This window comes from Schistocerca nitens, chromosome 8 (assembly GCF_023898315.1).
Source record: "Schistocerca nitens isolate TAMUIC-IGC-003100 chromosome 8, iqSchNite1.1, whole genome shotgun sequence".
Classification (NCBI taxonomy): domain Eukaryota; kingdom Metazoa; phylum Arthropoda; class Insecta; order Orthoptera; family Acrididae; genus Schistocerca; species Schistocerca nitens.
The window spans coordinates 96,166,687-96,310,865 of NC_064621.1; the positions used below are offsets into that span (position 1 = coordinate 96,166,687).

Here is a 144,179-nt window from a genome sequence, read left to right on the forward strand (position 1 = left end):
CACAACTCAGCAAACACTTCCACTGCAACAACTAGCAACCCTCACTGAAACCATAGTCAAGGACCTTACTGTAGCCCCAGCGAACGTTACTGCTACCAGCCTAACCGGTGCTGCCTCTGGCAGGCATCCAGTCCCAAACTTTCACTAGTTCAACAGTGCCCTCAGTGGCACTTCTGGGTTTTTCATCCTAGACTGCATGAAGGCATTAACGCTAATACCAGATGCCATGGAAGAAATTTCAAAGACAGTCATCACCACTCCTTTGGCCTCTTTGAATCTCTTTACATGACATCTGGTCTCCAAAATGTTGCACAGGCATGGTGGCAATTCATCTACAGTATGCTTTGTGACCTACCCTTTTGCTTTGCCTATCTTGATGATATATTGTGGTGTTTTCTTCTTCACAGTAGCAACACTGTGTACATCTGTCAGCAATGTTTCAATGACTAAATGATTTTGGGGTTATCATTAATCCCTCCAAAAGTATCTTCATGCCTCTGAGGTGACATTCCTGGACTACCAGATTTCTGGAGGCATTGTTACTCCTCTCCCTGAAAAATTCAGGCTATTCAGCACCCACAAACTTTTCAAGAATTCCACCAGTTCATGAGTATGCTGAACTACTGCCACCATCGACCTGTCACAGCTCCATTCAAGAGCTACCAACAGACACTCTGGCTGGTCCTGCAACAATCCCATTTCTTGGATGCACCAAATGGATGTCACCTCCACTGCTGCACTTCTGGCTTACCCAACACACGACACCCAACTGGCACTGGTGGTCACTGCCAGCCGCCAGTATGTCTTAGGTGCAGCCTAGCAGCAAGCAACTCATGGTTCCTGGAAACTTTTACTACAAAACACCAATCGAGTGCCTATGACAGGGAGCTGTTTGCCATCTATGAGGCAGTCCACTACTTTTGCCCATTATTGGAGGCCAGGAAATTCATGATATTTGTTGACCACAGACCCCTGACATACACCTATCAGCAGGCCAATGATCACTGCTCACCACATCAGTTCTGCCAACTGTAATACATTTTTCAGTTCAGCATAGACATTTAGCATATCTCTGGAATGGGCAGTGTTGTTGCTGACCATGTCACATATCACTGGGATCAATCGTTGCATCAATTTTGCCACACTTGCTGCAGCCCAAGAGGTTGATATGAAGCTAGGCATTATTGTCAAGACCAAAATGTTGGTCTCACGCTGGAGTGTGTGTCTATCCCTGGCAAAGACACAAAACTGTACCGTGATACCTCCCGTGACAAGCCACATGAAGGTTGGTTGAAATTTTAACTATAATATGCTATTGCTGTTGTGATCTTCAGTCCAAAAACTAGTTTGAGGCAGCTCTCCATGATAGTCTATTGTATGCAAGCCTCTTCATCTCTAACTACAGCAACCTACATCCACTTGATCCTGCTTTCTATATTTATCTCTTAGTTTCCCACTACAATTCTCCCCTCCCCCTCTCTCTCCCCCAACACTAAATTTTTGACTCCTTGATGTCTCAGAATGAATCCTGTGAACCAATCCCTGCTTCTAGTCTAGTTCTGCCAAAAATTTCTTTTATTCTAAATACTATACAAAGTGGCTCATTAGTTACCCAACCTACTCATCTAATCTATCGTTCTTTGAAGCACCACATCGAAGGTTCTATTCTCTTGTCTGAACTGCTTATCATCCACATTTCACTTCCGTACAATAGTACACTCCAAGCAAACATCTTCAGAATGGACTTACTAACACAATTAAATTTATATTAGATGTTACCACATTTGTCTTTTACAGATATGCTTTTCTCACAATAGTGTGTGCATTTTATATCCTCTTTAGTTTGGCCATCATCAGTCATTATGATGGACAAATAGGAAGACTCATCTGCAAGTTTTGGTATATCAGTCCCTAATGTAGTGCCCTCAGTATTGCCCAATTTAATTCAAATACATTCCACTATCCTTGTTTAAATATGTTGGTTGAAATTTGTGTATCGTACATACCCTTTGTGTTTTATTCTCATGTTCAATTCCAGTAGCCTGAAGTGCTGCAGCTGTGGCCTTTTTGGCAGAAATTACTGATAATTTTTTGCAGTGTAATTATGATGACTGATCTCAACCTTACAAACATTACCTGCTACAAGCCCATCAAAGACAGTGCTCACTTCCTGTCACATTTGTTGAACTACTAGTAATTTTGATTTTGCCCTGTAATATTACAGTTAACATTTAGGTTGAGATTTATGAACTGAGCTATCTAAATTTGTGTCACTTCCTATATTCAAATTCTAGCAGCTATGGAATGTTGCAGCTATGGCCTTGTTGGTATAATGAAATACCTTTATTAACAATTTTTGTACATATATAAGTAACACATGTTCTTTTTAATAAGTGTTGTCATATAACAGCTGTTGTGACTTGGCAAGACAGCCAAGCCACTAGAAGGTGTCCGAAAGGCACGCGTTTAAGCTCACACAGGCTGGCGTGAGATCTGGAACAGGTAAAGGATTTGAGTCTAGCAAATAAAGTACGTAGCTGTTGGAATACTTAACTTTAATCCATAATTGGTGAACATCGGTCTGACGGTACATGCATCACAAGATAAATAGCAAATGATAATGGCGCCTTGCTAGGTTGTAGCAAATGACGTAGCTGAAGGCTATGCTAACTATCGTCTCGGCAAATGAGAGCGTAATTTGTCAGTGAACCATCGCTAGCAAAGTCGGCTGTACAACTGGGGCGAGTGCTAGAATGTCTCTCTAGACCTGCCGTGTGGCGGCGCTCGGTCTGCAATCACTGATAGTGGCGACACGTGGGTCCGACGTATACTAGCGGACCGCGGCCAGTTTTAAAGGCTACCACCTAGCAAGTGTGGTGTCTGGCGGTGACACCACATTCCTCCCCCGCAAATTGGCGTACAGTTGTGTTATAAGGCTTCCGCCCGCCGTGGGGAGGACCCCATGTTGACGTATGCGATGAGGTGGGGAGCCTAACAACAGGCAAGGCTGTGCCACCCACACCTTGCCATTCGGTCCGAGGGGAGCTAGGAAACGCCTGAAAACCTAGTCCAGGGTGCACGCCAACATGCGGTGTATGCGCCCGTAAAGAGACAGGAGGGGCCGAAGGGTCGACCTCCATCGGGTCAGGGCACCCGACGGGCGAAGACGTCATGTGGTCCGAAGCGGGCAAGAGTTCCATGTCGGAGGACAACTGGTCACGGGAAGCGATCGGCGGCGCATGACCCAGGGAGGCGCCCGGCGGTTGCAGCGACGCGTCCACTGCGGGCGTCGCCGGGGCACCCGACGGGCGAAGACGTCATGTGGTCCGAAGCGGGCAAGAGTTCCATGTCGGAGGACAACTGGTCACGGGAAGCGATCGGCGGCGCATGACCCAGGGAGGCGCCCGGCGGTTGCAGCGACGCGTCCACTGCAGGCGTCGCCGGCGGGAGAACAGGCGGCGGCGCGTCACCATGGGGCAAAATAGAAGGCAGCGTTGGTAACACCCGGGGATGAGGCGAGCCAGTAGATGGGTCCCCAGGGCGCTGACCGGACGGCACCGTCGCTGAAAGCAGACGGGGAGCGGCAGATCCCAGGCGACAACAGAGGCGCAGCTGATTGAGATGCCGACGCACCTCACCAGAGGCCCCCAAAACCAGATACATAGCGCGGCCGAGGCAGCGAAGAATGCGCCCTGCGAGCCAACGCCATGAACCTCGATAGTTGCGATAGTATACAACGTCGCCTGGAGCAAAAACAGGTGTCTGCCGCTGCACAGGAACCTGATGCGGCGGATGTAGCAAAGACATCAAGGTGCGATGAGGGCGACCGTGCAACAACTCAGCCGGCGAGCGACCATCTCGGGGCTGAGAGCGATACGTGGACAAAAAGAGCAATAACGCGTCCTCCCAAGAATGAGACTCTTTCAACTTCAACATCTGTGACTTGAAAGTCCTGACCAAACGTTCAGCGGCACCGTTTGACTGCGGCGAAAACGGCACGGACGTCAGATGTTGAATACCATTGGCCTTGCAGAATGACTGAAATTCAGCGGACATGAATTGTGGGCCATTGTCGGAAACAATAGTCTGTGGAAGACCTTCAATGCAAAAGATAGCGGACAACGCTTGGATGGTGGCAGATGAGATCGTGGAAGACATCCGGACAACAAAAGGAAAATTACTGAATGAATCTACCACAACCAACCATCGAGCATTCCAGAATGGACAAGCAAAATCGATGTGTAAGTGTTGCCAAGGGGAAGTGGCATGTGGCCATGCAAAGAATTTCCGCGGTGGTGCGGATTGTTGTTCGGCACACGCCATGCAAGAAGAGCACATATTCGTAATCGCAGCAACGAACGTGGGACCACGATCCTGGACTGATCATTATCAGAACGCAACAGCAAAACACCACGTCATACAAAGTCTCTCCTTGTGAGCAAAAAATCGGCGAACCAACGGATCCTCGATCCGCGACGTCGACAAGGGCCATTGCGTAGCAACAAAACGCAGAACGGTAGCAAGGACAGGGTCAGCAGCTGTGGCTGTAGCTACACGACGAAAATCAAGCGGAAACGAGTCGACCACGTCATCGGTTTCCGCATCAATGAACATGCAAGCAAGTTCGGAAGAATCGAATGCTCTATCCTCAGCAACAGGCAAACGGGACAATGCATCGGCGTTTCTGTGCTTAGCAGTGGACCGACACATGATATCGTAGCGGTACTACGAGAGGAAAATAGACCAGTGAATGAATTTCTGTGCTGTACTTGGAGGTACAGGCTTGTTCGGATGAAAAAGCGATGTCAAAGGTTTGTGGTCTGTGATGATGGTAAAGTGACGACCATACAAGCAATCATGGAACTTAGTAACACCAAATACGAGAGCCAATGCTTCTTTCTCGATCTGTGAATAATTTCTTTGCGCAGACGAGAGCAATTTGGACGCAAAGGCAATAGGGCGATCGTGCGATCCATCTTTGTGCGCAAGCACAGCACCGATCCCGACATTCGATGCATCCACCATCAACAAAAGGGGCTTCCGGGGATCGAATGGCATAAGGCAAGTGTTTGAAAGCAACGCCGATTTCAACTGGCGAAAGGCGCGTTCGCATTCCGTCGTCCAGATGAACGGAACACCTTTACAGCGTAAGCAATGAAGCGGAGCTGAAATGGAAGAGGCGTGGCGCACAGAGCGATGATAATAATTGATTTTTCCCAGCACACTCTGTAGCTGCTTCAAATTCTGCAGCGAAGGCATCTTGTATGGCACGGAGATGCTCTGGACTGGGATGTATGCCTTGGGCATTGAGTACATGGCCCAGATAGGGTAAGTCACAAGCAAAAAACACACATTTGTCCTTCCGCAAGCGAAGACCATTTTGTCGCAAAACCAGAAATACTGATCTGAGATTGGCTAAATGTTCTTCTTCCGTCTTTCCAGAGATCACAATATCGTCCAGATAGTTGGCTCCAGTAGGGACCGACGCACAAACAGTTTGTAGATATTGCTGAAACAATGCAGGGGCAGATGCACACCCGAATGGCAATCGTTTGAATCGGTACAAACCAAGATGCGTGTTAACCACTAAAATGGGCTGGGATGCTTTGTCCACCGGTATTTGCAAGTACGTATCTGCGAGGTCCAACTTCGAAAAATATTTACCCGGGCACAGTTTGTCAAAAAGATCTTCCGGGCGGGGTATAGGAAAAGTTGCAGTCACTAGTTGTGGATTCACTGTTGCCTTGAAGTCCACGCAAAGTCTCAATTTTCCGGAAGGCTTTTGCAAAATTACTAAGGGTGATGCCCAGAGAGAAGCCTGCACACGTTCAATTACACCTTGTGATTCCAAATCGTTTAATGTTCTTGCGACCTCAACACGCAATGCGTGAGGAACATTGCGCGCTCTGAAAAATTTTGGTTGCGCGTGTACTTTCAGTTCCAAATGTGCTTTATAGTTCGTAGCGCAACCAAGACCCGGTGCAAAAATGTCTGCAAACTCTTCACATAGACGAGAAACACTGTCTGAAGGCACAGTCTGGTTCACTGATAGGACCTGATTGACTATAGACAAGTTAAACAACTGAAACAAATCGAAACCAAACAAGTTCACTGCAAAAGAAGAACGAAGGACGTACAATGACACAAGTGTTGTTTGTCCCTTGTATGTTGCAAGAAGGCTGCACTGTCCTAACACAGGGAGCCCGTGACCTGAATATGTAGTTAGCTTAACATTTGCGGCACGCAACGGAGGTGTGCCCAGCTGTTTGTACGTGTCTTGATTGATCAGTGAAACTGCAGCTCCGGTATCGAGCTGGAATGGTATCACCTTGCCATGAATGTCCAAGTCTACAAAAAGTTTATTGTCCTGCTGACGACAAGAGCGACTGTCTCGTGCAACGTGAACTGACACTGGTACAGAAGCACTTGCGACTCAACGGGATTTCCGGCGATGTCGACGCACACTATTCATGGGACGAACACAGTCACTGTTAGAGAGAGTGGCACTGGGCGGAGTGGAATGAACTACATGAATGTCCATGGGCAAAGGTTCACGAGCCTGAGTATTCTTGGTTCGATTCTGATTCCGGCGCGAAGCAAAGGGCCTGGAATGGTTTTGAGCGTCCGATCGGAGCTTTTTCTGGCAAACACTTTGAACATGTCCTTTTTTATTACAGAAAAAGCAAATAGCTTGGCGTGACGGGCAATTCTCACGCGAATGTCTAGTAGCACACCGCGGGCATGATTTTAGCACTGCATTTGCTTGCTGGCGCGGCACACGTGGCGGAGAGCTTGGCGGCAGCTGCGCGGACGGGCGCGAGGGCTGTTTACAGTTCCGTGCAGCGCGCCCGGCGGGCCGGTTAATGTGACACACGGCCGGTGAAGTTTCAAATGAGTCCTGAGCAAAGTCAAGTGTGTCCTGCCGATCCAATATATCTATCACTTGTTGAAGGGAGGGATTGACTAGTTTCAAAATCTGTTCTCATATACGAACATCAGAAACATTCTGTGCAATTGCATCACGTACCATAGTATCGGAATAAGGAAGTCCACATTCACACTCAAAAGCACAATCCCTAGTAAGGCCTTCCAAAGTTGCAACCCACTCCCGATTAGTTTGACCAGCCGTACGTTTTGTACGAAAGAATGTATACTGTTTGGCAACTACATTGACTGATTCTTGGAAATATGCATCTAATGCAGACAAAATTTCGTCGTAGGACAGAGTTGCTACGTCGCACCGGGGAAATAATTTCACTATCACGCGGTACGTCTGGACGCCTACGGCGGAAAGGAGAAAAGGCTGCCGCTCATACCTTGAATTCTGTAGGCGGCGAGATGGAATCCAAACTGGTGTGACCACTCCGTCCAGCTTTCCAGTGCCGCATCAAAAGGACGAAAAGGTGGTGCAACTGCATGTTGTGGCTGCGTGAGCGGTGGAGCGGCGGCTGCCGTATCGTTTTGCATTGCACGTTGACCCTGGACGAGCTGTCCAAGGGCATCCAGTAAGGCCTGCGTCTGCTGGTTCTGTAAGCGATAAAATTCGGACAGTACATCTGGAGATTGTGGCGAAGCCATGACACAAGTAAATTAGGGCAGAATTAGTACAAACACGATTTAGCTCGTCGCCAAGTTGTTGTGACTTGGCAAGACAGCCAAGCCACTAGGAGGTAGCCGAAAGGCACGCGTTTAAGCTCACACAGGCTGGCGTGAGGTCTGGAACAGGTAAAGGATTTGAGTCTAGCAAATAAAGTACGTAGCTGTTGGAATACTTAACTTTAATCCATAATTGGTGAACATCGGTCTGACGGTACATGCATCACAAGATAAATAGCAAATGATAATGGCGCCTTGCTAGGTCGTAGCAAATGAAGTAGCTGAAGGCTATGCTAACTATCGTCTCGGCAAATGAGAGCGTAATTTGTCAGTGAACCATCGCTAGCAAAGTCGGCTGTACAACTGGGGCGAGTGCTAGGACGTCTCTCTAGACCTGCCGTGTGGCGGCGCTCGGTCTGCAATCACTGATAGTGGCGACACGCGGGTCCGACGTATACTAGCGGACCGCGGCCGATTTAAAGGCTACCACCTAGCAAGTGTGGTGTCTGGCGGTGACACCACAACAGCTACCTCTGGTGTCATGTCACGAAAGCCACCTATGTATAAAATCTTATTGCTCCATGACAAAACTGCCTGTGACAGTTTGAGTACCAATGGTGTTATGGAATGGAGTAGGGAATGACAAGGTAATTTGCATTGATTTCAGTAGGTACCTCTGTCAGCTTCACTAAGTTGTTGTAATGAATTTTTTTTAATATTGTATCATTATTGCACTTTTTACATCACAGATCTGATGATGGGTTTCTCCCAAAATATGTCATTAGATTACAAAATTATTTTGGTGATCAAGACAAGTGTATTGTTGTTTAAACCAAAATAACCCTTGTGCTCCTCATACAGCCAGCCAATCAGGGGACCCTACAGTTCTCAAACTTATGGTGTGAGTCGTGAAATCACAATCTGTCTTGACATTTGCACTGCCTCCCACAGTCAACACACAAATTCTCAAATTTCTTGATCTCAGTTGTAAAATGCTGACTTTACTGATTTTTTGCAGATAACCCCCTTCAATGGATCTGCTCAAGGCATAAAATGAAAATCTCTGCACAGAAGGCAAATACAATGGTTTTTGGAGGTGAATACCCAGTATGAACGGACATATTCCTAGATAACAGTATTATTGAACAAAGGTCTCACTTCCAGTACCATAGCTGTGACAGTTTCTGACACTGGTCATGATATCAATCACAAACTTAATATATGGCTGGCCACATATGAAACAATCTTAAGAACATTATTTAGGAAAGTGACAAAATTTTACAAATTGATAGCTGTGCATATTTTGCCCTACAGCTCAGAGATACTGGTGATGTATACTAAATATCTTAGTAAGATACAGGGATCAAAAATGAGATTCCTGAAATCTATGGATTGCTGAATAGGTTTAAAAATGATGATAACTGGAGAGAAATGAATAAAATAGAAGACCAATGAAAATAAAGAAAGCTGGCTCCATACTTGAACTGAATGCAAAGTGGAAGAATGTAAAAAGTAATTTTATCATACAGAGCACATGGAAAAACTTAAAAGAAAGAAACAAAAAGAAGAAAATACCCCCCCCCCCCCCAAATACACACACAGACACCATTCAGTTACCATGGAGAGATATGATTTTCTAAATGGTTACCTCTTTTTTGCAAGTGCTGTCATGATATTTTGATGACACTCTTTCCAGCTGATAGGAGTCAAATATTTAGTGTAGTGATTTCTGTTACCTTCTACACTTCTGCATAAATAAAAAATAGTGATTCTTTCTCTTTCTCCTCTTCTACCACAAAAGAGTGCCTTAATCTGCTACTTTCTGTTTTTTAGTGCTTTTAAAAAGAGCACTGACGTAATGAAGAAGACATTTATCCATGTGCATTCATTCCCCAAAGCCAGCAAATTCTTCCAAAGTCTTAAGAATGGCTTAAGCAAACCTCAAACTTTTTTTTTATTTCATAGTCAATGACTTTAGTCACTAGACTGCACTGATCCATGATACTGTGAAAGACAAATTGTTACAATGCTGAAAACAGCAGAAGCCAAGAATATTACAGATTAATTTGCATTCACTGTTGATATTAAATAAAACCAGCACAAATTTTGAACTTATTCGTGCCTTTCCTTTCAATCTGTCTGGTGACCATTAGTTAAAATTTAGCAATGTCATGTTCATGCATGAAGTCTTTTCTTTTCAGATTCCTTTACTTGTGGCTGGACACAGCTAAATGACACCAAATAACAAATGTTCATGATGAAACGAAGGGACAAAACATTAGAAAGTTGAGAAATACAAACACTACAAAAATTAACAGATATATTATTTTGAATATGTACATAGTCACTATTAAAATAGCAAACTTTTACAGTTGACAACAAATATTATAAACAACACTTTTTACAAAGTTTATGACTTTGGGGGCACAGGTCAAGATTAGTTTCAGCCCTCCTTGTCATACATTATATTAAGCTAACACTGTTAATCATAATTAACAGCAATTCAACTGAAGGACTTTTTCTCTTTTTTCTTCTTCTTTTTGCCAGAATTTTCTGGGATTGACGGCTCTTCATTTATTCTTTTCTCACCACTGAAAATAACGCAAAAATTCATAATCAGTAAAAATTATTCCATTCCATTGTGGCAGAGCGCTACAGCAACCAGTTTAAGATTATTTCAGAAAAAAAAAAAAAAAAAAAAAAAGGTCTTGGTTGGGAAATTATTTAATGTCAATGTTGTGTTTCAGCCTGTTGGGACATTGTCAGATTGTGTAAAAGTAGCTGGATATGAAAGCTATCCATTATATAGCCATGTAAAATGAAAAATGGACAGAACAGTATCTTGAACTCACCAGCTGACACTGCCATAGTCACACAAAGTAGGGCCATGCTTACAAAAATAAATGCAGTATGAGTCGCATGCTGGATGGTGTCCTTCTGGCATGCACACAGTAATTTCACATTAGTGTTTGTGTGCATGCCAAAAGGACATTGTGCTGCATGTGGCTCATACTGCATTTAATTTTGTAAGCATGGCACTATTTTGTACTATTATGGTGGTGTCAGCTGCTGTGTTCTACGTCCACCTTGCATTTTATATGTTTTTGTGATGGATGGATTACATAACCAGTTACTGTTGTGTCCATTTTACATTTTATATGGCTATATAATGGATGAATTACGTAACCAGTTACTCTTGTGTCCATTTTATATGGCTATATAATGGATGGGTTTCATATCCAGCTACTTTTACACAATTTGATGATGGCACAAAAGGGTGAAAAACTTCTCTCTCTCTCTCTTTCCTTGTGCCTGTGTCCCACACTCCGTAGGTTCGGCATGGTTATCATCTGATTTGGCGAGGTTAATTGAAGGGGCGGCCAGATGCCCTTCCTGTCACCAAAATTGTGAAACGCTACGTTGAGATCAAATAATTTCGCAACCAAGACTATTTTTATTCTATCATAGTGAAATTCTGTTCTTTTACAAGGAACTAACAACCAGAACTCTCGTACATAATGAAACCATTACAACAATTTTAAAATAAAAATGTTAAAATAATATCATATGGTAGCTATGTTCGTTACATATGAAGTGCTTATTTCCAAAATGGTACACTTCCAGTTTTGTTCATTTCAAGATTCAGAGGCTTAAACATAACTGAGTGATGAGAACAGAAAGAAATGGTAAACCCTTGCAACAAGCAATGAACTGCAATATTTCAGTTATCTCAGTCAAAGAATTTCATCACTCAATTATGTTTAAGCCTCAGGTGTACCATTATTGAAATAATGCCTTCGTATATGACTCCATATAAAATGTACATTTAATATGTGAACATATCTGTAAATGTGTAACACACATCAATTTGGAAACTGAAATGTACAGGGGTTGGACAAAAATATGAAAACACCACAGGAAACACATGCTTGTACATAAATTCAGATGCTAGCCAAACCTGCATGTTGCATTGTTGTAACTGACCACGAACAGCACCTGTGCAATGTCCTCAATACGTTGCAAGTGTCTGTTATGGTCAGAACAGCGTACTGTATAGTTGTGAGTGCATTATGTCAGAACTAAGTGAATTCAAGCGGATGCAAATTATTTGCACTTGTATGGTAGGTGCTTCCATAACCATGGGAGCCAAATGTCTGTGTTTCAGGGGCACTGACTGCATGCAGGGAAAGTAAAAAAAATCATCCACTAAGTCACAACACTGATAAATATGTGTTAGCATGACAAATTGTCACTGGAGAGGATTATGATGAAAAATAAGAGGACGACAGCTGCTAGAACCACTGCAGAATGGTTAGTCGCACTCCCCAAAACAATGACAGCACCAAAAACCACGAAGAGAGTTCCATAAACAGGAAATTACAGGATGATCTGCAATTTCAAAACCAATAACAGCTGGACTATGGACCAATGGTAGAAAGTCATATGATCAGATGAGCTGTTTGGATTGTATCCAAAAGTCTGGTCATATTTACATCCCAAGAGGGAAACAGGGCAGGGGTTCGGTGATGATCGGGGCAGCATATTGTGGTATTTCAGGAGCCCCACAGGTATTCTGCAGGGTCGTATTATTTGCAAGGATTACCTGAACATTTTGGCTGATCAAGTCCATCCCACGGTACAACGTTTGATGCCCAGCGATGATGCCCTGTTTCAAGATGACAGAGCACCTGTTCTTACAGCTCGCGTTATCCAGGACTGATTTCGTGAGAATGAGGATGAACTGTCACATCTCCCTGGCTGCCATAGTCCCCAGATCTCAATATTACTGAGCCTCTGAGGTCTTCTTTCGAGAGAAAGCTGCATGATCACCAGTCACCTTCATCACCGTTACCTGAACTTGCTATTATTTTGCAGGGATCCTTTGAAAACCACATAGGACCTATATTTTCCCATTCTAAGGTGACTGGAATCTGTTTTGAAATCCAATTGGTTTCCTACACTATGTTACACATGGTAATGCATTATGTTTTTGATGTTTCCAGTTTTTGTCCAATCTCTATATATGGTACTGCTGTGCAAAATGTTAAGAGAATGATGATTCTGCATCTAGGTAAAATAGCACAGAAAGTAGCTAATATTTGTAAGCTTTTAAATGCTGAAGTTACATTTCAAACCAACATTTTTACAATGTAAATTAGGGACCAATTTAAAACAGAAGGTTGATAAACACAATAAAGCTGGTATAAAAAAAAATTCAGTGTAACAGAAGTTCTAATATGAACTACATCAGTCAGATTGGTAGGTCCTACAAAGCGAGGCATAAGGAAAACTGGTATGCTTTTCAGCTTCATAATTTTGAAAAGTTGGTTACAAGCACACATTCCATGAAACTGACTGATCTTTTTGGGAGGATAAGTGTAGAAAACTGAATCTACAGGAACAGTTAGAAATTACAATACGTAGCAGGACAAATGAAAATGCATTTAGGGACAGGAGAGACAAACAACTTTTTAAACATTTCAAAAGCTTTTTAAGACATCAGCATGTTGTTAGCTACTTTGTAATCATACTCTTGACATTCAGTGTATGATGAGATTCATGCTCCTGACCATCTATGCAGAGATGTGCATCATCTTTGATTTCTTGATTATGAACACAAAATGCTCAGTCATGCTGTATATGTTTTTGTACCTGAGTGAGTCTTTTCTGGAGATATACAGACTGTGCACACAAATAGCTGGTGCTGTGATACTGCCTACATTTATGGACAGCATATGTCAATCCACTTTAGTTTATTTTACATACTGGAAAATGATGTTTAAATGTATTTTAGGGTGGCATGGTTACAAGGGGAATAATCATTAAATTTTAACATTTTTATTTATATTTTTATCTTTATCACTTTCATAAGATTCTTGTGAAATAATTATGATGATGAAGTCTTGCTCTGAAACAATTCAATGTAAGTGCTTTTGCACTGTGGAAGGTGGTTCAACCTGCATTTTGAACATTAAAACAAAACAAAATTTTTGAATAGCATCCAAAACTACCTTACAGCAAAAAGTCACACAATCACGTAATTCCTCATTTCTTGTACAAATGAATCTCACCCAATATCTATTGACAGTTTTTCACTATCAACTTCAAATTCAACTATGAACTCCCCTCCAGCACACTATATTGTTGACAATTCTGAGTGGAGTGTTGTAACAAGAATGATCTAAAATTTTAATATGCTTACCTCTTCACAGAAATTATGCCCTTTGCTCCTTTTGACAAAGCTCTGTCCCATTCTTGTTCTGAGCCTTTTATAACATACTGACTCAAATTTTCATTTTTCAGCCTCTTTAATTCTTCCTGCTGTTTTAGTTTAAGGTCCTGAAATAACAAAAAGAGGTTAATAATTTTCTAACTGGAGTCCAGTACTTAAATACTGTTTTACATAATTGTGAAATGCTCATATTCACACCTTCGCTGCTTCATCCAATTCTTGCTGCATCGTCTTCACTAAAGGATTTAGTTTTAAGTCTTGCTTTGGCTGCACAAAATCCTTTTCTATTGCTCGCTCAAGAACACCTGTCAGGTACTGAACTAATCGACGAATTGTACGATTAAAAAGACCCAGCAGCTGTGACACTGGCAACTCAAGCTCAGTGGCCAAGTCATCAGCTGTTTTGTGTTGCAGCCCCAGTCCAAGTAATATTGCCTGGAAAAAAGGTAACAAGTACTATTTACAAATGAACACAAAATACAATGCCACTACACATATTCAACTTTTATTGTATACTACTTTTTCTCATTTTCGATGTAGGTAATTACACTTCACTCTCTTAGCTTACCATGGATATCACAACTGTTTATGAAGGAAGGTGATACTACTGACCCCGCCACCCAATCGAAGGGGAGTATATCATCTCCCAGAAAATAATCTAACTCAGTTCTGTGCTTAAATTTCCTGACAGATTAAAACTGTGTACCCATCTGCGACTTGGGCCTGGAAAAGTTTACGGCAAAGGTTTGGTTAATGGTGATAGTTGTAGCTTTGAATAATGGACTACTTGAGTACAGATACACCAAAAATTATGTAGCATGTCCACATGCTACCCTTGTCAACTGTGCCACTGTTCCATACCACAATATTTTAATACCACGTCAATTACGGGTAATGGATGAATGTATGACAAAACAGCAACTTGTTAAAATCATTGTCTGGTTCAGTTTTCTGTGGTTTCACTCAATGTGATGTCTCCTTTCAAAAGGAAATGGTCAAGGAGTCCAATGTTCACACCAGAGGGGGCATGATGGGGGTGAGGGGAGGGGAGGGGAGGGGAGGGTTGAAGGAGGCGAGTGTCATCCCACATACAGAACAGGTTCTTCCAGATGCCAAGAAGCACAGGATGCAGCCAACTGCAGATGCTGGCTCATGTCGGTACCAACAATGTGTGTCATTTCTGATTGGAAGAGATTCTCTCTGTTTTGGGCAGATAGCTGAAATGGGAAAGACTGCCAGTCTTGCTTGCGAGATGAGGGCACAGCTCACTATATGTAGCATCACCCACAGGACTGATTGCAGATTTTTGGTACAGAGCCGAGTGGAGAGTGTGAATCAGAAGTTCAGATGGTTCTGCGACCATATAGGCTGCAGATTCCTTGACTTGTGCCATAGGGTGGTGGCCTTCTGGGTTCCGTTTAATAGAAAATGGATCCACTACATGCAGGAGGCAGCAACACAGGTAGCAGGGGCTGTGTGGAGGGGACTGGGCAGTTTTTTTGCGTTGGAGTATTTTGGAAAATTACAAAAACGGCATCAATCCTAAAGGGTGCGGGGCAAGCACAGGACGAGTGTAGATGCAGAAACAAACAATACTGCAGTTGTTGGGAAAGAACAAGAGCTCCACGTGCTAATAGAAAGCACTGAAGCTCTAATTGTTATAGGTATGGAAAGCTGGCTAAAACCAGAGATAAGTCCAGCTGAAATTTTTACAGAGTGCCCAAAGGACAGATGAAGTACAGCTGATGGTGGCATGTTTGTTGCTGTTAGTAGTACTTTATCTTGTAGTGAAACTTAAGTAGATAGTTCCTATGAATTAGTGTGGATTAGAGATTATACTTGACAATCAGAATAAATTAATAATTGATTCTTGTCTGATCTCTTGAGGACCCTCAAGAAACTGAAGAAACCATTTCAGCATGTTCGTCACCACAAAGATACAAATTCCCCATTACAACGCAAGGCCTTATGCAAGTCTGCGCATCCAAGAGGAGCTCATGAAATTTCATTAGAATATTCTTCCTCATCCACCCTGCACTCCAGATCTTCATATGTTTGGGCCAATGAAAGATACACGTTGTGGGGTGACAGGGAGATTATTGAGCAGCAAAACGTTAGCTCCAACATTGACCAGTAAAGTGGTACCACACCGGCCTACAGACCTTCCCAGCAAGGTGGTGTGAGGTCATCCATCATACTGAACATAGATTATGTTGAAAAATAGCATTTTGTACCAAAAAAAGTGGCAATAATATGGTGTACTGGAATCCCGAATAAAGCAAGCCTGCTTCCAGCTAAAAATGTGTTGCATTACTTATCGAACACCTCTCGTACCCTCGATAAGTTAGTGAAAATACATGTTCAAAGCTTGTTGTAGGCATAAAATATTGTTTGAATTGAAGTGAATGCTTTCTCTGGAAATTTTTTTGGACAATTAGTTCAGGTGTCTACTCAAAGTGCAAATGGTTGTGAAAACTTACTTGACCTCATGGCAAAAAATAATTCTGAGCAAATAAAGGCCATCATAGTAGATACAAGGATTAGTGACCTCAAGGTCGTCGTAGCAAGACTGAATACCATAACATCCAAATCCACCACAGATAAATGCAAAATACATCTACTAATTCACTTGACACCTTCCTAAGAGACAGCCTCCACTCCTCCCAAACTCATTATGTAAGTGTTGACCAGATGTGGCTTCAATGCAAAGAAATAGTATTGATAACAATTGAGAGATATACACCAAATAAATTAATAAGGCATGGTACTGATCCCTCACGATACACAAAACAGGAAAGAACACTGTAGCAGAATCAATGAAGAAGGTGTGTGAAATATAAGAGAATGCAAAATTTCTAACTAGCAATGTTTTACTGAAGCTCAAAATTTAGCATGGACTTGTCTGCGAGATGCTTTGAATAGTCTCCAAAAAGAAACTCCGCCTCTAAATCTGGCAGAAAATCAAGAAAGATTCTGGTGGTATGTAAAGTGCACCAGCAGCAAGACACAATCAACACCTTCACTCTGCGATAGCAATGTTAATGTTATTGATGACAGTGCCACTAACGCAGAGTTATTAAAAACGGTTTTCAGAAATTCCTTCATCAAAGAAGACAAAGTAAATGTTCCAGAATTTGAATCAAAAATAGCTGCCAATATGAATAACTTAGAAGTACACATAACTGTTGCAGCTTAAATCACCCAATAAAAGCAGGTCCTCCAGTCCAGATTGTATACCAATTTTGCACAGCATGCTGGTACAATAGCTCTATAGTTAGCTATCATATACAACCACACAATCAACTAAACACCCGTTCCTAAATAATGGAAAGTTGCACAGGCCACTCCAACACTCAAGAAAGGAAAGTAGGAGTAATCCACTGAATTACACACTCTATCACTAACGTCAATTTGCAGTAGAGTTTTGGAACATAAACTGTGTCTGAAGATTATGAATTACCTCAGATAAAAAGATTTATTTACAAATAGCCAGCAAAGATTCAGAAAACATCATTCTTATGAAACACAGCTGGCTCTTTACTCACATGAAGTAATGAGTTCTATTGACAGAAGATCTCAAACTGAGTCCACATTTCTACATTTTCAGAAGCATTTTGACAGTGTTCCTTGTGGTATCAGCCACAATACTTTAAAAAATGCAAGCTGTCATGTTTCCTACAGCCACTGTGACAGCATAAGGCTGCTGCCACAAATGTTTACACCACTGCAAATAACATGCAAACATTCACTGTCCGGAGCTCCAGCAACAGATGTACGTAAGTTCAAACATTCATGCACTGACCCCCATTTTGTGTGTTTGCCAGATGAATAACATTCACAGACTTTTAACAGTGGTCAGGGCTCGACATCTTCTGAATAGAGATTGTACTGAAGAGTGACAGATTTATAAATCCTTTGCATCTGTACATATTTCTACATCAAAATCTATTATTAGCAACTGACACTGCAATTAAAGCAACAAAGTTATGTGTTAATTTTACTATTTGATACTGGATGTAGAATAAATTAATATCTGAATTCCCTGTTTATGAACAGCATCTGTTGCTCACTCCTGTGTCTGGTACAGAACAAAAAAGTGTGCAAAGGAAGTCATAACATTCCTCACATGTGATTTCTAATCAAATTATGTGGCTACAGAGTACCGACTCAGATGTGTAATGGGATTCATAATTTACTATCAGAAAGGTCACAGTTCACAGCAACCGACGAAAAGTCATCAAGCCAAACACATGTGATGTATGGCAAAGAAGTGTTGTACGCCCTCTGCTGTTCCTAATGTGTATAAATGATTTAGGATACAATCTGAGCAGCCCTCTTCAATTGTTTGCATATGATGCTGTCATTTGGCATCTTGTCAGATGATCAAAACCAATTGCAAAGTGATTTAGATAAGATATCTGTATGACGTGAAAATGGCAATTGACCTTAAGTAATGAAAATTGTCAGGCAATTCATGTGAGTACTAAAAGAAATCTAAAAAAATTTTGATTATGCGATAAATCACACAAATCTTAGAGCAGTGAATTCAACTAAATATTTACGAATTTTAATTATGAATAATTTAAACTGGGATGATCACACAGATAATGTTGTGGAGAAACGCAACCAAAGACTGTGATTTATAGGCAGAACACTTAAAAGATGCAACAGGTCTACTAAATTGGCTGTCTACACTATGCTCGTCCGTTCTCTTCTGGAGTAGTGCAGTGTGGAGTGGAATCCGCATCAGATACGATTGAGAGAGGACATTGAGACAGTTTAAAGAAGGGCAGCTTGTTTTGTATTATCATGAAACAGGGGAGGGAGTGTCACAGATATGCTACATGAGCTGGTGTGGCAATCATTAAAACTAATGCCTTTTTTGTTATGGCAGGATCTTTCTCCTTTGGATGCGAAAATATTTTGCTGGCGCCAACCTACATAGGCAGAAATGATCACTGTAATAAAATAACTCAGAGCTTGCACTGAAAGATTTAAGTTCATTTCTTTTTCATATGATCTTAAAGAGAGAAATGGTAGAGGAATAGTCAGAAGGTGGTTCAATGAACCCTCTGCCAGGCACTTAATTGTGAATTACAGAGTAGTGATGTAGATGTAGATGAAGATTAATACCCTTCCCTGCTAAAGCCTGTACTATGTCTCTAATGTCACAGTCGCAGAGGGAACATTAAAGTCCAATCTTCTTCCTTACTTTTCTAACACCGATCATAGTCTTTGCCTTTACGCACACATCTTCTATCACTCTGGTACTGCATGATACTTTATTGGTCAGCAATCATGTTACAGGAGAGGAGGATTAAATCAGTGCAAGCCAATGGAGTATTATATTTTTCTTTTTTTTTTTTTTTAATTTTTTTTGGAGTAGTCCCCATTTAGACCAATGACCTTGTATTCAACATTTTTTCCACTGAGTAAACTACTCAAAAACAGTTCTGCACCAATCTCAGGGCTTGTATATTTCACGTTTCTCATCGAAAATATGCTTCCCAATACTCTTATGCCCACATGAAATCAATGTGTGTAACCACCAGTGTCATTTTCAGTGCAATTCTGTGTCTCTCTAAATAAAGACCATGACAGTGTATCTTTGTATACTATTCATGCCTTGAAGGGTCATTTCAAGCTTAGACCATGAAAGCTGTGTCACTCTGTAACAGGAGGTTGTTAGCAAGGGAAATTACTGGCCAAAATGACTCATACTGTTACAATGCCAGTCAAAGATTCAGCTGCTCTTGTGACACATAAAACACAGAAGATCTGCTTCATGGTGGTCACCTGTGGTCAACACCACTAGTTGATGATCGCGAACTGCACATTACAGTTCCTAGTACTCCAAGAAGAATGCAACAGAACTGTGCACTGTCTTTTTGGAGGTAATAAGAGAGCTGTGCTGATCCAGACATACACAAATGCCTCCCATTCAATCAATTCGGCCTCTAGGTATCTGTTACAAACTGCAGTAACCCCCCACCCCCACTGCCATAGTATGCAAACGTCAGCAAGTAAACACCTGAAATGGAACTGAATCTTGGATTTTGTGTATCGTGTTCTCCTTACTAACAAGGGCAGGATTAAAGCAGAAGAATATGGAGGCAGCCACACAGCAATGCATGTCTCAGGCATGCAGCCCCACAAGTTAGGCAACAAACTGGGCCAATCACGATTTGTGCTGCTATCATATAAGGATGTCAGACAGCTCTCAGTGCTACTCCCTCCTCATGCCTCAGGAATGTTGCTGTACAAGAGTGGGATAGGTTCAAGCAGGAATGTGTGCCACAGAGGACTGAGCATTATACTGTGCTCAATACTCACTGTTATCCAGCAATTGATTTTGCTTTAGCTGATGCACAAGGATGTGCAATTTTGAACAGATTGCCTATATTTTTGTTACTGTTTTGTTTTCATTTTGCTAAAAAGTTATTTTAATTTCATAAAGATTATTCTTTCAGTCCCAGCTCTCCCTGAATCTAAGCCTACATATGTTTGCACATATCAAGATGGTGATTTTGGTGCACGTGCCAACAATCTGTACCTCAAATCCCTCAATTTTCTCATTGTCAAAGCATCTTGACATGTTATTTTGGAATCCACTTCTCTCCTCACATTTATTCCATTCAGTTGTTCCAAAAATCTATCTAGAACATACTTGTTTACACTTAACACCTTTCTGGCACATGAAATTGGCACTACTTTTTTGCCTCAAGGCCATTGACATTCACGTAATGCTACTTTTGATGTTTCATTTCTAGCATGAAATTGCCCAATCAACAATAACAAACTAACACCAAGATCAGTTTATTCTTTTGAAATTGATCCAGACTTTGCAAAGGAAACCAAATTGGATCATCCCACACCAAGTGCACTGTTGGTACCTGCCTGTAAGCATCACCAACCCCAATGAAGTTTTGCACAAATGTTTTGAAAAAAAAAAAAATCCTGGCTTTAGGAGGCTCTCAGTGGCAAAATGTGATGTGGGTTCTATGAAAAATTGGCTGAGACAGCATAAAATTGAAGTTAGTAGTAATCCAGAGAAAATAAATGGATCAGATACATCACACACTGTTAAAATTTCAAGGCTTTGTCCCTCACTATTATCATGCTACTTAGGTCCAAAGTTGGGGAAAAATGAATCACAATTTTTCAACTATCTTGTAACTGCATTTTTAAAAATCTTTTATTATTTTTTATGCCAAGTGTAGCTGTGCAGAAAAGTGCTACATTTGTCGGATGTTGATCAGAAGGTCATTCATTCCACATCAAGCAGACCAATTTTACGAAGCATAACTACATGATCATCTCCAGTTTGAATAAAATTGTTCATGAATGGTTTCTAATGAATAGAAATAGCAAAATGCTCAAAAATTATATGTCTTAGGAGGTTTTCAGTTGAGGGCTGAAAATTGAATTGTGAGCTCTATGACAGTTGAACCAAATTTAAGACAGGGCAAAACTGAAACTCTCTTAACTTTAGCCAAAACTGAAATAATTTGGTATAGATTAGTTGCAGTAATTAGAAAAACACCATTAAAAATTTCATTCAAATTGGAGACGGTCATGTGGGTATGTTTCTTAAAATTGGTCTACTTGATGTGGAACGACCCCTCTGACGAACACTCAATAAATGTATTTCACAAAGTTTTTTCACAGTTCCCAATCATTAAATACAATATTGTCCACCTCCATAGCTGAGTGGTCGGCGTGACTGACTGTCATGTGGAAGGCCTGGGTTCAATTTTCGGTACTGCCAGGTATTTTTTCTTGGTGGGAGGACTGGAAAAGGATGCACTTAGCCCCATGCTGCCAATTGAGGAGCTACTTGACAGAGCAATAGTGGCTGCAGGTAATGAAACTGACAACAGCTGGGAAAGCGGTGTGCTGATGCCACGCTCCTCCATACCACATCCAATGACACCATTGGTGGAAAGCGACATGGCAGTCAGTTGGTACTGACGGACCTTAGAGGGGCTGAGGATAGAGTTTACATTTATGTAAATATGACACATGCACTTTCCAGATATTTTTGTCTGTGATTATAATTTTGTGATGTCTTTCACATGGATCAACTTCAAGAAAAGTATGGCTACATTTGAATTCAATCTCCTGTTTCTCAACTATTGTAAATAAAGGAGCAGGAATCTTATAAATCTTCATAAAATTCAGACAAATTTCCAGTGGTGATACACACTAAAAACTGTTACTTACTGACTGTACTGCTGATAAGTGAGTATCTCCCATTTGCCGCAAGAAATAAAGGCGTGCTAACATAGGCAAGAGATCCATGATCAAATGGTAGTCCACCAGATTGTTGGAGTACATTTCCAGACGTTTGATGTCATACTTGGTGACATAGCAGTCCAGCTCTTGCTGTGTAAGATCTGAAAAAGCAAAATATGGATGCCACATTGAAAAAGAAGTATAAAATATGCAGGACAGATAACTGAGTTGTAGTATTAAACACTCAAAACTAGAAGCTCAGAATAACAGTGAAGTGGAAATTGGGTATGCATATAGAAATAATTGATCAAGAACTGTGGTCAACAGCATAAACACTTGGCAACGAGAATGAAAGGAAGTAATTCTTGAATGACATCATCTTCTCAAATACAGTATAGCTGTACCAATTTTTGTTTATTAACTTCTGGAAGTGTTTTGGATAAACACTTTGTCAACAGTCAGATGCAAAAATGTGCATAACTAACAGTATTTACGTACAGACATTATGGTGCAAGTAATTTTTAACTATCACACATTTTTACTATCATACACTGACTTTTAGCATGACATCTGTATGTAAGCACTTTTAATCCTGCATATTTTCATATCTGACAGTTGGTAATCAGTTTATCTCAAAACATGTCGAGGTAATGATAAACAAAATATTTGTAGAGCTGTGCCTTGTTAGTGAAGATATTATTGAAACTGACTACAAGCCATGGTGTTCAGAAAATATTTAAAATAAAATTAAGGAAAAGTGCACCAAAAAACAATAGCAAAATAGGACATCTTAGGACTAAAATTCAAATAACATTAAGTGATATGAGACAGAACAAGAGTCAAGGAAAACAACAGACCAACAAAAAAAAAAAAAAAAAAAAAGAAATCAAGATGAAAAAATGGAGGGAAAAGTTTATAAATACAATTAAACAAGATTATAACAATATTAGAGAAGGAAAGTTGCTACTCACCATATAGTGGAGATGCTGAGTTAGCTTTCGGCCATTAAGGCCTTTGTCAGCAATAGACACACAGCCACACGCATGCACACACACACTCAAGCAAACACAACTTGCACACACATCTGCAGTCTCAGAGTGTGTTTTCAGTTATCTGAGACTGCAGATGTGTGTGCAAGTTGTGTTTGCGTGAGTGTGTGTGTGCGTGTCTATTGCTGACAAAGGCCTTAATGGCCGAAAGCTATAATTGTGTAAATTTTTTTGTTGTGCCTATTGCGACTCAGCATCTCCGCTATATGGTGAAGAGCAACTTTCCTTCTCTAATATTGTTACATTCCATCCTGGATTTTCCATTGTTTGCTTAAACAAGATTAGTCAGCCCAAGATACCAAAATGATATAAGGGGAGAGTACTCAGAAGAGCATGGAAGGAGGGGGGGGGGGGGAGGAAGGGTGGTGAGAGAATGAATGAAGAAATTTGAGAATGAAAGGCAGGAAAGACAATTAAGGTTCAACATTCTGTAGACGACTATGCCATTAGAGAGGAATTACAAACATGGATAAGACAATGATGGGAATGAAAACTGGCCATGTCCTTTTAAAAGAAATTAATGAAACTCTAATTTGAAGTGATCCAGGGAAGCTACATAAAACATAAATATGGACGGCTGTATGGAGATTGAAACTGCTATATCACACTGATTAGTAAATTTATTCCTGTGTTTCCAGTTTTTGTCATCATTTATCTGGCTGAACTTCCTTTTTCCCCAACATTTGGCAACAGTTCATTTATCTGTTTCATCTCATATAACCTAATATAGGGTGAGGCAAAAAGGACTTTCGAACTTTGGAATGATGTAGAAATTTATTGAGATAACTCTGAGAATTGATATATGTGTCACCATGCAGCAAACAATCTCAAGGTTGATTCATGTAGTGCATCAGTACCCCAATCCACCACCAGGAGCACCAGCACAGTGAACAGTTAAAATGGCTGCTTTCACTGTTGCAAAGCATGCTCCCTGTGTGTTTTGGTTTCATGAAAAAATCTCTGCACCAACTATTATAATCGAGACTCAAGTGTCTCAAGGAAAATTTAATTATATCTGCATCAATTGTTTGGTGCAAATTTCACACTGACTATGCTAAAGAACCTCCAAGCAGTCCTGCAATTTACTCTTGGCAGAAGAATTTTGTTGCAAAAGTTACGCGTGATTAGCTGCAACCAATGTCGGAAGAAACTGATTACTGGTAGGACATTTGCCGCGTCATAAATGGTAGTCACACTGAACCAAAATGACACTTGACACTTTTATGTGAAACTTGAGATTGTTTGCAACAAAATGACACATCTAACAATCCTGTAAGTTATCAGAATAAACTTCTGTATCACTGCAAAGTTGTAAGGTCCTTTTTGACACACGCTGTATTTTGCCTCTAATTTTATTTCACATGTTGTTTTCCTCATTATCTGGTGGTAACTTGAAATTCACAATTTCTCAACTGCAGTCAGTTGTTCACTATAGCTTGTAGTGCTGTCTTTTCTGATCACCTGTCATTGGGTTTTACAATTTTTATTGTCTGTTCATGCTAGTCACCTGTTACTGCTCTCATCAGAATATTTTCCTCAAAATTTAGTCTAATGATAAAATATATTTATATTCTTAATTATTTGTATCGAATTTAATTTTATAATATAAATGTATCTTGTTTATTATAGACAGTAAAAAACACAATTTCAAATATTTCCATTCTGGTGCAGCTGCCATAAGAACAATGCTCCTGAAAATTGGTTTCAACAAAACTGGACTTCTAAGTAATAAATATGAAATAACATGAATTTAAACTCAGTTTTCTTTACAAAAGTTCCTAAAATGCCTCAGAGGTTCCCCCCCCCCCCCCCCCCCCCCCCCCAACAGGTCACATTAAAGAGAGAACATACAACACTAATATGTAATCAATTCTTTTGGTCGATAAGTAGCTCATAAATGGCCCCACACATGACCAATAAATTCCTGGCAATATCGTCTGACATATTTCACTCGTTTCAGTCCCACCACAGGACTGATGCACCACACAATTTTGATCAGTATTTTCAATGGACAGTGTGTTATGAATTTGTGCTATGTAAAATGAACTGCTATGTTTCGCAGCAGTGGCTTTTGAACTCGTATGTTGACCAATGCTTGGAAAAAAAGGAGGGAGAAATGCAATTTTTCAAATTTGCTCTGGGACACTTTTTTTGGGAACTGTCAGCTATGTTACAGAATACAGTACATTTTTCTTTTTGTGTCTATTATTATTGCAATTTATACTTATAAAATACACCTTACTGTCTTTCATTCCCTTTTCACATATTAATCTTGTAGGTTATTACAAGAATTTACACCAAGTTTTTGGTATCTCGATGGGTATAGAAATTTTTATCAATGGCTATACCTCCAATTTTCATAGCTATTGTTTTAAACTGCATGAGGGAAAATCACATTACATGAAATGACAAGGGACTTATCTATAGCTGTAAAATAGGAAAGCGCCTAAACATATACATTAAAATGTGCACCTAAAATCACCTCATTCTGTTTGGAAGTTATAGACATCTAGATGTTTCATAAATAGTTCAAAATCACCATCCAAAGCTCAGTATATATTACTATGAGCTTACCATGAAATGTACTACTCCTTATTATAAGCAGAAACTCAAACTTCAAATTCACTTTTCAGTGTGTTCTGCTTCCTGACTATCAGTTGTAACATGAAGTCCTTGCTCCACATAGGTGTATTGGGGGGTGGAGGGGGGGACTTAATGATAAGCGAATCACAGCGGACAGCCATATTGCCATAGGTGGCAGATTTGTTGCACGCACTTCATCAGATTGCTTAGGAATTATGGAAAGATCAGGCAACTTGGTGGTGGACTGGAGTGATTCATCAGCCGTCTGAGGTCCTTAAGTTGTTTGATCAATATTTTCTTACTCCATTTTAGCTAGTGCAATTGGAGTCAACTGATGTATCTTTATGAAGTCATAGAACCATGTTTAACACCTGTATAAACTTTATTGTTTTTCAAAATCAGCAAAAAATAGTCTAGATTGCAAACGTTATTTTATTTCAAACGACCAGTGTCGGCCTAGTCTTAGGCCATGTTTAGATGCTGAAACTGCTCACCAAGGTCTACTGACTGTTCTGGACATGATTAACTGCAGCCTAAGATTAAGCCAAAACTGGTCATTTTAAATCAAATAACCCTTGCGATCTTGACAATTTCTCTCTAATTTTATACAGCTTACAAGATCACTGATCTCCAAAAATGTTACCAAAATTTTTTGTTTTATTTTGGTCCATACTACTGCCTCTCAAAATATGGAATACTATTTTTTCTTTTCTTTTCTAACTAGCAGTATACTACCCAAGTAACTCACTTTTAGCATAAGTCTAAGTTCAATAATGCTGCCCTAGTTAAAGACTATTTTCTTATCATGCAATACCAACTGGAAAAATCATTTCAATATCCAATATCAGAAAATTTCAATCAGCAAACATGCTTTGAACTGTTCTACTGGCAAACTCAGTATGATTAAGCACCACTCCCATAAAACCACCCCCTTATAAACTTTCCAAGGCTTTCTGATCCCCAGCCTATATACACTAGTCTCTTCATCCTCTCAAAAGTGGCAACTCCAACATTATCCTTATGGACAGGAATATGTGAGAGAGGGTGTGTGCCCCATCTCCTGACACCCTGGACTTATAGCAACTGCCTCTAAGATCACATTCTCCTGGTCCAAACTAACCTTCAGCTTCTCCTCAGGTGGTAGTGCTGTATCTTAACCTAATGGATGTCAATATATAACCAAAAGATTATGTAAAATCGAACAATGGAAAGTCCAGGACAGAATAACAACAATAAGAAAATAATAGCCTGCTACTCACCACAGGAACCGAGCAGCAGATAGATGCAATGAAGAATATGCTAGTGTTTCAGCTCTTGAACAGTCATTCTTCAGTAGAAGAAAACTCACACTATTCACACAAGTGCAACTCATACACACATGGACACTGACTCCGAGCTATATGGCTTGACTGTTACTGCATGTGATGTGAGCAGCAATCTACCTGGTTCTAGCTTGTGTGGGTAGTGGGGTTAAGAAGAGGTGTGTAGCAGGGAGGAGGGGGGAAGGGGAGAGGGGTGAGCAGGGTAGCGTTGCAGCAAGATGCTAGTGCTGCCTGTTGGAGCATTCAGAGACACGGTGGGAACAGGGTTAGGCTGCTATGTGCAGCATTGGGAGGCTGTGCTGCATGAGTGAGAGGAGGTGGGGATTGGGGGGGGGGGGGGATGACAAGAGAAGTAGAGAATTGGAAAGGACTAAGTAGGTGCATTGTTGGGATAGAAAGCATTTATAGCACTGGAGTTAGGAACAAGGAAACGGAAAGGCAAGTGGGAGACAGGGACTAGCAAAGCTTGAGGCCAGGTGGCTTACAGAAAAGACGGATAATATGTTGCAGGAAGAGTTCTCATCTGTACAGTTCACAAAAGTTGATACCTTTGGGCAGAATCCATATGGCTGCAAAGCAGTCATAACAGTGAAGCACGGCATGCTGGGCAGCACATTGAGTAACTGGGTGGTGCAGCTGTCTCCCAGCCACAGTTTAGCGGTGGACATTCATGTAGACAGACAGCTTGTCAGTTGTCATGCTCATGTAGAATGTGGTGCAGTGGTTGCAGCTATGTTGCTAGATCACACGGCACAGGTGGGTGGCAGAATACTGCTGTGGGAGGGGTGGGGAGGGTATTTCGCATTGCAAGGCACAATGAGAGGTAGTTCAAACCCTGACAGAGAGTGTGATTCACTTAACCCCAACCTGGGTGGTACTGAATGCTCATTGGTGGCCAGACAATGAAAGGATGAGTGGAGAATAGTAGGTGATTGAGGAGACAAGCACAAAAGATCTGTTCTAGGACAAGGGTGGGATGGTAATTTCAGTCTATGAGGGCCTCAGTGACATCCTTGGCATATTTGAAGAGGGGCTGCTCATGATTACAGATACAATGACCATGGATAGCTAGGCTATATGGACAGGACTTCTTTTTTGAAGCCACGCATCCACAAACAAATCCATGGTACAGTAATGGACACCCATGTGGTACCATGCTGCATTAACCAATTCGTTGGCCATCTTGGGCAGTGGTTTCCAACCAGGGATAATTATGCCCTGAGGAGTAAAATTAAATTTTTGGAGAGGTAGGAAAAAATTCTGAATTATGTTTTGGCCACAAAAGTAATTTATTTTTAAAAGAACATTACTACTATCACTACGCCTATTTTGTACGACAGTAACACTGATTACATAAAAAACTAAACTACACTCCTCTGAACAGGCCAGGAAGGCCCAACAGTACCTACCGGCCGCCGTGCCATCCTCAGACCATAGGCGTCACTGGATGCGGATATGGAGGGGCATGTGGTCAGCACACCGCTCTCCCGGCCGTTTACGAGACCGGAGCCGCTACTTCTCAAGTAGCTCCTCAGTTTGCCTCACAAGGGCTGAGTGCAACCCGCTGCAACAGTGCTTGGCAGACCAGGTGGCCACCTATCCAAATGCTAGCCCAGCCCAACAGCACTTAACTTCAGTGATCTGACTGGAACTGGTGTTACCACTGCGGCAAGGGCTTTGGCTACTGATTACATAAGTTACCAATAATTAATTTTTTTTATTTCAAATACTAGTGTGTGGCACGATGCAGTGGGGGTTACAACTTGTGAAGAATCTTCCTCACATAGTCCACGCATTACATACATACTTAGTACCATGCATCTATGACAGTAAAATTGAGACATATGTATCACATATGCTTAAAAATATCATGAAAATGCCTTCTCCGGGTTGTATGTAGTTCCCACAATAGACCAGAAATTGCTTTATTATTGACTTCACAACAATAAACAAACTAACTGTCAGCACAACACAAAAGTAACTATGCAATGGCTACTGCACTGTTGCTAGACCTACACAAATTTAATAATAATAATAATAATAATAATAATTAATAATAATAATCATCATCATCCAATTTCAGCCAGTTCAGAAGTAAGGAAAGCATCAATCAAGTAATTTACACACAATAGGCATATGTGTAGTACACAAATTTTAACTTGGTTGATTTTAAATGTGGGTGAAACAAGTATCATTAGGGACAGGAGTGGTGCAGATGAAGCATGTTTTGTAACACATGTCCCCTGTCAATGTGGACTTCTTTCTTCTCTGAGCATGAGTTGTAGGTAGCATTTGTGATGCACTGAGAATTGCTTCACCATTCTAGAAAAAAAGTTGCTAGAAATAAGCAGTATCAATTGTCTCACTGACTTATCAGTTTGTGGTATAATAAAACACACACAAAAACTAAATATCATTTACTTTTAATAATTCTATTTAAAAATGTCCAAAGAAAATTCTTTTACATTCTGAAGTTTAGTTATGCGAGGGTGGAGTGGGGTTGGAGATGGGGGTGGGGTGTGGAGCTGGAGGTACTACCTAACATCTGACTGCACTCATGGATAAGGTCTCTGAAAGGCTGGCAATTGCTGATCCGAGAGGAATCCTTCCTAACCCTCTACAATCCCAAATCTCTGACCTGATAACCATTCATTGATGATATCTTTATGATCTCAACTAAGGGTAAGGACACACTATCCACATTCCTCAAAAACCTCAACACATTCTCTTTATCTGGTCCTCATCAGCCCAACAAGATACCTTCCTCGATTTCAACCTCTACCTCAAGGGTGGCTACGTCAGTACCTCCATCCGTGTCAAACCTAATGACACCAACAATACCTCCATTCTGACCATTGTCACCTAATTCACACCGAGCAGTCCCTTTCACACAGCCTAGCCACCAGTGGTCATTGCATCTGTCAGTCTCACTGATGCCTTCGTAGATCAAAATGATGTTCTCCTTGTTCAGAAAAATATCCCCAGTACCTTGTCTCTTCAGTCACCTTCCATCTGTCACATATCCATGTTTGGGCCATAACTGGGTCAAGTGAATTACATTTTCTGTCATGGTTTCAACTACCTCTCATTGCGCCCATAAATGAGAAATATCCCCCCCCTACTCCTCCCACAGTAGTACTCCACCACCCACCCAACCTATACAGTACCCTTGACTGAGCCCACTCCACCCCTGCTCCCAACGCCTTGCCTGAGGGCTCATATCCCTGTAATACACCTAGATGCAGCACCTTCTCTATACATCCTCCCACTGCCACCTACTCCAGTCCTGTCTCAAGCATTTCCTAACTGTTAAAGGCAGAGCCACCTGTGAAAGCAACCATGTAATCTACCAACTTAGCTGCAACCACTGAACCACATTCTATGTGAGCATGACAACCAACAAACTGTCCATCAGCACAAATTTCCATTGCCAAACTGTGCCCGAGAGACAGCTGGACCTCCCAATTACTGAACATGCTGCCCACATGATGAGCTTCACTTAAATGACTGCTTCGCAGCCTTGCCATCTGAATTCTTCCTGCCAACACCAGCTTTTCTGAACTGCACTGACGGGACTCCCCTACAATATATCCTTCTCTTTCATAAGCCTTCTGACCTCAAACTTCACTAGTCCCGGTCCCCCACCTGGTTATTCCCTTCCCTGCTCCTCCTCCAGAACTACATATGCCTTCTATCCTGCCAATGCATCTACACAGTCCTTTCTCCTTCTTTACTTTCCAGCTACCCCTCCTCCCCCTTCCTTCACTCCCCTAAGCACGGTCTCCCAATGCGGCACTTAGCTGCCCTATCTTGCTCCCACCATGTCCCTGCACACTCCAACAGACAGCACTTGCATGTTACCCTGTCCATATCTCGCTATATCTTCACTCTGCCCGTCCCACATTTCTTCCTTAAAATACTACCCATACAAGCTAAATTGCTGTTCACTCAGAAATATTCGCAGTCAGGCCTTAATGCCCAGAGTCAGTGTCCATGTGTGTGACTTGTGTGAACATGTATGAGTTTTCTCCTTCCGAAGGACTTTGTTTGAAAGCTGGAAAACTTCTACCATTCTTTTTCACTGCACCTACCTGTGACTCAACACTGCCTCCAAGTGATTTGTGGCAGTCTACCCTTCCAAACGATTCTGTAACAATTTCATTCTGGACCAAGAAGTTCTACTATTTACCATTTTTTGAAAGTAATTCACTGATTGTGAATTTCTTAAGATCAGTTGTATTAGGTATACATCTAGATGTGTGCTGGACTAGGACTCAAATCCATTGCGGGTGGTCGTCTTAACCCCTTCGGCTACCTATGCATGCTCCCTAGACTGAACCTAACTCCCACATGTCACACTATCTACATATTTATATTGTAGTCCACTAAGTGCACCACCTAATGCTCGCAACAAATACGAATCAATACCAATATTGCTATCATTGTGTGGTCATCTAGACCTGTAATTCTTATATACTCATCTGAAAGCCGGACTCTGTTAATGAACCAAAGCTGTACCAAATATTTTTGCAAATTAATTCCCTGACTGTGATTTTCTTGAGACCAGCGGTGCTAGGTATAGATCTACTGCTCAACAGTGACAGTCTCTCTTCTTTCACACATGCGTGTAACTATTTACCATTATTTCCTTAACCCTATCACTGCTGTGGGTGTGTATACCTGTTCTGCTCCGCTGTTCCCCAGGTGCTGTGGATGTGTATACTCATGCTGCTTGGGTTTCCTTACAGTGCTATTGATGTCTGGAAGTGACCTGAACCACCGACCTCTCACGCACTGACAAGTTACTTCCGTGTCTCAGTGAATAAAAAAGTTTTGAGTATTTATCAAACAACATATGTGCCTCTTTGTGTGCCATAATTCGAAAAAAAGTCTTGTTTCAATATATTGAATTGTTTATGAAATATAATGATTGTTATGATGACATAAGTCCCAATTTGAGAGAACAGAAATGGCCATGTCGCATGTGACCATTCATCGGATATAAAAATCAGTAACTCGAGAACAAAATGAGATAATGTTCTGATCTCAACTTTCAATGAAATTCTGTTATTTTACCTACATTTCATATACTGTAATGTATGAGCTGCAATCAACCGTAGAAAACATGTTTTTACCTCTGCAAACTCTTTAAATCTGCAAACAATGTTTTACTTAATTTCATGTAGTGCAGTAAATTAACGAATAATGAAAAGAAATTTGGTCCTTTATCGAGCGAAAATATCCAATAGTAAGATGTTCAAAACTAAAATTTTTTCAGTAAATAGTTTTCTTAAAATCAGATGATAAGTATTTCACAGTGGCTGGAATGTTGTTCCTCAGCACAGGTATCAGCGTTCGGTAAGCAGTACAGCCACATCAACCCTGTGCTCAGTACGGAATGCAGACAGCACATCTATAGCAGTGAAAGTGTTAATAATCTTAGAAAGCTATATTTTGTTGACTGTTACCATACATGACTTAATTTAGAGCATTAGTTACAGGATGTCCCACGCAAAAGAGGCCCCACAAATAAACATTTGCTGAAATTACACTTAAAGGTTTTGCACAAAAATTGAGAAATGAAATGTGCATGTCACTCCTCGTTCATCGGAAAAATCAAGGTGAATCACAAAAGGTGCTGGAAGAAGATGCTGCAGATTTTCAATGGTGCTGCCAGAACCTCTGATGTCACTGTCTGGATTTCAGGAATGACTTTCTCTTGTAAATCTTCCAAGTTGTTCCTGTAGACCTTGCCTCTTAGCCCATCCCAGAAGAAGAAGTCAGGTGGTGTTTAATCAGTTGACCCTGAGGGCCACAGTCCTTTCGAAATCACTCTGCTGGCGAAAAATGAGTCAATGTCAGGCAGGGTTACTCGAGACATGTGGCACCATCCTGTTGGTATCAGCCGAGGGTACATTCTGACCTGTTAAAATTCCTGGAATCTCTAAACACCCTCTCCCAATCAAATTTCTCATGGTCCTATTCTAAATCCCATGCCAGTTTCCTTGATGTTGATCTCATCCTCACTGAAGGCCAACTACACACTCCTGTCCACATTATAACTACTACCAGACAGTACTTACATTTTGACAGTTGCCAAGCTTTCCATGTCAAATGTTGCCTCACACACAGCCTTGGTATTTGAGGCAAACGTATTTGTTCGGATGCAGACTCTTTACAGAAATACACCACCATTCTCACCTCAGCCTTCACTGGCTATAATTATCCCAACAGCCTCTTACAAAAGCAGCTTTCCCGGGCAATCACATCCAATCGTCGTACTGCTGATCCCTCCAAAAAAACAACTTCAGAGCACACCACTTGTCACTCAGTATTACCCTGGTCTTGAATGTATTAATTAGATACTTCAACAAGGTTATGACTTCCTAAAATCATGCCCTGAAATGAGATCCATTCTGTCTGAGATTTTGCCCACCACACCTAGAATAGCTTTTTGTCAACCTCCAAGTCTCCGCAATATGCTTGTCGGACCCTACGCTCCTTTTGCATCCATCTCCCTACCTTATGGCTCCTACCCCCGTCACTGTCCCTGCAGCAAGACTTGCCCTATGCACCTTCCTACCACCTCCAATTCCAGCCCTGTAATTGGCACAAAATATACTATCAAAGGGAGAGCCACCTGTGAAACGACATGTCATATACTGGCTGTTATGTAAACACTGTTCAGCTTTTTACATCAGCATGATTACCACCCAGTTATCAGTCAAGATGAATGGACATAGGCAGAGGGCGTATACCAGCAACACTCAATATCCTGTTGCAAATCATGCTCCCCAATATGACAGTCACGACCTCGGTGCCTGTTTCACCAGGTGCACCATGTGGATTCTTCCTCCAGACACCCGTTTCTCAGAACACCGCAGGTGCGAACTAGTGCTACAACATGTCCTTGGTTCTTGTCACCCATTTGGCCTTAATTTATGTTAATTCCTGCCATCTCAGCATTTATTCACAGTAATTGCTTCTTTCTTCACGCCATTTTAGTTTTCTATATCTTTCATTCTCTGATGTGTCTATTTTTTCCCGTTCTCACTCTCACCTCTATTGCATAAAATGCACTTATCTTTTCACTCTTTAACTTGTGCACGTTTTAGCAGTAATCTCTGTCTTGCATATTACCCTGTCTTCCATCTTTAAGCTCTCAGGTTCTCAAATCTCATCTGGTGCAACCCCCAACATCAGTCTTTCCTTCTGTGGTGTCACCGCCAGACACCACACTTGCTAGGTGGTAGCCTTTAAATCGGCCGCGGTCCATTAGTATACGTCGGACCCGCGTGTCCTCCTGTCAGTGATCGCAGACCGAGCGCCGCCACACGGCAGGTCTAGAGAGACTTACTAGCACTCGTCCCAGTTGTACAGCCGACGTTCATAGGAATGGTTCACTGACAATCACGCTCTCATTTGTCGAGACGATAGTTAGCATAGCCTTCAGCTACGTCATTTGCTACGACCTAGCAAGGTGCCATTACCAGTTATATTGAGCTTATTATAAAACCTGTACCGTCAAGAGCGATGTACACCAATTATGCATTAAAGTTAAGTATTACATCATCTACGTACTTTATTTGCAATTCTCAAGACATTGTCCTGTTCCAGACCTCACGCCAGTCTGCGTGTAATTAAGCGCGTGCATTTCGGCCTCCTCTAGCAAAACGGTGTTGACTCTTCTGCCAAAACTACACCTTCTCATCTCAACTGTTGTGTCTCCCCCTCTGACCCCCTAAACCCCATTAGTCCTTTTCCTTCACCCCTCTTCCTTCCCCTTCAGCTCTTCTGCCAGAAAAAGGTGCCACTGACTCTGAAAGCTTGTGTGAATTAAAGCTTTTTGTGTGCATTCTACTGCTGCTGCTTGCTGAGTAGATTTTTTATGTATCCATATTCTCTGCAAACCACTATGAAGTGCACGACAGTGGTTACTTAGCATGGTACAATATGTTTGATTTCTTCCCATTCCAAATGCATATTGATCATGGAGAGACTGATTGCTTAAATGCCTCTGTGGGTGCTGCAATTAGTCTTATTATGTGTTCATGATCCCTATGAGAGTGACACACAGGGGGGCTCAACAATATCTCTTGATTCTTCATTTAACAATGGTTCTTGAATTTTTGTATATAGGCTTGACAGAGATAATTTTCAATTTTCAACATTTTTGTGACTCCTCCCCATGAGTCGAACAAACATGTGACCATTTGTATACAGTGGGATAGACTGAAAGCAACTGATACCTGCCATACCTATCTGCGATTATTCCATTTCATATAACTACAAATTGTTACATCCAAGTGTTTCTATCAGTTTACTGCTTCTAATGAAGTCATTGATATTGTAGTCCTAGGATGCTACATTTTGTTTTCATTTTGTGAACTGCCTAATTTTATACTTCTGTACATTTAAAACAAGTTGTCAATTTCTGAACCACTCTCAAGATTTGACTGATTACTTGTACAGTTTTCTTCAGACACTACTTCCTTACAGATAGCTGCATCATCTGCAAAAAGTGTGAAGTTACTATTAATATTGTCTGCCTGGTCATTAATATACAGTATGGAGGCCATGGGTCCCAACATAATGGAGCACACACTTCCAGCATGCTGAATAGCAATAAGTAGCAAATTACAAGACCATCAACGTCTGTTTTTATTTCAATGGCCATCAGTTTCAGACATTAGTCCATTATCAAGCCACACGCTTAAGTCCTACCATCACATCATAATATGTGCACACTGGCTGCATTGCTTCTATAAGTGCAAGAATTAATATCTGAAACTGGTTGCAATTTAAATAAAAACAAACTTCTCTGGAATTGTGACAGTTCTGTGATTTCAATGACATTGGAGCACACCTGGTGTTACTTCTATATCTGTTGATGACTTCACATCAAAGATAACATGCTGTGTCCTTACCAGGAAATCCTTAAACCTCTCACAATTTTCGTTCAATACCCTATATGATCAGATTATAATAGAGGGAAACATTCCACGTAGGAAAAATATATCCAAAAACAAAGATGATGTGACTTACCAAATTAAAGTGCTGGCAGGTCGACAGACACACAAACAACTCTTTGTCTTTAAATATGTCTGCTTGTGTCTGTATATGTGTGGATGGATATGTGTGTGTGTGCGAGTGTATACCCGTCCTTTTTTCCCCCTAAGGTAAGTCTTTCCGCTCCCGGGATTGGAATGACTCCTTACCCTCTCCCTTAAAACCCACATCCTTTCGTCTTTCCCTCTCCTTCCTTCTTTCCTGATGAGGCAACAGTTTGTTGCGAAAGCTTGAATTTTGTGTGTATGTTTGTTTGTGTGTCTGTCGACCTGCCAGCACTTTCATTTGGTAAGTCACAACCCTATATGATCATGTTTTCGATAATAAGCACAGATGTGATACTCATTCAAATGCTTTTCAGAAGTCAAGAAAACTATGTCTACCTGACTGCCTTCAAGACTTCATTTGAAAAAGGTGCAAATTGGGTGTTCCACGACAAATTTTTTTTTTAACAATGCTGGCTAGCATGGAGAAAATAATTCTGTTTGAAATATCTCATAATGTTATTTGTAACCATCAGAATTACCACTCAGTTAATAAGATGATGACTGCATGATATGTACACCATATGTAAATAATACTACAAACAACAATAAAAACTATCTTACATTATTGTTATTTCAGAAACTCAGGTGGCCAGACAAGAACCTGTGATTTTATTAGTCTTTTTTGTTATGCACACTGTTTGTGCTGTATCTATCTTATCTTCACATTCTGCAAATTTTCTGTTTTCTCTATATCTATCTTATCTTTATTTTCTGCAAATTAAAGTCATTTTAACTCTGAAATAAAACAGTGTCTGTGCCCCATCATAATCTTGGTTTATGAATTTGAAAGAGTGTTCTGTAGTCATACCAAGAGATACTGGCAATCTCCATACACTAGTGAAGTATTGATCACAATTTATCTGGCAGACAAACAAATGTGTGATGGACATCCAGTAAATTGAAATGGATGTCTTTCTTACGTCAACAAATTAACAAACCTTTTCCGAAAGTACAGGGTGTTTCAAAAATGACTTTACAACATTGAAAATTCATATAAATTAAGTCATCATATGTATAGAGGCAACTGGAGTGTCAGTTAATGTACGGAACATCAAGTTTGCCTCGTGTAGTTCGCTAGTGCCGAAACGCAACGGAAGGAGCGCTAGCGGCAGCTGCATTAAAGATGGCTGCCTTCACTGGACCCGTGCATGCTAGCTGTGTGTTTTGGTTTGAAGAATCGAAGTCAGTGACAACAGTTCAGTGTAATTTCCATACCAAGTACACTAAAGATTCTCCTAGTAGGCTTACAAGTTATGAGTGGCATAAATATTTTGTAGAAACACGGTACTCGGTAAGACATGGGAAATCATCAGGTTGTCCAAGCACATCTGACGACGTCTTTGGGCAAGTCGGACAACGTTTTGTCAACAGCCCTACGAAGATGACGTGGCGTGCATCTCGCGAACTGCAAATCCCCCATTCGCCCGTTTGGCGTGTGTTAAGAAATCATTTGCATTGACGATCATACAAGCAATACAAGACACCAATAAAATTGCTCACAAGAACTTCTGTGTGGATATGTTAAATCAATTACATGAGGATGAACATTTCTTGGACAAAATCATTTTTTCTGATGAGTCGACTTTTCACTTAAGTGGCAAGATTAACACACATAACTGTAGGATTTGGGGCAGTGAAATTCACATCAAACATTGCAACATGTTAGTGATAGCCCTAAACTGAACGTTTTTTGTGCACTGAGCAAGAACAAAGTGTACGGTCCCCTTTTTTTCTGAGAGAGTACCATCAACGGAAAATGTTGCAACAATTTTTGATAACACAAATCGACGAGGATGACCAAGAACGAAATGTTTACTTCATGAAAGATGGTGCACCATCCCACTACCTGGCTGACATCCAGGATTTTCTCAGTGACTGCTTTCCAGGTCAATGGATTGGCTGTGATGCGCCAATTGCATGGCCCCCCACATTCCCCCGACATGACACCACTCGATTCTTTTTCATGGGGATTCAGTAAGGATGTCGTGTTTGTACCTCCTGTGCTGGCTTCTCTACCTGAAGTTAGAGCAAGAATTTACGCTGCCACTGATCAAGTTACACCTGCAATGCTACAGCAAGTTTGAGAAGAAATTGACATCCGATGGAATGTGTGCAGGATACCAACTGAAACCACATACATCTTTAGTTTAAGGGAAAAAAAAAACTTACATGTTTCCCTACAAAATAACACTAAACAAAGCTCTATATCTTCTTTCAATAAATTTATGTGAATTTTTAAATTTGCAAAGTCATTTTTGAACCAGCCTGTAATACATGAAGGTGACAGATGGACACATCTCTGTCACTTGAGAGGAGAGGAGGAGGAGGAGGAGGAGTAAGGGGGGGGGGGGGGGGAGGTAGCCCACAGTGAACCTGGCTGTACGTTTAGACTAGGAAGAGAGATGCGAGTAAGCTGGATCCTGTGCTACACCATTTGGAAATATGGTATTAACTCCATATTGGGCAGAAGATTAAGTAAGATTAGGTCTAGTGAAGAAAGTAGAGAGGAGATTGTACAAGCAGGACATTCCTCACTACAAATAGATGTGTATCACAATAGAGCCAAAGCGCTACTAAAAAAGAGAACAAAGAGCACACAACAAACCTTAGAATACATGCATGCTAGGAAGGAAAAGTTACGAGAGATCAAAATTGTAGGCTGATGACAATTGCATCATGAAGGAAGATTAAGGGTAGCCTTACAAATTGATGCAATACTTACATGAACTAACTACAGTATATCATATCAAAGTTCTAGAACACATAATGGAAACAAAGGTGATAAATGTACATGGTTTAATCTCTAAAGGGTTTGTCTTATTTCAGCTGCAAAAATTACCTCCTAAGAAAAACAAAACTTTTTTTTGTCAGTATACTAAAGAGCCTTCTTTTTTTTGACAATACGCAATCCACATAATTGTTCTACAATGCATTCTCTGGCCTTTTAATTTTGCCCAAAGAAATATTATTGGTTGGTAAAAAGAGATTATAGTCTGATTTCAAGTAGTTGTCACTTGACAGGCAACGGGCTGCAGGGCTCCCACCACCAATAAACCAATGGCAGCCGGCGCTGTCGGCTGCCACTGTGTTGCCACTTCGCTCTGCTGAGCTGACTAGGGCATTGTGCCAGCCAGCCAGCCCTTAGCGAGCCGTTGTAGACGTACAGCTGAGAGATTTGAGTCACTTGTAGCTTCACGTGTTTACGATGTCTGATGAAAGCAGTCGCAAGAGAGGGAGGCCGAGGCTGCACACTCCTTGGAAACCTCCAAAAAGTGGCAGTCAGGCGTGTGAATATGTGTGTTCCTTAAGGGAGTATTTTAAGAGAGAGAGAGAGAGGGATGCAGGAGGGCCTCTGGTTCCTTTGGATAAGATGGTGGAGCAAACTGCAGCTGCTCTTCAAGTTAGCGAACGATCAGTAATAAGAATCTGCAAGGAGAAATTCACGAAAGAAGGCTCGAGTGAATCATCTAAATTGGAGACACCTGGGAAAAAGAGGTGACTAGAGAAGAGGGTCACAAAACTTGACTCTTTTCAGGAAGATGCCATTCGTCATCAAATATACGCATTTTATTCGAGGAAGGAGTATCTAACACTTAAAAAACTACATGCTACCCTCACAGTGGTTGACCTGTTACAGGGTAGTAAATCATCTTTGTTACGAGTCGTGAAAATGTTAGGATTCTGCTATAAATCCATCTCTGGCAGAAAGTTACTAATGGAACGCCAAGATATTGCAGCCTGGCGATGCCGCTTTCTTAGAGAATTAGTGGGGACAAATTTTGATGATATCGTTGGGCTTGATGAAACGTGGGTGAATGCAGGACATAGTTTAAAAAAAGGTTGGACAGACGGTACCGTCAGCGGTAGTACGGCAGCTCCGATCAGCAGAGGAAAAAGGATAATTGTAGCACATACCGGAAATTCAAAAGATTTCATTCCAAATTGTCTGCTGCTATTCAGTTCAAATAAGACCTCTGACTACCACGAAAGAGATGAACCACAATACTTTTGTGAAATGGTTTGAAGACTGTGTGCTCCAGAACTTAACAAAAAAACTCTATCATTGTTATGGATAACGCTCCTTATCACTCAGTAATACAAGATAAAGCACCCACAAAGGCAACGAGGAAAAACGACATTGTTAGCTGGTTACAGAAACGTAAGGTACAGTTCAACAGTAATTTGACAAGGGCAGAATTATTAGAACTTGTATCGCAACACAAGCCAAAGAACCTGATTTACATTGTGGATGAAGTAGCAAAAACTACAGGCATAAAGTGCTCAGATTGCCTCCTTACCATTGCCATTTCAACGCAATAGAGCTGATTTGGGCTCAGGTTAAACGGCATATTGCTGCAGAAAATAAGAAATTCACATTAACCGAAGTGGAACGCCTTTTGAAAGAGGTAGTTGAAATTGTGACATCAGAAGATCAGCAGAAGGTAGTGCATCACGTGAAAGGAGTGATACAGAACACATGGAACAATGAAGGTATCTTACAACAATTTGTCGAAGACTTGATTATATCTGTCAATACGAGCAGCAACACGGATAGTTCCACTGACTCTGGTTCTGAATTAAGCAGTGTTTTCGCATTGTCTGATTAGTGTGTAGCGTACTTACTGCCATTAAATATTGTGTTTGTGAATTTATTTCGATTAATTCTTATTCTTGTTGTGAGACTAAGAAATACTGTTTGGCCAGCTGTTGTCATCTCCTTACGGTAAGCTAGGCTGAATTTTAATTCTATTTCATTTTGTATATACACCAAGATGTTATTCAATGTGTGTAATAGTTTTCGAGATTTGCAATCTAAAGAAGAAAACTTTCCCGGACGTGAAAATTTCTATCACTTCAATAGTTAATGTAACAACGGCCCTAATTAAAATTAAGAAAAGATATCTGATATACTTATAGATACCACTGAGACCGATACTGTACGTAAATTTCAAAATATTTACATAATATTTATAGGAGATAGAGATTTTAAACGTCATACTTGTTTCGAGTTCAGCACTGATAGGGTTGCTTAAAAACGCTGTTTTCAGAAATTTATATACACGAAACGTAATACACTACGAAAACTTTTAAGGATTCTTTGCCGAGTGCATTATTTTGGTAATGAATGGAAGAAAATAATTTTGCTGTGACACCAATATTTTTTTCAGTGATGACGTGATAAGTTAGAAGCTGTTTGCGAAATTGAGAATTTAAATGGTTTCAAAAACAATTTAACGTAACTGTTGTCCTAATTAAAATTAAGAATAGATATCTGACAGATTGAGAGACATTGTAGAGATATACATCATATGTGGGTTTTAAATTTTTTACTTACTTTTTGTAGAAGATAAAGACTTTAAAAAGATTTTCTATTGCCGGGGGTAGCGATGCGCTGAGGCGGCTGCCTACAGCCAGTGTTTAACGTGACCACGCCGCAACTCCGCAGCGCCAATGTCAAGTGAAAACTACTTTAAATCAGACTATAGAAGATGATAGTATGAGAGTCTTTCACATTTTCATTATATGGATAGGAAGGGGTGTACTTATTACCTTTAGATGGAAGGTTCAAGGCCTTATTGTGCAGCACACTAAGTGCTAGGGCAGGTGAAAATGTGCGAAACTGGAAGCCAAGCAGTGAAGAGAAACGCCTGCAAAAGTCAGATCCAAATGCGCACAGCCATCCATCTTGTCTTTCCACACTGTCTTCACCTGATGAGTTGATGGTCCGCAGCATAATGCATGAATGCTCTCCTGTCAATTCATTTGTCGTCTGCCTGCATCAACCAAATAGGACATAAAATTCAACATAAAAATATATATTTCATGTGCAAAAAGGAGTAAAATTGTACTGACTATTATTTATTATATATTAAATACAATTTCAAATGTGTCACCAAGCACCAAGTGAAGAAGCACAAATAGTTAAAGCAGAAATTTTATTCTTTGAGTGCAAATGAGACATATCAGACTGCCTTGGATTACAATACTTTTAAGTACAAAAGTAATTTTCACCATGTTTGGTGGTCTTTCTTATTGTCAAGAATGATTTTATGATGCAGTGTTCCTGCACAAAACTATGTGACCAATTTTCTCTCAACACTTCCTGCATTAACATTATCCATCTGCGAGGTGTATACTTGCAGAGAATCAGCAGAACACATAAATCTGAATTAAAAATATGTTGTAAATGCATTTCTAAAATTTTCCCAGCAGTCAGAATATTTCACATTTTTTTTTGGCAAGCACCAAGAGCAGAAACTTATGATGTCCAAGATGTACGTCCGAAAAATAATGGAGTTGGAGCTGTTCACTATTTTACATTTGATATTGTATTTCCATTACTTTGCAAATAAAAGTATCCAGTCATAAGACTTCAAAATTACTGTCATATTTATCAACACCTCAATAAAGAATAATGAGAAATAAATAATTAGGTAACACAGCACACCAATAAAAATTATTAAAAAGTATGCATAAATTTATTAATATCAATAAAACTCCCAATCTCACTTACAGATCCTACCAACAAGTAAACATTTTAGTGCTATGATTTTTGTCTTGTTTAGTTATCATTACAAGGTCCCATTTCTCTTTTATGGACATTATTTTATCAGTACATAGATTCATCTACAATACTACCACAAAATGCTACAAAGGAAGCAGGCACATTTTATTCTGGCTTGTAAAACTGGCAAGGAACTTAGTACCGTCAATGGTAAGTAAGTAAAATGCTTGTTATCTTAACTGACGAACTTCCTAGAATTATTTTGGTACGACTTAAGGAATTTACCAAAAAAGGCTGGGTGCTGCGTGATCTCTATGTATTTAAAAAATATAAATCAAAAAAACAATTACTGCATGTTTTCATTTTTAGCGTATACTGAGCATTGTGAATTGTAAGTGAAGTGTAGTATGCATCAGTTTCTGTTTAAGAGGACTTCAAGATAAACTAAAGTCACCAGAATAATGCCATGACACATAAGTGCCATAATACACAAGAACACACTTGTGAATGAGAACTACGTCCCAAAACATGTCAAGCAGAAAATGAATAAAATAAAATTGTGGCAGAAGTTATTTTATACCAAACAAAACCACGGCTTTTACAGGTGCAAGATTCCATCAAATGGCTAAAATACAACTGTTATTTACTTTTTGTCTGCACAGTACTTATTCATCATCCAAATGGGCCAGCAGAATATTGATCAAGACATATGATGTCTGTTCAAAAAATTCCGGAACATTCGTAATTTCACGCCAATAGTGTGTTGGAGCGAAATGTGGTTGGCATCACTGCACATGCCTGTGTTTAATGTGTAACTGCCAGAAGTTTCATTGTTGTATGTCTGTTAGATATTGTTCAGTACTCTAATGAGAAGAACATTGTGCTGCACAGTGAATTTCAAGATGGCAGAGTTAGAGAAGCAACACATCTGCATTAAATTTTGCATGAAACTCCAGAAAATCTTTACAGAGACACACCAAATGATGTAGGAAGCCTACGGTGATGAGTGATTAATTTGTACTCGGTGTTACGAATGGTTCACACAGATTAAAAATGATTTAATGGAAGTTAAAGATGACCCTCATTCAGGACGCCCTTTGATGTCTACAGACAATGCACACGTCAGGAATGTCAACGAAATTGTACACGCCAATCAAAGACAGACTGTCCGAGTGATTGCACAAGAATGTAATATTTCAGTTGGATCATGTCATGAAATCCTGACACAGCATCTTTGAATGCATTATGTTGCTGCCAAGTTTGTCCCATGGCTCACAAAGTAAGACCAGAAAGACCTTCGCCTTGCTATCTGTGAAGATCTTTTGGATGGCGCAAATGAGAATGAGATGTTCCTTAAGACATTCATAACTGGTGATGAGATGTGGGTCTGCGGTTATGATGTTGAGACCAAGGTTCAGTCTTCACACTGGGTCCGGAAAGGTTATCCAAGACCAAATAAAGCTCATCAGGTCAGGTCAAACTGATAGTTTTCTTTGACTTTGAAGGATTAGTTCATCATGAATTCATGCCACAGGGACAAACTGTTAATTGATGGTACTATCGGAATGCGTTGCGATGCCTGAAAAAATGAGAGATAGAAATGGCCAGAAATGTGGTAAGACAATTCATGGCCCTTCCACCACAATAATGCACCCACAAATTCATCCCTGTTGGTCCATGACTATTGCACAAAAAACAAATTACTTTGCTCCCTCATCCTTCATACTCTTCTGACCTGGCTCCTGTGCACTTTTTTTTTTAATTTCCAAAGTCGAAAACCCCACTGAAAGGATGAAGATTTGCAACAAAAGATGAGATAAAATAAAATTCACAGATGGTGCTTCACACAATCCAGCAACAGGCATACCAAGAGTGCTTCTGGAAGTGGGAACGGCATTGGGGGAGGTGTATCAATTGTGGAGGAGATTATTTCAAAGGAGACCATACATAATAAGTAAAAGGTAAGTGTACAAAAATTTTGTGGATAAGATTCTGGAAATTTTTGAACAGACTTCATATAATCTTATCTGACTGTTCTACCTATGCCATTTTTATTTTTTCATCTGTGTTTATGTGATTATAAGGTTTATGCAGTAGCTATAATTGCTTTCTCATTTTCCACTGTTAACCATACACTTATTTTGCAGCAAAGGAGACAGATAGAGTTTTGTCTGTTTTCTGACATGATTAGTTATCTGTCCTTCCTGATTTTGTCTACAGCAATGACAAGTAATACTCCTTAAAAAAAAAAAACATCTCTCACAGTGACTCATTTAGATACTTATCTGTTGGAGAACTAGAAAAAAACTCATTGATCAGCAACATGATCAGAGCAGAAATAAGCAAAACTATGTAAAATGTGTTACTTACCAATTTATTGGAAACCAAGACAGTTATTCTTATGGCCAAATAACCTGAACTGAAATATCTTCACATGTTGACTATATGCTCTTTTTTCAGTTTAAATTTTCATCAATAAGACTGTGATCGTGTGTGTGTGTGTGTGTGTGTGTGTGTGTGTGTGTGTGTGTGTGTGTCTAATTCTGATAAAGGCATTTTCTGGCCAAAACTTACTTGCGTCTTTTTGTTGTACTTATCTGTGACTCAGTATCTCCGCTACATGTTAAGTAGTAATGATGCTTTTCATAGTGTTGTCATGGACTTTTTACTCCACTAATTACAAAACATCACACATGGGTGTTACTTAGTATTCAAAATTTTTACTATGTTCTCAATGAAAGTATAAACAGTTATATTAATAGAGCAATAGGAATCCAAACTGCGATTTTCTAATTATTTAGGTGAGTACCAAACTTTTAAGTCATTACCTCATAAAAAAATTTGAAAGAAACTGAGTGTGGCTTTGTGGGCTAGCACAGGATTACCAATCCACATATATGTAGAAAAATTTCCAGCTGGTTCTACAAGTGTTCAGTCACTTGCCATTTCTTTAATATCTGGCAATGGTCTGTTAATTTGAAAAATGCCAAGATGCACTAGCATTCATTATCGTCATTAAACTGTAAGTCTCCCTATGACTGGTAGGATAAATCAGCTCCAAGATCAGAGGTAGGCAAAGGCCTGCCACTTCCAATAGGACCATGGACAGTACAGCACAGTGGTATCAAAACCCACCTTCAGCTTGTAGATGACTTCACCTTTTTTTATGAGGAGGATGGATGGTTGACAGTAACTGGGATCTGTGGATTCACTTTTCTTATAGTGGGGCCTCAAAATAGCATATTTTAATCCATCTGGAAATCATGTTGAATCACACATGTGACTAAAAACTATACATACTATATGGTCACAAATAACTATCTTTTTTGAACTTTCACCAATGACAGATTTCTAAAATAATTTGGCACATTCATAAAAAGCTGCAGTTGGCTTCACAGAATTTCAGAATTATCCATACAGTCAACAGACTAAGTTTATTCTCTTGAACCTCAAGTGGGCATTCCATTTCCCGTAACACAAGCGAGTGCACGGCATACTTTGTGCACATGTAAAGAACAGCTGTCTTTATGCTACCAATGTAAGCATGTATGAGTAAAATCACTGTTTAATTTTAGGTTAATGAAACAACAATAAAATTAAGTTATAATATATAAGCTAAACCACTGTTTAATTAAACAATAACAACATAAACTTCTATTATATCATTATGTTGCTGCATATAAGTGTTACCCCACAATAATGACCCATTCCAAGCATTAAATAGTGCAGCTATACGAGATCCCTGCCAACTGCTTATTTGATTACCAATTACATTGTATATAACTGCCTCATCATGAGATTCTGATTCTAGCTCAGAAATTGGGTCATTTTCTTGCACAATCTGTAAATTTTTTCTCATCTAGCTCACTGTTTATTTCTTATTACTGCTGCTTCCTTGGACATATGACAATGCAAATTATCACTGTGTGAGGTAAAGCCATAATAGAGAAATAGGTTAAGTCTCATAACTGTAAAACAAGAATGGAATGGTACAAGACAAAGTTATTTGTGAATGGTGCAATGTATACAGAAGTGTGCCTGTTTCAAGATTAAAATCAACATTATCTTTCTGTTGTGTTCACGTAATTATACAAAAAACATCATCCAGTCAGGTAAGTCTCCCCTGACCTGGAGTTTTGAGTGATTTTTCCAAACTCTACCACTTTTTCTAAAATTCACCAATCCTTTTCCTTCACTCTTCTTTCTTCCCCTTCAACCCTTCTGCCTGGAGGGGGAGCTACTGGCTCCAAAAGTTTGCGTACATAATACCTTTTTCATGTGTGTTCTCCTGCTGTCACTTGGTGAGTAAATTTTTCATATACCCAATTACTTTATATTAAAAAAAAACAAAAACAAAAAAAGCAGGTTGAGAAGGATAAGGAATGTTACTTTCAAAATAACAATGTTATGGAGCTACAAGAAATTGAAATCATAATTAAGCTGGAATAGAGAATGCTTGATATAGCTCTGACCTCAAATTAAATCTTGATGTCATACCTTAGATACACTGGGACAAACTTAGCTCTTTTCCAAAATTTTAGAAGTTCTGCTGTTAGTCCAAATGATACACCCAAATAGTCCAACCTCTCTGGTGGTCGTTCACTTAGTTTCAGCAACAAAGGCGGAAGTGCTTTACGAGGTTCTATATGCGGAAACAAAAGGCACATAGTTAGGAATTATGTTATTAACTTCATTACATAAAATTATTTTATACACTACTGATTAATGCAATAATAGGTATAATGTTTGCAAAGCATCCCTTTCGTGTTTTTATGATAGTATAAGAGTTTCTTGTCTTACAGTGTGTTGTAGCTACAGTATGGGACTTAAGCTCACTTAAGATTAAAATTAATAGCTTATAAAGTTGGACACAGGATTGTAAGTTGGGAAAAGTGAACAGGAAGGGAGAGGGAGGGATGGTCCCATTCAGGACACTCACATTGCTGATGCTACATATTCCAATGAGTGCAAGCACTGTGACTGTTTACTGCTCATGGCTAAAATCCCATGGAATTATATGAACAAGTGTTGTTACATTCATTGAATGAACTGTGATCAACTGTGGTTAATGGCTTCTTTTAGCATTTCCTATGAGTGAAATTGATTCAAGATGCACTCTCTAGTATACTGCTAGGTTACCAGCTGCCTCAATGAGTTGCTTCTACACTCTTTGCATGTCCCCAATTCCAGTGAATTAATCTTTAAATTAATTAAGTTTCTGCGCTTGTTCCATACTAAATCCTCCTCATACTGGATGCAGACAAAACTTGCGGCTTTTAAGGCTCTAAAGCACCCAAGTGAATGGAAGCAAAGACAAGCAAATGAGCATTCACAGACAGTTTGCCAGTTTTCAGAACCATATGCCTGTATCCGAGAATGAATGTTAACAATAGGGAGAATGGAAACGGATATTAGAGAATGAGTGTAATGTGCCAACCCCATGAACTATGATTTATTGTTTTTTTGTGCAAATAATCCTTACAACTTTCTCTCAATACAACACTAATTATATTACAATGTATAGTTGTAGTTTTCAGGTACAATTATTTTGCATGGCAAGCATTTGTTTTATCAAAAGTACTTGTTTTGCCAAAACAAACAAAAAGCAATACAGAAAGACAATCATCATCCAAATCGTATTTTTATTTTATCAGATAACCTATTTTAACCATTTTTAGGTCATCCTCAGATCCACTAACTGCTAAAAAGGAAAGAAAAGGGTTATGATAGCATAATGATAATTGTAATGTGACATAAAAATACACACAGTAGCAATAAGCAAAATAACAATAAATCAACATTTTTGTTATCCTGACGAACATGCAAACAGAAGATATGGATGTAGCAATACGCAAGAAATCCCCCATGTCCGGGGAGAGTGTCTTCAACAGGAAATCCACTAGTATCACAGACTGCGAGCCAGCAACTGGCTCACAGACAATTGCTGCTGCTGCCTACCTACACCAACTTAAACTTGTGTTGGACAATGCTTCAGCTGATGAGCATTTGGTTTCTACCACCACAAGTTAAGTGAAACTGTCCCTAACATTATACTTTCAATATGTGTGTATCGCAAAGTAGCAGTGGTTGGACTTAGATTAATTTCCACCTAGAATATGACTTATATTAATTTCCATTAAGAACTATTATTGTTTAGTTTCACTGACTAATAGACAATTTTAATGTTTTTACAGAAAGCTCATTTGTTTTCAATAAAGGAGGTTCCAGTTTTGGACCACCAAGCACTAACATGGAGTCAAATTCTTTTGAGTTTTGGCAGCAACAACTCAACCACCATCAGGAATTGGACAAGCACTAAACTAGTTCTACACTGCAGCCATCACAGGTGCTGGCAGGCATCCTGGCATTTCAGAAAATCAGTGAGGCTCAAGAAGACTGTGTAGTACCTCAGAAACACCTCATGCTGTCCTTTTAGGCAATGACATCAAATGTCCCCAGGCCTATGAATCTACAGTTATATTACTTGGCTCAAAAGTTAGCCTCCATTGACTGACTTGTCTGTGTTTCCATTGTCTGACATATTCTCTTTACTATCTGATCAATTTTTCCAACAAAATGCATGGCAGTGGCAATGCTAGAATTCTTACAGAATCATAAGTCAGACACTGTATGTTATGCATCATGGACTGAAGACTTGCAGGGGTTGAGCAGAATATGTCAATCATCTGTGGTTGTGGTAAATCATAAGTGGAAAGTTTAATCTGTGATGTGATTTGCTTAGCCCTGGATAAGGAGGTCCACACACAAGCTTTAAGATAGTCTGACCCCTCCCAGCAAACTGAATGTGCATGTGAGATACTGAAAGTCACACAATATACTTTTTCAGCAGACTCAGACATTTCACTTGTGGCTCAGAGCCATAGTTAAACAGTGCAGCAGGTTTCCATTACAGACACTTTCAGAGGTGGCCAACTGGTCTTATTCTCCACAGACCCAGGATAGTAGAGCGATCATTTGCAGGAATACATTTTGCTTTCAAATCGCCTGGACTGTTTATCTTTACATCCCAGATGGAATGTCCACATATGAGGATTAGAGTTGTACGTGTTTATGTAAAGGCATACTGTAGAAGTCTGCCATAGCATGGTGGACACTAGGCATTGGCCTCAGCCAATTCAAGTTAGTGACACTTCAGGCAGTGGTCATGTGCTGCCACAGCACAAAATTTTGTTACACGCAATAATCCAAGACAGAAATCCAAGTCAGCCTTCCAATCAGCTTCACTTGCCTTGGTCTTGGCAACAGGTGTGTCATCATATGGTATTGGGGCTGTTCTCTCTTGTAAGTTAATGGACAGTGTGGCCAAGTCAATCATATTTATAACAAAGACACTTATCCCAGCTCAAGAACATTTCTCACAGATCTAAAAGAAAGCATTGGCCATCATATTCGGCATACCTGTAATTCGAATTTTTTTGTATGGTCATAGATTTCATCTTGTTACCAATCACAAACAGTTCGTGTCACATTTTAGACCCAAGGCAAAACATGTCACCTTCATCAATGGGCTCTTTATTTGTCAAATTCTGGAATACTTCATTTACTACAGCACTTCTGCTCACCACGCACGTTACTCCTTACAATGTTGAGTGCTCCAACTACTCCATAAATCCCCCTGGGGAATTTCCAGGATTAGGAAACTGACATGCTGCTACATATATTGCCTCATATGGATGATGACTGATGGAGGAAAAGCTCAAATTCGAGAAGACTGTGGAAGGAAAGAGAACATCCCACCTTAGTGATTAAAGGAAATCATAAAAATCCAATATGAAGATTTTGGACATGGTTTGAATGGCTATCCTCCCAAACGTGAGTCCTGTGTATTATCACTGCACCACCTCACTTGGTAACAATGTGACTGACATGACAGAGAGTGACTTAGAGTGGTATCACTTGAACTGCAGAATGCTGGTTACAATAAGTGGATTAATGAGGATGAGATAGACTGCCAGTGATTTGAGCGTTTGTGTGAAAAACACAATGACAGACTCCAGAAATCTTGTAAGTCAGTAAAGCTGTTCCTCCTACTGAGATGGCAAGTTGCTTTTTCCTCTCATTTGAAAGTGATGATTGGTTGGTTGGTTTTGGGGAAGGAGACCAGACAGCGTGGTCATCGGTCTCATCGGATTAGGGAAGGATGGGGAAGGAAGTCGGCCGTGCCCTTTCAGAGGAACCATCCCAGCATTTGCCTGGAGTGATTTAGGGAAATCACGGAAAACCTAAATGAGGATGGCCGGACGCGGGATTGAACCGTCGTCCTCCCGAATGCGAGTCCAGGGTCTAACCACTGCGCCACCTCGCTCGGTGAAAGTGATGAGTTTGCCCCACAACTTTGTTCGGTGAAGTAGAACAGCAGAGAGTAAAATAGACTTCATCAGACTCTCTCTTGATGGGCACCTACCTGTCCATAAGTTCAACTTCTCTTCACAGTAATTCCCAGAAAAAATATCTTGACCCACACTCTTTTCAGTTTGTGAAGAAACTCAAACAAACAGAAACAGGAACTGAAATTATGTATAAAGGAAAATACTAATGAGAATGAGATTTTCACTCTACAGTGGAGTGTGCAGTCCGGCACACAGTTTTAATCTGCCAGGAGGTTTTGAAAATACTAATTATTACAAAATATCATGACTACAGGAGAGAGTACACCACTTTAAAATGAAAATCAGCATCTGTCCATTTTCGTCTATTGTTGCAGTAACTGTCTTCATGGCCAAAGAGGGGTAATGAAAGATGAAACAATGGATTACCAACAACAATTTGGATAAATAATCTTAACACTGGGAGGACACCACAGTATATTACACTACACTACACCCACACACACCACATAAGAGACAACACAACACAACACAACACACACACACACACACACACACACACACACACACACACACAGGGTGGCGTAACTAACAAGGGAACCTCCCCATCGCACCCCCCTCAGATTTAGTTATAAGTTGGAACAGTGGATAGATCTTGAAAAACTGAACACAGATCAATCGAGAAAACAGGAAGAAGTTGTGTGGAACTATGAAAAAAATAAGCAAAATATACAAACTGAGTAGTCCATGTGCAAGATAGGCAACATCAAGGCTAATGTCAGCTCAGGAGCGCCGTGCTCCTGTGGTTAGCGTGAGCAGCTGCGGAATGAGAGGTCCCTGGTTCAAGTCTTCCCTCGAGTGAAAATTTTACTTTTTTTATTTTCGCAAAGTTATGATCTGTCCGTTCGTTCATTGGCGTCTCTGTTCACTGTAATAAGTTTAGTGTCTGTGTTTTGCGACCGCACCGCAAAACCGTGCGATTAGTAGACGAAAGGACGTGCCTCTCCAATGGTAACCGAATACATGTGATTGCAAGGTCATAGGTGAACCAATTCCTCCACAGGAAAACACGTCTGATGTATTCTATTCGACACTGGTGACGGCATGTGCGTCACATGACATGAATATGTTGTCGACCCACCTAACTTGTACACTTGGCGAATGGGTAAAAAGATTCTTCTACCTTGCCCGATTTAGGGTTTCTTGTAAATGTGATAACCACTCCCAAAAAAAGTGATCGCATCGGACGGACAGATAATAATTGTCTGAAAATAAAAAATTAAACTTTTCACTTGAGGGAAGACTTGAACCAAGGACCTCTCGTTCGGCAGCTGCTCACGCTAACCACGGGACCACGGCGATCCTGAGCTCACATTAGCCTTGATGTTGCCTGTCCTGTGCATGGACTACTCAGTTTGTATATTTTGCTTTTTTTTCATAGTTCCACACAACTTCTTCGTTTTCTCGATTGATCTGTGTTCAGTTTTTCAAGGCCTGTCCACTGTGCCAACTTATAACTAAATCTGAGGGGGCTGCGATGGGGATGTTCCCTTGTAAGATGCAATGCACCTAATATTTCATGAACATCTGAAGTTATCAAAACACATTTCAGGCAAATGATAGTACACAGAAGGCACATAAGTTTTCTATGCGTTTCATACACATCACTTCACTGAGACATTGAAACTGATTTTTTTAAAAATAGAACATGCACTTTTTAATGAGTTTTTTGAGCACTTGAAAAGAAAGACTCAGTGGTATGATACCACCAATTGTTTATAATGAAAAGTTTCATAAAAGCAGCCATGGAAAGAGATAAATTTAGCAGCAATGCAGTTCTCAAGGCACATTTTGTTTTTGTCAGCCCTGTTTGGTGTTATTTACAATGCATTAATGATGAAAGTAGCATGTTCATTTTTAAATCAGTATTATTGTAATATAGTAACATTACAAGAAAATGACATAGTTTTTTTTGGCGCATATTGGAGTTTTATACACCACAGTGTTCCTTTTACATCGTGATTTGGATCTGGCTCTGCATCATTAAAAGAGAAATTAGATGGGTTCAACAACAATACAGGCTGTCATGGCATGGCAGGAACAGCCATGGAGCTCAACTCAGAACTGTATCTGTAAAATGCAGTTACCATGCCAGCAGGTCACATCGGACAATGTTGTGGTTGCTTCAAGTTACGATACCAAATAAAGTAATGATGGAGCATCTGGTGAGTAACTCTGCTCGCTCTACAGTTTGAGAAAACAAAACAAATATCCAGACCAACTTTTTTTCACAACAAAAGTAAGTAGAACACCATACACAACTTTCAACATGAAATATATTCTGGAGTCAAAATGATGGAGTGGACACTTGTGAATAAGCAAGCAACAACAAACCATGCTGCTCATGACATGTCTGTCAAAACAACACAGTGGCTGCTCTATATTCTTCATTAGAAATGTTTAAGTCTGACTTTTCAAACTGATGGCTTACGAGAAACACAACAAGAAAACAACAACCTGAATTTTCTGAATATATTAATGGAGATGCTTGTGGGCTAATCATTAAGTAGACACCTAAACAATGACATAGAAATAATATTTTATTTATGATTTTATCAACAATTCTGTAAATTGTAAGCTCTTGCCCCCCCTGGAAATTCCATTGTCATCATGCCACGCTGTGTCACTGTGATAACCTTAACATATGAGAAATTCCTCTGCGCGAGCCCTGGTTTCTCTTATTTTATTGTGATGATCACTTCTCCCTATGTAGGTGGGTGTGAACAGAACGTTTTTGAAATTGGAGGAGAAAACTGGTGACGGAAATTTCATGAGAAGATCCCGTTGCAATGAAAAATACCTTTGTTTTAATGATTGCCACTCCAATTCACGTATCATGTCTGTGGCACTATCTCCCCTACTTCACGACAATACAAAACAAGCTACCCTTCTTTGTACTTTTTTGATGTCATCCGTCCGTTCCATCTGATGCCGTTCCCACACCACACAGTGCTACTCCAGAATAGGGCAGACAAGTGTGGTGTAAGCAGTCTCTTTAGTAGACCTGTTGCACCTTCTAAGTGTTCTGCCAATTAATCGCAGTCATTGGTTGGCTCTACCCACAACATTATCTATGTGATCGGTCAAATTTAGGGTATTTGTAAAAACATTTACTCTGAAAAAGTAAGCAAAGTACAACTTTGCACTGAGATAAGTAAAAAAAAAAAAATAATTGAAACCTGAATATTCAATGCTCTCTAAAAACACACGTCCCAAAATGGATCAATATTTATTTAAATAAGGCTGCACACTCAATTATTTGTGCATAAGAAGATCAGAGTGGTTAGTACTTTAAGACCCCCACCTCACACCAAAGTAATTCCCTAACAAGATAAATTTGAAAGCTAACCAGTTCACAGAGATTTGTACGTAAAATAATGAAAATAAGTTCTCAGGTCAGGTTTTAGCTGGTATATGTGTACCTATGTGTTCCTCTAGTAAGCCAACCTCATCATCTTCCACTGGTTCTATGACTTCAGATGGCAACTGGTCTTCATCTATGCTGGGCACTTTGAATTCATAGTACTCTTTCAAAAGATTCAAAGCTCTGCTGCCATACCCCATCTACGGAATGAAAAGAAAGAGTAACAATAGCAACTAGAAATCAAATGAGAGTATAATTCATCTAGCAGTTTTCAGAAATGAAAGTAGCAAAAAGTCAAACAAAACATACCCCCTGATAGTCAGGATGTGTTGCTATCCTGACAATACGAGCACCTGCCAGGGATGGGAAGTCTTCATCTTGATACTGCTGGGCTATTGTCCATGGGATAAGATCTCCAGATGCACGTTTACCACGAGACAGCCCATCGACAACAGACCCTCTGGATACTTGGCCTTCCAAACAAACCTACAAAATTAATTCCAGTCTTCAAATGTGAAACCGTAAGCTGGCCAGTTTCTATTCATAGCATCATGTTGTTAGTACCTGAATTACAACTAGGATTTCGGGCAATGACTTTTTGTTGGGATCCACAGGGCCAAGCAAACAGAAGAGATGATGTGCTGGAGCATCTGACATCATTTGCAAGTCATTTGGGCTATTCTGAAATGTATGATGACACATTATTATGCAGAATATTTGAAACCTTCTGTTCTGCCAAAACTAGTTTTTCAACTAACCTTATAATGTGAGGCTACATAGAGTGCAACTAATCGGTGCAAAAATGCTTCCGAGGCTTTATGGTAACAGAAGAGAGTATCCCTGAAATGACAAAACATGATATCCTACACTGCATGAACAAGGTTCACTATCAAATCAAGTCTTAAAGTAATATATAGGAATCAGCTGCAAACATTTATATATTTCAAGAGGATTTGTATTATCTGCTTTTCATTCATTTTTCAAATTTCCTTCTTGAATTACATTTTGTTTATTCTACAACAGAAAGAAAGATAGAGACCTGTTTATGTAGTAGAGATCACAGCTGTCAGGAGGAGGGCACCCAGACAGTAATGGCTGTACAGACGTGGCATCCAAACACAGTAGATCTGTCAACCATTTCTCAACATCATCATCAGGTTTATAGCGAATGGATTCTTCCAAAGCCACCTAAAATGATTTATAATAAAGGCTGTTGCATTGAATGGAGAATTCACTCAAATAAACTACAAAATTAGAAGGAAATAGACTAGCTGACCAGTAAGTGCCTTCAAGAGGTGAAATTCCAGTACCGTCTATAAAAACATTTAAAAATAGGTGAAAAACATTTTTTTTATTTTCAAATATGTACATTGCCAGTACTGGTATTTTGCATGCTGAAAATAAGTTATGGCCAGCCATTCTGTCTCCTTGTAAGTTCACATAATGAAGGTTTTGTCATAATATACAATGCACATTTCCAGGATTCAATCTTCTGCCTTTGTCATTTGCAACACACTTCATTAAAAGTGTTTATTATCTTGTGATGTACATAAATAATATCATCTGAAAATAAGGATAAGGATTTGCTCTCTTATTATGTTTTCTAGTAATGATATTAGAATTATGGACAACCTGCACACAAATGTTGAGAAAGACAAGAGAAAGTATAAACACTGTCTCATCCAGTACCCCCTCCCCACTTTCACAGTGACACTCTTCCCTTTCTCTTGTCCTCACTCTTTCCTCTACTGTGCTGACATCCCTTCCCACATCAAATTTCTCTCTCACATTATCTCTTCATGTCTGTGATCGCTACCAGAATTTATTCACATTTTATCACTATTTCTGAGAGTAATCTGTCTATACACTCTCCAGCCACCCAATAGTACTTCCTTATCACCATCTTCTGCTGTGCCACTTTAACTAACCCAGGCGCCTCAATCCTCCTCCTCCCCCTCTCCCTGTAAAACAGTCACCTACGCAACCACACATAAGTAGTATTACAGTGACTGTGTGTGTGTGTGTGTGTGTGTGTGCGCCCGCGAGCGCGCGCGAGCGCGCGCGCGCGCACACGGGTGAATGGACGCGCGCGGCAGGCGTGTAGTGAATGATATAGACTATGGAGGAACATCGATTTAATTAGCTATCAGTGGTATTGTCTAATCAAATACTTTCAAGCAATTATGGAACTCTGTCCAGGAAGTAACAAGAACATTATAACAATTAATTAACAACCTTTAAAGTTTGTGCAATTGAATGTTTAAAGATACACAATTCCTCTAACACAATTTACAAAGTTACCATGGAGGAGGCACACACAGCTACAAATTGTGTGGCAAAGTCAGAGCAAATTCTAAACCCCAACACAAGACCTGACCTACATAGAATCCCTTTGGGATGACTATTTTTGGCTCATTATCTTGCGCAGATGACGTCTTTCCACCTTAAACGTTCTCCCACAGCACCCCTGCACTCTTGCAGCCATATCCTAGCCAATGTCCAAATCCTTGCCTCATGGCAGTGGACGAGATAACCCTTTCAGCTTATCACAGAACAAAGTGACCCCATGTAGCGAGACGCTTTTCTGCTGTGTCCCTAACCACAGTTGATGTTGATAGCATTACCAGCAGCTACCAGATAGTGGATCAGCAGTTTCTTACTGCTGTGTGTGCTCTATATGACGGCATACAGATGCAACTGTCCCTTTTCAAATATTCCTGGTACCCACCTGTTTGTTTTCCAGATGGCATGCTGAAGCATAGCCTATGTCTGCATAGCGTTGCTTCGCTATGTTCCTGTGCTTTTCATAACCTTTCAATTTCCATAATCAATATAATATAATCAACACATCAGGCTGAAAATTTGCAAGCAGATTTGGTTGTTCTGGCTACTGTCTTTGCCTGCTCATGTTGCACTGCCGCTCATATGTGTGCGAGTAATTACACTGGAGAAAGAATGAAAGTTGGGTTAATTTTGGTGATCTTTTACTCATTCATCTGCACCTGAGTGGTTGACATTCTTTACACTTTTATTATTGAAATCCTGGGCTTTCACTAATGATTTATTACAGTAATGTTTATTGATAGAATACCTGGGCATAGTGACATGGTAGAAGGCAAGGGAATTTTAACAGTTCCTTACAAGGTAGTATGGAAAGGAAAGATATCAGATCAGCTTCGGTCTAGGTGAACAGCTTGTACTATGTGTTTTAATAGTTAAATGTACACTCAGTATATCATGGATACAGGCAAAAAAAAAAAAAACAGAACATTGGTACTTTTTATTGTAATAAATGAGCAATATACTCTGAGCAGAAAAGTAAAAGGGGCATTTATCTGGCTATCCATTTCTCTTGGAGAAACTAATTAGGTGTTGTACTTCTTTAAACAAAATCACGCACAATACCAGAAATGACTCAGTGAATTATGCTTTGTTTTAATTTATCTTTTAATTGTTGGATAATTACTCTTGCCAACGATGAAACCTAGCAGCTTGTAACTGCAGAAATCTGAAATGAGAATTTCCACTACAACTGAAAAATACACATCAATATGAAGGTATTTCTCACCTCATGGAGGGCCCTCCCAGTAGCTGCTGCTGGGGTTTTTGTTTTTGCTTGATCAGCAGTTGCACCTACAGGAGCAGTTTGGTTCCTTAGTTGCTGCAGGAGCTTCAAGGAGAGTGAGCGGCCTGTTCCTTCATACCTAGATTTTAATTAATGTGTATTTAATTTTGCATATTTATAAAAACACATATCATGTTTAGAATTCACTATCACAAATTTTAGGAACAGTTAAAAGGACAGAATCATAACATTCTCAACAAATGGAATCGTAGAAGCATTAAGTAACCCTCTAAGAAACAGTACATATTATTTTCTGTACTCACCCATTAATTGTTGAAGCCAGAAACACAAGGTATGGTCCCAGCATATTTCTCACAAAAGGTAAGGGAATAGCTGCAGCTTCGTCAATCACCACCAACTCTGCTTGGCCAAGGCGATGCGAATCTGTAGGATGGATGTACTGCAATGGTAATGATGAGGAATGCATTTTTATAAATTTGTTTACACTAATTCTAATTCTCAAAAAAAAAAAAAAAAAAAAAAAAAAAAAAAACCCTCAAGTGCCCCAAGAACACAAAATAAACACTAGCATGGATGCGTGTGACTGTCCCCCCCCATCCCCCCCCACACACACACACACAGAAAGAGAGGAGGGGGGGGGGGTGTTTTGTATGATTTTAAAGAAGAAGACAAATAGATTTCAATAATTGCAAGTTCTAGAAGAGAGAAATTTATTTATTTATGGTTTTATAAAAAATACACCAAGGGTACCACCAAATGTGGATTAACCTCACATTTTGACATCATAGGAGAAATAGTTTCACTTTTGCGTGCAGTGACTACAAAAGCAGTGTTAGGTTTGATAAGTGTGCTAACTGCATACATATCCACACATTTAAACTTAGAGGTACATCCAGTAAAGTTATATGTTATTGTTAATCTTCCATTTTCATTAATTAAATTAACGACAGTAATATACTGGATGTATCAACAATGTTAACATCTCTACTTGCTCACTCATCAAACTTTGTTGTGTTACTAAATACCGTCAGATTTGAAACACTAATAAAAACAAGACTAATAATGCATAAACAATGGCTGAACCCAAAAGAGACAGATGATATTTGTGCAAGTTCATTGTGCTGTATTTTTTACGCAATTGGTGTCATCACACCAATATGGAGGGATATGCACATGTAAAGTTATACATTGGGGTAGTGCAGAAAAATGTTAAGCTAGATCATTGCTTCAGATGTCATTGTTAAGAGCTTACAGAAACTACTAGGACCCAAAATGAACAATAAAAATGTCCACCAGAATATAAGTGAAAATCAGTATTAAGTTGAAAATTACAAAATAATTAAATATGCCATCTCATATGACTCATATGCTTGTAATCAGTGAAAATGCAAGAAGGGAAAAGCTCACAACAGAAAGACTCCAAAAAGCCTAAAAAGTCCAGTGTCAATTGAATGCAAGAGATGTGGCAGTGTCGAAACGGAAATCAAAAAACCTCACAAGGTGATTAAGTAGCTGGCCCATAGACCATACAATGGCCAGCGGTAGTCCAGGCTTGTGGTTTATCTATTCCATAACCATTATAATACTCTGTGTAATCACTGGATTAAAGAGAGTGATAATTAAATTAGATATTAATAAGAAATGCTCTTTATGATTTTATCCTGACATTTTCATGAAAATCTGTGTTACACATCTGAATACACATCTACATCTACATCTACATTTATACTCCGCAAGCCACCCAACGGTGTGTGGCGGAGGGCACTTTACGTGCCACTGTCATTACCTCCCTTTCCTGTTCCAGTCGCGTAAGGTTCGCGGGAAGAACGACTGTCTGAAAGCCTCCGTGCACGCTCTAATCTCTCTAATTTTACATTCATGATCTCCTCGGGAGGTATAAGTAGGGGGAAGCAATATATTCGATACCTCATCCAGAAACGCACCCTCTCGAAACCTGGCGAGCAAGCTACACCGCGATGCAGAGCGCCTCTCTTGCAGAGTCTGCCACTTGAGTGTATTAAACATCTCCGTAACGCTATCACGGTTACCAAATAACCCTGTGACGAAACGCGCCGCTCTTCTTTGGATCTCCTCTATCTCCTCTGTCAACCCGATCTGGTACAGATCCCACACTGATGAGCAATACTCAAGTATAGGTCGAACGAGTGTTTTGTAAGCCACCTCCTTTGTTGATGGACTACATTTTCTAAGCACTCTCCCAATGAATCTCAACCTGGTACCCACCTTACCAACAATTAATTTTATATGATCATTCCACTTCAAATCGTTCCGCACGCATACTCCCAGATATTTTACAGAAGTAACTGCTACCAGTGTTTGTTCCGCTATCATATAATCATACAATAAAGGATCCTTCTTTCTGTGTATTCGCAATACATTACATTTGTCTATGCTAAGGGACAGTTGCCACTCCCTGCACCAAGTGCCTATCCGCTGCAGATCTTCCTGCATTTCGCTACAATTTTCTAACGCTGCAACTTCTCTGTATACTACAGCATCATCCGCGAAAAGCCGCATGGAACTTCCGACACTATCTACTAGGTCATTTATATATATTGTGAAAAGCAATGGTCCCATAACACTCCCCTGTGGCACGCCAGAGGTTACTTTAACGTCTGTAGACGTCTCTCCATTGATAACAACATGCTGTGTTCTGTTTGCTAAAAACTCTTTAATCCAGCCACACAGCTGGTCTGATATTCCGTAGGCTCTTACTTTGTTTATCAGGCGACAGTGCGGAACTGTATCGAACGCCTTCCGGAAGTCAAGAAAAATAGCATCTACCTGGGAGCCAGTATCTAATATTTTCTGGGTCTCGTGAACAAATAAAGCGAGTTGGGTCTCACACGATCGCTGTTTACAGAATCCATGTTGATTCCTACAGAGTAGATTCTGGGTTTCCAGAAACGACATGATACTCGAGCAAAAAACATGTTCTAAAATTCTACAACTGATCGACATCAGAGATATAGGTCTATAGTTTTGCGCATCTGCTCGATGACCCTTCTTGAAGACTGGGACTACCTGTGCTCTTTTCCAATCATTTGGAACCCTCCGTTCCTCTAGAGACTTGCGGTACACGGCTGTTAGAAGGGGGGCAAGTTCTTTCGCGTACTCTGTGTAGAGTCGAATTGGTATCCCGTCAGGTCCAGTGGACTTTCCTCTGTTGAGTGATTCCAGTTGCTTTTCTATTCCTTGGACACTTATTTCGATGTCAGCCATTTTTTCGTTTGTGCGAGGATTTAGAGAAGGAACTGCAGTGCGGTCTTCCTCTGTGAAACAGCTTTGGAAAAAGGTGTTTAGTATTTCAGCTTTACGCGTGTCATCCTCTGTTTCAATGCCATCATCATCCCGGAGTGTCTGGATATGCTGTTTTGAGCCACTTACTGATTTAACGTAACACCAGAACTGAACGCTTCACGCATAGCCCTCCTTACGCTAACTTTGACATTGTTTAGCTTCTGTTTATCTGAGAGGTTTTGGCTGCGTTTAAACTTGGAGTGAAGCTCTCTTTGCTTTCGCAGTAGTTTCCTAACTTTGTTGTTGTACCACGGTGGGTTTTTCCCATCCCTCACAGTTTTACTCGGCACGTACCTGTCTAAAACGCATTGCTGAGCTTCTAAATTTTGGCTAACAATTGTGCTAGTGACATTATACTACAACAAAAGCTGTAGTTGCCTAATAACAAAAGCTGAACTGTGCACACAGAAATCTTTTCCCTATTTAATGCATTCTGCTTTGTTAACTAGGAGGATGGTGACCAGTCCCTACACAGTATGCAATTGCTGTTTATTTTGTAGAATGCTTAAATAACGTTTCCACACCATAAAGACTATGTTTCATAATTGAAAGAATGTTAGCTATGTGACAAATTATTCAAATACAACTCATCTACATAGCTGAGCTTCTAAATTTTGGCTAACAATTGTGCTAGTGACATTATACTACAACAAAAGCTGTAGTTGCCTAATAACAAAAGCAATAAAGAAAGTAAACTTCATTTTTACAGTTGATGTCCAAAGTCAAATTACATAATGAATTTAATCCTTAAGATGCTATGAGTGCAAGACAACATATTCCATCATTTGTTTATCTTATCCTCAGGATTAATCGTCCGTATTGCAAAAAAAGGTGCCAAAGAGCTATTGCAATTCAGTGAATTGCCTCTGCTCAGGACAAATTGCCTTATATTAAAATGTGACATGTAATTTGGTTTTTGCTACACTATAATCAAAGTATTCTTTCTATCTAATACTTAACAACGTTTGGGTGAAAGAAAAATACATTATTGATAAGGAACATACCTGAACAGTCTGTCTATGGTCTCTGTATATGTTAAGACGTACAACTGCTTTGTTGAATTCTGGGTTTGTAGACTGTATAACATCATAGTCCAAATGTTCTTGGTACTCGAGTACATCAAGGCCTGAAAGACAGAGTCCAGATTTATTACATTAAAAGGGTAAAACAATTTTTTATTTTTCATTTTAGAGAACTTTATTGTAATTAAAAAATTTTCTATTCTGTAACTATTTTATGTTGAAATTGGACTGGGTGCCCTAAAATATTCCTGCCACCCCCCCCCCCCTCCTCTATCTCAAAACGGGCACTAATGTGTAATGCTCCCTCTATAACCTAATTGTGTGTCAACCATTTTCAAAGATCCTCAAATACTAAAATTTTAAAATCATGTGTTGTATGTATAATATATCTGATTATAACACAAATGCTGAGTAATGTTAACAAAGGACTGATAACACTGTTCAGAGGTCATATTGTACAAATTGGATCACTAAATTAAAAAAAAAAAAAGGTCAATCAACTCTTGATCTTGGGCATATGGTTGTAAGGACATATCTTGAATGGATAGTTATAAGAGCATACACATTTCAAGAGAAGCATTAGCTAGCTCCAGTCAAATAAAAATGAGATAGATGGAAAAAATAAGTAAACTGTTCTTTATTTCAAAAGTAATCAGCATAACTGTTTATACATTTATCCCACTATGGGATAAGATGGTCAATATCCTTTATGAGAAAATGTTGGTGGTTGCCTATGGAACCATGATTGTACCCAGGCACGCACTTCTTTGGCCGAAGCAAATCAATGGTCATGAATGTCTTTCTTCAGGGTTCTGAAAATATGGAAATCATATGAGGAAAGATCAGGACTGTATGGAAGACGTGTAATGGCTTCCCAGTGAAACTTCTGCAGCCTAGCTCAAACAACTTTGGTAACATGTGAGCAGACAATATCCTGCAACTGAATGATGCTGTTGATCAACATTCTAGGGCATTCGGATTTGGTGGCACACTTCAATTTCTGTGAAGTGTCCACATGCACACCTTGCCCAGTGGCAATATCACTCAGAACAATTTTTCATTCAGGCTCCATAACACTGTATCAACAGCACTAGGAAACCTGCATATGTGTGAGAGCCTGCATATATGTAAAAGTTTTTGTTACAGTTCATGGCAGAGGTCTCTATACCCATTACCTATTATCAGTCAGTTAACAACACCAATACGTCTAATGTCAATCACTGACACCACAAGAGGCATTCCATAACATGACAACCAACAGTCTACAGAAGCAACAGAGTGGAGATGACAAGCAATCATTACAAGAAAATGTTGTAAGACTATTGTACTCAAGAGATATGTATTCATCTGTAAATTTTTTCACAGCTCAGTTGGTACATCACAGAAATAACATCAGGTATCATTTCTTTCTATATCCATAAAATGAATGGGTCCTTTCAACTTTTGTAAACATTTCCTAACACCAGCAGCAAGATATACCTTGTGCTCTCATGTTAAGGGTCGCAGTACTCACAAAATGCAAGGCTTCCTTGCGATAAAGTAATCTTGTCAAATGGTACAAATTCCTCTACATTCCATTATGCAACAACATTTCTTTCAGTGAAAGATTCCTATCAGCGTGGTAAGAACCCTCAATGCTGAAACTACATCTTTGAAAGTATCTTAGACATCTGAATATGATGGAGAAATGTACGTAGTTACAATGGAGGTAGTTCCTCAAAGCAGTTTTCCGCTGTAAGGAAAAAATTTGTTACTATTAGTAAAATATGTGAAGGCTGTGGCAATAACTATGATAGTTTCTGAGTAGTCTTGAATTATGTCAGTGACTAGGTTACTCTGCATATTGCTTCTTTTTTACAGTAGCTTCAGGAACTTCACTGATGCCATAGCAAGTTGATAGCGTATTGGAGTACTTCCTATTTCATCACCCCTGTGATAGGTTAGGTACTGGAGGCCCTATATCGCTTTCAAAAGTGACCTGCTTCGCTTCACGTTTGTTGTTATCCTGGTACCAAGTTATTACTCCATATCCTTCTGTTATGGGTACACATTATTTGATTAGAATGCTCTCCTTTGGCTGTCAAGCCTTTTAGACAGGATTACCCTGAAACTGTTGTGTCCCTCCTCCCGCCAAGGACTCATTCCATTAGGATATGGTCAGGAGTACCAATGACTCCACAATAACATATGGACCAAACTTTTCTTCTGACTTTATACAATTATTCTGGATGTGGATCATGCGCTGTCATATGTTGCACAATACCCCAGACATTTGGGAAGAAGTGATATGTCTGCCTTCCACCGAAATTAATGTGAGCCACCTCCTCCTGGGAGGCTGGAATGATTCAAGAGTAGGCACAGCTACAAATTTTTTTTCCGTTCAACAGTGATAACCTGTTTACTAGTTTTTTTATTAAGATACATAGAGGTGAAATTCTTATGAAGGATGATCAGCTAGAATACCGTATGTTTATATCTGATGCTCTAAATTGTGATCATATGTGGTATCTGACACGTGATCAGACTCCCAAGTATCAACCTGTGGATATGAATAGAAACTTTTCACAGGGAATAAGCACCAACACATTACTCCAGTTAATAGTGAAGGAATAAATCATATTTCAATTCCCAACTGTGGGAAGTTATTTCACATCGATAATATTAAACATGAAATACATTCCTGATGTTCTGCAAAATATTATTTATTTGATCATGATTTGACTTTAGGCTTCTTATGCCTTTGTCAGGTGACAACTTGCACCCAAGAAGTGGAAAGCTGGTTCAGATCAAATAAATACTATTTTGTAGAGCACCAGGAATGTGTTTCCTATTTAAAATTGTTGGCATGTTCTGTCAGGCACCAAGGAAAATTTCAGTTAAGGTTATTTCATAATTTCTGCAAAATGAGACATGCCCTAATTTCATAAGGCTAAACATTACCCTGTTCAACTGTGTCCATGATTTGACTGGGGGCAATGCCAAGAAGGGTTTACTATTCATCCCCATACTTTGTAGGTTACTGTATACTGTGTTGTTAGAATGCATACCAATAAAGCTGCCGCTCATTAGCGCGTTCTACTCTCACACTGGTTCAGTTATGAATCTTTAATTGCTTGCTAATTGTTACAAATCTTTGTCAAACTTCAGAAGCTATTTTAACACTGTGCCATGGTAACCTAATGTCTCAGCTGCTTCATAGGAACCGCACCATATTCAGTCAATTTAATTCTTAATATTCAACAATAATAACAGGTAAAAAGAAAAATGGGAATAAAAACACAAACCTTTGAAGACAAACTCAAAAAGTGTCTTTAAGTTTTCAGGACTGGGACTTGTGACAAATATATTAGAGTAACCAAATGCAATAGCTGCTGCAATTGCAAGTCCAAGAGCTGCAGATTTGCCTCTGCCTCTTGCAGCTGTCAGAGATACAGTTGAACGTAATGATTTCTCTGAAATAGCTTCAATGAATTTCAAAAGAGCCTTTGCCTGAAACATAAATACAAAGAATTTATATTATAAACAACAGAACCAGAGTAAAAAAATGATGATACATAAAAATACTTAACACACATGTTACTGGTGTCTACTACCAGCTTTAGCTACTTTAATAAGCATTTGTCTGAAGCTATGGGGGGCGGGGCGGGGGGGGGGGGGGGAGGAGGTCAATTATGAACCAGAATTCTTTTCTGTAAAATTTATTAAATGAAGCAAAACAGAATACACCCAACAAATTTTTCTACATAGGCTTCTGACACATTTTCCCCATAGAACTGGCAATTCTTATGCTATCCTTGAACAAAGAAAAGGGACATGTGCACAGCTACTTGCACACGAACTTCTCTACTGCTGAGCTGTCAATCTGGTGTCCTTCCCAAATTGTTCTTTCAGTGGTCCAAACAAGTGATAGTCACTGAGTGATGAATCTGGACTGTCATGAGGATGTTCCACAGTTCCCCAACGACTTTACTCCAGTTGATTAAATCAGCAGAGTGAGGCTTTGTATTGTCATGTAGAAGAATCATGACCAGTGGCGATGGCTTGAGCACTTCCATAGCTTATGCCTACTATCGAAGCAATTCTGGAAAGGTTTATGAGCAAAACTTCTGCAATAAGACACTGTGTGATACAAATGTTGTCTGGTGTGATGCTTGTCTGTGATCATCTTTGGTGGGTTATGTTCCCCACAGTTACCCATCCTGCCACAAATGTTTTATGTCACTGCTACACTTGGATCTCTGAAAGGGTTTCTTCCCCTAATTGTGCATGGAGCCCCCTCCTAATTTCAGCACGGTTGGTGCCTTCTTTTGCAAGAAACTTGAGGATCACACGATGCACAATAGACTTGTGTACCTATTGCTTGCACATGGTGACCTGACACAAGCAGTCATGTCATGTTAACTGCAGCATCACAATGCTATCTCCAACACCCACACCAATATCCTGTCACAGTTGTGTCCATTTATGTCCACTACTATAGCCATTCTACTATCATACTCTTCAGGTTCATATCTGATACACCACTGAAGTACTTCATGCTACTCCTACTCCAAACATACAAGAAAAACGCCAATATGAAGAAAAATCACAGGAGAAAGAACAGTCCAGTGATGTAACACACACACACACAAATAAGTACATTGTCATTCATAAAACACATGTGGATCATTTGTTACATTAACACTTCTTTTATTTTAGGGATCCGACAATTTTCCTTTAGAGCTACTAAGAATTGTTTTGGTGATAAGAAATCTTGAACGACGTTTTTCCTCAGCAGCAGAGTGTGTACTATTTTTGAAAGATTCTGGAAGATTAAAATTGCCTACCAAACTCTGAATTAAACTTGGAACAATTTTTGTCTGCCACTTCTTTCAATTCTGAATTGCCCATTATTCTGATAAAATATAATGGAAGCTGTAGTATTAATATATTCTTCAGTATGCTTTCATTGGTTGCATTAAAACCTCTTCCAATTGCAGCATTCTGTAATTTTGTACATTGCTTGCAAGTTGTCCATTGTGCTATATTCTTTTCAAAAGTTAGCTAGTTCATTTGTTTTAATATAATGCACTATTTTTCATCTTGTACATTGTGGAAATGAGGTTGCAGGTCTGTAGTTTTCGATTCTGTCCTCCTCTTTTTGTCTTGTCTCTCTCCTGTCTTGTGAAGTAGAATAATTACAGCATTGTTCCAGTATTAAAGAATTGTCTTCTGCAGATACAGTGCAAATATCTTTTGTAAGTCCCTTTTGTATAATTTTTGACCCACAGTTAACAATTTCTATTGAAGTGCCATGATCTCCAATGTCCTTTTCCTTTCTTCATAACTTGAATGGCTTTATACATCTCATTTTGAATTATTCCATAACGTAATAGTTTTGATTGATAACTGTAAGTGTTTCTGATTCACATCTTGAACAATTCATACACTCAAAACAATAACCTACAATTGTTTGTGCAATTGTCTCTCTGTTAACTACAGTGTCATCTGAAATCTTATCTTAACTGATGAAATTTGCTATCTACCAAACACATGTTTCTGTTTTATTTACTTCATTCTTTTACTATTTTTAACTGATTCTCATGTCAAATTTTCATTGTACCTCTTTACGTCCTCTTGGCGACTTTTCAGATAGTTTCATTTGGTACAGCATATTTTATTGTGTTCCTATTATCACCTCCTAAACAGTTATCTGCTTCCATATGATATTTCCTTTTTCTTTCTTCATTCCCGCAACATCTCATGCTGTTTGCCTGAGTACCTGTTTAAATAACTGTTTCATTATCTGTATCTGTTAAGAACAAGAATGTAGTTCCTCTTTGAAAATTCTATGTTTCTGCTAAACTTTAAACATTGTTACCATTTAGGTGACCAACAGACAACTTACGAAAAACGCCTAGCTAACATTTCCCAACAACTACTTTAGTTCTGAATATGTGGCAGCTTTAAGTTTGCCTCACACATATCACACAACAGAAACAGTTCAGCTCACTATCAATGTGTATGAAGAAAACACTGATATGAGAATAAACAAGTTACACTAACGGGAAACATACTAGAAAAAGTCAGGCCCCATTAGGAGACACAAGAAAAAAAAGCATGCACATCTGTTTAAGAAAAACACACTCACTGGCATGTAGCAACGATGTGAAAGTTGTTCATATTCTGTAAGAAAAGCCCTCTAACAACTAGCATATAATATGCGTTTATCATATATCACAATTATTAAGAGTGCTGATGATGTCTTATATTAGAAAAAGTACAGGAGAATAATAATGTGGCTATGTAGACTTCCAGTGTATTAACAGATCAAATTCTTGTTAGGTCTTCAGCAGGATCAAACAGTCATCTGCACACAATACTTCCACGAGCCGGTTAAATTTGGGACTTATGTACATATTTCCAATGTGCAAAGTGTTTAAATACATGCTCACAAAGAAATAAATAATCTGCTTTTGTGAAACTGATACTTTCTGCCTAAATGTAAAGTTATTTAAAATATTATCCTGCAGGAGATCAGTTAAGGAGAAATAAGCTCTGAGAAAATATTATTTAATGAAAAGAGGAAGTAAATTAAGATGAAATGGGAGATATGAGAGTGAGGAAAGTATCTGACAAAGGTTGGAAAGACTCTTGTGAAAGAAGTCCCCGTCAGTATATGAGATTTGCCCAGAATTACTGAGATCATTGGGGGAACCAGTTACAACAAAACTATTCTCACTTGTAAGCAAGATATATCACAAAGGTGAAATACTATCAGACTCTATTAAGAAAGTGATAAGTACAGTTCCAAACAAGGCAGGTGACGACAAGTGTGACATGGCTGCAAAATACTGAGAAGAATTATTTACAGAAGAATCTAAAAACTTGTAGAAGCAGATCTTGGGGAAGATCAGTCAGGGTTCTGGAGTAATACAGGAACACACAGTACCACATTGACACCATGACTTATCTTCAAAAAAGACTGAAGAAAGGCAAACCTATATTTATAGCACTTGTAAATTTAGAGAAAGAATTTGACAATGCTGAGTAGAATGCACTCTTTGAAATTCCAGAGATAATAAGGTTAAAATATAGAGCGCAGGAAGTAATCTACAACTTGTACAAAAACAAGACTGCAGTTTTAAGAGTTGAAGCACAGGAAAGGAAAGCAATAAGTAAGAAGGAAGTAAGACAGGGTTGTATCTTATTCCTAATGTTATTCAATCTGTACACTGAGCAAACAGTAAATAAAACCTAGGAAAAATTTTGAAAAGCAATTTAAGTTCAGGGAGAAGAAACAAAAACTTTGAAGTTTGCTGATGACATTGTAATTCTGTCAGAGACGGCAAAGGACTCGGACGAGACGTTGAATAAAATGGACAGGTTCTTGTAAAGGGGCTATAAGAACATCAACTAAAGTAAAAGAAGAGTATTCAATTTAAATCTAGTGTAATGCTGATCAAATTAGCTGTTGTGTGGAAAAACTCCTAATAATTTTGCATCCATTTGCCACCTCTTCTTCAACTGTTACTTTAATAAACATAACATAGCCTCTAAAGCCTTTTAAAAGCAACCATCCTTCACTATACATGAGATAACTGTCATGAGAGAATGCAGCAACTGTGTTGGTATTTAACCCGTGAGAAGGCGCGCTATGAGCATTTCTCTCACACAAAAATTCATTTAGATAATTGTGTATGTTATTAACACGATAGTGCGGCGAGCGTCTCAGTACCTTTCTAAGCATTCATCCCCTCCCCGTGCACCACACTTTCACGTCTCTCAGTGTGCCTGTGACCTCGTAGTGAATCGGTTGTGCCACTGCACTGTAAAGTGCAGCATTTTGCTCATCATGCACCTCTCCGTGTAAGTATTTTTTTTCTTGTTATGTAAATGTTTATTTCTTGCTTTATTACATTTTAACAAACTGAAGGCAATTTTATTTTTAGTAATTATGTTCCTTATTATATACAACGTACAAAAATCAGTATGGATGACCGACAAACAAAACAAATACTTGCATGGCTGGAAGACCTTGATTTGGACAAAGAATGTATATTGGATCCGGATGATACAGACGACGAAAAATTTTCACGAGAACGGGATTGTAAGATGACAGACGTGGTTGAAAAAAAGGCATTCATTGGATTGTTGTACATGGCTGGTTTGAAGAACACAAATCATTTGAATGTAAAAGGAATGTGGACTGATGATGGTACAGCCTGTGATTTTTATGCAGTAACAATGTCCATAAAATGCTTCTTATTTTTGTTACGAGTGTTGCATTTTGATGATATCAATACTTGGGAGGCAAGAAAGCAAGCTGATAACCTAGCGCCTATCCGATAAATATTTGAGGTCTTTTTAGACACTGTAACAACAATTATACATCCAGAGAGTACTGTACTATTGATGAAATGTTGGAGTCATTCAGGGACCGCTGTAAGTTTCGGGTATATATATCATATAAATCCGCTAAATACGGCATAAAAATCTATGCCCTTGTAGATGTGAAAACCTTTTATACGTGTAATTTGGAGATATATGCTGGAAACTAGCCACTAGGAAATTATAATTTGAGCAATGCGGCTGCTGACATGGTCAAGAGGGTTGCTGCTCCTATATTTAACAGTGTTAGAAACATAACACTGGACAATTATTTCACATCAATTCCACTATTCAAAGAATTGAAAAATGTCTACAGAACAGCAGCAGTCAGCACATTTTGGTCAACAAAGAACAGATCAATGCCTAGTTCCATTTTTGGTTTCCGTGAAAACAATGTCATCGTATCTTACACACCAAGGAAAAAAAATGAAGAAAATTGTACTTATGTTATCCTCACTCCACAATGACGATAATATCGATCAAGAGACAGGTATTGAAGCTAAACCAGAAACTGTTACATTTTATAACAATACTAGAGGAGTTGTGGACGTTATTGACTAAAAGAAAGAGGATTACTCTGTTGCACGAATTTCTTCAAGGTAGCCAATGAGACTGTTCTTCACTATTTTGAATATAACTGGGATCAACGTGCAAATTATATACAAAGAAACCACACGAAGTGTACTTGCAGGATGTGTATTCCTGAAAGATGTGGCTATAGAGATAGTGAAACCACATATTTCACGAAGAATAACACTGCAGAACATTTCATCAGATCTAAAGTTCCAAATAAAGTGGTTTGTACGTCTTCCTAATGTGGAAACAAAGACAGGACCCAGTGGCTTTTGCATGCTTTGTCCAAGAAGGAAGAATAGATGCTCTAAAAAAGCATGTACTTTGTGTCACAAATCATTCTGCACTGAGCATGTGACATTCATGTGCAACGGAGTTTATGAAGGACACATTTCTCCAGATACTATGGAAGACTGATCAATTAAAATATATGCGATTTTTGATTTTTTAATATATTATATTCATTATATGTGCCATAAGTAAATAACCACAGTTCAGAAGACTTTATTTATGCCTAAGACTGCATTTTTTTGTTACTTATACCTTAATAAATACTATGATTAGGTAGATAAGTGCCTTTCATTTCATACAATGATTTTTTATTATAGTATTATATTTCCTTTTAGTAAAAAATATGATTTAAATAGTAGCAAGAGCATTTGCTCCCACATGCTAACTTTCTCACGGGTTAAATTTTTTATAAATATCATTTATTTTTCAGTCTTAGTTGCACATTTTTTAGAGTGCGGCTAGTTTCCATCTCCCTGGATCATCTTCAGGCCTATATAGTCACACTGTAAAAAGTTTGCAACTGAAATGACATAAGAATTTTTTAAATATCAATCATCTTTGGTCATTCAATGTTCTAATGCTTTGTAGTCAATCATTACATGCTGCTGTCTTCAGATCAAATTTGTTGGTTGCTTTTCCACTGCAACTCCCCACAGGACAGCACTGCACAGTGGATTTTACTAGGGACGAGCCTCCGGCTGTACTTAGCAGCAGGTAGATATCTTCCATAGAGCTGTCTTTGAGTGTTGCTGCATGCCTGGAAGCCCTCTACGAAAAACATTCGCAAATTTCCTTCTTAGATTGCACCACTGTGCAGAGACAATTTCATTTTCATTTTTTTGCCTCTCATAATGGCAATTTCCTTCCACACCACAAGGTTACATCTCTCAGTCCACCCACAACATCAGCAACATTGGTATTTCTGTAGCAGTCATAAACATTGTGGTTCACTCATATTCTTCTTTATGCAGACACTTTTTGCATGAAATCTTTCTCCATGAGAAGAACTCTGTTTTATATCTTTGTCAACTGTAAATTGAGCTTAGTGGCAAAATTGTCACATGCGATGAAGAAGCTAAACTATAATGCCATGGTATTGTAGGTGTTATTGTGGATACTTGTTGTAAGTTTTGAATGTCAACAATGTAGGAAAAGATAGACTGTTACTTACCGTAAAGATGACATGTTAAGTTGCAGACAGGGAGAATTAAAAGGCAGTCACATAAAAAGCTATCAGCCACAACAGCATTCATCAGCAGAAGAGAAGCACACACCATTCATACATGTGTTTTTCTTTTGCTGATGAAGGCTGTGGCCAAAAGGTTTTTTATGTAAATGTCTTTTAATTGTACCTGTCTGCAACTCAACGTGTCATCTTTACAGCAATCTATCTTTTCCTAAATTTCTGACATTTCTAGCTGGAGTTTCCAGTGTTTGATTTTGTTGTTAAGTTTTGCTGTGTTTAGACGTGATTGAGTGTTTTGGTTTCAGATAGTTTTGTATGTACTGTTAAATATGATAGATTCTGGATTGCAAGTAGTGCTAATTCATCTATGTTAAATTCTGAACATTTGACTATTTTTTTTGTCCAACTTCCTAGAACTCACAAACCAAATAACTATAAACATTTTAATCTTTACAGGATGTAACAAGATTATGAAAAGGATAGTTGCTACTCACCACAAAGCAGCGACGCTGAGTCGCAGATAGGCATAACAAAAAGACTGGCACAAAATGAGCTTTCGGCCAACAAGGTCTTTGTCGAAAAAGGACAGACACACACACACACAGACACTCAGTCAAATGCAACTCACACATACATGACCACAGTCTCTGGCAGCTGAAGCCACACTACGAGCAGCGGTGCACGATGGGAGAGACAACTGGTGGGGGGGAGCGGCAGTAAGGAGGAGGCTGAGGGAGGGATAGCAGGGTTGGTGGGGGATGGTAAAGTGCTGCTAGTGCGAGCACGCAGGGACGAGGTGGAGAGAGAGTAGGGCAGCTAGGTGGAGTTGGGAAGTTAGACGGAGGGTGGGGGGAGATGGAGAAGCACAAAGACAGAGTGTGTTGGTGGAATAGGGGGCTGTATAGGCTGGAATGGGAGCAGGGAAGGGGTAGGTGGGTAAGGCCAACAAGGTTGAAGCCAGGAGGGTTACGGGAAAGTAGGATATACAGCACGGAGAGTTCCCATCCGCGCAATTTGGAAAATCTGGATTTGGTGGGAAGGATACACATGGAACAGGCTGTGAAGCAGTCATTGAAATGAAGAATGTTGTGTTGGGCAGCATGCTCAGCAACAGAGTGGTCCTGTTGTTTTTTGGACACAATTTGTCAGTGGCAATTCATACGAACAGACAGCTTGTTGGTTCTCACGCCCATGTAGAATGCAGCACTGGCTGCAGCTTAGCTTGTAGATCACATGACTGGTTTCACAGGTAGCACTGTCTTTGATGAGATAGGTTGTGTTTGTGACTGGACTGGAGTAGGTGGTGGTGGTAGGATGTATGAAGCAACGTTGGGAGGTTAATTATGATCTGCAAAGGCCTAAGGGACGCCCTCAGTATATTTCATCACTGCAGATGCACTGGCCACTGGCAGTTAAGCTGTATGGAAGGGACTTCTTGGTATGGAATGGGTGGCAGCTGTTGAAGTGGTGGTATTGCTGGTAGTTGGTCGGTTTGATATGGACAGAGACCAGGTGAGAGGTTTGGGATTCTGGGTGTTTACGAAGGATTTCTCTAAATGACTCATGAAAAGGTTGGCATAGGATGGTGCCTTGCGGGTGCCGATAGTCGTACCCCGGATTTGTCTGTAGGTAATGCCTTCAAAGGAGAATTAATTTGAGTGAGGATATAGTTGGTAACGGTGAGTAAGGAGATTGTAGGTTTGGAATCTGTTGGGTGTTGGAAAAGGTGGTTTTCAATAGCACTAAGGCCATGGGTATTAGGGATGTTAGTGTAAAAGAAAGTGGCATCAACAGTGACGAGCAGGGCAAGGTGTGGTAAAGTAACAGGAACTGTGGAGAGTTGGTGGACACAATGGTTGGTATCTTTTATATAGGAGTGTTGGTCGCAGGTTGCAGGTGTTGGTCTACGAGAGCAGAGATTCTCTCAGTGGCGGCACAGTAACTGGCCACAACGGTGTGTCCAAGATGGTTGGGTTTATGGGCTTTGGGAAGCATGTAGAAGGTAGGAGTGAAGGGAGTGGTAAGGGTGAGGAGAGAGATGGACTCTGGGGAGAGGTTCTGGGATGGGCCTACGGATTTGAGGAAAGACTGGAGATCCTGGTGGATTTATAGAACAGGGCCACTGTGGCAGGGTTTGAAGGTGGATGAATCTGACAGCTGGCGGAGTCTTTCTGCCAGGCAACCCTTGCAGTTCAAAACAACAGTGGTGGAGCCTTTGTTCACAGATAGATTACAAGGTCAGGATCAGTTTTAGGTGCTGGACTGTAGTTCATTCTGCAGATGTAAGGTTAGTTTGCATGTCTAGGGGTTTGGGGAATGATGATGAGGTAAGGTTTGAGGCTAAGAAATTCTGGAAAGTTAATGGGGTGATTTGGAGGCAGCGAGGGGGGGTGGGAGGTGGGGGGGAGGGCAGTGAACTGAGTCAGGCAGAGTTCAACATTGGTCTTTGTTGGTTGAATCTGATTGGTAGCGTTGGTGGTGAAAAAGTGTTTCCACTGTAGGGACCTGGAGAAGGAGAGGAGGTCTTTAACAAGTCCTGCATGACTGAATTTGGGAGTGAGGCAAAAGTGAAGCCTTTGAAAAGGAATGATATTTCTGCATTTTTGGAGGAAAGGTTCACGACTGTTTAGGTTCTGGATTTTGTGTGGTGGTGAGAGGGAGTTTTGAGGGGTGGGGTAAATGTAATAGGTCTGTGAGACATGGTTATCAGCTATGAGGGGATGTAGGAAGGTTTGGAGGTTGTCGTAGAGGCAGTGGACAGTGGTAGTCCAAGGCAGGAGTTGGAAGTTATCAGGTTGGAGAGTTTTTTGAGATGGCATTGTGCATGTTGTTCTAGTTCTTGGAGGGCGAAAGTTTTAATGTGTTTTATGGTATCCAGGGATTTGGGATTGCATAGCAGGAGGATTTTAAGGATGGAGAGAAGGTACTGCAAAGAGATTTGGGCTTGATTGATATGGTTTTGCAGAATTGTGTTGGTAAGGGCTAAGGATTGGCAGTTTCTGAACAGATGGAGGTCAATGTGGGAGGAAAGTTGGCAGCCAGAGATGAGTGATTTGATGGTAGTAAGGCTTTCTGGGGGGGAGGGGGGGGGATTCCCATGAGGCAAGCAACAATGCCGGAACAGTATGTGGAACTGGGTTTTGGCTAGGGATAAGGAAATTTTTCTGTATTGAAGAAGATGGAAGGAGCAAGAATCCATGGTGGTGGACAAAACACGAAATAATATGTAAATAACATAGGATTACATCCAAAAAAATTCACAAAAATACATCGGAAAAATCACAAAAAGGATGAAATAAGGGGAAACGAGGTGAAATCTGATGCAGTACATTGATATTGAAAGGCTAAAACCAACTGAAACTAACGTGAAGTCACAATGATAGCAAAGAAAACAAATTTTTTTTTTTTTTTTTTTTTTTTTTTTTTTACTGTGGGTATGAGTCTGTGGGTGGATAAATGTGAAGAAGGGGGACGACAGATGTGAGTGGATTAGATGACATCAGTAGTAATATTTATAGGCATCTCCTAATGTAAGATTTTGAGTGACACAGCCGTTCTTTATAACCACATTCATTTTCATATCTACTGCTTAAAATTATTAGCTCTTGAATAAAGAAACACTTGTTCTGAATGTTAAAAATTAATTTAATATTCTGACAACTTAAGATTCATTCAGTCACTAATCATATTTTGGTTAATAATTTCTGTGGTAAGTGTATTATGATTATTTGTTATGATGATTACAGCATTTTTGGTGTAAGTTTTCAATTTCAATCTGTTATAAATCAGTATTACTACTACAAAGAGCAGAGAACACCGGATACATACAGCATTAACATTTACTTCATGCACAATAGCCAAGGGCACCCATGTGATATTTGTATGGGCTGGAAGGGGGGAGGGAGAGGGGGAGGCATAGACATGGGAGGTGCTGAATATTTTTAATATTTTGGAAAACAAATGGTGACATGCAAGTAGCCATAAAAAAGTTCCAGTTCTGACTCTGTTAAAAATGTGCATAATACTAACTTTTAAATGATTTTTTAAAAAGAAAAACACCTGACTACACTACATTTTTTTGTCCTTTCTTAGAGTGTTAGGGGAAGGGGAAGGGTGTGAGCCCCCTTGCCCTCCGGTAAGGGTGCCCTTGACTGTAACCTACTATGATGAAACTATACCTGATCTACAGTCTTGCAACAGTTGACCAAAACACCCACTGGTTGTGTATCCCGTAAACTCTCTTTCAATTCTGATAGTTCTTGCTCAGTTGCAGCTGCCTCAGGCCTACCAACAGGCTCAACCTGAAGGTTGTGTGACGAAACAGGCAACACAGTTAACTGGTCATCCACCACCAAACAACGTGAGCACGATGACAGCGACAGCAGAAACCTGTATGTATTTACAGAAGCGTCATATTATTGCTGAAAGTGTTTTGAAGTCTGAGAATATTACATAATGTAATGTCATTTATATTTTCAATTTCAATAACTAATTTTATGAGGGGACCTCGTTTCTCAATTTTCCAGCACAGCTTATGACTCCATTTTTGCCTATGGTATTTCAAAGACAGATCTAGTTATTTCTTCAGGTGATAAAAGTAGTTGAGTAGTTGTAGTAGTAGCGCGACCAATGACTAGAGTCCAGTCATACTCTGAGACACATGGAATCCAGCTGTCAGTTTATTAACTCCTCTGTGGTTATTCCAGAACTGGGAAACACGGAGAGGAAGTGCATCTCAAACAATTACATCAGAATCATGGAACAAAAGTGTGTGTGTGTGTGTGTGTGTGTGTGTGTGTGTGTGAACGACACTGTCAGACATAGCAAAACTCATTGGCTGTTCATGTCCTACTGTCGTGAGTGATTATGGGAAGGGGTTGATGCACTGTGAAACCAAGAGTACGTGACAACATTTTGGACATACACACCTCATCACAGAAGATGGAGGTTTGCTTACTTCATACAGCAGATTATGCTGCTGCCTATGGAAGATCTGAATCCAGCAAACAAGGCTAGCAAGTGTTTTGAAGCAAACTATTTAGCAGACATTGCTTAACATGGAGCTCTATCAGCAGGCAATCCCCACATGTTCCCATGCTGACCCAATGACATTGTCAATTATGAGTGCACTGTGAAGGGGATCGCAGAGATTGGACTGTGGATCAATGGAATTGTATCATCTGGTCAGTTGACTCTTCTTTCTTGATACTCCATGTCAACAGTTGTATCTTAATATGCTATCAACAAGGCATATGGCTGCTCAAAACCAACATCACACCATGAATGCAAGCCTTTAGGGACAAAACTATGCTATTGAGGACATTCACCTGGGCTTTCATGAAACTTGTGGTAGTAATCAAAGGCACCAAGACAACTGTGGACTACAGGAACATTATAGCAGACCAGCTGCATCCCTTCACACTTGATGTTTTCCCTGACGAATATGGCATTTTCTAACAAGATAACTTGGCCATTCCATGCCAAGTGGCCCAATTTCGGAAAAAGGGCCTGCATGACCTTCAAAGGTTTTCCTGGAATTTTGTGTGAACATTCACATATGTTCCCAATAAACATTGGTAAAGTTCCACAAACACTTATTCAATACTTACAGAGATACAATCATTTGTTTGAACCATAGGCCAGCTATTAAGAGCACTCGTGAGTTTTTGGCAATTTTGAGGCATAATATCTGTGGCAATATTTTATTGAAACAAACAAAACTAGACCATCTGCTATAACTTTTTGTGCTCTCTTAAGCAAAATAATAAAAAAAAATTATTTCCTGGGGAATTTTCATGTGAATAATGTGAAACAAAGTCAGCCAAAAAAAAATAGATGCTCGAAAAAATGTGAAGTTCAGCTTTTTTTAACTCTGGAAGTAATTGTGAGTAAACCAGAAACTTTGCAATAATAACGTATTGATACTAGGTCTTAGAATACAAAAATTCCTACAGTAAACTATGCTGTCAATCATTCATACTGAGGAAACCTCAGAAATAAATTAATGGTTCATCTATCATGAACTACTGGAACTCAGTATACTGACATTTTTTAACTTCTATATGGAATTTTACATTTCACTGATAAATCTTTATTATTATTTCCTATTTTACACATTATTATTTATAGTCTTTGAGGCAGAGGAGTTTCTGTTACCCAACCCGAAACAGAACAAATTTAAAGGATTAACACAGAAACTGATTTAAAAATGGTAAAATTTTAGTGTTTTTAAGTGCAAATAGTTCTTGCACCTGGAGAAGAAGTACAATGGACAGGAGCTGAAGAGAATGAAAATGAACTGTAAGCCCATCAGCTAAGTGAAATACAAGGAATGGAAAAGAAGCACTACTTTTCTGGCATACACAAACTGTCCTGAGAAAGCTATGTAGTCCATCCAATAGATCATTTATACATTAACCTCATCCACAGCTAAACCCTCTTCCTCCCTGGTTCTTCGTAAGATTTTTTTTTTTTTTTTTTTTTTTTACTGTCTATTTCCATTTTTTTCATTTTAATACGTTGACAAGGTATACCCTGCGTGTTTCTGTTTACACACATGATAAACATGTACTTTGTCTCTGGTTTACACAGCTTTACTACTCATTTTATACTTGCATATTTTGAAACTGAAATTAAATATTTGCACAAAATACTAGAAAGGATATCCTTTTCTGAGCACATTGGCAGTTCTTTCTACTATTTATCCTATCTTGTTGTGTCATATGAGATGTGTTGCATATTTTCACCCTCTATGGGACATGTTCAGAAAGTAAGTGTACTGTGACCATAATGGGCTTTGGTTTTTTTTTAGAGTTGGCGACAATGGGTGGTAGAGGGGGATCTCCTGGCAAAAGCAAGCATTGCAGGAACATGATAGTATGTAAACTCACATTGTAGTGTCCAGTTGTATAAAAGATGTCAGTAAGAAATCCCGCCAAGTACAAGCCACATGCTGTGATCCGCCTCCTACTTGTGGAATGAAGAACAACCTAGTGAAGTCTTTCTGTGCATCAAAATGGTTTATGGCAAAGGTGTTATGAATAGACTGAGTTTTTTAAGTGGTGTAGGGAGGTTAATGGAGACAGACCAAATGTTCATGATGAAAAGAAATGTGAAAGACTTCCCATTTTGACTGATGAGTTAGTGCAAAAAATGGAAACTGTTCATGAAGACTGGCAACTGACAGTGGATGAAATTTCCAGGAAGTTTCCACAACTCTCCAGAATGTTCTTATACAAGACGCTCACAGAAATTGTGAGCTACCGTAAAATGTGTGTAAGACAGATCTCAAAACAGCTGACAGAGCAGCACAATAAAAAATCATGTCAATAGTGCCTGCACATTTCTTGTGTAATTTTAATTTTAAATTGAGGATTTCTTAGCTCTATTGTGACTGGAGATGAAACATGGATGGCTCATTATATGCCTGAGACAAAAAGACAGTTATCACAGTGGCATCAGACCAACTCTCCATCCGCCAAAAAATTCAAAACTGGAATTTCAGGCAGTGTTTTGAGATTGATGTGGCATTACTTTTGCCGAATTCTGTAAGTGCTTCCTGACGAAGCAACCGTTGGTTGCGAAAACCAGAATTTTGTGTGTATGTTTGTGTTTGTTTGTGTGTCTATCGACATGCCAGCACTTTTGTTTGGTAAGAGGGAAACATTCCACGTGGGAAAAATATATCTAAAAACAAAGATGATGAGACTTACCAAACAAAAGCGCTGGCAGGTCGATAGACACACAAACAAACACAAACATACACACAAAATTCAAGCTTTCGCAACAAACGGTTGCTTCATCAGGAAAGAGGGAAGGAGAGGGAAAGACGAAAGGATGTGGGTTTTAAGGGAGAGGGTAAGGAGTCATTCCAATCCCGAGAGCGGAAACACTTACCTTAGGGGGAAAAAAGGACAGGTATACACTCGCGCACACACACACACATATCCATCCGCACATACACAGACACAAGCAGACATTTGTAAAGGCAAAGAGTATATAGAGGGAAACATTCCACGTAGGAAAAATATATCTAAAAACAAAGATGATGTGACTTACCAAATGAAAGTGCTGGCAGGTCGACAGACACACAAACAAACACAAACATACACACAGAATTCAAGCTTTCGCAACAAACTATTGCCTCACCAGGAAAGAGGGAAGGAGAGGGAAAGACGAAAGGATGTGGGTTTTAAAGGAGAGGGTAAGGAGTCATTCCAATCCCGGGAGCGGAAAGACTTACCTTAGGGGGAAAAAAAATGACGGGTATACACTCGCACACACACACATATCCATCCACACATATACAGACACAAGCAGACATATTTAAAGACAAAGAGTTTGGGCAGAGATGTCAGTCGAGGCAGAAGTGCAGAGGCCTCGACTGACATCTCTGCCCAAACTCTTTGTCTTTAAATATGTCTGCTTGTGTCTGTATATGTGTGGATGGATATGTGTGTGTGTGCGAGTGTATACCCGTCCTTTTTTCCCCCTAAGGTAAGTCTTTCCGCTCCCAGGATTGGAATGACTCCTTACCCTCTCCCTTAAAACCCACATCCTTTCGTCTTTCCCTCTCCTTCCCTCTTTCCTGATGAGGCAACAGTTTGTTGCGAAAGCTTGAATTCTGTGTGTATGTTTGTGTTTGTTTGTGTGTCTGTCGACCTGCCAGCACTTTCATTTGGTAAGTAACATCATCTTTGTTTTTATATACACGCAAGGAGTCATTCCAATCCCGGGAGCGGAAAGACTTACCGTAGGGGGAAAAAAGGACAGGTATACACTCGCGCACACACACACACACACACACATATCCATCCGCACATACACAGACACAAGCAGACATTTGTCATGTCATGTCTGCTTGTGTCTGTGTATGTGCGGATGGATATGTGTGTGTGTGTGCGAGTGTATACCTGTCCTTTACCTGTCCTTTTTTCCCCCTACGGTAAGTCTTTCCGCTCCCGGGATTGGAATGACTCTTACCCTCTCCCTTAAAACCCACATCCTTTCATCTTTCCCTCTCCTTCCCTCTTTCCCGACAAAGCAACCATTGTTTGCGAAAGCTTGAATTTTGTGTGTATGTATGTGTTTGTTTGTGTATCTATCGACCTGCCAGCGCCTTCGTACGGTAAGTCACATCATCTTTGTTTTTAGATATATTTTTCCCGTGTGGAATGTTTCCCTCTCTCTCTCTCTCTCTCTCTCTCTCTCTCTCTCTCTCTCTATATATATATATATATATATATATATATATATATATAGTATGCTTACTTTCTGAACATGTCTCAAACATTTATTTCTAGCTTGGTTACATTAACTACACACAGATACAGAAACATAAAAGTGGCATTATGCTACTGTACACAGAGCATTCATGTATATATAAATCACACCAATTACCTCTCATTGAAGCGCCCCACAACATCCTGATGGGCCTCTGTGCGGTAACGTTCATGAACATCCATACTCATTGTGTACAGCTGGCGCAGTGATTTGACAGTTCGCAGTAGTAAAACAATGATTCCACCACCTTCAACTGTCTCTATAGTTCGAGCTAAGAGATTGGGTGTAAGTGCTTCAAAATCCTGAGCAATTTGCAAAAAAAATGAAAACATTGACAATGAGAAGAAAGCAAAGAAGACATACAATTGCATTTAAACCTGAGATAATTTAAATCCTATAGCTAAACAAAAACCACAATCAGATAACACAACTGTAGAATGATCTAGTTTTTCAATTACCTGGAGAACACACATGCCATATGTGTTTCCCAATATTTTGTGTGTCTCAGCATAGTAACAATACCGTATATTTGTTGAGGCTACAAACAACTCAAAGGGATCATCTTCATTAACATTTAGCTTTCCAGATTTGATTTTACGTTGAAGGTTCTTCATTCTCTTCTTGCGATGGCTAAGAAAATAAAATAAAATTATAGTTTACTAAATGACATAAAAGGAGACTTCTGCAGTTGTAAATAAAGTATTTGTTCAATGAAAGCAAAAAAAGAATACTTTGAAAATATATTTACCCTTTAATAGCTGTCATAGCAAACAACAAAAAGGAAGAGAGAGTGTATATCTAAAAAAAAACTGCTAACCTGCTTGAGAGAGGAAGGGAGGGAGGGAGGGAGGGAGAGAGAGAGAGAGAGAGAGATCAACAGATGAGTATATAACATTTCATGTCCTAGCTGTTTTGCCTAATATACAGGAAAAACAGTCAGAATTTTAAAATCCTGTTCCAATAGCACATGAATACTTTCCAATTGAACCATTTTGAAAAATCAGCTATTGCACAAAACATGCTCAGCACAAAATATGTTGTTAATGATATGCAAAAGAACCTGGCAGGGCTACACACCCAACCCAATGACAAGAATCTACAACTGCTAGAACAAATTGAAACATGCCACCAAAAAATAGAAAAACCCAAATCCTTGCTAGGTGAACAAGTATAATTTGAAAGTCACAATTATGCTAGTAATTTTTAAGACTTATTCTTAATCTAATAGCTGGTAATGATGTACAGACTTATTTCAATGCCAGAGATCATAACAATGTAACTACTACACAAATACAAACATACTGTTTCTGAAGTCTTGGAAAGAGTCTCAGCCCCCAAAAGTACCATGTGTAAATATGAATATCATCAAAGGTGTTTAAGGTGAAATCAGCAACAACTTTCTAAACAACAGGAGCATTTTTGGCATGGCATGAATGATAAACAATGCTACTAGAGAATCAAAATGCTCAGCATGAGTCTTAGACCACGTTCTTACAGATATCGACAGAGAAAATTGTGAAGTATTTACAGGACATCTTGGCCTTTCTGGTCATCACTGTCAAAAGCCAAAGACAGGCTTGATAAAATCCGTAAAATTGCAGGCCTACAAAAGCATCTTCTCTGAACACAAATCACATATTTTTTCTATGCCACTGGTAAATCAAAGTAAGTAAATGAAGTATACACGGACTAGAAGCTTACTTCTCTAAATTCTGCACCCTGTTTAAATTAAGCCTTGAGGAGATATTTCCAAAAGTGGCTGCTTTCTAGAGCAGCAGCTAAAGAAAATAGACAGATAACTGTGATTGTTAAAAAGCGGTTGCATACATTTAAATTTTTCAGTTCTTTACAAAAGCACTACACTAAGCCACAATTCCTAGATTACTATCACATGTATAAAAAAATATACAGCAGGTACTGCTTGCTGGGGGGGGGGGGGGGGACACACCTCAAAGATAAAATGATGGAGAATGTAGAAAATAAAAGGAAGGTGCTGTGGGATCTCATAAAACATGGATCTGGAAAAGGCAGACATAAGTATAACAACATGCAAATCAAAGATGAGGATAAAATTATAGATGTACCCACAGGAATTGGCAAATTTTGTAAATAACTGGTTCTCTGGAACTGCAAAATCTTCTTAAAACATGTGTGGCAGCCACAATGACTTACATGGTGAGCAAGCACAATGATGATATTCCACAGCAGAGCTTGAAGTCAGGAAGCCAATACGGAAGTTAAAAAATAAGAAGTCAGCAGGCAGGTGAGGTTCTGTTATGAAGGTGTGCAAAGAGAGCACACAAGTCCCACCGACAAATTTAATAAATAAGACCTTCTGTTTAGGTATTTCTCCAGAATACCTAAAGCACACATGAGTAGTGCCATTACTAAACAAAGATAGCACAGGCTGTACTGAAAACTGCAGGACAGTTTCACTACTGCCTTCACTCTAAAAAATAATTGAATAAATCATGAAGATAGATTAATGAGTTATATGAATAAATACAACATTTTTAACAAAACACAGTTTTGTTCTTGAAGTGGCAGAAGTACACTATCAGCCATTGCAAAGTACACAAAAGTGGTACTTGGAGCTCTTGACAAAGGTGACTGTGTTACAAGCATATTCTTATAGTTGTCCAATACTTTTGACACTGTTGATCAGAAAATACTACTACACGAGTTAGAAGTACTAGGTGTAACAGAATAGCAAATGGGGGGTTCTAATCTTACTTGGAAAGCAGGATGCAAAAGGTGGGGATAGTTCACACATCCACTGATGAAAAATATTTAGTAACACAATTGACAGACAAGAAACACATAAACACAGAAGTTTCTAAGGGTAACACACACACACACACAAATGCGTTCATAATATTGTTACATTCCATCCTGAATTTTCCGTTGTTTGATTTTCTGGACAGTAGAAGACATGGAGAAAAAGTTATCTTCGCTGACAACAGCAATGTCATAGTCAATGATAAAACACCAGCAACTCCTATCAGAGAAAGCTAACGAAACCCTCAAGGATGTTTATGATTGGGTTGTATGTAATAAATTAACATTGAACATTCAGAAAACAACCACTATGCACCTCAGCATAAAGAGGGAACACAATTCTGTCACATTAAGTATAGATGATAAATTTATAGATTGTGTAAACAACACACAGCTTTTCGAGATGAATAGTGACTGTCAGTTAACATGGACAACTTTTAGAGATGAATAGTGACTGTCAGTTAACATGGAATGAACACACAAAGAAGCTTGCAAAAAGAACGTCATCGGAATGTTTTGCTCTTAGGATTCTATCGTCAATTTGTAACAGCCAATGTCTTGTGGCGACATACTCAATTCTTAGTTATGGGATTTTTTTCTGGGGATTGAAGGCACGAAACCTGGATACAATTCTTAAACTACGAAAAAGGGTTGCAAGAATAATAACTGTAAGTTGTAGTTGGGCTCACTGTAAAAAGCTGTTTAAAAATTGGGTATCTTTACTGCACCAAGTGAATACATTTACCAATCTGTTGTTCGTATCAGGAAAAAAACTATCAAGGTTTTTACTAACAGTTTTATAAATAATCATTGAAGACGAGCCAGTCTGGAATACAAAGGAAAAACAAACAAAAAGGCTCAAAACAGCATTTTATATCAGGGAATAAAATTACACAATATACTGGTCAAGGCGGTGAAAAAGATTCTGTATCTAAATATCTACTCTGAAATTCACGCCAAATGCCTGGCAGAGTGCTCATTTCTCTACCCTTCCACTCGCAAACAGTGCACAGGAAAAACTAATACTTAAATCTTTCTGATGTGAGCTCGAATTTTTTTTAAGGCTATCATGATTATTCCCTATGTGATTTGATGTTGACAAAAATTTTTCATATTATGAAGAGAAAGTTGGTGACTGAAATTTTGTGAAAAGATCTCGCCACAGAGTAAAACACCTTCATTTTAATGATTGCCAACCCCATTCACTTATCATATCTGTGATACTCTCTCCCCTATTTCATGATAATATAAAACAAGCAGCCCTTCTTTGAACCTTTTCGACATCCTCCATCAATCCTATCATGCAAGGACCCACAATGTACAGCAGTACTCCAGAAGGAGACAGACAAGCATATTGTAGGCAGTCTAAATTGTTCCAGATGTAATGTCTCTCATAGATTGTACTGCAAACTTTCTCTTAAAAAAGACTGCTCTGCTCTTCAACATGTAACAGCATTCATGCAACTGTGGAAGAAAAATTCCAAAAACAACCACTGGCCTGTGTCTAAGCAATTCTCAATTATATCCTTTCTCTGAGGCATGTTACATCTCGGAAACCATTCAGAATAGGCATATCTCCACATTAAGTTTTCTGCTTCAAATGAGTATTCCTGCCATACCTCTGTTTCACACAGCAAGGTATTTCTCACATCAGAAAATGATTGCCAGAGGCGAAAGAAGGAATAAGTGAGAGAAAAAATCCTTTGATTGAGTGGGGATTGAGACCCATACCTTCAGATTTGTCATCTGACCCAATATGCCACCAGGCAATACCTAGCAGTAGAGTAACACAAAAAATACTCATTACACATACATAGTAAAGTAACTACAATTACATATTGTAAGAGTCTGTTTAAAAATCTATAAATGCTAAAAATGCTGCAATTTATTTTTAATTTCATTTACAAATGTGATATCAGAAAGATCTCTGTTCTAATCTGAATTTAACTTTGAGTCAAATTAGAGGGGAATTACTGCAAAAATCTCTTATATTACAGATGGTAGAAATAAATTTAAAAGAAGCTTAGACGAAGAGAGAAGAGAAGACAAAATGCTAGGAATGAGTTCAACATTTTTTTTTTCTTTTTTATGTCCAGAAATCAACTATTTAGTTTTTCAACTAAATACAAACTCCATCAATAATACATTTATCCGCCCTCCGATGCTACCCCACTTGGTTCTTCAAGCATGCACTGGATTGGAAAAACGGGGCACTTCGTAACATTCAGCAAGCCATCTGTGGCACAGTCATGGGCACCCACATGGCACTGTCCTATATGCCAACCTATTTATGAGCCATCAAGAGGAGACCTCCCGACCCTCCCAAAACACCAAAGCTCTGGTCTTGTTCTTTGATGATATCAAGATCTGGAGTCACAACCAAACCACCCTATCTTCATTTTTCACAAGCTCAACAACTCTCCCATCTGCTTCACCTGATCTCCTCGAAACCAGCATGCGACCTCACTGGATGCTGATTTCCTCCCCTCTGATGGCTCCATCCATAGTCCACATTAAATCCAAGAGCAACTAAACACCTGCATTTGACAGCTGTCATACCTTACATACCAAAAAATTCCTCCCATACCACCTGGCCATCTGCAGATGGTACATCTGCAGTGACCAAAATTCCCTTATCCAGTTTGACGAAGAGCTCACCAAGATCTTCATATAAAGGCACTATCCCCACCCCGACCTGATCCACAAACAGATCTCCAGTGCCTTTTCCCCACACATACTCAATGCTCCCACCACCCCCATGAACAAGCTACAAACGAGTGCCACCTTCATCACCCAATATCATCCTGGACTGGAAGAACTGAACCACGTCCCCTGTCAGGGCTTTGTTTACCTATTATCATGCCCTAAAATATGGGACATCCTACACACGATACCTCCCACCCCTTCTAAAATGGTGTTCTGCCACCCATCCAACTTCTGAAACATACTAGTCCATTCCTATGCCACTCCCAATTTCAATCCATAGCGACAGGGATCATATGTCAGATGCAAGACCTGCCTAATTAACACACCAGCACTTCCCTCTCCAGTCCTGTCACAGGCTTAACCTACCCCTTCAAAGCCCAGGCCAACTGTAAAAGCAGCCAAGTTATATATCAGTTCTACTGCAATCATTGTGCTGCTTTTTTTATATTGGTACGACTACTAACCAGGTGGTCACTGCCAAACTGTGGCTACGAGTAAGAGTGTGGTAGACCACCCTGAGATACAATATGCTGCTGAACATAACATGCTCAATTTCAATGGCTGTATCACAGCTAAGGCCCCTTGAATACCCCTCCATCAAACAGCTTTTCAGACCAGCGCAGATGAGAATCATCTTCACAACAAATCCTGTACTCCCAGAATTATACCAGCCTTAACCTATGGTAACCTACTGTCCTTACACCCTCCACCCAACAATTTCAGCCCCTCTGTCTTATCACCTGTTCCCTACTCACATTCCATAACCCTCATTGTCTGCCACCGCTATTAAATATTCTTCTAGAAGAAATAAATGTTCTTTTCAGAGCTGAAAATACTAACAGACCAAATGGTCAATGTTGCGTATTGGGAACAGGATTTTTAATTAACTTAATATTCCTCTTTCTTTCACTCACAAAATACGGATCAGGGTTTTATACTCATGTTGCCATACTCTGCAACTGAATGAATACGGAAGTTTCATGTTGTTGTTGTTGTTGTTGTTGTTGTCTTCAGTCCTGAGACTGGTTTGATGCAGCTCTCCATGCTACTCTATCCTGTGCAAGCTTCTTCATCTCCCAGTACTTACTGCAACCTACATCCTTCTGAATCTGCTTAGTGTATTCATCTCTCGGTCTCCCTCTACGATTTTTACCCTCCACGCTGCCCTCCAATGCTAAATTTGTGATCCCATGATGCCTCAGAACATGTCCTACCAACCAGTCCCTTCTTCTTGTCGGGTTGTGCCACAAACTCCTCTTCTCCCCAATTCTATTCAATACCTTCTCAATAGTTATGTGATCTACCCATCTAATCTTCAGCATTCTTCTGTAGCACCACATTTCGAAAGCTTCTATTCTCTTCTTGTCCAAACTATTTATCGTCCATGTTTCACTTCCATACATGCCTACACTCCATACAAATACTTTCAGAAACAACTACCTGAAACTTAAATCTATACTGGTTTGTTAACAAATTTCTCTTCTTCAGAAACACTTTCCTTGCCATTGCCAGTCTACATTTTATATCCTCTCTACTTCGGCCATCATCAGTATTTTGCTCCCCAAATAGCAAAACTCCTTTTCTACTTTAAGTGTCTCAGTTACTAATCTAATTCCCTCAGCATAAACCGACTTAATTCGACTACATTCCATTATCCTCGTTCTGCTTTTGTTGATGTTCATCTTATATCCTCCTTTCAAGACACTGTCCATTCCATTCAACTGCTCTTCCAAGTCCTTTGCTGTCTCTGACAGAATTACAATGTCATCGGCGAACCTCAACGTTTTTATTTCTTCTCCATGGATTTTAATACCTACTCCGAATTTTTCTTTTGTTTCCTTTACTGCTTGCTCAATATACAGATTGAATAACATCGGGGACAGGATACAACCCTGTCTCACTCCCTTCCCAACCGCTGCTTCCCTTTCATGCCTCTCCACTCTTATAAATGCCATCTGGTTTCTGTATAAATTGTACATAGCCTTTCACTCCCTGTATTTTACCCCGGCCACCTTTAGAATTTGAAAGAGAGTATTCCAGTCAACATTGTCAAAAGCTTTCTCTAAGTCCACAAATGCTAGAAATGTAGGTTTGCCTTTCCTTAATCTACACTCCTGGAAATGGAAAAAAGAACACATTGACACCGGTGTGTCAGACCCACCATACTTGCTCCGGACACTGCGAGAGGGCTGTACAAGCAGTGATCACACGCACGGCACAGCGGACACACCAGGAACCACGGTGTTGGCCGTCGAATGGCGCTAGCTGCGCAGCATTTGTGCACCGCCGCCGTCAGTGTCAGCCAGTTTGCCGTGGCATACGGAGCTCCATCGCAGTCTTTAACACTGGTAGCATGCCGCAACAGCGTGGACGTGAACCGTATGTGCAGTTGACGGACTTTGAGCAAGGGCGTATAGTGGGCATGCGGGAAGCCGGGTGGACGTACCGCCGAATTGTTCAACATGTGGGGCGTGAGGTCTCCACAGTACATCGATGTTGTCGCCAGTGGTCGGCGGAAGGTGCACGTGCCCGTCGACCTGGGACCGGACCGCAGCGACGCACGGATGCACGCCAAGACCGTAGGATCCTACGCAGTGCCGTAGGGGACCGCACCGCCACTTCCCAGCAAATTAGGGACACTGTTGCTCCTGGGGTATCGGCGAGGACCATTCGCCACCGTCTCCATGAAGCTGGGCTACGGTCCCGCACACCGTTAGGCCGTCTTCCGCTCACACCCCAACATCGTGCAGCCCGCCTCCAGTGGTGTCGCGACAGGCGTGAATGGAGGGACGAATGGAGACGTGTCGTCTTCAGCGATGAGAGTCGCTTCTGCCTTGGTGCCAATGATGGTCGTATGCGTGTTTGGCACCGTGCAGGTGAGCGCCACAATCAGGACTGCATACGACCGAGGCACACAGGGCCAACACCCGGCATCATGGTGTGGGGAGCGATCTCCTACACTGGCCGTACACCACTGGTGATCGTCGAGGGGACACTGAATAGTGCACGGTACATCCAAACCGTCATCGAACCCATCGTTCTACCATTCGTAGACCGGCAAGGGAACTTGCTGTTCCAACAGGACAATGCACATCCGCATGTATCCCGTGCCACCCAACGTGCTCTAGAAGGTGTAAGTCAACTACCCTGGCCAGCAAGATCTCCGGATCTGTCCCCCATTGAGCATGTTTGGGACTGGATGAAGTGTCGTCTCACGCGGTCTGCACGTCCAGCACGAACGCTGGTCCAACTGAGGCGCCAGGTGGAAATGGCATGGCAAGCCGTTCCACAGGACTACATCTAGCATCTCTATGATCGTCTCCATGGGAGAATAGCAGCCTGCATTGCTGCGAAAGGTGGATATACACTGTACTAGTGCCGACATTGTGCATGCTCTGCTGCCTGTGTCTATGTGCCTGTGGTTGTGTCAGTGTGATGTATCTGACCCCAGGAATGTGTCAATAAAGTTTCCCCTTCCTGGGACAATGAATTCACGGTGTTCTTATTTCAATTTCCAGGAGTGTATTTTCTAAGATAAGTTGTAGGGTCAGTATTGCCTCACGTGTTCCAACATTTCTGCGAAATCCAAACTGATCTTCACCGAGGTCGGCTTCTATCAGTTTTTCCATTCGTCTGTAAAGAATTCGCATTAGTATTTTGAAGCTGTGACTTATTAAACTGGTAGTTCGGTAATTTTCACATCTGTCAACATCTGCTTTATTTGGGATTGGAATTATTCTATTCTTCTTGAAGTCTGAGGGTATTTCGCCTGTCTCATATATCCTGCTCACCAGATGGTCGAGTTTTGTCAGGACTGGCTCTCCCAAGACTGTCAGTAGTTCCAATGGAATGTTGTCTACTCCCGGGGCCTTGTTTCGACTCAGGTCTTTCAGTGCTCTGTCAAACTCTTCACGTCTTTCAGTGCTCTGTCAAACTCTTCACGCAGTATCGGATCTCCCATTTCATCTTCATCTACATCCTCTTCCATTTCCATAATATTGTCCTCAAGTACATCGCCCTTGTGTAGACCCCTTATATACTCCTTCCACCTTTCTGCTTTCCCTTCTTTGCTTAGAAAGTTGGGTTTCCATCTGAGCTCTTGATATTCATACAAGTGGTTCTCTTCTCTCCAAAGGTCTCTTTAATTTTCCTGTAGGCAGTATCTGTCTTACCCCTAGTGAGATAAGCCTCTACATCCTTACATTTGTCCTCTAGCCATCCCTGCTTAGTCATTTTGCACTTGCTGTCGATCTCATTTTTGAGACGTTTGTATTCCCTTTTGCCTGCTTCATGTACTGCATTTTTATGTTTTCTCCTTTCATCAATTAAATTCAATATTTCTTCTGTTACCCAAGGATTTCTACTAGCCCTCGTCTTTTTACCTACTTGATCCTCTGCTGCCTTCACTACTTCATCCCTCAGAGCTACCCATTCTTCTTCTACAGTATTTCTTTCCCCCATTCCTGTCAATTGTTCCCTTATGTTCTCCCTGAAACTCTGTACAACCTCTGGTTCTTTCAGTTTATCCAGATCCCATCTCCTTAAATTCCCACCTTTTTGCAGTTTCTTCAGTTTTAATCTACAGTTCATAACCAACAGATTGTGGTCAGAGTCCACATCTGCCCCTGGAAATGTCTTACAATTTAAAACCTGGTTCCTAAATCTCTGTCTTACCATTATATAATCTATCTGATACCTTCTAGTATCTCCAGGATTCTTCCATGTATACAACCTTCTTTTATGATTCTTGAACCAAGTGTTAGCTATGATTAAGTTATGCTCTGTGCAAAATTCTACCAGACGGCTTCCTCTTTCATTTCTCTCCCCCAATCCATATTCACCCACTATGTTTCCTTCTCTCTCTTTTCCTACTCTCGAATTCCAGTCACCCATGACTATTAAATTTTCGTCTCCCTTCTCTAACTGAATAATTTCTTTTATCTCATCATACATTTCATCAATTTCTTCATCATCTGCAGAGCTAGTTGGCATATAAACTTGTTCTACTGTAATAGGCATGGGCTTCGTGTCTATCTTGGCCACAATAATGCGTTCACTATGCCGTTGGTAGTAGCTTACCCGCACTCCTATTTTTTTATTCATTATTAAACCTACTCCTGCATTACCCCTATTTCATATCATTTCTTAATTCACAGACCATTTATGTTGTTGCCTACATATTCCCAAGATGCCATGTTATTAAAATTGCCAATCAATAACTGAACTGCATGTGAAATTAAATTATTCAGTGGATAAATATAAATAGCAGTTTTTTTTATTCTTGGCGGTTTTGCTATATATGTCACAGTGCAGTTTCACCGTGTTTATTATAGGATAATAATGTTGGGTGAAATCAAAAATCAACTATTGAACTGAGTTTTTAATTAAACTATACTATAATATTTCAGATGCAGTAGATCATTCACTAACTTTCTACTCTTTATTGTTGGTCTCTTTGTTTTGTCATCCTTGTATGTATCATATGTTGCAATTATCACTTTTGCAGAACTCTGATGGAATATCCGGCTGGGTCATTCCATGTCAATTCAACCAATTTGAGAAAATGTTCCAGCTAATAGTCTCAGATTTGGCTGAAATTTAGCACACCAATGCTACCAAGTGTGGAACACTCATGTACAAAATTTTAATTTCCCCTGCCAATTAGTTCCAGAAATATGGCTTGTGAAAGAAGGTGGCATGACCCGGAAATTGCAACTCGCATCTGGCAATCTATCTTCAGACCCAACGTCAGGTCTTAATAACTTTGGAACTATTCCGCACAGTCCAGTGAAGTTTTTACAACCCAGTAACATCCACTTAGAGAACACACACTATGAATCAAAACACCAAAACATATTTCCGAGGGAAAATAAAAAAATCCAAAATTTGATTATAAAAATGTAATATGTTAAAAGGTACATATTGTAGGTGTCCTCTATGCCATTTTTTTTAAGCTTAATGTGGCCTAAACACACACAGAACTCATCATGCCCATATCAGTCACACAAACAGAGTTACATGCACACAAAAATTTGAAAAATTACCTGAAAAACATGGATTTTTGAAGTGTGGTAGCACAAAAGGGACAAGTGATATCCACGTCAAATTTCAAACACTGCAAGTAGACCAGAATATAATATGTGGCAAAATTTCAACTTGTTGTTGCAAGGCATTTGTGTACAATAAAAGTTGACAGAGATGTATTTGGTTACATTTCTTTTAACACGATTTAGCAAGTAATAGTGATGATGCTTGTTTCAGATAAAGCTGCAGCAATTGTTGGGAACCATTAAGCAACAGAAAGCTAAACAATGGTAGTTTTCAGGGACAGAACAAGTCATTATTAGGCAGGAACAACAAAGGAAACAAGCAACAATTACAGGTTACTCATGTTTTAAAGATTCTAGTTCGGTCAGTATTGTTGTGGAAAGTCGGTATGGAGGCAGAAGAGTGTACTAGTGGTGCTTTTGTTCAAACAAGTTGCAGTATTGGTAGAGCACAGGCATCTGAATGTCATAAAACAACATATGGAACAAAATGTGGCATTCGCTTTGTACTGTACGATATGGATGAATCGAACCAAGATTTGTTGCTATGAAGATCCGGGATACACCCTGTGGGCACAAGAAGCACAGTTCCAGGAAACTAGTGTTTGTTATCATCATATGAAAGTGTTTCTGGATAAGTATTCTTTCCTACAAAGAAGTTGTCTTGATCCATTTCGGATTCATAAGAAGACAGTGAAGTGTAACCTCAGAGAAATTGATATAAAATCAGTATTGAAAGTGAATCAGTGCATGGGACGTAACATGAAACCAGGACAAAAGTAATGTTCCAGGTGTGTTACACTGCTAAAAAATGAATAATATTCTGATAATTTACATGACAGTGATAAAGAGTATCAGCCACTTACAACCACAGCGGATGAGCAATTAAATACTTCAGTGACTGCTCTTGCTTTGTCTCCCATGAAGACACACAAAGTTGGGAAAAGAGACAGGCCCAGCTATGGTAGAAGAAAACTACAAGAAGCTCAAATGGAATTAAAACACAAAGTAGCTGACACACTAATGGTGGACGAGGAAGAACTATCTGCTCCAAAGGAACAGAAATCATGCCAGAAATGCTCTGATTTGGACAAAATTGTGCATGATTTGAAAGGAAAATGTGCCATATCCACACGCCAGAAAAAAGTAGCTATTCTTACCCTTGAACCTTCCACCTTGTCTATTGACTACACTACAAAGGAATTCAATGTTTCTACATATATGGTAAAGCAAGCTAGGAAAATAAAAGCAACCCAAGGAGTACTTCCACAACTTCAGCAGACTCAGAGCAAGCAATTGAGTTCAGAAATAAAGGGGCTAGTGTCAGAGTTTTATGAAAATAATGACTACAGCCGAATAATGCCTGGAAAAAAAGACTTTGTATGGTGAAAATGGTAAATGTACATGTACAGGTGCAATATGCAACATATCAGAACTATATGTAGAATTCAAGGAAAAGTATCCCAATAGCAAAGTAGGTTTATCATCTTTTTTCAATCTTCAGCCAAAATGGGTTGTGCCTGTAAATGCAAGGGACACACACAATGTTTGTGTATGTGAGACCCATCAAAATGCTAAGCTGATGTTTGCTGCTATAAAGGATTCTGGTCTGGATCACAAAGGTGCAATGAAGCTGCTAGTGTGTGACATCAGTTCCTACCAGTGCACGATACACAGGTGTGAAAAGTGTCCTGGTAAGGCAAATCTTGCAGAACACATGAATAACAAACCGTATGGTAAACTCCTTATGGATGACGATGAACTTGTTTCTTATAAACAAAGGACACACATGGATCACACAAGTCTTGAAACAAAGCAAAGTACAGTGGAAGATTTTGTTGAAATGTGTTGTCAAAAAATCGACAAACTGACCACACACAGCTTCACAGCAACAGCACAATTGGCTTATCTCCAGTTTTGTAAGGATAATTTGAAACAGGATGAAATTATAGTAATACTAGAATTACTGGTATTGGTGCTGCCATTTATAGTTCAAGATGCCATCCAAGGATATCATTGGGACAACAGTCAAGCAACTCTCCAGCCATTTGCAATTTACTATAGAGGTGAATCAGGCAATGTCTCTGTCATGAACCTGTGCGTTTTTAGTGACTGTTTAATTCATGATGCCAGTGCAGTTCATGCCCACATTCGCACTGTCATGGCATATGTAAGAAACAAGCTGCCTCACATACATTTTGCGAAATACTTCAGTGATGGGGCAGCTAGTCAGTACAAAAACTGTAAAAATCTCAAAAATTTATGCATGCATTACCATGATTTTCAGAATCACACAGAATGGAATTTTTTCGCAACAAGCAATGGTAAAAATGTATGTGATGGTATTGGTGCTACCATTAAGCGCATATCATCACGAGCTAGTCTGCAGCACCCTACAGAAGGTCACATTCCAACACCTCTTCAATTATTTACCTGGGTGAAATCAGTCGAAGAGTTGTCAAAAAGCAGACTAAAACACGTTAAAACTGTTGCAGGCACAAGGAGCCATCATCACTTCTCTCCAGCAGAATCTGACAATGTGCAGATGAGCTGACTGTCCGGTTATAACTATAGGTTCAAGCACATGTGTCTTACTCAAGATTCAGAGGCAAAAGCAGCAACATACAATGAGGTTGCTACGTTATTGCTGTTTATGATGACAAATGGTACTTAGGATGTGTTGCAGAGTGCTGTGAAGCATAAGGTGATGTATTTGTGAACTTCAAGGCACTAGCAGGACAGGCAAGATCATTTCATTGGCCATGTTTGGCAGACAGGTGTTGGATTCCTTTTGAACATATTCTTATGACAGTTGCAGTTCCCACCACAGTGTCAGGAAGACAGTACAATTTGCCACTCAATGGACAGAGTACAGTGGCTAAAGTGTGGGAGAACATCTGTTCGAAGCACAATTGACTGGTTTTTAGCAGTTAAGGTGCAGTAAACATTAATGATAGGTTGTGTTAATCTGTCTATATGTTGTTGTTTAGTGATTAAACAGTTGTGGGAGAGGATAAGAAGAGGCAGAACAGTTTACAATATGTTTTTACAAAATTGTGTTGTGGAACAATGGCCACATCCCCAAATACATCTGTCAACTTCCATTGTACACAAATGTCTTGCAATGACATGCTGAAATTTTGAAATATGTATCATTATGGTCTACTTATGCAGTGTGTGAAATCTGGTTTGGATACCACTTGTCCCTTATGTGCTACCACACTTCGAAAAACCATGTTTTTCACGTAATTTTTCACATTTTCTTGTGCATGTTGGGGTTGGGTTGTTTGGGTAAGGAGACCAGACAGTGAGGTCATCGGTCTCATCGGATTAGGGAAGAATGGGGAAGGAAGTCGGCCGTGCCCTTTGAAAGGAACCATTCTGGCATTTGCCTGGAGCGATTTAGGGAAATCACGGAAAACCTAAATCAGGATGGCAGGACGTGGGATTGAACCGTCGTCCTCCCGAATGCGAGTCCAGTGTCTAACCACTGCGCCACCTCGCTCGGTCTTGTGCATGTAACTCAGTTTTTGTGACATATGGGCATGATGAGTTCTGTGTGTGTTTAGGCCACATTAAGCTTACCACAAAAAAAAATTTATACCCTTTTTGAGTGAATTATATTTGGCATAGAGGGCACCTACAATATGTACGTTTAACGTATTACATTTTTAATCACATTTTGGAATTTTTTATTTTCCCTCATTAATATGTTGTTGGTGTTTTGGTTCATTGAGTGTGTTCTCTAAATGGATGTAACTGGGTTTTAAAAATTTCACTGGACTGTGTGGAATAGTTCCAAAGTTATTAAGACCTGAAGTTGGATCTGAAGATAGATTGCCAGATGCGAGTTGCAATTTCTGGGCCACACCACCTTCTTTCACAAGCCATAATTCTGGAACTAATTGGCAGGGGAAACTAATACTTTGTACACAAGTGTTCCACACATGGTAGAATTAGAGTACTGAATTTCAGTCAAATCTGAGACTATGAGCTGGAGCCCCTGGTTGAACTGACATGAAATGACCCTGCTCCATCTTCATAATGCCTCCTACATCTATGCTCAGTATTGTTAAAAATTGCTCTTCTTATTCATAATAATCATCTTTGTTTTTTCCAGGATGAAAGGACTGTCTGTCACCTAGACTGCTGTTAGCTCTCTTTGCTGCACCTTCTGTATTAGTTCTGGTAATTTCGCAACTGTCTTTCTTGTTTAGGAATTGTTTGAATGACCACAGGTACGCACATTTAAAGGTAGCTGAACAAACTTTTCTACAACACTGAGAATTAATAAACTGGATCTTTTGTTACATTACAAATAACAGAAAAAACCAAACCTAATCAACATTCCGCTCTACCAAAATGCCTAAAAAGGAAGTAACAGCATACATTAAAATCACAGTGATGGTATCTACAGCTCCCTTCCTAAAAAAAAAAAAAATCCCAGATAACATCACAACTCACGAACAATACACACAAAAAAACAGCTACTTACCACAAACAAATTCTGGTGCTACACACTAAGTTAGCCAACCCCATCACAAACACACACACATAATAACATCCAAACGACACACAACCTACCAACCCCATCCCCTCCCCCAAACATCACCCCCCCCCAAAAAAAAAATAAAAATCACAAAATAAACGAAAATCAATCACACATTATAATTCAAAAAACAACTGCAACAAAACAGATCCTCTGTAACATAATCCTAAAACAACCATTACCCACAACCCCTCCCCCCCCCCCCCAATACAAAACCCCCTCAACTAACCACCCTTGGCCTGTACATCTTATTAACTGCCCTCAAAAAGACGCGAAAAATACAATACTCCCCTGGGACGTTCTTCCGCCAGCAATACTCATCTTGCCCCTCCCTGTGACTGAATTAACTACCTTCCCCAAAACCCCTCTATTGTATGCCCCAGTTTCGTAATTTTTGAACCCTAAACTATGGTTTACAACTAAATGACCATAGCCCATCTTCCCCAACTCCCTATATGATGAAAAAGCATCTGACACTGCAGTACACCCCTCCTGTATATACTCTTCAATTAATCCCACCAATTCTCTCTTAGTACACCCCTCCAAAACCCTGAAAACACAATCCGCATACCCACCCCTGAGATAACAGCCCCCCGACACAAATAAACCAACCAGAGACTTACCGCTCCCACACTTTCTCTTCCCAAACTGAGATTCGTCTATCTCGACCACCACACCAACACACCCAATTTACCTCTATACTTTACATACTCCAAAAATACTTCCCTACAAAAAGAAAACCAATCTAAAACTGTCCTCTCACTCACTTCAGTCTCATGTGAGCAAAAGCTGATAGAGGACCTATTACAAAATTAGTAAGTCATAAAAAAAATCTCTCTCATGGCCAACCTAGATTTCTAGAACCAGGTACCATGTCTGATGGAGCGCCAAAGGTTGTCCTTTTGACTCTGCCACATGTAACAGTCCCTGGCCCGAGACTCCGTAACTCTTGCCAACCTCTCACACTCTCTGCTAACAGTCCGAACATCTCGAGAAACTTGATCAAAGACATTATGTCCTCTCCCTTCTCCGTACGCAATGTCTTGCTATTGTATTTCATAATCATATCCATACCTAACAAAAGAAGCCACACAATAAACTCAACATCTTACTGCACCACAAACAGCAAAATGGCAGAGATGAGTATTGCAAGAAACTTAACATTAAAGTGGTGATAACAACGTAGACAAAGCTGAAGAATTCTGTTACCCTGAAAGCAAAATCACTCATGATTAACTAAGCAAGGACGAAATAAAAAAGTGGACTAGAACAGCCAAAGAGGGCATTACTGGCCAAGAGAACTCGACTGGTATCACACACAGACCATAATTTGAGCCAGAAATTTCTAAGAATGTACGCCTGGAGCACAGCATTGCATCATAGCAAATCGCAGACAGTGGGAAAACCAGAACAGAAGAGAATCAAAGCATTTGAGATATGGTGCTACAGAGGAATGTTGAAAATTAAGTGGACTGATAAGAACAGAATGAGGAGGTTCTCCACAGAATCAAGGAAGAAAGGAATATACGGGAAACACTGACAAGGAGGAGGGACAGAATGACACATTTATGTTGACAACAAGGAATAAACTCTATTGTACTAGAGGGTAAAAACACAACAAATAATTAAGGATGTAGGATGGAATCACTACTTCGAGATGAAGAGGTTAGCACAGGAGCCCCATCAAACCAATCAGAAGACTGATGACTAAAAATATATCCACCATATGTCACAACATTGCTACCCATTTGCAACAAACTGTTGGACAGACTAATTTATATGAGGAATGACCAATGAAGGAATATTCAGAAATACACAGATGAATAGCTATGAGACAACTTTCAAAAGACCATCATACAGGCTGACTCCACCGCTCTCTACTAAAATAGGAGGAAATAAAAACACGCATCTCTCAAAACAAAAAAGCAGGTGGCTAATGTGTTAGTACAAAATATTCAGCTTAGTGGTTCAAGAACAAATAAATACATTAAAAATAGCTCATCACAGGATTAATGTGATGCTACTATACAGTAATTCATTCAGCTAAGCACTTTCTGCAGCAAAATCTTTAAGCAAATAGTTGATGTTAGCAATCAAAACCACAGAAATATAAAAACGAAAATAAAAAAGGAAAAATTTGGGACCAGTTGAAGGGCAATTCAAATAGAGTAGAGATCATAGTAGTGAAGTTTATATAGGCTGAAAAAATTAGAGATATGATTACGAAAAGAAGAGATTTGTATGGCCACATCCAAAGGATGAATCTCTACGGACTGCCAAAAAGACTGCTCATTTATTTTGGTAAGTTAAAAATAGATAGTGCATGGTCCAAAGAAGTTATGAGGGTCATGGATGAACTCCGAATCACTCCACAAGATGTCAAGGAAATGACTACATATACCATTTCATCAGGGAACAGGTGACATACACACAATATTACAATCAATCTTTACATAGAGTATTATCAACGGGTAATGTGTGGTGAACTAGTGCAGCTACAGTGAAGGGGAGTGCTGATGTAACATTATTCTTAAAAACCTTGACCGTAATGTATGGAATGTAATGAAGTAAATAAATGAGAAAAATCTGTATCCGGAGATCCAATATCAATATTTATGTCTTAATATTCTTAACATACATTACCAAACTATGAAGAAACTTAATAAGGAAGCCGCCCAGGGTAGCCTATCGGTTCTAGGCGCAACAGTCTGGAACCACGCGACCGCTACGGTCGCAGGTTCGAATCCCGCCTAGGGCATGGATGTGTGTGATGTCCTTAGGTTAGTTAGTTTTAAGTAGTTCTAAGTTCTAGGGGGCTGATGACCTCAGAAGTTAAGTCCCATAGTGCTCAGAGCCACTTGAACCATAATAAGGAAACAGCTTTAAATGCACAATGGCACTGCTGAGTTAATTTCTACATAATGGTTTCCAATTTCACTTAATAGTACACAGCTCCTAAGCTGTGGCACATAAAAAACTTAGAAACATAATAAATGAATAACTATGGAAAATCGATTATTATGAGCCAATCTTACTCACCTACTGAATCCAAGTTCCTTTTTGTAGCACCATAATACGTTTGGTCTTGCCTTGACAGTCGCTTTCGAGAGCATATGGTGTAATATAACAACCTAGGAGAAAGAGCACATTCATGAACGATATGATAGAGACAGACCAAGAATTAATATTTATTTTCAAAGCTGCATTTCGTAACTGTCTAACAACCTGATCACGACCCTTATCGCCAACTACAACAAACATTGTTCTGTGTCCTAGGGTCACTCCATTTTCAATTAGAACTCTTATTCTGTTGTCTATTTTCTTTCTCACCATCTTGTCAGGTTTTAATAATCTACACACTCAAACACAAACACAAACACGTGCTGTACACAGTGCCACAATTTTGTTTACGATTCAAAGATCACAATACCAGCTGAAGATAGTACACCACAGCACAGTTCACTCTTAATCGACTTAAGATCGATCCACACCTGACGGAACGAAATGTCATTTTCACTAGACTATAGCCTCAGACCTTCTGATGGCTGCCGCCATTCAACGAAGCATTTCAAATGCTGGTAGTCACACAGACCATCAACGGAAGGAAATAGTACAGCACGGAACGGGAGGTCAAAGTCAAGGTTTCCGGGGAACCAAGTTTTGACGTTGATTTGATCTGGGAGGAACAGGTATCGTCTTCTGCTAACGCCAGAGTTCTTTTTTTCTCTACGCACACTCATGTTATAGAAGTGGATTCGTGATTTGGTGTTTTCTTAGTCTTTATTTTATTATTATGCATTGTTTTCGTGACACAATACAAGTGTTCCATAAGGTCATGGATACTTTTTCCGCTGAGTTGAGGAGAAATACCTGAAATTAAATGTAAATAAGAACATAAAATCATGAAGCGGTTTTCGTTATAGACCGTAACTTATTTTTGATAGTGAAAAACCCAACTTCACTGAAGGAGGAAATTGCGGTTGGTTTATATGTTATTTGGCACAAACATGGAAAAACCACGAAGAATAATGCAAATTGACTGTATATATCGCCGTATAAACATAGTTCGAAAATGTGTTTGATTTTATATATTTTCGGCAGGAAAGAAACATCAATGTTTCAAAATGGTTGGATGATACTTTTTCTGCTGTTCAGTTCTCTGCAGCTAAAAATAAAACTTTAACAAGAACTTTTTTTTGTACAGTTCGCTTTATTCATTAACAAACTTTATCACTGCTGCTTCCTGGATTCCAATCCTATATTTCCATTCTTTTGTATCACAGATGGTATTTTATAACCTAATTTTCACCATCTGGGCCGAGATAAGTGGCACTGAGTTGACGTTTTGTCTAGCGCGAAGACACCATCTGACGGTGAAATCGCCTGCAGTTACGTTTCGTTGAAGTCAAATATGAATCTACCTGTAAGCTACCAGCAGAAGGTAACAGGCACTATTTACTGGTAACAAAGGAAAATTCAGATTTTCGCCAAGTAAAACTTACATATTTTACAAACAGCAGCGACTTATTTTCAGTTATCTGTGTAATTACTAGTTTATTTTTGTAATTTCTTGCGTGTTCGAGTGCTTACTAGGTAGAACCTTTTATTTCAATAACAGTGTTTTTGTACTTATTTGCTGCGCTTAGCTTTTAAATAGTTTTTCTGGGAAAACCTAGCGTAGTTTTCGCGTCTCGTATTTCAGTGAGTGTTTCTTGATTATCAGAGTAGCTCATCAGAAGATTATCTTGGGAATTTGTCACCGTATAGAGTAGGGTAAACATAGTCATGTGTAGGGACTGTGGTTGTTGTGAGCGGACGCAAGGAGAATTGGCCACTCTTCGGGGACAGGTGGAGGCTTTGTCTGTTAGGCTCATCAAGCTCGAGGCGCAGGCGTCGGCTCGTAGTGGCGTTGGGGCAACTGTGGTGAGACCTATGCCTACTTCGGTGGCCTTGGAATCACATGGAACCCCTGATGTCGCTGCGTCTTCCGGCAGTGAGCATCTTACCGGTCAGCCATCACTCCAGGGTGAATGGCGGACAGTGGTGGGCTCGCGCGTGCCTGGCCGAAAGGCGAAGGTGGAATCTGGCCGCGTGGCGGCTGCCTTACCCCTTTCCAACAGGTACGGGGTGCTTCCTAGTGGTGATGACATCGTTTCCGAGCCACCACAGGATGCCTCGCCTGTTGGGCCAGTGGCCGATTCTCCGGCAAGGTCCCGACAGTCACAGAGGGCGGGCCTATTAGTTATAGGGAGCTCCAACGTTAGGCGGGTTATGGAGCCCCTCAGGAAAATAGCGGGTAGGTCGGGGAAGAATGCCAGTGTGCACTCGGTGTGCTTGCCGGGGGGTCTCGTCCGTAATGTGGAGGAGGCCCTTCCGGCAGCTATTGAACGCACTGGGTGTGACCGGCTGCAGATAGTAGCACATGTCGGAACGAATGACGCCTGCCGCTTGGGTTCTGAGGCCATCCTTGGTTCCTTCCGGCGGCTGGCTGATTTGGTGAAGACAACCAGCATCGCACGCGGAGTGCAAGCTGAGCTTAATATCTGCAGCATAGTGCCCAGAGTCGATCGCGGTCCTCTGGTTTGGAGCCGTGTGGAGGGTCTAAACCAGAGGCTCAGACGACTCTGCGACTATAATGGTTGCAAATTCATCGACCTCCGTTATTGGGTGGAGAACTGTAGGGCCCCCCTAGACAGGTCAGGCGTGCACTACACACCGGAAGCAGCTACTAGGGTAGCAGAGTACGTGTGGCGTGCACACGGGGGTTTTTTAGGTTAGAGGGACCCCCCCTTGGGCGAAACGATAAAATACCTGACGGCTTACCAGAGAGAACATTATCATCGTTGATAAAGAACGTCCGTCCTCAGAGACCAAAAACAGGAAAAGTTAACGTAATATTGGTAAACTGCAGGAGTATCCAGGGCAAGGTTCCTGAATTAGTATCTCTTATTGAAGGAAATAGTGCGCATATAGTATTAGGAACGGAAAGTTGGTTAAAACCGGAAGTGAACAGTAACGAAATCCTAGACACAGAATGGAATATATACCGCAAGGATAGGATAAACGCCAATGGTGGAGGAGTATTTATAGCAGTAAAGAATTCAATAATATCCAGTGAAGTTATTAGCGAATGCGAATGTGAAATAATCTGGGTTAAGTTAAGTATCAAAGGTGGGTCAGATATGATAGTCGGATGCTTCTATAGGCCACCTGCATCAGCAACCGTAGTAGTTGAGCGCCTCAGAGAGAACCTGCAGAACGTCGTGAAGAAGTTTCGTGATCATACTATTGTAATAGGGGGAGACTTCAATCTACCAGGTATAGAATGGGATAGTCACACAATCAGAACTGGAGCCAGGGACAGAGACTCTTGTGACATTATCCTGACTGCCTTGTCCGAGAATTACTTCGAGCAGATAGTTAGAGAACCAACTCGTGAAGCTAACGTTTTAGACCTCATAGCAACAAATAGACCGGAACTTTTCGACTCCGTGAATGTAGAAGAGGGTATCAGTGATCATAAGTCAGTGGTTGCATCAATGACTACAAGTGTAATAAGAAATGCCAAGAAAGGAAGGAAAATCTATTTGCTTAACAAGAGTGATAGGGCACAAATCGCAGAATATCTGAGTGACCACCATCAAACGTTCATTTCTGAGGAAGAGGATGTGGAACAAAAATGGAAAAAATTCAGAAACATCGTCCAGTACGCCTTAGATAAGTTCGTACCGACTAAGGTCCAAAGCGAGGGGAAAGATCCACCGTGGTATAACAATCATGTACGAAAGGTACTACGGAAACAAAGAAAGCTTCACCATAGGTTTAAGAGTAGTCGAATCATAGCTGATAAGGAAAAGCTGAACGAAGCGAAAAAGAGCGTAAAGAGAGCAATGAGAGAAGCATTCAACGAATTCGAACATAAAACATTGGCAAACAATCTAAACAAGAACCCTAAAAAGTTTTGGTCATATGTAAAATCGGTAAGCGGATCTAAATCCCCTATTCAGTCACTCGTTGACCACGATGGCACCGAAACAGAGGACGACCGAAGAAAGGCAGAAATACTGAATTCAGTGTTCCGAAACTGTTTCACTGCGGGAAATCGTAACACGGTCCCTGACTTCAGCCGTCGCACGGACGCCAAAATGGAAAATATTGAAATAAACGATATCGGAATTGAAAAACAACTGCTATCACTTAGTAGCGGAAAAGCATCCGGACCAGACGAGATACCCTTAAGATTCTACAGTGATTATGCTAAAGAACTTGCCCCCTTTCTATCAGCAATTTATCGTAGATCTCTGGAAGAACGTAAAGTACCTAGCGACTGGAAGAAAGCACAGGTCGTTCCCATTTTCAAGAAGGGTCATAAATCAGATGCGAATAATTATAGGCCTATTTCACTTACGTCAATCTGTTGTAGAATAATGGAACATGTTTTGTGTTCTCGTATTATGACGTTCTTAGATAATACAAATCTCCTTCATCATAACCAACATGGATTCCGCAAACAGAGATCATGTGAAACCCAGCTCGCCCTATTTGCCCAAGAAATTCACAGTGCCGTAGACACTGGCGAGCAGATTGATGCCGTATTCCTGGACTTCAGGAAGGCATTTGATACGGTTCCGCACTTACGTTTAGTGAAAAAAATACGTGCTTACGGAATATCGGACCAGGTTTGTGATTGGATTCAGGATTTCCTAGAAGAAAGAACACAACATGTCATTCTTAACGGTTCAAAATCTGCAGATGTAGAGGTAATTTCGGGAGTACCGCAAGGAAGCGTGATAGGACCTTTATTGTTTACAATATACATAAATGACTTAGTTGACAACATCGGTAGCTCCGTGAGGCTATTTGCAGATGACACGGTTGTCTACAAGAAAGTAGCAACATCAGAAGACTCGTACGTACTCCAGGAAGACCTGCAGAGGATTAATGAATGGTGCGACAGCTGGCAGCTTTCCCTAAACGTAGATAAATGTAATATAATGCGCATACATAGGGGCAGAAATCCATTCCAGTACGATTATGCCATAGGTGGTAAATCATTGGAAGCGGTAACGACCGTAAAATACTTAGGAGTTACTATCCGGAGCGATCTGAAGTGGAATGATCACATAAAACAAATAGTGGGAAAAGCAGGCGCCAGGTTGAGATTCATAGGAAGAATTCTAAGAAAATGTGACTCATCGACGAAAGAAGTAGCTTACAAAACGCTTGTTCGTCCGATTCTTGAGTATTGCTCATCAGTATGGGACCCTTACCAGGTTGGATTAATAGAAGAGATAGACATGATCCAGCGAAAAGCAGCGCGATTCGTCATGGGGACATTTAGTCAGCGCGAGAGCGTTACGGAGATGCTGAACAAGCTCCAGTGGCGGACACTTCAAGAAAGGCGTTACGCAATACGGAGAGGTTTATTATCGAAATTACGAGAGAGCACATTCCGGGAAGAGATGGGCAACATATTACTACCGCCCACATATATCTCGCGTAATGATCACAACGAAAAGATCCGAGAAATTAGAGCAAATACGGAGACTTACAAGCAGTCGTTCTTCCCACGCACAATTCGTGAATGGAACAGGGAAGGGGGGATCAGATAGTGGTACAATAAGTACCCTCCGCCACACACCGTAAGGTGGCTCGCGGAGTATAGATGTAGATGTAGATGTTTCTGTTAATTTGCTAGGTTCCATTTAGCTGACAGAAGAACAAATAGTATTGAGTATTGCAATGATATTTTATTGTTATTGCAGTGTACATTTTAAGTTTCTCATGGTTACTTGTCGTTTGTTGGTATACATGTGGACTTGTTCTACGTCTCTGAAGGTTCTCCTTGTCGACTGTAGTCTACCTATGAACCACAACCAAGGATTGAGAGAATGAATTAACATTTCATTGATATCAACTTCGTTAGAGATTGAACAAGAATGCATAAATGAATTGATCGCAATCTTGCCAAAGTAACAGTTCGTAATCTCCCCCTCCTTCATAATTCCAGTTATTTTCCACAATAAGAAAAATTTGAGAGGAGTGAAGACTACAATAAACTTTCTAGTTTATTTAGCTTTTCGTGTAGAGTTGGTTCCAGTTCTTCTACGGGTCTGATATTCTCACATTTTAGGTCCTCATGGTTGAATTGATCTAAATAAATTTGAAGATTGTTCTTGCAGTATTTTTAATGTTATGTTAATATACTTTATCATACACTCCTGGAAATGGAAAAAAGAACACATTGACACCGGTGTGTCAGACCCACCACACTTGCTCCGGACACTGCGAGAGGGCTGTACAAGCAATGATCACACGCACGGCACAGTGGACACACCAGGAACCGCGGTGTTGGCCGTCGAATGGCGCTAGCTGCGCAGCATTTGTGCACCGCCGCCGTCAGTGTCAGCCAGTTTGCCGTGGCATACGGAGCTCCATCGCAGTCTTTAACACTGGTAGCATGCCGCGACAGCGTGGACGTGAACCGTATGTGCAGTTGACGGACTTTGAGCGAGGGCGTATAGTGGGCATGCGGGAGGCCGGGTGGATGTACCAGCGAATTGCTCAACACGTGGGGCGTGAGGTCTCCACAGTACATCGATGTTGTCGCCAGTGGTCGGCGGAAGGTGCACGTGCCCGTCGACCTGGGACCGGACCGCAGCGACGCACGGATGCACGCCAAGACCGTAGGATCCTACGCAGTGCCGTAGGGGACCGCACCGCCACTTCCCAGCAAATTAGGGACACTGTTGCTCCTGGGGTATCGGCGAGGACCATTCGCAACCGTCTCCATGAAGCTGGGCTACGGTCCCGCACACCGTTAGGCCGTCTTCCGCTCACGCCCCAACATCGTGCAGCCCGCCTCCAGTGGTGTCGCGACAGGCGTGAATGGAGGGACGAATGGAGACGTGTCGTCTTCAGCGATGAGAGTCGCTCCTGCCTTGGTGCCAATGATGGTCGTATGCGTGTTTGGCGCCGTGCAGGTGAGCGCCACAATCAGGACTGCATACGACCGAGGCACACAGGGCCAACACCCGGCATCATGGTGTGGGGAGCGATCTCATGCACTGGCCGTACACCACTGGTGATCGTCGAGGGGACACTGAATAGTGCACGGTACATCCAAACCGTCATCGAACCCATCGTTCTACCATTCCTAGACCGGCAAGGGAACTTGCTGTTCCAACAGGACAATGCACGTCCGCATGTATCCCGTGCCACCCAACGTGCTCTAGAAGGTGTAAGTCAACTACCCTGGCCAGCAAGATCTCCGGATCTGTCCCCCATTGAGCATGTTTGGGACTGGATGAAGCGTCGTCTCACGCGGTCTGCACGTCCGGCACGAATGCTGGTCCAACTGAGGCGCCAGGTGGAAATGGCATAGCAAGCCGTTCCACAGGACTACATCCAGCATCTCTACAATCGTCTCCATGGGAGAATAGCAGCCTGCATTGCTGCGAAAGGTGGATATACACTGTACTATTGCCGACATTGTGCATGCTCTGTTACCTGTGTCTATGTGCCTGTGGTTCTGTCAGTGTGATCATATGATGTATCTGACCCCAGGAATGTGTCAATAAAGTTTCCCCTTCCTGGGACAATGAATTCATGGTGTTCTTATTTCAATTTCCAGGAGTGTATTTTAGTATATCATTCAGTCTTTTGACTTTTCACATTAACGAAACGAAAATTACATTTTTTGTCCAAAATACAAAAATACGTCTAATCACATAAGAGGCATGCTTACTACTACTACACTCTGCAGTAATAACTATATTCCAAAGGGTTTACACTTTTTCTTGACAAATGAATTTCTGTTAATTTCGATTATTATTTCATAAATGACATAGTAAATAGTACTAGATTGCGTAATTAGTAATCGAAATTTTTAGTGTGCCAAATGAGTTTTAATTTCAAATGTTTCTAAAAAAACTAATTTTAATTGTACATTTAGCGCTAGTACTTATCGATTGTAACATCGAAAATAAACTAATTCCTTTTCATAAATTTTAGCTTGAAATATAACATATTGTGTATAAAATTATATGGAAGTTTTCAGAAAAGCAGCTGAGATAATACTGATCTGTCAAAATTCGAAAAATACTACTGGTATCAACAACTACTGTTGAGGAAAAGCAAGTCTTCTGTTTGGTGTAATGTGGTCTGCTACGAATTCTACTCTTGTGTCAACCTCTTCCTCTCAGAATACCACTTGCACCCTAGATCCTTAATTATTTGTTGAATGTATTCCAATCTCTGTCTTGTCCTATAATTTTTACCCTCTACAGCTGCTTGTAGTACTTAAGAAATTATTACCTGGTCTCTTAACTAGAGTTCTATGGCACATGTCAGGATGGTATCAGGTGTGCATCCAGGTTGTTTTTCCCATACATAAAATGAGAAATAGATTCAGGGGAAAAATGGGTTTTATTCCTAAGAACTAGCACTAAGGGATACAATGTTCATGAAAACTGTCTATGGCCATGGAGTGAATCACACATGGTATGGAAAGAGCATTCTGCTCTCAATAGGAAGTACTGGTGGACACGTTCAGAGGGTAAGGAAGCAGGCAGGCAAGAGAGTCTGCCTTTGTTGCAGCCACTACTTCTCTGACCCTCTTGAGTACCTCACATGATGGCCCATGGTCCTCCCATTGGGGGGTTTGTGGCAGAAAGTTGGCATATCTCACTCAGCAACACCATGGTGGCGCCTGTAGGTCGGCATAATAGCGTGGGAGCCAGCCACAAGTACTGCAGAGTAGTTTATTTAATCGCTCACACAACTGCCTGAGGCTAAATTAAAATGATGGAAGTAGAATACAATAAAATTTTTTACCGTTTTTGCCTATTACCATGTACACTATCATCCTGTCCATTCTTGTCAGTGTGGCCCATATGTTTGTTTTTTCACCTATTCCATGTAGAACCTCCTCATCTTTTATCTTTTCTATCCATCTAAATTTCGACATAATTCTGTAGCACTACACTTCAAATGCATCAACTCTCTTTTAATTCAGTTGATCTAATTCGGTGAGACATCAGTTTGAATACAGCGCTATTTCCAGAGGGCTTGTACCTTCTGTTTTGTCTTCTTGTACAAGTGCTCTTTGGAGGGGAGTTCGCACCAAGTTGAACTATTAAGTGGAACAAAAATGTGATGGCTTTTTGTGTTATGCAGACTGTGTGTTGTGTAGAATAAAACAGAACATGTGGTTTAATACACGAGTAAACAGTGACGACGTGTATTTTATGTTCTTAGTCAAATAATTATCCTCATCCTCATTTAAAGGAGACAAGCGCTACAGAAAAGTTAAAAGGTTATGGGCCCAGGGCACTCTGTGGCAAGTGTGTTTAAAAATTCAAAGTGAAAACGAACATTAAGTGATGGAACTGACGAAGACGGCGTATTTTGACATTCTACAACAGCCGACGACGAAGAAAACAGTACATTATGACGGAACCATCTGTGAAAATTGATCGCCTGTGCAGCAGTAACTATTTTGCATGGTCTATCCATGTTCGTTCACTGATACAGCATCGTGATGCATGGACTGCATTGAACCCGGTTTTAGAATGCGTTATGATCAGTTGGATGCGGAAAAAAGGAAGAAAAATGAAATGGCCTTGTTCATCATTCTGAAGCTATTCGAAGACCACTACCTAGAAACAATTGGTACTCTGAAATTAGCAAAGGAAGCGTGGGAGGAGCTCGAAAAGATTAACTGTAACAACGGCCTACTCAACACTATATCCAAGATGAGAGACTTAGTAAATATCAAGAAAGATGATGATATGACTATGGATGAATATGCGACGAAAATCCTTGCTGCCAACAGAGTAGTGAAGCAAGGGGGTTTCAACTTTGATGATAAGACAGTTGCAGGTTTCATGCTTCTCGGACTACCTTTTGAGAAGTATGAAGGCCTCATTAGAAGTCTAGAAAGAGATGAAGACAGATTAACTACAGAAATGGTCATCAACAGATTAGAATTAGAAGAGAAGCGTCTGGAACCAGATTTCAAGTCCACTAAGTGCTAAGAAGAAGCCTAACCATATGCAGCAGTAGGCAGAAGTCAGAAAAACAAGTTTTTCCCAAGCCAGGACAGATACAAGCAAAACCAAAGGGGTGAGAAGAACGCATCCAACAGCAACAGACTCTGTTTTTCCTGTGGTGAAGCAAACCACATCGCCAGGGTGTGTCCACATTTCCAAGGAAAACAAGCGGGGGCTCCACCAAGCAAACAGAATTATATCAAGAAATCAACATACAGGGCAAATGGATGCAAGCTCAACAGTTTTAAAAACGTTCCAAACAGTGAAGGTCCATCAAGTGCAACTGAAAAAGAAATGGTTCAAATGGCTCTGAGCACTATGCGACTTATCTTCTGAGGTCATCAGTCGCCTAGAACTTAGAACTAATTAAACCTAACTAACCTAAGGACATCACACACATCCATGCCCGAGGCAGGATTCGAACCTGTGACCGTAGCGGTCACACGGTTCTAGACTGAAGCGCCTTTAACCGCACAGCCACACCGGCTGTCAACTGAAAAAGAAGATGAAGAAATAGTGGCTATGACAGTGACCAAATGTGGAGAAGGTGCTGATGAAAAGGTGTAGGTTTTGGATTCAGGAGCATCACATCGTATGACTAGTCACCAAGAGATACTACAGGACTTAGAGATGGGTATCTTTGGAGAAGTGAAACTGGCTGATGGGAAAGTTACTGAAGTGACTGGTAAGGGGACAGTTATCATGAGAGCAGCAGAATCATGTGGTGGTAACACAATCAAATTAACTGAAGTGCTTTTGGTGAAAGAACTGTATGGGAACTTGTCTGTCAAACAGATGGACAAAAAAGGTTTGTGTATCAGATTCAAAAATGGTGATGTTAGTGTATCTGTTGATGAGAAGGAAGCGTTGAGAGGCAGATCATCAAACAATAATGTCTATTTAGTGCAATGTGAATATTACAAAGTGAACAACAGTACAGTGATGCCACATAGTGGCAAAACACATCAACAAATTGAAAATGAAGCAACAGCCAGAAGGGCAGAAGTTTTGTGGCACCAAAGACTTGGACACAGAGAAGCCTTACCCAAAGTATGTGGAGCCACAAACTACAGGGAAAAATATGAAGTTTGTGTGCATGAAAAAATGAAAAGACAGCCTTTCAAACCGAGCCAAACTACTACTGCTAATATTCTAGAAATAGTACATAGTGACATAGGTTACATTAGACAGACCTCCCTGCGTGGAGCACATTATTATGTTACTTACCTGGATGGTCACTCAAGGTATTCGGTAGCGAAAGTGCTAAAGCAGAAAAGTGATGTGTTTGAGTCTTTTGTGGAATTTAAGGGATGTGCGGAATGCGAGTCAGGGAGGAAACTGCAAAGCTTCCAATCAGACAATGGTACTGAATACATCAACAGCAAATTTGAAGAGTTGTTCAAGGAAGAGTGCATACTATATCGGAAAAGCACAGTTTACTCTCCTCCATCCAATGGAAAAGCAGAGCGCCTGAATCAAATACTTGTATCGATCGTGAGGTGTCTAGTGTTTCAGGGTGGTTTGCCCAATACCTTTTGGGGGAAGCTCTAATGTTGTCCTGCTATATTCGAAATAGATGCCCAACAAGATCCGTTCGTGCTAAAATCCCGTATGAAGTATGGAAGAAGAAAAAACTAACTAAAGATGAATTGGGAACACTCAGAATGTTTGGCTGCAGAGCTTGGACAAGCACATTGAATCTGACAAACTCGGAGAACGGACAGAAGAATGTGTTTACCTTGGAGTGGAGGCAGGATCTAAATGATAAAAATACGTTTGAGAAGAGATGTCATCTTTGACGAAAGAATATTCCCACTGAAGACTACAGTAAACAAAGAATTGTCTCTTCCAGGGGCAGTAAACCTGTGGCAGATGTCAACAGCTGAGCCACAAAGCAATGCAGTGACAGCAGACGACACCAGTATTGTGCAATTGGGTTTCCCAGATTCATCAACAGATGATGACAACACAGTGCTGAGGAATGCAGAGCCAGTAACAGAAGATCCAGTCGAATCAATAGCTGTTCGAGGAGATGGGGGCCAATCCAGTGATGGAGAAGAAGAGAGGTTCGACACAGAAGACGATGTAGTTCCTGGCAGTTAAGATAGTGATGTGTGTGATGAATGTGATACAGTGTTGCAAAGTAGAATCTCAAGTGCACATAATAAAGTAGGGTTACGACGGTCTTCACGCCTAGTGAAACCAAAAATGTGTGGTTCGTGTTTTTTTTTGCTGCTTTGTGTCAGGTGAATCCATCTGATCCAACATCAGTAGAAGAAGCTTTAGCTTCAATTCACAGGGACAAATGGTATAAAGCCATGGAGTTAGAGGTGAGCAGCCTAAAACTTCACAACACATGGCAACTTGTTGACCGATCAAAAGCTGACCATGTTATAGGAAGTAAGTGGGTATTCTTAACGAAGAGAAACAGAGAGGGTGATATTATTAAATTCAAAGCGAGGTTAGTAGCTCTGGGTTATAATCAGATGTTTGGAGTTGATTATTGGGAAAGCTACAGCCCAGTGATGAGACAAAGTGTCCTGAGGATCCTGTTAGCAATAGCAGTATTAAGGGGATGGAAAATAAAACATATTGATGTGGAACTGCTTTTCTGAATAGCCCCATAAGTGGCACTGTTTACGTGGAGCAACCAAGATTGTTTCTTGTGGGGAATAAAGTGTGTTCATTAAATAACAGTTTGTATGGGCTTCACCAGGCAGGTAAAGATTGGAATGATTTCTTCTGCTCTGTGATGAAAAAAGTAGGTTTTGAACAATGTGAAAAGGATCCCTGTGTATTCTTCTCTGAAAATTTGATTATTGGAGTTCATGTTGACGATGTAGTTGCAATTGGTGAAGAAGAAATGATTATGACATTCATTAAGTGTTTGAAATCTCATATTATCATTAAAGAAATGAGTGACAGCTTGTTGATTTTGGGTCTTGAAATAGAACAGTCTCAAGGGCAGGTGAAATTAAATCAGACAGGTTACACTCAACAGATGCTAAAAGAATTTAAAATGCATGACTGCAAGGGCATATCTACACCATGTAACGACAACCGTTTTAGTGAAGATGATAATGACAGGCCAATTGACCAGAAATTGTACCAATAGGCAGTAGGTTAATTGCTGTACATATCTACATGTACTCGACCTGATATTGCTTTTATTGCAGGGAGACTGAGTCAGTTCAATTCTAAACCTTGTATTTCTCATTGGGCCAGGGTAAAAAGAGCATTTCGGTACATGAAAAAAACTAAAGAATTGAGTTTGTGTTTCCATGCTGATTGCTGTGAAACTATTGCATTCAGTGCTGCTGATTGGGCAAATGACCCAGGTGATAGTAAATCTGTGTCAGGCTCCACAATTTTGTTAGCTGGAGCAGCAATCAGCTGGAGAAGTAAAAAACAATCAATTGTGGCAACTTCCACAGTAGAAGCTGAGTATATTGCCATGTTTGAGACATGTAAGGAGGTGGAATGGTTTATTGATTTTTTAAAATAGCTGAAGTGTTGTGAATTTGTTAGACTGCCCCTGCAGGTCAATGCTGACAACACAGATGCAATTGAAATCACAAAAAAGAAAGGTGTATCAGAGAGAACCAAGCATTTCAGAGTCCTCTACCATAAAGCCAGACAAACTGTCTTGGATGGTTTTTTTAAGTTTAAGTATGTCTGAACTAATGACAATGCAGCTGACATTTTAACTAAAGGACTAAACAGCATTAAAACAGAAATTCAAAGACATGTTAGGATTAAAATGAGTATTGTTTACTATTGGAATTTGTGATGCATTATTGTGATTGCATTATTTGTGATCTTAACTTCAGTGTCTCATTTGTGTTCCTATGTTTGGTACTGGAATTTATGATGGTTTTATTGTCACATTTGTGATCTTAATTTCAGTGTCGCATTTGTGTTCCTATGTTTGGTACCGGAAATTCGTGATGATTTTATTGTTGCATTTGTGATCTTAATTTCAGTGTCTCATTTGTGTTCCTATGTTTGGTACTGGAATTTGTGATGGTTTTACTGTCTCATTTGTGATCTTAATTTCAATGTCTCATCTGCTTCCCTATGTGTGATATTGGAAGTTGTATTCTTATGTTCAATATCAGAAATGGTGAATTTTTTGATACTGGAGTGCAACAGGATAAGACTACTTACTAAACTGCACTCTTTGATGCTCACCGAGGGGAAGTGTTGTGATTCAGTTGATGTAATTTGGTGAGACAACAGTTTGAATACAGCGCCATTTCCAGAGGACTTGTACCTTCTGTTTTGTCTTCTCGTACAGGTGCTCTTTATAGGGGATTTCGCACCAAGTTGAACTATTAAGTGGAACAAAAATGTGATGGTTTCTTGTGTTATGCAGACTGTGTGTTGTGTAGAATAAAATAGAACATGTGGTTTAATACGTGAGTAAACAGTGACGATGTGTATTTTATGTTCTTAGTCAAATAATTATCCTCATCCTCATTTAAAGGAGACAAGCGCTACAGAAAAGTTAGCACTCTTCTTTTCGGCTTTTACCATAGTGCATGATTCATTGCCATATGATACTGTTCTCCAGGTGTACATTCTCAGAAAACTGATCTTCAGATTAAAGCGTTCTTTGATACTAGTAGCCTCCTTTTTACAGGAATGCTCTCATTGCCTGCTCTAGACTGCTTTTACCAAAACATCATGTACTTCATCGTTTTCAACTTTGATGTCAAACTCATTACTAATTTCATTTCTGTTTCTCCTTATTACTTGCATCTTTCTTTGGTTTATTCTCAATCCATATTCTGTACTCACTACGCCATTCTTTTTCACTGAGGGTAGCAGTGTCATCAGCACATATATTGATATAATTTCAACTTACACTTTAATCCCACTGTTGAAAGTTTCTTTTATTCCTATAATTTTTCCTTCAACCTGTAGACTATACAGTAGGGGCAAAACACTGCATCTCATTTACACCATTTTTAATCAGAGCACTTTCTTCTGTCTTCCATTCTTACTACACCCTCATGGTTTTCGTACATATTGTACATTACCTGTCATTCCTTATAGCTTATTCCTATTTTTCTCAGTATTTTGAATATCTACCACCATTTTACATTGATAAACTGTTTTTCCAAGTCGACAAATCATATGAATGTTTCTCGATTTTTCTTGAGCCTTGCATCCATTATCAGTTGCAATGTCAGAACTGCCTCTCTGGTGACATAACCTTCCTAAGTCAAACTGACTGTCATCTAATAGATCCTCAACTTTCATTTCCTTTCTTCTGTATGTTATTCCCATCAGCATTTTAGTTGCATGAGGTTTTAATCTAATTGTGTGATAATTCTCACACTTCTCTGCCCTTAATGTCCAGTGATTCAACACTGAATGAAATTAAGTTTAACAAGAAGTGCAAACAGATAGGTACTAGATATGTTAAAATATCACAAGATACTGATAAAGGTATAGTGAAAAATAATGTTAGTATATCACAAGAGTTTCACAGAAGTACAATGAAAAATAATGTTAGTATATTGCATCAGTATATAAGGGGATTAAAAGTAGGTGAGATTCTTGTATGTTTAGGCCTATAGAAACTGAGGGTGGAGTAGATGAATTATGCCTGTCTAAACATCATGTTGTCACAGATATGGTAAAGATAAATGTAGATGAATTTAAGCTTTCAGATCATGTAATTACAGGGTGTATACGACCCGGGACAACCGGGAGATCTAGAAAAAACCTGGGAATTCTTTGATCCTGGAGAAAACCAGGAATAATACGGGAAGTTTTTAGAATTACGGGAATTTTTCGTTGTTTTAGTTTTCAGTTAAATTTTTGTAGTTTTGACTGGTAAGAAACGTTACTCTAACAAAGGATATTACTGTATCCCGCTACTGCAGAATAATACTGCAGCATTAAAACATGAACGAGAGAAAAAAAACGAAAATAAAACTTAAATTTCAAAGAAAATGCGCCATATAAAATAACAGTGCTCGTACTAGCGTCTGCCAACAGCAAAATATGTCAAAGGCTTTTGGAAGACTATGCAGTGCTTCATAACAACAAATTGCCTTCGATGAGCGTGACGTCATAACTGTTTACATTAGACTCATTTAATCAGCTCATGCACACGCGCAGTTGAGTCACGTATGAGTAGTACCTTCTCCCGATTCTGGCTACAGAAATGTGGCTGTTGGCTGTGTAAGCAGCAGCAGCAACCAGCCACGTGGTACCTGGAAAAATTTTACTGGTGCGCCCAAGCTGCCAGATTCATGCGTGTGCAGGAGGCCCGGATCTAGTGGGGAGTGAGGGCAAACCGTGGTATCTGAAACTGGTGGCAACTTCGGGGGGAGGGGGCAAATTCATATTCTTGAGAAAAAAAAACCTTGTTTCACAAAGCAGCTAGCATCCAGCGCACTTCGGTCCATCGATTATTCATATGATTTTGAACCGCACCCCTGCTGGTTTTTGACCACATTCTAAGTTGATTTCTGAATGAATTATAAGTTGATTTTTGAATGTGTGCATAGTGTATGTGATGTCTCTGCCAGAGGAATCCTCGTCACATCTAGAAATAAACTTTCCTGCAGACAAAACGGGTCAGGGCTGAGCGGAATAAAGTCGAACCGGTGAATGTCAAGTGCTGCTTGTTTATGTGGTTGATTTGGTTTGCGAATATTCAGTGTTGTTATAATTACTAGCGAAATCCATAGAATCAGACTATCAGAGTGGAAATAAACGACTAACAGGTAAGAAAGATTATGTATTATCTTCTCGGTGTATCAAAGAAAGTGAAATTTTGACAGAAATTTTTTGGCCAGATCGCTACATGAGACAGGGCCAGTTGTAGTCCCCGGCTAGCAGCCGCTTAAGTTCCATTCTGGGAGTAGCGCGGAAAACGCATTGTACGAACACATAATAACGCGTAACCGGAGAATAATCGCTGGATAACTAAATCGGTGATTGTGGCAGGGTTAGTGGAGTTAACCAGAGAATGACAGTGATAGGAATAGTTACAGATTTAGTGATGACAAGATTGTTTGTTAGAATGAGGAAGGAGACGAAATGGGGACATTAGACAAGTTATGGAAGAATATGACGATTCCAAATTTATACAAGATTTTGTTCTACTAATTTTCGGTCTTGTGCATGAGAAACTGGATCGTATGAATGAAATGTGAAACTATTTCCTAATGTAAAGCTTTTTGCTTTTAGTAGGCCAAATAGGTACTTCGCGAATTATAATCTGACGTATTATAAAAATGATAATTATTGCCAAAAGAGTCTCGCTTATTTGGTGTGTGTTACAATTGCTGAAATATTAGAAAGGCCTATTTTGTTTTCTCCAGCACACAGTGACAAAATAGACGTAATCAGATCGAGAAACCACACCAGTCTTGGGTACTATTTGTATTAACAGCTTTTTCAGTATTAGACAACGACATTCCTATTTTTCATGTAGCAAAACGTTTGACGAACTTTGGTAAGGTAATAGTCCTTTCGCAGAAAGGAAAGCACGACATGTAAAGGTGTAGCAAGATTAGCGAGAAAAACCGCTAGGACTTAAGGATTGAAGAAATGTGTACTGTCTTGCCTGTCTCTTGTCTTTACTGGTTTTAGGTGTCCTATATTTAATTTTATGTCACACAGAAGAGCAAGTTCTTAGCTAATAGGCAATAAAGAGTTCAGTTTTTCTGAAGAGTTCTTGTTCTCCTGGTTACAAATAATTCTATCCAGTGTTAATTGCGAAGGGTTTTTTTAGAAAAAAAGAAAGGGGGGGGGGCAGGATGTCAAACAGGCCGACTGGGAGCAGGAGAGGCGCTACAGGACATTTTAATTTCCACTGTCCTGAAATAGTTTGAAGACATTCATTACAAAATATACACGTTTGAGTTCCAGAGAGCGAAATACAGTGATGTGCGGTATAACAATGTTGTTTGAATGTTTGAAGATGCTTGGCACCTCACTGCCAATAACGTGTCCTACATTTCATCGAAGATATATCTTTTATGTATCAGACTCTTCAGAAAGATGTGCGCTGCAAAATGAACTGTTTTTAAAAAGTCGTCTTTTTTTTAATTTTTTACGTTCTGATGTGCAGAGCAGTCTGAGTTATAGTTTGAGGGGTGGGGGTGGGGTGTGTAGTCTCCACGTGACCCATTTTTACATTTAGTGATTTTTCTGTTTCCTCTTCGTTTACTGCTCTCATGTTAAATGAAAACAAGACGGATTTCTGTGGCTGGGAGCTAGCAAGTGAATTAAAATACATTCACATAATTACGGAAGGGTAAACTATGTTACTAGTTTCAGATTTTATTTTATTTCCAGCTTTCTGACAGTCAAGTATTAATCGCCTTGTAGAACAATGAAGTTATTTTTGTCCGTTTGATAAATAAATTTGGCTTTTATTAAGCTTTCCTGCTGAGACAGTCAATTTATTCCACACTATTGGCTCGTTTCAACTGTTTGTTGCATTCCAGGTGCATGTTTTCATCTTCTAGCATGTATGGCATTATGCCATAGTAAGGAACCAAAAATTAGATAATGCAGTGCTAGTACTCCAAGAAAATTTACGTCCCAAAACCACACTGAAAAGCTTCATATCTGGTCGAGGCCTACGTCATTGAGAATCTGGACATATGAATGTGCCCTGTAAGGCGAACTATGCATTTTATTATAGTTCACGAAATTCTGACGCTCTTGTAGTATCCTCTGATGTCTTGTTTCTTTTATGACATAATGTAAGATCTTTTAATGTTTTACACGTACGAACATATGGGCTTCCTACATCACGATAGCTGCGCAAGCACGGTGACACCTCTTATCTGGCGCTCTCTGACAACTCCTGAAATGAATCTATTTCTAACAGATCACGGGAAAATATTGCGAATTGTTGTTTGGAAAGTGTTATTTTCAAAGTAAATTTCCTCTCATGCAAGATGAACTATGTGCGAGAATGTACGATGGATTTCTTAAATCACAGAGTGTTTGGTCTCTTTTAAGAATCAACTCGTTGATGATGAGCCATTTAGAAGAATTTCGAGCCCAGAAGATCAGAGATTTATGTCGGTATTAAAAATTTTGATGACGTATTTGTGTGATGTATCTTAAAGTGTAACATGCGCTAAACAGATCAACATTATAAGTGAAAGCTTAGGCTTATTAATCTTCGAGACAAATACTATATGCAAAAACTTTTCTTTTCTTGTAGCAACACTATGTATATTAATTTAAACCATTAACTTTTCCTGTTGGTGGGATTCGAATTTATACTTTCGTAATACGAAAATATGCAGCGTACATGTTGCTGCACAACAAATATCTTTCCAAAACGTGTTTTTCCCCCTGAGTATCGTTTTCTGAAGTGCCGGGAAATTCTTCGCTGCTGTATAAAACCATATCCTATCAAAGGATACGTTTTACAGTTCCGAGGGAAAGTATACTGTCACTTAACATGACAAAAGCATTTTTTAACTTGGGAGAAAATGTATTTTTAAGCGCGAGATCCGGGAAAAATCCGGGAATTTTTTCTCCTTGTCCACATATACATCCTAATTAGAGACACTATGGAGGGAGGAGGAGTTTCCACACATGTAAAAATATGTCATAGTGGAAAAATTTAGAAGATACAAATTTTTTGTTGAGGAGCATACAGAAGCATGTGCATGTGAGCTTAAACTAAATAATGGTACTTTTGTAATTGTAGCTCTGTATAGGTCCCCACTGGCAAATTTTTAGTCATTTCTGAAAAATTTGTTTTCTTTGTTGTGCCTTCTGTCAGACAGAGGGAAGAAAATAATTGTTTGTGAGAATTTCAGTGTAGGTTTTCTGAAAGAATCTGGTAGAAAGAATGACCCTGAAGTATTACTTGGTTCTTTCAATTTGACATCAGTTACTGATTTTACTACTTATGTGGTACTGGAAAGCAGCACACTGATAGATGTTTTTATAAACCACGATAAATTTAATAAAAAAAACTTTTGCTGTTAATAATGGTCTTTCCTATCATGACGCTTAGCTAGTTACAGTACATGACATACCTCAATAGAGTAATGCAGAAATTTCCTCCAAAATAGTGCTTTCAATTAACTATTTAACAGTTGCAAATTTTAGGAAAGGCTTGGAACAATTAGACTGGAATGAAGTATAAGGGAACCTGATGCTAATTTAAAATTTAACATATTTCATGATACATTTGTGAGTATATTTGAATACAGTTTCCCTAAGAAAACAGTGAAATATAATTGTAAGAAACCACATAAAATGCCATAGCTTACTAAAGGGAGAAAATTACCTTGTAAACAGAAAAGAGTAATGTATCTTTCCGCTGAAAGGAGTAACTATCCAGAAAGAGCCAAACATTATAAAAACTACTGCACTGTATCGTGAGAAGTTATTAAAAAAACTCCAGAAGCATGTGCATTATGTCTGAGATTAGCACCTCTGACAATAAAATTAAAAAAATTTGGAATATTGTTCAAAAGGAAATAGAGCAAACAAGCGCCATGGAAGTTTATATTTCTATCAAATTCAATGAAAGGTTCGTTAACAAAAAGTTAGGAATAGAAAATATTTTTAATAGTTGTAGAGAAAATACGATCCAACTCTTATAGAAGAGGCAATACCTATGCCATTTAATAAAACTGTTATCCAACCCACCTCTCCTATTGAAATAAGGGAAATAATAAATCACTCAAAAGTAAAAGCTTGAATGGAATTGATGGTATTTCCAACAGAGTACTAAAAGCTTGTTCTCAACTGATAACTAGGATTCTCAGCCACATTTGTAGTAGCTAAGAAGGTGATCTTTGACTAGCAACGAACGTAAACATGTGTGTCTGTCTGCTGTTGCAAAAGTCTTTAAGATAGTGGTTTAAAGTAACAGTTACAGTTTGTGAACATGACTGAGTTATAGTCTAATTCACAAGAGTCACTGTCGTTTAATTCATTTCAGCTTAGAGAAAGCAGCTCCTGTTTAATAGAATCACACAGGACAGCTTCACTGGCATGGTGAGCTCCTTAAATGGTTACAATCTGGAACTACAGTCAGTTGTTATCAACACGAAAGCCACGAATGTGCGCCATAATGGGCATGCAATTGAAACCTCCATGACTGAATCGTCCCCACAAACACCTCCTGCTCCATCATAACAGCAACGTTCTCTTTCTACCGATAATGTGATGTCACCTCAAAAAGCTGTCATAGACACTATTCTTAATACCGTAATAGGTGACTATGTAAAATCAATAAGTGGCATAATTTCTGCCATCAATATTGCTCTTGCTTACCTGGAGGTAACATCTGCATTTTTACAAGAACTAATGAAAATATAGATCGATTAGTGCAAGAAGGTAAGTTGTGTGTTAAAGGGACAATGACGCCAGTAAGGTGTTTTAAAAGTGCCAATACGTCAGCTGTTTCTACTAATGAATTTCATTTATTAGTAATGCTGTAATAACAGAATGTCTAAATGGGGATGTATGTACAGCCATGTCAGAGACATCCCAACCAGCTCCAAGGTTCTGGGATGTTCTCATATAAAATCATTTCGTTGCACTGCTCAATGTATATTCGATTATTTCACAATACAGGTCCTCTACCAAGGATGACGTTGTAGGTCATTATTTCAAAGATGTTGGTCATATCAAGAAAAACTGTTCGCATGTTACTGACTATTCCAAATGGTGAAAACAAGTTTCCTGATGTAAACAATGCTGCTACACAAAAGTCCGTATCATTTGTAGAAGAAGCAGGTCCAAAAAATCCTTAGCCTCCCACCCAGTCTACAAAAGAGCAAAATACATTTGACTCTTATACTACAGTACTAGAAATGTCACAATCGGTAAAAGTAGTCGATAAAATCCCTTTTCCTCACACAGGGTCTGGTAAAGAGCAGCATACTGCTGACTCTGGCCTTACCGTTTTAGAAACATCACCTAAATACACTAAAAGACGTCGATCTGGTATCGACTTTCATAAGGATATTGTCAACAATTCAGTCGTCACTAATAACAATATTTCTTCCAATGAAAACCAGATTAAAAATCTGCCAACTGAAACTCTCAATGTCCTTCCTATGGAAACTAGCGACTTATGTGATTTTAACAAGACTGACGAAACTAATACTAAGGCTCACATAGTGCAAGGCTTAGTATGAGTAGCTACTACTGACACACTACCTGCATTTGGTCCTACACAACAAAACGATGATATGATAGATATGGGATGAAAATGTAGTTTGTCATTATCAGTTCCTCAATGAGACATGCGCCACTAGCGGAAGATAACATAAAGATTAACTCATGTCTTCAAAAGAATTCAAAGACTTTTTGAAAGCAACAAGAAATCAGAAAATATACCTCCAATTCCAAACCGTACACTAAAGATTTTGTAGCTCTGGAACAATTAATTGATAAACAACATACAAAAAACAAAGTAATCGTCAAATGGCGTTACTTACAGCGATTGTTAAGTGCAATTAAAAATGAAACATCAACTAAATTAGATACATGTTTGTCACTTCTACATTCGAGCAAGAACAACGCAATAGTATGGATATGTCTGAAGTAAATAGTATACAACACAAACAGAACAGTGATTATTGCTAATGGCAACAACAAATACAAGCTACATCTGGTCTCTTCAAAAACAAGTCAAGTACGTACAAATAAATCTACAGCACTCCAGATCTGCAACAGCTAACCTAATACAGTTTATTGTGCAAGATCAGTATGACATTGCTTTCATACAAGAACCATACTGTTGTCAACAAATCGTACGTGGAATCACTAGATGCTACAAGATATTTAGTGCAGGTGACACAAGGAAAAGGGTAGCAATACTGATAACCAACAAAGATATTGATTCCGTAATGATCAGCCACTTGTCCAACAAAGATGCAGTATTTATAGAAATAGTAATCTAAAATTTGCGATTTTTCATGTTTAGCGTGTACTTGGATATCACAAAAACCATCAAAGATGACCTGAGGAAAATTGACAACATGATAACCTACAACAAAGGAGCTGGTTTAGTAATTGCTATGGATAGCAAATGTAAGATCGAGCATGTGGCGTATACAGTAAGAAACTCCACAGGAAAGGTGATGGAAGAATTTCTGGCTTCCACTAATCTGTACCTACTGAAAGAGGGGAAGCATGGATCAACTTGAAAACAGCGAAGGAAACAGCAGTATTAATTTAAATATGACCACCTCTTATCTACTGCAGATGATAAGCCAGTGGACATGTTGTGAAAAAGAGAGTTGCTCCAACCATAAGATTATTACTTTTAGCATAGAAGTGTGCCAAACACCATAGGCATATTCGAAAAGTAATTCAAATTAAAAAATTAATTGTTAAAGACGAAAACCTGAGAGATTTGGATGGGTACTTGTTGAAATAACGTGCTCACAAATATTTACCAAACACTGACTTACACAATGTAAATGAAATAGACCACAATTTGGCAGCAAAAGTTCAACTGCAAACGAACACTGAATCTCTTATCACAGAATTTGAAGACATTCCAGATATATCACTCAGTAAAGCGTTCAGGACACAAAACGAGATGCAGTACAGAACTGGGAGAAAATCTGTCCCCTGGAGAACGTCTGAATTACCTGCAAAGCAGAAATAACCAACGTGTTAACGCGAATTTATCAAAAGACAAAGGACAGTGAACAGTTAAGGGAGGTACAGAGTCATAAATTTTGTACAGAGAAGAAGGACTACAGCACAGCTTTATAGAAAGCAAAAAAAGTTCTGGAAGCAATACTGCAGCTTGACCCCAGAAAATAACCCTTGGAATGCAGTCTGTCGAACTGCATCAGAAATCGTCCTCCCATGACAACCCTAAGAAAAAGTTATAACATGACAGCAGTGGATTTAAGCGAAACTGTCACCTACATGATCGAATATTTTGTGCCTGAGGACCATCAAACTCAAGACACAGAATACCATAAACTAATAAGATCTCAAATGCTATGATCCAATGAAACGGTAGCTGAATTAGCTTTTACACACACAGAAATAATAATGAACTTGTCTGGAAACAAGACTCCTGGTGAAAATGGTGTTATTAGTAAGCCCCTTCGACGATTATACAGCGTTATTTTCCAACTATTTTACTGCTTTATACGACATTTGTCCAAAGAATGATTGCTTTCTGAGATTTTGGAGAAGAGATAAAATAGTACCCATTCTCAAACCTGGTGGAGAAAACAACATGGAAGTGTTCAAATTTCGTCCCATCAGCCTTCTGTGTACAGAGGGAAAAGTATCAGAAAAGATATTAATTAACAGAATTACATACCCTGTCATCTCCGAGGATCTCCTAAGCAACAGTCGGTATGGATTTACTCCACAGAAAGGGACAGTCGATACATTGTTGGCTGTTAAGAACTTTTTAGATGGAAGCGATCACAAAGATGGTATGTAATATCAGTCAGTCTTGATATTTATGGAGTTTTTGATGTAACTTGGTGGCCCAGCATCCTTAATGTGCTACTAGAATTTAAATGTCCTAGGAATTTATATAACCTGGAAAAAAACATTTCAGTGATAGAACAGCATTGTTGACGTTTAACAGCATCAAATTAGAAAAGAAGATGGCAAACGTTTGGCAACAGGGATCTTGCTGTGGCCCAGGTTTTTGGAATATACAGTGTGATTCTCTGCTTAATTGGGATAACACGTCAAACACAAAAAAAGATACCAGTTGCAGACAACATAATCGTGTTGACCAAAGCATATACTGTCATTATTGTTGAGAAATAGAAAAAAACATCACAGCCAGGGTCAAACAACAAAATCCATTTTAATGACAAAAATTATAAAGTAATGCTAATAGAAGGAAAAGGCGTGCAGACAAAGTAACAAACAGTATATTACAAACTCAAAGAATATCATAGAGAGATTGACACAGATGGGAGCTATTCAGAGAACAGAACAAGTTCAGGAGTTGTGACAATGATTAATGGGACACCTGTCTATCAATTAAAGTACACGCTAAAGAATGAATGCACCATTACCCAAGTAGAACAATCAGCAATCTAGCTAGCCTTAGACAAACTAGAGAACTTATGAAAAAAGTGTTAAAATGGCGGCTGTAATACGCACAGACAGTAGAATCATTATTGGATTCATTAAAAAGTTCCAGGAATTATAAATATTTGATACAAGAGATCAGAAGCAAAATTAGGGAACTATGGCAGAGGAAATGGCATATTAACTTCTAATGGACAAAAGCGCGTGTAGGAACTCCTGGGAATGAACTGGCAGACAAGTTTGCCAAATGAGCAGCTCGAGAAAATGCAACAAAAAGCTACAACAGAATCCCTTCATCTGCGACCAGAAGAACTGCGATAGAAAAATGGGCAAGAGAATGGGCTGAAACTACAAAAGATGTGACCACAAAAGATTCTTTGTCGACTGTTCGACATCGTCTTTCCATAAAGTTATTGCAGTCATCTAATCTTACAACAATGTTAAGCAGGCATGGAAAGTTAATCTCTTACTACAATTGGTTTAGGCTACCCCCAAGTGCTGCTTGTACATGTGGAGAGGGTGATCAACAGTAGATCACCTGATATGGATATGTTGTGAGCTTAAAACAGAGAGAGAGATGCCGTAAGGAAGAGTAGTACAGGAAGGGAGGCAGCTGGCCCATCGACAAATCAGTTTTAGTGAAGTTATACATAAACAACTTTTGCAAGTTAGGCAGCTCAATAACATTTCCTAACAAATTAAAATTTATGTTACCAAAAGTTTTTTTTCTAAATAGTGACCATATAAGTTTCCTATTGTGAACACTTTTCATCCACACTTTTGTAACTCGATATAATTACAATTTTTCTTTGTGTATCTTGGTACCTAAACACGTGCTGCTACACATATTGTAGTGGAGCATGTTGAATAAATGTAATGGAAATGAAAAATACATAGCACCTCAGTGAAATAGGGAATTTTTCTGGATAGACTGAAATCTGCTAATGTTATACCTTTCCATGAGAAGGTGGATAGATCTGATGATAACAACTACCACCCAATCTCACTTCGCTAGCTTTATCCAAAATTCTTGAAAAAGTAATGATTCAAGAGTAGCTTCACATATCTGTAAAAATGAAGTACTAACAAAATGTCAGTTGGGGTTTCGGAACAGCGTTTCAATCGAAAATACTGTATATGGTTTCACTTAACAAATATCAAATGCACTGAATATCCCACCACTGGGATTTTTTGTGATCTCTGAAAAATGAAATTCTTCTAGATAAACTTAAGTATTGTGGACAAATGATTTAAATCATATTTAACCAGAGGAGTGTAAAAGGTTGAAATTAACAGTACAGATAGTCTGCAAAACTCAGTAGAGTCCTCTAACTGGGGCAGCATCAAGAACTCTGTCTCAATAGGTTCAGTGTTGGGTCCCTAACTATCCTTCATGTGTATTAATGACTTACCACATATATTCATGAAGGTTCAAGGCTAGATGATACAAGTGTAGAAAGCACATCCAACAAACAAGAATTATCTGAGTAAATTGTAAATAATGTATTTCAGAAAATTGTTAAGTGATTCTCTGCAACTGATCTCTCACTAAATTTTAGAAAACACAGTATATACATTTCTGTACAGTAAATGGCATAACACCATTGATAAATACAGACTTTGAACAGAAGTCTGTTGCCAAGGCAGAATATTCCAAATTTCTGGGTGCATGTGTTGATGATAAATTGAACTGGAAGAAACACATTGATAATCTGCTTAAATGTTTGAGTTCAGTTACTTATGCTATTAAGATTATTTCAAAATTTGGTGATAAACATAGCAGTAAATTATCCTACAATGTCTATCTTCATACACTGCTTTCATATGGCATCAGATTTAAGAGTAATTCAACATTAAGAGAAAAATATTCATTGTATAAATGCATGTCATCAGAATGATAGCTGAAGCCGATCCAAGAGAAAAAATATTCATTATACAAAATACATGTCATCAGAATGATAGCTAAAGCCCACCCAAGATCATCTTGCAGAGATTCATTTAATGAATAAGGGATATTCACAGAACCTTCACAATACACATATTCAATTATAAAATTTGTTATTAATAACTCATCCCAATTACAAAATAACAACAAAGTGCATAACTACAATACTAGAAGAAAGGATTATCTACACTATTCTGCTTTAAACCTGCCATTGACAGAAAAAGGGGTGATTTGTGCTGCCACAAATATGTGGGCATTTACTAAATAGCCAATCAGCATTAAATTGCCAACCAGTATTAAAAACAAATTAAACGAATTTCTGAATGAGAACTCCTCCTATTCAATAGACGAATTTTTAGATATAAAGTAGTAATTGTAAAAAAATTTTATCAATTTTATGTTAAACTGGCACATTCCACATCATTATGAAATGTAGTATTCATGATCTATGGAACAAAAGTTAAAAGTACTATAATGTAACTATGTTCAGGATGGTATGAATGTCATTTTTCCGAAAGTTTGATAGTATGTCACAAGCATGACAGAGTGCACACAACATATATCCCTTCTTCATTATTGGAATGCTGGAATGCAAGTCTTCCAAAGTTTTATTAAACTGTGACTTTAATGCTGGATCCCCTATGTCACCCATATAAACTTTCTTCCACATATTTTCTCTGTCCATTTTACACGATTGGCCTCTTTGGAGAGGCCTACTCCTCTTGCTGTGCTGGTACTGTGAACAGCTGAAAGCAAAGGGAAACTACAGCCATAATTTTTCCCGAGGGCATGCAGCTTTACTGTATGGTTAAATGATGATGGTGTCCTCTTGGGTAAAATATTCCGGAGGTAAAATAGTCCCCCATTCGGATCTCCAGGCGGGGCCTACTCAAGAAGACGTCGTTATCAGGAGAAAGAAAACTGGCGTTCAATGGATCGGAGCATGGAATGTCAAATCCCTTAATCGGGCTGGAAGGTTAGAAAATTTAAAAAGGGAAATGGATAGGTTAAAGTTAGATATAGTGGGAATTAGTGAAGTTCAGTGGCAGGAGGAACAAGACTTCTGGTCAGGTGAATACAGGGTTATAAATACAAAATCAAATAGGGGTAATGCAGGAATAGGTTTAATAATGAATAAAAAAATAGGACTGCAGGTAAGCACTATAAACAACATAGTGAACGTGTTATTGTGGTCAAGATAGATACGAAGCCCACGCCTACTACAGTAGTACAAGTTTATATGCCAACTAGCTCTGCAGATGATGAAGAAATTGATGAAATGTATGATGAGATAAAAGAAATTATTCAGGTAGTGAAGGGAGACGAAAATTTAATAGTCATGGGTGACTGGAATTCGAGAGTAGGAAAAGGGAGAGAAGGAAACATAGTAGGTGAATATGGATTGGGGGTAAGAAATGAAAGAGGAAGCCACCTGGTAGAATTTTGCTCAGGGCATAACTTAATCATAGCTAACGCATGGTTCAAGAATCACGAAAGATTGTATACATGGAAGAATCCTGGAGATATTAGAAGGTATCAGATAGATTAAATAATGGTAAGACCGAGATTTAGGAACCAGGTTTTAAATTGTAAGGCATTTCGAGGGGCAAAATGGTTCAAATGGCTCTGAGCACTATGCGACTTAACTTCTGTGGTCATCAGTCGCCTAGAACTTAGAACTAATTAAACCTAACTAACCTAAGGACATCACACACATCCATGCCCGAGGCAGGATTCAAACCTGAGACCATAGTCGTCGCCCGGTTCCAGACTGTAGTGCCTAGAACCGCACAGTCACTCCGGCTGGCTCCAGGGGCAGATGTGGACTCTGACCACAATCTATTGGTTATGAACTGTAGATTAAAACTGAAGAAACTGCAAAAAGGTGGGAATTTAAGGAGATGGGACCTGGATAAACTGACTAAACCAGAGATTGTACAGAGTTTCAGGGAGAGCATAAGGGAACAATTGACAGGAATGGGGGAAAGAAATACAGTAGAAGACGAATGGGTAGCACTGAGGGATGAAGTGGTGAAGGCAGCAGCGGACCAAGTAGGTAAAAAGAAAAGATACTGAATTTAATTGATGAAAGGAGAAAATACAAAAATTCAGTAAGTCAAGCAGGCAAAAAGGAATACAAACATCTCAAAAATGAGACGGACAGGAAGTGCAAAATGGCTAAGCAGGGATGGCTAGAGGACAAATGTAAGGCTGTAGAGGCTTATCTCACTAGTGGCAAGATAGATACTGCCTACAGGAAAATTAAAGGGACCTATCAATATGAAGAGCTCAGATGGAAACCCAACTTTCTAAGCAAAGAAGGGAAAGCAGAAAGGTGGAAGGAGTATATAGAGGGTCTATACAAGGGTGATGTACTTGAGGACAATATTATGGAAATGGAAGAGGATGTAGATGAAGCTGAAATGGGAGATACGATACTGCATGAAGAGTTTGACAGAGCACTGAAAGACCTGAGTCGAAACAAGGCCCCAGGAGTAGCAACATTCCATTAGAACTACTGACGGCCTTGGGAGAGCCAGTCCCGACAAAACTCTACCATCTGGTGAGCAAGATATATGAGACAGGCGAAATACCATCAGACTTCAAGAAGAATATAATAATTCCAATCCCAAAGAAAGCAGATGTTGATAGATGTGAAAATTACTGAACTATCAGTTTAATAAGTCACAGCTGCAAAATACTAACGCAAATTATTTACAGACGAATGGAAAAACTGGTAGAAGCCTACCTCAGGGAAGATCAGTTCGGATTCCCTAGAAATGTTGAAACATGCGAGGTAATACTGACCTTACGACTTATCTTAGAAGAAAGATTAAGGAAAGGCAAACCTACATCTCTAGCATTTGTAGACTTAGAGAAAGCTTTTGACAATGTTGACTGGAATACACTCTTTCAAATTCTAATGGTGGTAGGGGTAAAATACAGGGAGCGAAAGACTATTTGCAATTTGTACAGAAACCAGATGGCAGTTATAAGAGTCGAGGGGCATGAAAGGGAAGCAGTGATTGGGAAGGGAGTGAGACAGGGTCATAGCCTCTCCCCGATGTTATTCAATCTGTATATTGAGCAAGCAGTAAAGGAAACAAAAGAAAAGTTTCGAGTAGGCATTAAAATCCATGGAGGAGTAATAAAAACTTTGAGGTTCGCTCATGACATTGTAATTCTGTCAGAGACAGCAAAGGACTTGGAAGAGCAGTTGAACGGAATGGACAGTGTCTTGAAAGGAGGGTATAAGATGAACATCAACAAAAATAAAACGTGGATAATGGAATGTAGTCGAATTAAGTCGGGTGATGCTGAGGGAATTAGAATAGGAAATGAGACACTTAAAAGGTAGAAAAGGAGTTTTGCTATTTGGAGGAGCAAAATAACTGATGATGGTCGAAGTAGAGAGGATATAAAATGTAGACTGGCAATGGCAAGGAAATCGTTTCTGAAGAAGAGAAATTTGTTAACATAGAGTATAGATTTAAGTGTCAGGAAGTCGTTTCTGAAAGTACTTGTATGGAGTGTAACCATGTATGGAAGTGAAACATGGACGATAAACAGTTTGGGCAAGAAGAGAAAGGAAGCTTTCGAAATGTGGTTTACAGAAGAATGCTGAAGATTAGATGGGTAGATCACATAACTAATGAGGAGGTTTTGAATAGAATTGGGGAGAAGAGGAGTTTGTGGCACAACTTGACAAGAAGAAGGGACCGGTTGGTAGGACATGTTCTGAGGCATCAGGGGATCACAAATTTAGCGTTGGAGGACAGTGTGGAGGGTAAAAATCGTAGAGGGAGACCAAGAGGTGAATACACTAAGCAGATTCAGAAGGATGTAGGTTGTAGTAAGTACTGGGAGAAAAAGAAGCTTGCACAGGATAGAGTAGAATGGAGATCTGCATCAAACCAGTCTCAGGACTGAAGACCACAACAACAACAACTCCTCTTCAAGTGAACTGCCTACTTTGTCAGACCTTCGAGAACTGCAAATGAACTTCAACATACATCATCTTTCCACACTAGCTTTACAGGGTGATTCTGTTGAACTTCAGTTTACTTTTATAATTACTAAATGGTGAGCTGAGTATGTATATGTTCCTGTATCCAATATCTAATTTCAAAGTCTCTGTCTGAGCAAGATGTATTACAGCTGGAATTTCCCTGCATTTCTGTGCCTTTTCCAAGTATAACTCGTTCTCTTCTAATTTTTGAGGAACTTATTCGTTGTCACTAGCTGAAATTAGTTGAATACTGCGTCCATATTCTCCCTAAAATTTTTCTTCTATTCATTCCCCTACGACCATATTTTCATATCCAAGTTTATTTTAAATTATTATTATTAGTATTATTATTATTATTAATGTTCTTTAGTGCCAGCGGCATAGTGTATATCTGATACTGACATGATTATTAGAAAGATGCACCAAACAGCTGCTCATAAAAACTAATCTTTATTCATAACAGACTGTTTTGGCATTTATCGCCATTGTCAAGTACATCTAGATTGGTGTGACATCCATATTATGTAGTTAGAGAACTGTCTTGTAACTGTCACAGTTTTTATAAGATGGTAAATGACATAAATATATTGAAAAAAACGCTAATTATGGTGTGAAGTAGTTAGACACTTCCACTCTTATGGCACAGTCAAGAGTAAGAGTGGAACTGTCAAGATACCGTCACACCATAATTAACGTTTCATTTTGAACATATTTACATCATTTACCATGTTATAAGAACCAATGACCGGTCACTAATGATATTATATGCACATCACAACAGTCCAGATGTACTTGACAATGGTGATAAATGCCAAAACAGTCTGTTGTGAATAAAGATTAGCTAGTACAAGCAGCTGTTTGGTGCAGATCCAAGCGATATAGAAGTTGTCAAGGAGATAAAACATAAATCAGTAGCTCAAAATATACAATACACATAATGCATAACATGCATGGTCGATGATGGTAGGACACGTGGACAGCCATGGACTTGACTAAGGAACCATCCCAGCATCTCCCTTTACATCTGAATTATCCATACAAAATCTTAAAATATTTTCTCTAGCTGTTTATCTTCTATGTATGATGTCAGAGTGTTGTTTGTGTTGGTCTGTGTCATTCCTTATGGAAACAATGCTGCCACTAAACTGTTCACAATAACTTTCTGCCCTACCTTTCTATACATTATGAAACCTGTTCCCATTATATCACTTTCTGCTATTGTCGATATTATCCTAAATTGGCCTGAACAGAAATCCTCGTCTTCCTTCCACATTTCTCACATATTTGGGGTTTGCATTTCTCTTCACAGATGTTACCATTTCTCATGATTACCTCCCTTTGGCAGTCACCTCCAGGAGGTGTGAATGGGAAACTAGTTTGGATTCTTTTGGCAATGGAGAGATCATCATGGCATTATTGCAGTTTTTCAATTACAGGTTACATGGAGATACACATATTGTGTCTATAATGCTGTGGTTCTTATTCCGTATACACTCTCATGCTGCTGATTATTTCTGATTATTCCACTTTTTAAGGCATGTTACTCACCCAGTATCACTGTTAATTAACCTACAGAGAACCAATAGAACCATGTTTGTACTATTTCTCCCCATTCCATTCTCAAATAGCATGTAGGAAAATTAAAACCTAAACCTTTTCATGTCGGCTTTGTCTTCTCTTATTCTGTTCTGATGATTATTTCTCCCTAAGAAGGTGGAAGTTAACAAGTCATTTTTATATTCGACAAAGAAAATTGTCGAATAAAACTGCGTGAAAAGTCCTCACAACGAAAAACTCCTTTGTGTTAATGATTGCCTCTCCAATTCGCTTTCATATCTGTGAAACACTGTCCCCTATTTGGTGTTAATATAAAACAAGCTGCTCTTCTTTGAACTTTTTCAACATCATCCATCAATTCTAACATATAAGGATCACATGATGCACAACAATTAACCAGAAGATGATGGACAACCATACTGTAGGCAGTCTAAATTCGCTGTTCCAAATGTAGTGTTTCACATACACTGTATTCAAAATTTTCTCTTAAAAAAGACCGCTCTGTTTTTCAATACATCACAGATGCATTGACATATAATTATGTTTATTCAGGAAGAGGTCAACTGGTAGTGATACAGTTTTATATTTCAACATCTTCGTTCTTGTCATATTCATCCTCTCTGTGAGACCCAAAGACTTTAATTCTGGATCTAATTCTGTACCATAAATGTGAGAATTACATTTAACAAAATGTAGATTGAACAGACTCAGTAGTTTTTGCAGTGCCATATTTCATATAACCACTCACTTCATATAGCAAAACAACTAAAGAAAGTTTCAATAATATTCCCCAAAGAATTATGGAGTAGTTCTCAGAAAATTAACTCTTCTTTAATCTGAAAAGAAAAAGAATAAAAGAGGCACAACTAATTCAGTTCTGAAGGCCAGTATGCTGTAAATAATAAAGCTAACTCCTGTTAAAGAGTCAATGAATGAAGCAGAGCATACCAAATGATAAAAATTTTAACTGGAAATATATTATTGTTACATGCAAAGTTAAGCTTAGCAACTTTTACATTCTTATACTGACCCAGTACTGAATGACATAATTGTAAACATCAGCTGCTCCACAGAAGCTCTTTCACTGGTGTTATGTGCTCTGCCATTTTCGATCAAAGAAGCAAAATCTTCACAGCAAAATTGTCTCACAATGTAGGTCAACTTTAGAGATCTTCTCAGTAGGCCCACTGTTTATGTAATGTCCTAGTGAGACTGAATACTCATAGTTACTATCACAACAAACTCACATGCTTTCTACAATGACATCATAGAAGAAATGAGGTGCAGTTTGACGACAGTTCTGCAACCAGTGTGCACGATGTGGGCTTTCCACCTGCGAGTGATATTCACCGAAAAAATATTTTCCTGCGGAATTATAAATATTTACAACATTTCAATAACTAGGAAGATAAATGGAAAGGTTTATATGCCAGAGCATTATTTGTTGAATGAGAAAAAGGAGTTTTGAGAAAAATACAATCATGACTCAGCTTTCCCCATAAGTGTGAAATTAATCCATATACATACCAAATTGGTGATAGCAAAAATACGAAATCTCCTTAGACCATGTTTACAAAAGCACAGAACCTTATGTCAGTCATACTTTCAATAAAGTTTATGAGTCTTTCTTTCTTCAGGAGAGGACAGTCAACTGATTAGTGTACATCAATATGCTGCAACACATTTTAATTCGAGTGATTGAAAAGGATGATTAAGAAATAGGGCTGCATGTTATTGCATAGGGTATGAGCCAGTAAGAAATTCCTTCTGATTCAAGGGAAGAAAGTAATGGCATATAGATATTAAAAAGAAAACTATGAACATTGGGTTAATGACACCTTCATGGAAGTATGTCACTGCACCTTATACAATAATTATCACAGTTAACATGAGTCTCAGTTCAAATTGTTTGGGCCTGTGGGTTGTAGAAATAACATGTGGAGAAAAAGTGTCGAACACTGTGAAAGAGTTTCTAACTTTAGAAATATGGAAAATATTAGGGAATACATCGATGTCCCTTCACTTGTGGCCTCTTTCTTCTGACTTTTCACAGATTAAAAATAAGCACACATGTCTGGCCCAGATGCAACAAATTGTCTGTTCAAATTTTGTGTGCACTGAAAACTTTGCAGACGAATTGTAATGTCTGGAACTTAGTGCACAGGAAAGGATAAGGTCGATTCACACTATCTGTCAATGGAATGAAATTGAACAGTAGGCAACATCACTATCAAAAGGTGGTGTGTTCACAGTTATTTGTATGTCAACACAATGTCACTTTGTTAAGCCCAGTACCAGTACCGCATGGCAAGAGTGAGGTTATCAGATACCATTGACGATGCCAAAAGTCGAAATAGGATGTCAGAATTAAGGAAGTAGCAATGATAAAGTTTGTTGATGGTCAAAATATACTTCCTAATGGATGTTCTTGATAAAGTTTGTATGGCAGACTGCTGAGGAATGAATCTACAGTAAAAGTATCATCTCAATGTTTCAAAAACATCGATTTTTATCTGGTAGGAAAAAATACATATGTACAAACAATATTTGTTTTTCCCCTAGTATACCAAACAGCATGAAAAACAACTCTGTTTTTATCTTTCACTGAATATGAGTTTTTTTACTTTGAAAATGTTATTTGACTGAAATTTCTTCAGCAGTTTATGATATATTTATATACTGTGTAGGGCTTTTCTCTGCACAATAATGGTAGACTTTAATCATTTTATCATTTTAGATATGTGGTCTCTTTTGTGGAAGAACTGGCTATGGAAAAAAATTAAGTTCCTCATGGAACATTTCCAGTGTGTCACAATAACAAAGTCAAATAATTAAATAAACACTAAGAAAATGCAAAAACATGAAATCCAATATTATAACATTAGTTAGAGTAGTAAAAGTAGGTTACCTTCCAATATCAGGAAATGATAACACCATTCCCTCCAGCAACGTTAATGTCAGAACTTTCTTCCTGAAATATCTTCACCATGACATCTCATTCTGACTCATCCTCTTCCATTTCGTTACTGAACTGTGTGAATGCCACCATTTGAAATATACTGTGAAATTTTTTGATGTTCTGTTCCATTCTATAAGTGTGAGTTGACAATATAAGTAGTCTCTAAGGAAAGTAGCTACCTAAGCTGTCACAAAAGGTAGCTGTTTATAATTCAGTATTTCTTTTTGTAATGCAATGTATAGGGTCAAGTAGTATCAGAATATGACTCTCAATACTGAGAGTATTTTTTCATACTTACATTAATTTACTAATAAAGGAAGTTTCATTTCACTATGCTGAGCTATAAGTGAATACTTTTTCCGCATTTATATTTATTTGATGGTAATATTAGTTCTTACAACATTTCAAAATTTATTAATAATTGTAAGCATGTAAAAGATACCATACTCATTGTTTCCACAACTTTTGTATAAAATTTTAGGAATACTAAAAAGTTATTTAAGAAACAATTTAAATGAACTGTGAAGAATAACTTTATAAAATGTTACTTCTGATTTTGGAGTAAATTACTTGTAAAATTATTAATACAGAAAATGATTTTATAATTGACAAACCTTTGTATATTTCATTGGTTTTTTTCGATATTTTCAAATTGTAGTACTGGTACTTGGAAACATAAAGGTGGAGGCTTAATCAACCTATAATATTACAAATAGTTCTTAGTTTTAATTGTATTCAAACTCATTAACAATGATATTTTCTTCTGTAGTATTAAAAAATTTATAAATGGCTCATGGATATATAACTGTGTAAACATATCATAGTCCAGACTGCAATTTGTATATGAGTCAAAGTTGATAACTGTGAAATCATATGTAACTGTGTCTTGTGCATTGAAAAAATAGAGTGAAATGTTATAAGAAAATAGTGTTTATTATTACTTTGAGATAAGAACCCTGGACCACTTTACCCTGAATCAGTTAAGTATAATATATATTTTATGATTGCTCTAATTATACCCATTTTATCTCTACCACATGATAATTCGTTTTGGAATGTCTTGCCAACAGAAACACCTTCCAAATGAATTCTGTGAAAATAGTTAATTCTCGATAAAATTGTGATGTAAAAAGCACATTGTTGAGCAACTGTACACTGCTACTTGCCATGAACATATCAGAAATTTTTCAGTCTTTGAAGTTCACATTACTTATTGAAAGAGTGAATGATCAGTTATGCTATTGGTTATCATACAAAATGGCAAGGAGTCTTAGTTTCTTGTTTTATGTCAAACAGGAGCTTGCTGAATACCTTTTCACCATAGTATGTAACTTTTCTTTGAACATACGACGCCAAGTCTACATGAAAGTGATTTTTATTATTATCAACAAAATCCTTTAAGGATTGAAAACATTTCTGGAATGCTAAGTTGTATGTTGTACAGTTATCTACCACAAAATAAGACAACACCCTTGTCTTTAGCTCAAAACAATGATTCTCCTAAGTGAAAAACATGTAAAGCTGAGTTAGTAGGTTAATTTATCTGTGAACTAACTCCATTAACATTTGTTATTCAGCTAAATCCCAATGAATTTTGCCCACAGTATAATAATTAATTACTGTTTCTGGTGCTGGCACATCATTTTTGCTTGTTTGAAATTGCATGATGTACGTCAAAGTAAGATTTAGAGTTCAAATGTTTGCTCTGAAGCAGCTATTAGATCTTTTTAGCCATCATTTTATCTCTGTCTGGTAACATTAACCTTGGTCCTTGGTTGATATGCATGTATCACCAGCAAACTTTACAATTTTTGATCAACCTTCAGAATAATCGAAACTTTGTTTATATAGATTATGAATTAGTGCATACCCAGTATTCGTCCTTGTAAGACCCCCTGTTATCATGTTAATATAATTCCTGTGACAGTCTGTGAATGACCCTCTGTTTTCTGTTATGAATGTAAGACTTTATCTATGCAAACACATGTGGATCCAACAGGGGCAGGGGAGGTGGTTGGGATGATAACCCTTCTATAAAATTTTGCTAAAAGTGATTATATCTTTTTGGTTATCAATTTCTAAGTGCCTTAGATAATTTTCAGGAAAGAAAGTAGCACAAAACCAGTTTAAAAATAGCAAGGAGTTCTAGAAAATGGCATGCTCTATGTAACACAAGGCACTTTTCAGTTGATCACTTGAGTGTTAGACCTCAAGGATCCACTTGGAGACTTACCAGCTCCAGAGAAGGTTCCAGCCCAATAAATGTGCCTTTTCACAGGTTGGCCATACAGTAGCTGCTGTCAACAAGAAATAGAACATGTTTCATGAGCCTGTAGGTAGGCCAGGCAAACTACAGTAAATGGAGTAAGGCAAGGCAAGAAGGGAAAGCACTCACCTAAGGAAAAAAGTGAGAGAAACCCTGAGTTTCCTTACCATACGTGGTACAATTGAAAGAAACAGCATTTTTCACACATTCGTGCTTACATTGCCATTGTCTACAGACCAATGTGAACAATAATAGTGCCAAGTAATGTTTTTTTAATAGTGAGTGTACACTTCACTTTCATATGTGTAAACTGTTATTCTTATAAGTTATGCTGAAGTGGTATACACACTGCACATCTAAACCAATGATAAGTGTAACACATGGTGAGGAAATAATAAATATGGTGGACATTTCAAAATTCTTAGGTGTGTGTATTAAGGAGAATTTAAACTGGGAAAATTATATTTTGGAATTCGTAAAACATCTCAGTTCAGTTACATTTGCACTTCCAATCATTGCAGATCTTGGGGAGAGACAAATCAGTAAGTTGACATGTTAACATATTTTCATTAAATAATATCATATGGAATAATGTTCTGGGGTAACTAATCTTTAAGAAAGAAAGCTGTCAACATCTTTTTGAGAAGTTGGGCATTCTGACTGCTGCTTCACAGTATATTCATTCCATCATGAAATTTGTTTCAAATAATCCATTTCAATTCAGAAGGAATAATGATGTACATAATTACAATAGCTGAAGGAAAAAAATGGCAATCATTACTTCACTTTAAGGTTTTGTTTAGCACAAAAAGGGAAGCATGATGTTGCAACAAATAGTTTTGATAGCTTACCCACTGATACAAAATGTGTGACCGACCGAAAAGTAAAATTTGAAACCAAACTGAAGAGTTTCTTCTTGACAACTTCTATTCCATAGAAGAATTTCTGTTATTGCGATGTCTAAAAGGTGGTGGGTACGAATTACTGTAACATCTGCATACTTAAAAATAAAATAAAAAGCCCATAAACGTTCAGATAAAGCCATATTTACAAACTAACGTGCAATGAGAATCTAAAATGAGTTGTTTCAAATCATCACGATTTATTTTGCAAAATGATCTATGTAACATGAAACTAACTACTTAATTAACTAGCACCTACGTTAAATTATGATTGGTAGCCACAAAACATGTACCAAAACTGATTTTGAGTCTTTGAGCATTTGAGTGGAAATGACAACAGTATTGTATAAATTTTAATTACAGTAGTCAATGAATATTTATCTGGTTTCATGCATATGGACTGTAGCTTATAACAACTAGATTAACTACGATCACTATGCACAAAAGATTTATTAAGATACTAATTTTGAATATTCGAGCATTTCAGTGGAAATGACAAGATTGTTACACTAGATTTTATTAAAATCAGTGAAAACTGATCTATGTTCACGTGTATGGACCATAGTTTATAATAACTACGTTAAATTATCGTCTGTAGTAGTAAAATACGCTGCCGTTAGTGAAAAGTGCAACACCCAGAAGGAATCATTCGAATATCGCTGCACTTGGTGGAAGTGACGACGGGTGTGCAAGCAAAACGTGATACGTTTTGCAGCGAGTTGGGGTACACGTAGACCGAGCAGAGTCCTCTCGTGTCGGTCCGACAGGGTCGTTGTTGCGCCTAGTGTAGACGGTGCAGACCTGTCACACAAGATGGAAACAATACAGTGAGTGCCAGTATGCCTCGTCGACGTCAAAGGGAGCCATATCGGCATGTGAGCGAGTTCGAACAGGTCAGAATGATCGGTGTCTAGGAAACGGGGTTGTCATACCGTGACATTCTGGCTCGCACAGGTCATGCTGTTACGACAGTGATGCGTGTGTGGAAGCAGTGGATAGAGGAAGGTCGTGCGCGGCGACGAGCGGAAGTGGACCACAGCATGGGATGACTGTCATCTTGTCCACATACCCATTACAGACCATATAGCATCACCCACATTGTTGGCTCGTCGCTGGAGCACTTCAACAGGTGTGAACTTGTCTGCATCGACGATTCGTCGCCGTCTGCTGCAGTTTGGACTGGTTGCACGCATGCCATTACGTCGGCTTGCATTGTGCAGAAACCACTAGCTCCTCTGACTACAATGGACCCGTGAACACTGTCACTGGGGTGCTGAGTGGCAACATGTAATCTTTTCAGATGAGTTCTGCTTCAACGTGTCCTGTTGGGATGGCCGCGTATGTGTCCGGCGATACCTTGGTGAGTGCAACCTAGCGGGCTGCATTGTGAAGTTGCATAGTGGACAACCATCAGGTATGACGGTTTGGAGCGCTATTGGTTACAACAACCAATCTCGCTTCGTATGTATTGTAGTCACTTTGAACAACAACTGGTATCTAATGGAAGTTGTGGACCCTGAGGTACTCCTCGTGCTTCAGGCATCTCCACAGGTCACATTTGAACAGGACAATGCCCGGCCACATACTGCAAGGAATGTACAGGCCTTCTTTGAAGAGTGACAGGTACCACTGCTTCCCTGGCCTGCACGTTCGCCAGACATGTCGCCCATCAAATATGTCTGGGATATAGTTGGTCTGCACATGGTGCGTCACGGTCCTCCAGTAACTACTGTCAGGGATTTGTGGGCTCGCACACAACTGCGTGGAGGGAAATCCCTCAGGAATGTATTCAGAGCCTTATTGATTCAATTCCATGGCGTATAGCAGCTCTAATTGTAATGCATGGCGGGCACATGACATACTGAATGGTGGGGCTCAAAGGACATGTACAGATTTGAAAAGGTAATCATTTGTTACTTGTCATGTATCTAACTTGTGGTATTAAATTAACTGAATTCATACGTTTCCTTCTTGGTGTTGCAATTTCCACAAACGGTAGTGTACATATTAAGACACAGATTACTGAGCATTTAAACAAAAACAAAAAAATGCATTCTCTGTATGTGGCTTGAAATGTGTTTTCAACAAACCCCGCGACTGCCACGGTCGCAGGTTCGAATCCTGCCTCGGGCATGGATGTGTGTGATGTCCTTAGGTTAGTTAGGTTTAAGTAGTTCTAAGTCCTAGGGGACTGATGACCATAGATGTTAAGTCCCATAGTGCTCAGAGCCATTTGAGCCATTCAACAAATCCCACACACCGACGGGGCACTGCCCAGTTCGCTCACATTTTTCTGATCTACTTTCTTGTGGTTCTGCTTGTTACCAACAGGTCAGATCTTTCCGATGCAGTTACTGCACAACATAGAATCAGTAATCATGAAGCTGTTATAGTATTTCTGAATACAACTGATAAAAGAAATGCATCCAGTGCTTGCATGGCATCTGGACCCTCCTAATATCCGGCGCTCTCACAGCACCCAGTACGGGATTACGTGATTATTAGCCATGTTAGTCGCCCAGTAACTACATAATTGCATAATGAATTGCCCAATTTATCATCCGCAACTAGTCATCACATTAATCGCTGGAATTGGTCCTAACTGCCCAATTGTATGACCAATTGGACGCCGGAATAGAAGCCCAAAGAGGTGCTAAGGAGTCACTAGGTGAGGTCAGTCACCTGAGGAGTAAGACACACTGTAGGCATCCTGGAAGGTCGCCCGGGGGAGAGAAGATCACCTGAGTAGTTTGGCCTGATGGGTCTAATGGGGGGGGGGGGGGAATCGCCTGGGATGTGTCAGGAAATCAGGTTTTATATGTATGCCATATGCAGAATGGCCACTGCTCTGATTGTATGTATTTCCTCATCAACTTTTAGATTTCCTGATTAGCAACAGGGTAATATAGAACAGAGATTCAATTATCATAAAACCATTGCAGCATTATTGAATATGAGTGACAATGGGAAGTAAAGAAAGATAGAATATCAATGGTCGCTGGGATGTCTCCTGCCAGACAACAGGGTGTTACCAGGGAGTCATGCACAGGACATCATGGAAGTCACATGGAGGCTCCTGCAGGACCCCATGGTGATGCCAGAGAGTTGTTGGGTGGTTACTGGAGTGTTGTTGGGAGGTCACTGGAATATGGCTGGGTTTGGTTAGCATTTGGATCCCCGCACATTCTGGGGCTATGTGACTTCTGTTGTGACATCTGGTCTCTATGTTGCATCCAATGAGAGACTGCCTGATTAGATGCCCACTATAACCCTCAAGAGACTCTTCAGGCGACTTCTGAGGCGACTGGGCCTAATTCTAGAGCTTCTAGGCAGGTGTCTAACCAGGTGGCCATCCCACAGATATCACACTAGCACTGGATGCTGCGGGGCACTGAATGCTCTCCAGGCAGTGGACGCTGCAGAGACACCAGATCCTGAGTAGACACCAAATGCTGTGCGAGCCACGGGTGCCGTGCAAGCCCCAGTGACTACCTGATGCCGACCCTGCATCAGTACAATACCCTGCAGGTGACTTCCTAACATCACTGTGATTGTCTCTGTCGAATAGATGGCTAACAACAGCTGAAATCTGACCAGATGTTATGGCAGAGAGTCAGCACTAATGGTCAGAAAACTGTTACTAGAAATTAGATTGAGTTGTCAAGCTGATACAACATAGACTAGCTTGGTGTAGAACCAGAGTCAACAGAGATACTGAATGTCACTCTGTGGTGTTCAGCGAACAGTCTCATTTTTGTTTGTGTGATCAAGTAGACACCAAATTGTCTGTAGAAGACCTAGTGAGAGATCAAAGGAAGTGGCTAGAGACCTGTACGTCTCCATCTTCTTGAATCATGATGTCGGACATGTGTTTGTTGTTGTTGTTGTGGTCTTCAGTCCTGAGACTGGTTTGATGCAGCTCTCCATGCTACTCTATCCTGTGCATGCTTCTTCATCTCCCAGTACCTACTACAGCCTACATCCTTCTGAATCTGCTTAGTGTACTCATCTCTTGGTCTCCCTCTACGATTTTTATCCTCCACGCTGCCCTCCAGTACTAAATTGGTGATCCCTCGATGTCTCAGAACATGTCCTACCACCTGATCCCTTCTTCTAGTCAAGTTGTGCCACAAGCTCCTCTTCTCCCCAATTATATTCAATACCTCCTCATTAGTTATGTGATCTACCCATCTAATCTTCAGCATTCTTCTGTAGCACCACATTTCGAAAGCTTCTATTCTCTTCTTGTCTAAACATGGTAAATCCAGTTGTCACACCCTTCATGACAAGGGTACCAAATGGCAAACGGTAATTCAAGACCCCACA

General features: G+C 39.6%; 1 protein-coding gene across 1 annotated transcript; it reads right to left on the reverse strand.

Annotated features, from left to right (window-relative positions):
• Positions 1-9,903: 9,903 nt before the first annotated feature.
• On the reverse strand, positions 9,904-101,535 carry LOC126198938 (RNA cytidine acetyltransferase). Its single transcript, XM_049935578.1, has 20 exons — positions 101,347-101,535; positions 101,161-101,252; positions 82,500-82,671; positions 82,159-82,343; positions 76,938-77,148; positions 65,624-65,828; positions 62,322-62,443; positions 58,299-58,435; positions 57,979-58,114; positions 55,450-55,598; positions 55,169-55,250; positions 54,975-55,091; positions 54,720-54,896; positions 54,469-54,610; positions 47,136-47,280; positions 41,684-41,907; positions 22,052-22,224; positions 14,027-14,263; positions 13,799-13,935; positions 9,904-10,187 (listed from the first exon to the last, which is right to left on the reverse strand). Exons 1-20 carry the CDS (start codon positions 101,452-101,454, stop codon positions 10,100-10,102), a joined length of 3,039 nt encoding a protein of 1,012 aa, XP_049791535.1. The 5' UTR covers positions 101,455-101,535; the 3' UTR covers positions 9,904-10,099.
• Between the last annotated feature and the right edge of the window lie 42,644 nt (positions 101,536-144,179).

What these genes read in the sequence shown, in the direction of transcription:
- LOC126198938 (XM_049935578.1), bottom strand. Translation starts at nt 101,454, where the DNA reads ATGGTGAGAAAGAAAATAGACAACAGAATAAGAGTTCTAATTGAAAAT. An exon ending in ACCATAGACAGACTGTTCAG is followed by an intron (nt 58,436 to 62,321) that starts GTATGTTCCTTA and finishes TTACCATTGCAG; the next exon opens with TACATCCATCCTACAGATTC. An exon ending in CTTACTAGAGGAACACATAG is followed by an intron (nt 47,281 to 54,468) that starts GTACACATATAC and finishes TTCCGCATATAG; the next exon opens with AACCTCGTAAAGCACTTCCG.